This window comes from Bidens hawaiensis, unplaced genomic scaffold (genome assembly GCF_021521415.1).
Source record: "Bidens hawaiensis isolate Kalapana, Puna unplaced genomic scaffold, B.hawaiensis_p1.1 tig00002772_1, whole genome shotgun sequence".
Taxonomy (NCBI): domain Eukaryota; kingdom Viridiplantae; phylum Streptophyta; class Magnoliopsida; order Asterales; family Asteraceae; genus Bidens; species Bidens hawaiensis.
The window spans coordinates 314,254-458,432 of NW_027491150.1; the positions used below are offsets into that span (position 1 = coordinate 314,254).

General features: G+C 37.5%; 3 protein-coding genes, 3 non-coding genes and 4 pseudogenes across 10 annotated transcripts; 9 read left to right on the forward strand and 1 right to left on the reverse strand.

Annotated features, from left to right (window-relative positions):
- The first annotated feature begins 5,928 nt into the window (after positions 1–5,928).
- Positions 5,929–8,139, forward strand: LOC143621215 (beta-amylase 2, chloroplastic-like; annotated as a pseudogene). The gene is made up of 8 exons (XR_013151476.1): positions 5,929–6,027; positions 6,185–6,313; positions 6,390–6,428; positions 6,527–6,729; positions 6,787–6,981; positions 7,049–7,476; positions 7,559–7,759; positions 7,830–8,139. The product of XR_013151476.1 is annotated as a beta-amylase 2, chloroplastic-like (transcript).
- Positions 8,140–21,431: 13,292 nt separating this feature from the next.
- Positions 21,432–22,719, forward strand: LOC143621217 (beta-amylase 2, chloroplastic-like). The gene is made up of 5 exons (XM_077092721.1): positions 21,432–21,620; positions 21,717–21,911; positions 21,986–22,066; positions 22,149–22,412; positions 22,495–22,719. Exons 1-5 carry the CDS (start codon positions 21,432–21,434, stop codon positions 22,717–22,719), a joined length of 954 nt encoding a protein of 317 aa, XP_076948836.1.
- Positions 22,720–26,102: 3,383 nt separating this feature from the next.
- On the forward strand, positions 26,103–27,940 carry LOC143621218 (beta-amylase 2, chloroplastic-like; annotated as a pseudogene). The gene is made up of 5 exons (XR_013151477.1): positions 26,103–26,291; positions 26,366–26,551; positions 26,623–27,236; positions 27,323–27,552; positions 27,783–27,940. The product of XR_013151477.1 is annotated as a beta-amylase 2, chloroplastic-like (transcript).
- Positions 27,941–30,106: 2,166 nt separating this feature from the next.
- Positions 30,107–34,897, forward strand: LOC143621141 (beta-amylase 7-like). The gene is made up of 11 exons (XM_077092654.1): positions 30,107–30,265; positions 31,593–32,135; positions 32,331–32,615; positions 32,721–32,795; positions 32,905–33,108; positions 33,206–33,400; positions 33,472–33,636; positions 33,705–33,965; positions 34,046–34,264; positions 34,362–34,581; positions 34,661–34,897. The coding sequence occupies exons 2-11, from the start codon at positions 31,692–31,694 to the stop codon at positions 34,687–34,689; spliced, it is 2,097 nt and encodes a 698-aa protein (XP_076948769.1). The 5' UTR covers positions 30,107–30,265; positions 31,593–31,691; the 3' UTR covers positions 34,690–34,897.
- Positions 34,898–35,527: 630 nt separating this feature from the next.
- LOC143621036 (uncharacterized) lies at positions 35,528–37,490 on the reverse strand (annotated as a pseudogene). The gene is made up of 5 exons (XR_013151446.1): positions 36,777–37,490; positions 36,572–36,630; positions 36,339–36,467; positions 36,115–36,250; positions 35,528–35,978 (listed from the first exon to the last, which is right to left on the reverse strand). The product of XR_013151446.1 is annotated as an uncharacterized LOC143621036 (transcript).
- A 15,869-nt stretch (positions 37,491–53,359) lies between these two features.
- On the forward strand, positions 53,360–53,431 carry TRNAC-GCA (transfer RNA cysteine (anticodon GCA)). Its single transcript has one exon. It is a non-coding gene; the product is annotated as a tRNA-Cys (tRNA).
- Positions 53,432–65,181: 11,750 nt separating this feature from the next.
- TRNAC-GCA (transfer RNA cysteine (anticodon GCA)) lies at positions 65,182–65,253 on the forward strand. Its single transcript has one exon. It is a non-coding gene; the product is annotated as a tRNA-Cys (tRNA).
- An 838-nt stretch (positions 65,254–66,091) lies between these two features.
- On the forward strand, positions 66,092–66,162 carry TRNAG-GCC (transfer RNA glycine (anticodon GCC)). Its single transcript has one exon. It is a non-coding gene; the product is annotated as a tRNA-Gly (tRNA).
- A 34,296-nt stretch (positions 66,163–100,458) lies between these two features.
- LOC143621219 (DEAD-box ATP-dependent RNA helicase 6-like) lies at positions 100,459–105,022 on the forward strand (annotated as a pseudogene). The gene is made up of 10 exons (XR_013151478.1): positions 100,459–100,772; positions 101,544–101,604; positions 101,690–101,924; positions 102,006–102,244; positions 102,337–102,588; positions 102,808–102,988; positions 103,079–103,167; positions 103,245–103,318; positions 103,414–103,534; positions 104,872–105,022. The product of XR_013151478.1 is annotated as a DEAD-box ATP-dependent RNA helicase 6-like (transcript).
- Positions 105,023–109,202: 4,180 nt separating this feature from the next.
- On the forward strand, positions 109,203–114,304 carry LOC143621035 (transcription factor MYB17-like). Its single transcript, XM_077092569.1, has 3 exons — positions 109,203–109,697; positions 112,898–113,027; positions 113,606–114,304. The coding sequence occupies exons 1-3, from the start codon at positions 109,565–109,567 to the stop codon at positions 114,123–114,125; spliced, it is 783 nt and encodes a 260-aa protein (XP_076948684.1). The 5' UTR covers positions 109,203–109,564; the 3' UTR covers positions 114,126–114,304.
- Positions 114,305–144,179: the final 29,875 nt, after the last annotated feature.

A 144,179-nucleotide genomic window follows, 5' to 3' on the forward strand; every position in this document is an offset into this window, starting at 1 on the left:
TAGACGCTCTTCGTGAGCTTCCATCCCCATGTATCGGTAACATGTGACCTCACCACCGTATATATAATGCGAACTTGAAGCCAATATTTGGTTAACATGTTCTTCCGTTTCCATAAGCACTATACAACTTCGTGTATATGTGCGGTCAGGTCGATGAACAAAGGATGCATTTTCCACGGTTCCAAAGTGACTGAAATGTTCGGCTACTTGTTCCCAAGTCGTAAACAGTTTCAAATTCGTCACCAATACACACCGATTTATGTCATCTTCATCCTTGAGAGGCTTATTTCCAGCCATCTTTTCACCTTCTTCAGCAACTAAAAGGTTAAGTAGAGCTGCATTTTTAATTCATAAAATGTTAACACAAACTTATAAACACTTGTAAGTTCTTAACTAACATTTAAAGCAACTACAATGAAATATATAAAACATAAAAAACATAATTTCATATATGTATAATCTGATCAAATATTTGATTAACAAACAAAGCAACTAAAAATATTAAATGTAGAAACATCATTTAAAGCCATCATTTCATTTATGAAAAATGCAGATAAATGAATAACAAAAAAACTTATTTGCATATTTATCCATTTTTAAATAAAATTTTTACAAATTTACCCATTTTAATTTATTTTATTAAATATAAATTCTATAATAACAATTTTACCCTTACATTTGATTAGGGCCTAGGGTTGCAAACGATCCGAGCTACTCGCAAGCTACTTGAGATCGGCTCGTTAAAATGCCCGATCGAGCCAAGCTTAATTGAGCCCGAGCTCGAGCCTAAAAGTAAGCTCGTTTAATATACAAGCCCGAGCTTCACTTATCAAGCTCGAGCCGGCTCGCGAGCCTGTCATTCATATAATTTTTTAAAATACATATTTAATAATTATTAATTAATATATACAATGTTATGAAAAATCAAATAAAAATAACTTAATATTATGTATCATTTTATATATAAAATTGTAATAGAAATAAAAATATATAAAAATAATTGATTAATAGTAAATGAGCCAAGCCCGAGTGGGCTCGAATCTTTTGCACCCCTACATTTAATAAAACTTAAAAAATAACCTGTAATTAAGGAACCAGAATTACCCAAGTTAATTATATTTGATTAAAATTACTTTTACTAAACACAACTCAATTTATGCTAAATATTTAACTTTCATAAGTCAAAAGGTTAAAAAAAATCACTTAACAATTATTATCATGTGAACGAAAGCTAAAATAATAAAATAACTGAAAAGATATAATGCAAAAGTAACCTTTGAGTTCCGATGGTCGCCGTAATTGTTCGAACAAAACACGATGATTTTTCTTAGGGTTTTTTTCACTGTTTTTAAAGGAGTAATAATTTAAAAAATAATAATAATAATAATAATAATAACAACTTTTCAAGATATCTATTTTAACCTTCTACTTTCTAATATTGTCAATTGAATGCAAAAGTTTTGTAAAATGTCTACTATAAAAAAGTCGGTTTGTTTGTTTAATGAATCCTGGTCGTCTGAATTGTAAGCTAATAAAATCAAGCTATCTGTCAGTTATTCGTTTGGTTCAACTATTTTTTTTTTAAACTATGGCGTTTTTTTTAAAAAAAGGTCGGAATTATAGTTTTTGATGTCGCGTATTTCAGAGGCGGCAACAAGTAACAATGAACGGGAAACATCAAGAATTTATACTCACTATATTAGAAACAAATTTTGTTTTGACATTCTAAGACCCCTCATATGGCTAAGCACGATTTTACGAGAGTTTATGGAGAAGATGAAGAAATATTGAGGTTCACGAGATTCAAACAAAACTGTGAGTACTGCCTATTTGTTGTTCAAGATGGTGAATTTCATCAGCTTATTGTTCTAGATTGTGAGAACCACACGTTTACTAGTAAATATTTTGGGGATTATTCTTACAAAATGCGAGGTCAAAATGGGCATTTATGGAAAAATTTCCTTTTATTATATTTTTAAAGACAATTTTCTTACTTCCCGGAATTTGAACTTAAGACAATGAGACATTTGAGTGTTTGAAACTTTGTTTTATGATCGACTCGTTATGTTACACATAGGTAATTCGAGAAACGTTGCTATCAGGTTTGCTTTCCGATCAATTTGAATGTTTGGTTGTTTTAATGTGTTTTTATAATCACATGCCGTGCGTTATTTATTTGTAAAATTCAAACAACGTTTACAAATGTGTTGTCCGTACATGTTACATATTAGCCCCTTACTGTTTGGAATTACAGAATCAGCCCTTCTAGTTTTAACAATCTCCTCTCGTTTCCATAAACTTTAACCTAGGAATGTCTTTGTTGACATACCTAGAGGTGTTCTTCGGGTTTGTTTGTTTTATTCAAAGAGAGAAACAAAATGGTTAGCCGAAGACAAAATGATTAGAAGGAAAAGTATCTTTCATGTCTTCTAATTGTACGATAGCTCTCATCCCACTTGTGCTTTTCATTCTTAGTACGTGAGAAAGGGTACGCTCAGATGCGCGCTTTCATGTCTGATACTAGTACAAAATTTGTGTATATCAAAAGTGTTACAACAGTCGACATTGATTAATGCTTGTCGCTAAATTGCGACCATATCAACAATTACTAAGGCTAGGCAACAACCTTGTGTCTAGATATTTTCCCAAGCTCCAAACCATAAATTCCAGTAACCAAATTTGCATTTTTTTTGTTTTGACTATAGGTAGTTTTGGGAATTTCGGTTCAAGTGTGTTACTTGGCATGCAAGGTTAAGTAACAAGATTTAAGGAGTAAATAATTATAAACAATTAAATGTGCTTAGATTTAATTGTTAGTATAATTATTATGTCCTATTATTTAGCAATCCTAGTTGTAGTCTAAACGTGATAGGCTAGATTATAAATACCCGTGCTTTCGGGTACGGGTTAGAGATTGTTATAGAGTTTTGTGAAGTTTCTCGATAATAATATTCGTGTTCGTGTGCGAGTTCGTGTTCCATACCTGGTACCAATTCCATTAGGTAGATGGTAGCATGTTAATCTAACAATATTGTTTGTCGTGAAAAAAAAGTAGTAGGTTGGGGTAACATCACTAAACCTCAAGCCTTGGAACATAATAACTTTAATTTAAGTTATCCTTCTTCACTCACACATTTTATACTCCCTAAACTTATGATTTACCAATTTAACCGAAATCAAGCGGGTGAAACCAGGATTCGCAACTACTCTTTGTACACAAATATTGACATTCTTAAGCATGCATTCACTATTTTGAATTCTTGCCGAACCTGTCCATGAGCAGGTTTAGACCTTAAACCTATAACTCTATAAGTACTAACCAGTGTTGTTTGGCTGAAAAATATGTTCAAAGATCCAAACAATTAAAAGGATGATTTATTTAAAATATATATATATATATATTATTTATAATTAAAAAACCAATTTTATAGTAAAAAATAAACGGGATTTGGGTCTCATCAAGCCCATATAGCTTTTAAACCGGGTTATAACATCTCATTTATCTGTGAAACAATTTATTATCAAACCATAAGTATATTATTAATTTTCATACAATAAAAAAAAATAATAATTCAAAAAAATAAATAAATTTTAGAAATAAATAATATAAAACAACCCCCGTAATACGAGGGATAAAACTAGTATTAGTATAATTATCTAATAATGCGACATAAAATAAACATTTTTAGTGTGCCGAGTAACTATTATAAACAGTCGTATTTGTGATCTTATGGTACTAGTCTATTCCCAAAACCCTTTCACGTTTTAACAAACTGTATGTTAAAATTTTGTGACATGTGTCATGTCACTATAACAAATTATCCATTTTAATACAAAACCATCATAGTTTAATATAGCGTCAAGCTTTCACCCATTGCGAAAATTCCCCAGTGTTGCCTCCCATAGGAGTTTGGGCCGTGTCTCAGTCCCATCGTGACTGATCATCCTCTCGGACCAGTTACTTATCATCGCCCTAATCTTGACTCATCCAAACCAGTGCGTTTCATGAATCGAACCAACAGTAACTACATAAACTTCAATCGTGGAATTGAACTGCACGAACTGTCGTGTCATGAAACCAACTAAAGTATCACGAATGATTCTACTTTCTCTTTTTTATTTTGCGTTTTCTCAATCCAAATATATAAATTTATACAAAAGAATCATTACATATTTGTGGCGATGTCTCAAGCTAATGAACCCATTATCGGGCAAATTTTATTAGTTAAAGTATGGGAAATGATATATTGATGAAATAATCTTACAATACTAATAAAAGAATATGTTAAAGCTTAGGTGTCAAGCATGCATACATTTAACCTAATTTTTAATCTCTCATCTCATTCATTCTAGCTATTCATGGGTCATGGATCAAAACCATTTTGTCAAGTCGGTTATAGCATAGTGTGGATTTTATTCATTATTGAATTAAGTTTCATTTTCATACTTGAGGTTTGACCAATTACACAACTTTAATAACTTTTTTTTAAATTTCTTGACGTTTCTAGTAAAACCATGCTATTTTAGTACTTTTTGTTAACCACCCGTTTGTTTTTTTTTCCATTAAATCTATATTAAATTTATTTATAAGTATTTTGAGAATAACAATTGAAATAAATGATCTAATTTATTTTTATTATTTGACAAATCCCCCGTAATACACGGGTTCAAAAGCTAGTTATAATAATAGTTGTTAATAACAAACTGTGATTTGACTCCTAACTGTAATGAAACTATAAAAACACATACAACTATAGACCCCATATGTTGTAAAGAATAAATTCGATCTCCTAAACATAAACAGACGCCACTTGAGTTTCGTTATAGACTGATATTGGAGTCTACTTAACAAGTAAACTTATGTCTTTTTCTAATCATGGGTACGTACATGTAGAGGTGCAAATCCTAACCGGTTAACATGACTGAAACTGGAAACCAAATCAAAACCGGTTAGTAACTAATGGTTAAGAATCGATTTGTAACGGTTAACAGAACATAGGTTAATACGATTAGTGTTAATAAGGTTAATTTCAACAGGTTATTATCAGCTAACCGACTAATAACCAAACTAGCTGGTTACATTAGGCTAGAAATTTTCCAAATAAAAATCGATTATAAACAAACCGTAACCAGTTTTGACCGTTTAACCAATAAGGTTATGGACTTATGGTTAGTAACTGATATTTCAAAAACGATGTAGAACTGATTTACCAACCGATTGACCTGGCCCACCAGGTTTAGACAAAAGAGGTCTATGCATTAATTCCATGTCTAGCCTAAATATGCATACGCTAAAGATCGAAGATCAATCATATTATTATTATTATTATTATTACTATTACCGTTTTCTTCCCTTTAATTTGTTTGGTACTTTGGTTTCTGCGTTAGGGTTTAGCCATGGTTCGTGTACCACCTGCTATTCCCATGCATTTGAGGTATATGTATGCACCTTACAATAAATAAATAATAATAATAATAACAATAATAATAATATTAATAATAATAATAGTGGTGGTGGTGGTCGTCGTAGTAGTATTAGTCATAGTCGTAGTAGTATTAGTAGTAGGCAGCAGGAGTAGTAGTAGCAGCAGTCGTATGTGTTTTATTGATTTTGCACAAGTTATTAAGTATTGTTAATAATTTGTTTTGTGTGCGGCGATCAACTGAACAGAGACCCGAGATCCCTTTTCTTTTATAAGACGGGGGACTGTCCTTTGGTATGTAACATTAAACCTTTATTATCATCCTTAATTCTCTATTGTTTTGTTGTTGATTTAGGATTTGTTATTTTATTTATTTTCCCCACAGAATGACCTTTTTTAGTTTTAATTAGTACATGTTTATAGATATTGATTGGAAAATGAATATGTATGTATGTATGTATGTATGTATGTTATCGTTGTCTAGCTGGAGAGGAGTGTTGCCAGGATGTGTTGTTGCTATGGGAACGGCTGGAACCGTAAGACGTTATCATCCGATAACACGTCTAATCAGAAGGAAAGGAAGCACAAGATCTCCTCTCGGGATGTAAGACAAACGCTCTCTCTTATTAAGTAAAAAAACTTATCAAACAAGGATTTCAGATTCATGTTTTTTTATTGACATGCTTCAATCAAAAAGTAGACTAATGTTTTATTTCCAGCCAAAATTTTTGATAAGTTTATTTATTGTTTGTTTTGTTTAGCTATACAAGTTGTATGCGAAGATGATTCTTCCATCATGCCGAAGATATATTTTCAAATACAGGCGTGATCAGCTAATAAGAAAAAGAAAAAAAAGGCAAGCTGAAAACCTCAAGATCTTGTCTCAGTATGTAAGAACACTCTTATTCGATGTGTAGCATAATATGAAATACAAAATGATCTTACGTTAAACCGATTGATTTGTAGGTAGGTACACCGCGTGTTCCTGTTTATGTTATGCTACCGGTGAGTCAAGCTATTAGTTTTATGTACTCTTTAACACACTAGCTTGTATATTTGTATGTATCGCACCATGTTTTCATATTTTACTATTTGAAATTCAGTTGGGGGCCGTCAACATGCAATGTCAGTTGGTTGATTTTATGGACGTCTACGATAAATTAGAAGATCTGGATTCGATTAATGTTGATGGTGTAACGGTTGTAGCCTGGTGGGGAATTGTTGAGGCCGAGAATCCCCGACAGTACAATTGGCGGGGTTACAGGATGCTCATTAAGCTCATGCGTGATTTTAATTGAAGATACAGGTTAGATTTGTTTTCCTACAACTCTTAATTGTTGTATAGGATACTAAATTATTTCAGGTTGTAATGGCATTTCATGAATGTGGAGGCAATGACGGTGATGATGTTTATATTCCATTACCTAAATGGATAAAGGAAATCGGTGAACAAAATCCGGATATTTATTTTACACACAGAGATGGAAGGCGAAACCCTGAAACACTTACTTGGGGAATTGACGAAGAGCGTGTTTTGGGAGGCCGTACTGCTCCAGAGGTTGTAGAAACTAGAAACACAAACAAAAACTGTATTTTTCATAGTGACGTTGATAAATGTTGTGCAGGTATACTTTGAGTTTATGAGAAGCTTTCGGGTTGAATTTGATGAATTTTTCAAGAATGGAACCATTACCAAGATTGAAATTGGTTTAGGTGCTTGCGGAGAATTGCGTTACCCGTCTTACACTGCAAAACATGGTTGGGAATATCCAGGTGTTGGTGAATTCCAGTGCTATGATAAATACTTAAGAAAGTGTCTTGAGGAAGCTGCAGAAGCAAGTGGACATTCGTCGTGGGGTAGACCCCCTGATAATGCGGGCTCTTATAATTCCAAGCCTCAGGATACCGAATTCTTTTGTGATGGTGGTGACTACTGTAACGAATATGGCAGATTCTTTCTGAATTGGTATTCTCAGGGTCTCATTGACCATGCTGACAGAGTACTAGCCATGGCCAAATGGCCTTCTCTGAAGATACTCCCATTGCTGTCAAGGTAAAGTAGTCAATTAATATTTCACACTGGCTCAACCAGTTTCTTACATTTTGTATTTATTCATGGATCTTTGATCGATAAGTTATCAGGCATTCACTGGTGGTACAAAAGTGACAGCCATGCAGCCGAACTGACGGCTGGATATTACAATACGACCAGTCGTGATGGCTATGCTCCAATTGCTTCTAGGTTAAAGAAGAATCGAATTGCTTTAAACTTTACTTGTGCTGAATTGGAGGGGTTTCCGGAAGCAATGGCTGACCCCGGAGGGTTAGTTTCTCAGGTAGTTAGTTATTTTCAAACCAATGAAATTTGGGGTTATTTTTTATACAAATTTTTGAAACATATTTTAGGTATTGAACGCTGCGTGGGATGCTGGTATATCCATTGCAAGTGAAAATGCACTTCCATGTTATGATAGACAGGGGTATAACAAAATATTAGAACATGCAAAACCGAGAACTGATCCATATGGTAGACATTTATCGGCTTTTACTTACCTTTGGCTCAATGATGATCTGTTTGAAGAAGACAACTTCAGGGAATTTAAAATGTTTGTCAAGAGAATGCATGGTACTCCTTCCTTCTAATCTATATATACTTTGTTAAGTGTTGCTTGAATTTCAAATAAAATGTTTTTAGATAATCTTTTGATGTATGTATGTATATTAGACCACATGCTCAACAATATATATCTTCTTTTTATGCACTATGAACTCAAATCCCTGTTGTGTTGATTAGCCTTGTGTACTAATTAATTTGTTTCTTAAAACAGGTGTGAAGCGGTGAAAGAAAACTCAAAACTGATCCAAATTGACCGTTAAGTTGCTGTTTCGTAACTTACTCTAGGCTTTCTACCTGAATTTGCCGGTAGATTCGACATACTTAAGTTGAAACTTTTGTGCATTAGCTACGTGCTTTGCGGTGATACTGATTTTCTATCATACTTTTTCAGCAAAGAGTTGCATAATTATAATTAGCTTCACATACCATAAAGTTGTGTAAAGTGGTTTATTTAATACCAATATATCCAGATTATGAGTTTTAGGATATAATTAATCAATTTTGATCAAGGGTAAACGAACTAAATAATTTCAAACTACACTCGGATAACGTATATCACATGGATACATGATCCGGAATGATACTTGATGATGGGGGTAGCCCAAGGAAATAATAAAATGGCTGAAACACATTAACGCTAAAAGGGTTAAACGGTTAAAGGCTTCATTTCCCGCCCAAACTTATGTAAACAAGTACCCACGTGCTACAGTACAATGTCAACTCAAGACTCACATCACTGTTCCCTCTGAGCATGAGACATGCTCAGATAAAGTATCATTATTTTAATCACGGACCAACGGTCCAAAGTTTCCTGCCCATAACGGTCAACCCTCTAAGAGAACTGGAGGTCAATTAGTTTGTACACTGGATAAAGAGCTTGGTCTCTCCTGCTATTAAAAGAGGACTTAAGCCATAAACATAAATCCTCAGACCTGGAGTTAATACATACTCCCTGATACTCTCTTCTTCCTTGAGAAATAAGCTTTTAGCTTATTTCTTTTTTACTTCAATAGCTTCATAGCTTCACCAAGAACATCCTTCAAGAACCGATTCCAAACATCACGGTTCTTGATCCTTGGAGAACTATAACAATCAATAACAAACTAGTGAACCTCCTTCTACGTTTTGCAAACGTAGAGGGACACCACGACCTGCGTTAGGTTAACCTGAACCCTTGAAGCTTGTTAGCCTAACCAGTCCATTAACTATCATTGGTCTTATCTTTGTTGTAGCAACAAGTTGGCGCCCACCGTGGGGCTACGCCGCTTACTTTATCTTAAAGACTAGTAGTGTAGCTCCATTTTCACTAAAATCATCATGTCAGAAGGTGAATCTCCCGAAGAAGTTAACCAAGTGTCAAGAACACCGACACCAAGCGCCGGTCAAGAAACTCTGGCGACAACCTCGATTTTCTCCACTCCGGGAGGAACCTCGATGGGACCTTTGTTCCTCGAGTTTTCACCTTTTCGAACTCCGACTCCTTCACGATCTGGGGTTCCTTCTCCTCATGCAGGAGTCACGAACACCCCGAAACGTGTCGACTTGATGATGGAAGGTGTATCACGGCATTTTTTGCAACTAAGACATCTTCTTACAACACGTGAGCCAAGAAAGAGAAAATGGGATAAGACTAAGGCTGGAGTATAACGACGAAGAACCCTCACTGTCACTTGGACGTCCGCCTTCCCCTTTAACCAGCTCACGACCTGCTGTTTCAAGTTTAGAAGCTGGTCCAAGTGTAACCTGCCAACCTTTTAACCCGTCTCCTTATACCTATGCAAGGCCAAGCCCAACGGCTTTCCCTTTGTATACTTCACAACCCCTTGGGCACGAGACCACTCTCGACCAAATATGGCAGTCACCAGCTTCAAGTGTTCCCCTTCCTACATCCACCACGTGGGAACAGGCCATGTCGGTCTTACCTCTAGCTCATAGTACAACAATGAGCACTCCCATGGGAACAAGCCAAGCAGCAGCAGCAGCCCCTGAAAGCCTTCAAGGCTCCAACCTCATGCCTCAAATGATGGCATACTTCCCTTGGGCCCAGCTCATCAACCAAGCACTGGGTACTCACCAAGGAACAACGAGTCATAATACAAGGGTAGATGAAAACCTTGCAAAACCTTACAAGCCCGGCAACCTTTCTCTCCCAACAAATTGCCGATTATGACTCCCAAGCAAAGATCAAGATGCCACCCCATATAAAATCATATGATGGGACCGAGGATCTCGAAGACCACCTCCAGGTCTTCACTGGGGTAGCCAGAATCGAAAAATGGTCCCACGCTGAATGTTGCTTGATGTTCATGCAAACATTAGTCGGATCAGCCATGATATGGTTCAATGACCTTCCTGCTCAAAGCGTTTGAAGCTTCGATGATCTGAGCAAAGGATTCTTGGCCCACTTCTCACAAACAAAGGAGATATGTCAAGGATGCCAAGGTCATTTTCCAGATAAAACAAAAAGATGATGAAAGCCTTCGAGACTTTATCGAAAGGTACAAAAGAGAAGGGTTACAATATGTGGGGGCTGACCAAAAAATGAGGGTGGCAGGCTTCATGAACGCCATCACCTCCAAGTACCTCACGAGGGACTTTAACAAGTGTCTACCTAAAACCCTTGAAGAAGCTCTTGAACGAGTTGAAGCTCATATCCGAGGCGAAGAGGCCGTTGATTTCAAAGAACAAAGAAAAAGAGCTCCTAGTTGGCGAGGCAACAACCCCAACCGAAAGAAAGGGAACTACAGCCCCCAATAACAAATATTCAAGAAGCTCAGATCAACGAAGGCCTGAAGGTCGGAACCCTCCAAGCAGGGAAAAGACTGTGAACTTCACAGCCTTAACCAAAACACCTCAGGAGATCCTTGCCACCGAAGAGGTGAAACACAACTTCCGACCTCCTAGACCCTTGCCCAAGAGCAAGAAAAACGAAAACTCCACCCAGTTCTGTGAGTTTCATGAAGAAAAAGGTCACCACACGAACGATTGCTTTCAACTTAAGAGAAGAATTGAGGAAGCTGTCAAGTCTGGAGAATTGGCTCATTTGGTGAAAGGGGTCAAAGACAAGATGACTGAAAGAAAAAGCAAAGAAGTGAATATGGTGAATATAGACGATGGTGTCTCCCATAAACGGCAACGCTTGGAAGTTTGGGAGCTTCAATGTGTCTGCTTCCCACCACCTCAAGGTAACTTACTCTCAAACCCTTTAGTGGTAGAGGCAAACGTGGGAACACTCAAAACAACCAAAGCCTACATCGACATAGGGGCGGCCACAAAGATCATGTATGAAAGGTTCTTCAATCGTCTGAGTAGCGAGAAACGTTCAAGGCTTCAACCCTCCGGGTCTTCTATAAAAGGTATCGCCGATGTACCCTTGAAGCCTTTAGGCCAACTAACCCTTGATGTCTGTTTTAGTGAAGGCAAGATAAAGAAAACCAAACCACTCACTTTTGTGGTTATCAACATACCTTCCAACTATGATGTGATCATAGGAAGGCCAGGACAGTGCGCGTTCAACATGGATGTCTCAGTTGGTCAAGGTGCTGTGAAGTTCCCAACTGACAGGGGAATCGCAACCCTTCAACCTACCCAAGAGGTTCACACGGTTGAAGGGGAAAGTTCAAAAAGTGAAAACGAAGAACAAAGCTTGATCATAAACCCAAAGTATCCTGAACAAAAGGTACGGGTCAAAACAAGCATTTCTAAAGAAATCCTCTCACACCTTGAGAAGCTGTTGATACGCTACAACGATGTCTTTGCTTGGTGCCCGGAAGACATGACCGGCATCCCTCGAAGCATTGCAGAACATGAGCTAAAAATACCACCTGATGTCAAGCCTGTTGTCCAAAAGAAACGGAGCTTGGCTCCTGAACGAAGCTTGACATCCTGCCAAGAGGTTGAAAAGCTTGTCCTAGCAGGGATCCTACGTGAAGTTAAATATCAATCTTGGGTGGCTAATCCATTCATGGTTCGAAAACCTGACAAGTCTTGGAGGATGTGCATCGACTTCAAGGACTTGAACGAAGCATGCCCAAAGGATTGCTACCCATTACCCTAGATGGACCTCAAGATTGACTCCTTAACAGGCCATCCCTTCAAGTGTTTTCTTGATGCCTACAAGGGTTACCATCAAATCCTCATGAAGGTGGAAGATGAAGAAAAAACCGCATTTCACACAGACAAGGGCATTTTCTGTTATCAAAAGATGCCTTTTGGCCTACGAAATGCCGGTGCAACCTACCAACGTTTGATCGACAAAGCATTCGCTAGCCAAATCAGTAGAAACCTGGAGGCTTATGTCGACGACCTGGTAATAAAAAGCAAAACCGAGCATCAAATGCTTGAAGACATAGAAGAAACCTTCCAAAACTTGAGGAAGATCAACCCTGGAAAATGCTCATTTGGGTTCGAAGAAGGCAAGTTTTTGGGACACATTGTGGGGAAACAAAGCATAAAAGCCAACCCAAACAAAGTCAGGGCTGTTCTTGAAACTAAATCTCCACAGAGCAAAAAAGAAGTGGAAAGCCTGAACGGAAGGCTTGCAGCCTTGAAGCGTTTTACCTCTAAGCTTGCTGAGAAATCCCTACCCTTTTTCAAAACGTTAAAGGGTTGCACCAACAAGAAAGATTTCAGGTAGACGGAAGAAGCAGAGGAAGCTTTCAACCAAATGAAGCAACACTTGGCTTCACTTCCAGCTATTGCAGCCCCTGAAACAGGAGAACTGATCTTTGTCTATCTCTCAGTGGCTGAAGAAGCACTAAGCGCGGTGCTAACCATCGAACGAAACAAAGTTCAGGTACCCGTTTATTTATTTAGTAAAACATTAAAAATGGCAGAGATCAAATATCCTCCTTTGGAAAAACTTGTTCTGGCCTTAATTCAAACAGTCAGAAGGCTTCGATGGTACTTTCAAGCACACCCTATACAAGTGGTCACTGACCAACCCATCAAGAGTGTGCTTGAAAAACCAGAAAATTCAGGCCGATTGGCCAAATGGGCTGTAGAGCTAGGTGAACATAACATCACCTATGTACCAAGAAAAGCTATCAAGGCCCAAGTCTTGGCGGATTTAATCGTGGAAATCCCAAAGCAAGTCACTCCTGAAATACACACAACTGCCACTGAACCTTCTGACCCCATGCCTGGAAGCTTTTTACCGATGGAGCTTCCAGCATCGAAGGGTCAGGAGCTGGGCCCGTTTTAATCAACCCTGAAGGGTTAGAATTTACATATGCTCTTCGACTTGAATTTCAGACCACCAACAACGAAGCTGAATACGAAGCATTGATCGCTGGTCTAAAGATTGCCAAAGAGACGGAGATCCAAAAGCTACAAGTCTTCACAGACTCGTTGCTTGTTTCAAGTCAAGTCAATGATAGCTATATAGCAAAAGAGCCCAACATGAAGAAGTATCGTGAAAAGGCAAAAGGGTTGATGACCACATTTCAAGAGTGCACTATCAAGCAAGTTCCAAGATCACAAAACAAGAGAGCCGATGCCCTAAGCAAACTAGCATCCCTCACATTTGCACACCTCACCAAGAAAGTTTTGGTGGAAGTGTTGAAAACTCCTTCAATCCAAGAATTGGAAGTTCAAGATGTAATCACTGAAGAGGGTCCAAGTTGGATGACTCCCATAGAAAAGTTTCTCAAAAATGATGAGTTACCTTTGGACCAGACAGAGGCTGAAAGGGTTCGAATCAAGTCCCGACAGTATGTGTTGCAAGGAGAAACCCTTTATAAGAAGGCTTACCTTGCATCGCTACTAAGATGTGTAGGCCCTGAACAAAGCCAATATCTTATCAAAGAGGTTCATGAGGGAATATGTGGAGCTCATTTTGGGCCAAGAACGGTGGTTGCAAAATTGATGAACCTCAGATACTTCTGGCCCACCATGCACCGAGATGCAACCGAACAACTCAAAAAATGTGAAGCCTGTCAAATTCATGCACCGGTTCCCAAAAGCCCAAAACATGATCTAGTCCCCATCTCCTCAGCTTGGTCCATTCCCACCGGCCAAGGGTGGGGTAAAATTTTTGCTAGTAGCTGTTGACTACTTTACCAAGTGGCCTGAAGTCAAACCACTTGCAAAAATAACGGGTAAACAAGTCATCGACTTCGTATGGGAAACCATTATTTGTCGCTATGGGCTGCCAGGAGTGTTAGTCACGGATAATGGGAAGCAATTTGCCGAGAAGCCTTTTAGTACATGGTGCAAGGAATTCAGAATCACCCAAGTGTTTAGCTCGGTTGCTTACCCACAATCCAACGGCCAAGTTGAAAGAACAAACAGAACCATTGTCGAAGGAATCAAAACAAGGCTGGGAAGGCATAACAACAATTGGCTTGAAGAACTCCCAAATGTTCTATGGGAAATAAGAACAACCGAAAAAACAAGCCACAAACGAACACCTTACAGCCTAGTGTTCGGATCCGAAGCTGTAATCCCAGCCGAAGTTGGAGTTGTGACTCAAAGAACACTCAACATGGATCTTGAATCAAACAATAATGAGACCATGTTGAATTTTCAACTCGTTGAAGAAGTTCGTGATCAAGCCGCAATGCAAGAGGCTAAGTACAAACCAAAAATGGAAGCTTATTACAATGCAAGAGTGAAACATAAACGTTTCAAGCCTGGAGACCTTGTACTCCGAAACAATGAGGCCAGCAAGAAAGAAAACCAAGGAAAGCTTGGCCCAAAGTGGGAAGGGCCATACACAAACCTTGAAGCTCACAAGGGTGGATCCTACAAGCTGGCCGACACAGAAGGCAAAAAGCTTCCAAGACACTGGAACGGCAAAACCCTTAAAATGTTCCATGCCTAGTCAAAATCTTAAAAATGTATCTCAAGAGATGTATAATTCTCCTTTTTGTGAGCATCAACCTCTTGAATGAATGATAAAGTTTTTGTCATAACTTGTCTTTACTATCCTATAATTAGGTTGAGAACCTAGCAAGAAACTCCATGGCAAGGGCCATGTAAGGGGATGAGCTCCCAGGCTACATCACTCAATAGGTTCAAGGGTTAAATGGACCTATATAAGGGGTGAGTTCCTATATCAATCCAACTCCATGAGACTTAGAAAAAAAAATCAACTAAAAACTTGTCTCATAGATGGGTTTGAACAGCCTACATCAATTCGTTCCTTAAGCTTTGAAAAAGTTTACGAAACAAAAACATACACTAAGTAGTGATACAAAGGATAGTCAACATGTGCTTTTTACCTAATGAAGCCTTGAAGCTAAAGTGACTGCAGCACTAAAACTTCTTAAGGAAAGTTAGTTAAAAACACATCAAACTAACAAGACAAGCAACCATAATAAAATACATAGAACATCGTGGTTCATAAACAAGGCCATTACAAGGCCATAACTAATAGCATTCATAACAAGCCAATTAAGGCTAAACAAGGAAATCACAAGGATTCCCAAGAAAATGTTCAAAGGGCCAAAAGGCCAAACACAACCACAAGGCAGAAACTTTAAGAGTTTCATGCCAAACCTACATTGTTTAAGATTACATAACATTGTTTAAAGATGCTAAGAAAGCTACGAATAAAATGTTTCAAACACCAGCAGCAGGCTTGGAGGTACTAGCCTTAACACTTTTACCCTTCTTGGACTTCTTGACTTGCGGGCCAACATCAGCAACAGCCGAGCCTTCGAGGCTTGCCGCATGAGATCCGTCGCTTTCCCCGGATAAAGTCTCCTCACTATCACCGGAACGGGAGCGTTTCTTCAAGAAGGACTCAAGCACCTCTTTAGCAACCTTCTCATCAAGGCCGGCTGGTTTCAAACCCTACAACACAGAAAGGGGCTTACCAAAGCACGATGACACTTCACCCACATAGGGGTAGGTGAGCCTTTCCATTGAATGAACTGAATCCATGAAAAGCTTGTAGGCTTCACGGTTGAACAGGGGTGACTTCTCTATAGGCTGGCCCGACTCATGATGACTAAAGCCTGCAACGAAGGCCAAATGCTTACCATGGGCCAGCAACTTCGTATACACACCACCCAAAACCGAGTTGAACTCACTAGAATGAAGCAAGTAAGTCACAACTTGTTGAAACCCGTCCTCAATCAACCACTTGTTGTCACTAGAAATCTGTGCAACCGAAGCTTTCAAGCCTTCCTTCTCCATCTCGAAGGCTCTCCTCTGCACCTCAAAGGCTTCCCGGTCAGCATCCAATTTAACCCTGTCAGCTTCCATAGCCTTCTTCAAACCTGCCATCTTAATCTCATGGCCACGAGACAACTCGTCAATCCTCTTCACATACATTTTTTCCTTCTCTTCAACCTCCTTCTTTATGGCCACCATAAAGGCCTTCATCTTTTCCTTCGTCTTCGTAAACTCTTCATACTCCTGCATACCTTTGCGAAATCGAGTGACACCCTCTGCCAAAAGGGCAGAAACGTTAACAGAGTTCAAGATCAACCTTGATAGCAGAGAATCACCCTCCATCCCGGAGATAACATCACGAACTCCCGGAGGAGCAAAGTTGGCTAACACATCAGCACAAACTTCGGGATCTTTGAAGTTATCCCCAGTCTTGACACTCCACTCCGGCACATAAACAACATCACCATCCAACCCTTGAACCACAGACATCACAACCTTCTTCCCAGCCAATTTCCCCTTCTTGGAAACCACCAAACCTTGCTCTTTTCCACTCTCCGCAGTGGGACCTTGATCTTCAGTAACCTGAATGTCATCACTAACCTCAACTGGTTCGTGAGAAGATGAGGGAGCAACCGACTTCAGCAAACGTCGTATGGAACGACGAGTAGAAGACTTTGGAGCAGCGGTCTTTGTGAACCCTTTAACGTTTGCAACCCCAACATACTCAGCATCCTCAAACCGACCATCCTTACCCCGAGCCACAGAGTCTTCCCCACCAACAACCGCAACATCAGAAAAACCAACATCAGAGGTATCATCGCTCTTTAAAAAGTCCAATGCCGACATGACTACATATACAAAAGAAACCCATTAACAAACATATCAACAAGTTAAAGCAAATACGGGATAAACAAATGCATACCCTTATCATCCCTCATAAGGACGGGATCCCGATTAGGCTTATCCCAAAGTTTGCTAATTCCTAATAACACAAGAAGGTGTTTCAGGAAAAGGACGAAGACGCGATGGATATTTCCTAATCGAGTTCAAGAAAGCCTCATTCAACTCCGACTCGGCTGGCTCCGGTTCATTTAAAACAGCCTCGGGTTGTCGCTAAACAGGTTTAAATGGAAGGATAGAGTCGTAAACAAAGAAAAAACGGTCCTTCCAAGTACGAAGGGTTGTAACCGCTGAGGAAACCAAAGAAATATCGACCTTGGTATGTTCAAAAGTATACCAATCACCGTTCTTTGCTAAGCGAAAGAAACGACGAAAACACAACAACGAAGGGTCATAACCTAGGGCTCTACACAAAACCTCAAAAAGTAAAATCCTAGCAAGCCCTAAAGGGTGGATTTGACCGAACGATATACGTTAATACTCCAAAACATTCAAAACAAAAACCGAAAAAGGTTGCCGGAGATTAGAAAATTCAAGGTGATGGAAATATAGAGCAACGAAGCCTGCTGGACAATGATCAATTGAAGAATCGACCGGTGGAGCAATCGGTTTGTACTTTAACCTTATTCCCCACTCAACACAAAACGATTCGACCTCTTCTTTGTCAATCGAGAAAAACTGACCGAAAGGTCCTTTTTGGCAACCATAATTTTGAAGGAAAGATGAAAGATTGAAACTAACCTGATAAGAAGATTGAAAGGAACTTGAATGTGTTTATGATAATAACTTTAAAAGAAATCTGAAAGAAAGTGAATAGTTATCCCCTCGAAGCTTACAAGCCTTGAAGCCTTGAAGCAATAAACAAAATGTGTAAAAAAGTCAGAAGCCCTTGAGCTTACCTCTCAAACACCTCTGACTTTGGGGGCTGATGACGGGGGTAGCCCAAATAAATAATAAAATGGCCGAAACACATTAACGCTAAAAGGGTTAAACGGTTAAAGGCTTCATTTCCCGCCCAAACTTATGTAAACAAGTACCCACGTGCTACAGTACAATGTCAACTCAAGACTCACATCACTGTTCCCTCTGAGCATGGGACATGCTTAGATAAAGTATTATTATTTCAATCACGGACCAACGGTCCAAAGCTTCCCGCCCATAACGGTCAACCCTCTAAGCGAACTGGAGGTCAATTAGTTTGTACACTGGATAAAGAGCTTGGTCTCTCCTGCTATAAAAGGAGGACTTAAGCCATAAACATAAATCATCAGACCTGGAGTTAATACATACTCCCTGATACTCTCTTCTTCCTTGAGAAATAAGCTTTTAGCTTATTTCTTTCTTACTTCAATAGCTCCATAGCTTCACCAAGAACATCATTCAAGAACCGATTCCAAAAATCACGGTTCTTGATCCTTGGTGAACTATAACAATCAATAACAAACTAGTGAACCTCCTTCTACGTTTTGCAAACGTAGAGGGACACCACGACCTGCGTTAGGTTAACCTGAACCCTTGAAGCTTGTTAGCCTAACCAGTCCATTCACTATCATTGGTCTTATCTTTGTTGTAGCAACAATACTTAATATTTTCAAGTTACATATAACAGATGTGGCTGTATATAAGATCATATCAGAGAAACAAAAAAAAATAAAAAATAAAATAAGATCATATTAGAAAACTAAAGGTTTTACCAAACTAGAATATATATTGCATAATCGAAAGTGCCAACATGCATCTACAAAGTAACCTAAAAGCCTAAGAGGAATCCGATTACATATATCAGAGATTTTTCTTACTCAGAAATCGATTAGGAACTGATATTCCATATAACCGATTAACAGGAATCCGTCTCCAACTGATTTAAAAGGCCCAACACTTAGAGTGTGTTTTGGATTGAGTTTGAACATGCCTTGCTCTTTGGGTGTGCCAAGTGGACGACCGGCTGGGGCACAATTTTTTTTAAAATTCCCGAGGTTATATATGTAGAATACCCGAATGTTTATAATCTAACTATTTTTTATAATACTTAAACACCTTTTAGACCAATTTTTTTAATCACCCAAAGACGTATATGCCCACTCAAATTTGAAAAAGGCCAAGTAAATTAATCAATATAAGTTAAATAAATAAATAAAAGAAACGTATAGGCGGGACAACAACAAAGTCAAGTTCAAACACTAGCAGTCACGTAGCATCTACAGAAATGAGTTTTTCAAAATTATATCAATCATTCATACCCAGTGAAATCTCACAAATACCAAAGCTATAAGTAGGGTCTGTGAGGGTGGGATGTAGGCACACTGTACCTTTAGCCAATGAGATAGAGAGGTGACTTCCAGAGAGACCCTCAACTTTAAAAAAACATATGTATGATTAAATATAATAGGGAATCAAAGTTCGACATTAATATAATTAATACTAGTGCGTAGTAAAAAATAATATTACTAATACAGAAAAATATAAAGTATATGAAGATAAAATAACATAATGTTGTGTGATAAAAGTAAGGTAATGAGAAGCCCTTAAGATATTCATTTCTCCCTAAAAATCCTTAATTTTAACTTTACGTCTCCAAGAGTTCTTATCCTCAACCATGTCCTCGAAGAGGTTTAGGTCTAGCAAATCATGTCTAATACTCTCAAACCAAGTCAATTATAGTTATTGAAATCTTATTTACGATCCACAATGCCCTAACAAAGACTTAATTAGTTGGTTGACGATGATAGCTATCGAGAACGGAACATTAGAGAGTATAAATGGTGAAGAATTGATTCACCAATTGTTATCAAGAATGTTAGAAGAGCTTCACAAATCCTCAATTAGCTATTAGCATATTCAGTATGTCATAAACTCATTCTAATACCATGATCTTGTGTATTGTTATGTTTATCGCTATAACTTTAATCAACATATAAAAAATATGTGTTTACATTACTTGGTACGCTAAGGTGTAAGGAACATATATTTTTCGGCTAGACCGAGGCATGCGAATTCTCAGAGCCGGCCCTGAGTTTGAAAAATGTTTATTGGCTTATTGGTTTCCAAAAAAAACATTTTGAAAAACCAGAATTGTCTAGCCTATATATGCATGCGCTAAAGATCGAAGATCAATCATATTATTATTAGTCAACCCACCGTACGTTTTCTTCCCTTTAATTTGTTTGGTACACTTTGGTTTCCGCTTTAGGGTTTAGCCATGGTTCGTGTACGCCCTGTAATTCCAATGCATCTAAGGTATATATTTATATTATATATATATACAGTCATGATTTAATCTCACGCAATTATGTTATTGTGATTAAGTTGTTTCGTTAATTTGTTTTGTGTGTTGTGATCAACTGAACAGAAATCCGAATTCCCTTTTATTTTACAAGCCCGGGGACTGTCCTTTGGTATGTATTATGTATTATGTATTATGTATTAATTAAACTTTTAACATCATCCTTAATTTTGTTTTAAAACATATACATATTATTGGTTGTTGATTTAGGGTTCATTATTTTCCCCAAAATATAAACAATTATCAAACAAAAGTGATCATAGCTGGTGTATGTATATATGTATGTTTCAAAATAAACTAATTAGTAGACTTGAAACTAATCAAATGAATAATCTTTGTTAGTTTTATTTTTTGATTGGAAAATGAATATAATTATATGTTATCCTTGTTTAGCTGGAGAGGATGGTTGCTAGGATGTGCTGTTGCCATGGCCGGGAACAGCAGGAACCGTAATATTTCATCATCCGATAACACACCTAATCAAGACGAATTAAGGAAGCGCAAGATCTCCTCTCGTGATGTAATAAAAATCCTCGCTCTTATTATTAAGTAAAAAACTAGCCAGTAATAATTAATTAACTTAATATTACCTGTTTTTATATAGTTTTAATTAATGTTTTATTTTCCAGCCAAGATTTTTAATTTGAAAGGATTCTTAATTGCAAAATGTATCTGAACATCACTTTTGTTCTTTGTTATTCTTGATTAGCTACACAAGTTGTTTGCCAAGATGATTCGTCCATCATGCCGAAGATATCTCTTCAAACACGATATAACAAGGCGTGATCAGCTAATAAGAAAAAGAAAAAAAAAGGCAAGCCGATAAGCGCAGGATCCTGTCTCCATATGTAAGAACACTTATGATTTTAAGAAATTGTGATGCATGTGTAGCATAATATGGAATACAAATCGATCTTACCTTAAACCGAATGATCTGTAGGTAGGCACACCGCGTGTTCCTGTTTATGTTATGCTACAAGTGAGTTGATCTATTAGTTTTATGTACTCTTAACACGTACACTTGTATGTTCGTATTGCATCTTGTTCTCATTTATTAATATTTGAAATTCAGTTCGGGGCCATCAACATGGAATGTGAGTTGGTTGATTTTATTGATGTGTACCATCAATATAAAGATTTGGAGTCAATTAATGTTGATGGTGTAACGGTCGTAGTCTGGTGGGGAATTGTTGAGGCCGACAATCCCCGACAGTACAATTGGTCGGGTTATGAAGTACTCTTTAAGATCTTGAAAGGTCGAAATCTGAAGTTACATGTTAGCTTTCTTTTCCTATAGTTCTTAATATATTGTTATATATATTCAAATTCACCCAAGGAGGGATTCTAAATAATATGATTTGAATTCTTTCAGGTTGTAATGGCATTTCATGAATATGGAGGCAAAGATGGTGACGATGTTTATATTCCATTACCTAAATGGATAAAGGAAATCGGTGAAGAAAATCCGGATATTTATTTTACAGGCAGGGATGGAAGGCGAAACCTTGAAACCCTTACTTGGGGAATTGACGAGGAGCATGTTTTGGGAGGCCGTACTGCTCTTGAGGTATTCGAATCACAAACAAATTAATGGTGTATGTGATTCAGAGTGATATTTAAAAATTGATAAATGTTGTACAGGTATATTTCGAGTTTATGAGAAGCTTTCTGGTTGAATTTGATAAATATTTCAAGGATGGAACCATTACCAGGATTGAATTGGTTTAGGTGCTTGCGGAGATTGCGTTATCCGTCTTACCCTGCAAAACATGGTTGGGAATATCCAGGTGTTGGTGAATTCCAGTGCTATGATAAATACCTAAGAAAGTGTCTTGAGGAAGCTGCCGAAGCAAGCAGACACTCATCTTGGGGTAGCCCACCTGATAATGCGGGCTCTTACAATTCCCAGCCTCAGGATACCGAATTCTTTTATGACGGTGGTGACTACCGTAGTGAATATGGCAAATTCTTTATGAATTGGTATTCTCGGGGTCTCATTGATCATGCTGACAGAGTACTAGCCATGGCCAAAATGTCCTTCTCTGAAGACACTCCCATTGCCGTCAAGGTAAAGTAGTCAATTAATATTCCACACCGGTACTCATCCATTTTCTTAAATTTTGTATTCATACCGATGATTGTTCAATCAGTTACCAGGCATTCATTGGTGGTACAAAAGTGAGAGCCATGCGGCTGAACTGACGGCTGGATATTACAATACGGCCAATCATAATGGCTATGTTCCAATTGCTTCTATGTTAAAGAAGAATCAAACTACTTTAAACTTTATATGTGCGGAATTGGAGAGGTTTCCTGAAGCAATGGCTGAACCTGGAGGGTTAGTTTCTCAGGTAGTTAGTTACTTAGTTTTATAATAGGTGGTTACTTTCAAACTGATGAAATTTGGGGTTATGTTTCAAGTATATTAGTTTTTAATAATCAAATCTATCATCTTTTGGTTGTTGCCTGTCCTAAACAACGAATTGGCTTCTGACGGTCCAATCTTTTAACATATTTGATTACAACAGTCCGCGACTAACAAAATTCTAACATCGTTACTTACAAGTCGCCGAAAAAACGCTTTTGGCCGAAAAAGTCACATTTTGTAGGAAAACTCAACTTAAACACCGCCACCACCACCAACCAACTATCATCATTTGTGCACCACCAACAGATTTCAATGATGGTTCTACGGTTCCAGCAACCTCAATAATCGGGCATTTACTATAAAAATATTTGTAAAGGTCCATTCCAAGGTTACAAAAATGTTTGGGACCAAAATGTTGATTTTTCTGGGAAAATGTGAGTTTTTTTTACCAAAAACTTTTTTCCGTCTACCTGCAACTAACGGTGTTAGGATTCTGTTAGTCGCAGACCGTTAAGAACAAATACATTAAAATATGGGACATTTAGCAGCCAATTCGTTAGTTAGGACCGCTAGCGATCAAAAGATGATATTTGAGATTAATAAAAACAACATACACCTATTTTTTTATACAACCTTTTGAAACATATGTTAGGTACTAAATGTTGCGTGGGATGCTGGTATACAAGTTGCAAGTGAAAATGCATTTCCATGCTATGATAGGCAAGGATACAACAAGATATTAGAACTTGCAAAACCGATAAACGATCCAGATGGTAGACATTTATCGGCTTTTACCTACCTTTGGCTCAATGAAGATCTCTTTGAAGAAGACAACTTCAGGGAATTTAAACTGTTTGTCAAGAGAATGCATGGTACTCCCTACTCATCTATATATATACTTTGTTGGGTGTCGCTTTAATTTCAAATAAAGTGTTTTTAGATAATCTTTTAATATATGTATGTTCAACAATATATATCTATTATGCATTAATGAACTCAAATCCCTGATGTGTTGATGAGCCTTGTGTACTAATTAATTTGTTTCATTAAACAGGTGTGAAGCGGTGAAAGAAAAATCAAAAGAGAATTTGCCAGTTGATATTACATATTTAAGTTGAAACTCTTGTGCATTATCATGTATATATGCGGTAATGAATTTCTGTAAAACTCGCCTATTAATATCAGGTACTTCGCAGTGATACTGGTTTTCTGTCATAATTTTTGGGCAAAGAGTTGCATAATTTAAATTAGCTATATACCATAATGTTGTCATTTCCAGGAAAGACCTTGACTCGTCCAAACCAGTCGTGGGTTTCATAAAACAAACCAACCCAAACCACGTAAACCACAACTTTTGAATTGAACCACACGAACCGTGGTGACACTAAACCAACTAAAGTATCGGAAACAATTCTATCTTTCTCTCTTTTGTTTTGCATTTCTCTCAATACGAAACTATACATTTTTCAAACGAATCATTACATCTTCGTTGCTATGGAAAATGATATATTGATATGTAATAATAATTATAATAACAGTCGTTAATAACAAACTGGGATTCGAATCCCAACTGTAATGAAACTATAAAAACATATACATCATATTAATCATATGTGGTTCGCAGACTGCAGACATTTTACCACTTAAAAAATAAACAACACCTTAATGATTTTCTTCCTTGGGGTAAGAATACCGCTTCAACATGGATATGTTGCGCATTAATAAGGGTTAAATTAAAACACGACATAACATATCTAAAGGCAAAAGATCCAATACAATAATACCTTAACGTACAATAGGTACGGCAAATCCCTTTTTTCACCAACCGATCCATGAAATCACATCCCAACATCTCGGAGTCATCAATACATACCCAATTAATCATCGATTCACCAAAAAAAAACATTTTTGGATTGTTAATCGATCAATTTTTTTATTTTTTTTCACAAAACTCATTTTATGAGCGTTTTAGTATTTTTGGCTTGTTCTGACCATATGATCAATAACCAGCTACGATTAGTAACTGATATTTCCGGTTAGTAGGAATCCGTCTCCCGGCGCTTACATTCACATGACCAACAGATAGTCCTGGCCCACCAGGTTTAGACCAAATAGGCCCAACATGCATTAGCCTAATATGCATACGCTAATTAAAGAAGATCAATCATATTATTATTATTAAAGTCAACCCACCGTTTTCTTCCCTTTGTTTGGTTTCTACGTTTTGGGTACTTTCGATCGCCATGGTTCGTGTACCCCATGCTATTCCCACGCATTTGAGGTATATATATATATGTGTGTGTACCTTCCAATAATAATAGTAGTAGTAGTATATATGTGTTTTATTGATTTTGCACAAGTTATTATATAATATTGTGATTAATTTGTTTTGTGTGGTGTAACAGACATCCGAGATCCCTTTTCTTTTATAAGACGGGGGACTGTCCTTTGGTATGTAACATTAAACCTTTATTATTATTATTATTATTATTATTATTATTATTATTCTCTTTTGTTTTGTTTTAATTTGGTTGATTTAGGGTTTTTTATTTTCCCCCAAATATAAAACAGCAGCTTGATGATTATCAAACAAACAAAAGTGATCATATATATCTTTGTGTATGTTATGTTTTAAATAAACTAAGTAGACTTGAAACTAATCAAATGAATGACCTTTTTTCAGTTTTAATTATGATCGGATTTCATTTTGTCTTTGTTTAGCTGGAGAGGTCGCTTGCCAGGATGTCCTGCTGCTTTGGAAACGGCTGGAACCGTAAAAAGTTATCATCCGAAAACACGCCTAGTCCAAAGGAAAGGAAGCGCAACATCTCCTCTCGGGATGTAAGACAAACAAGCAACACAACTCTTATTATTATTATTATTATTATTATTATTATTATTATTATTATTATCATTATTATTATTATTAATTTGATTGGATTCTTAATTGCAAAATGAATCCGAACATGACTTTAATTTATTCTTTGTTATTCTTGTTTAGCTACACAAGTTGTTTGCCAAGATGATTTGTCCATCATGCCGAAGATATCTCTTCAAACACAATATAACAAGGCATGATCAGCTAATGAGAAAAAGAAAAAAAAGGCAAGCTGAAAACCGCAGGATCCTGTCTCCATATGTAAGAACAATCTTATCCTCATTGTTTTAAGAAATTGTGATGCATGTACATGTAACATAATATGGAATGCAAAATGATCTTACCTTAAACCGAATGATCTGTAGGTAGGCACACCGCGTGTTCCTGTTTATGTTATGCTACCGGTGAGTCGATCTTTTAGTTTTATGTGCCCTTTAACACGTACACTTGTATATTTGTATTGCATCTTGTTTTCATTTTTTAATATTTGAAATTCAGTTGGGGCCGTCAACATGGAGTGTCAGTTGGTTGATTTTATGGAAATCTACGATCAATTAGAAGATCTGAACTCGATTAATGTTGATGGTGTAACGGTTGTAGCCTGGTGGGGAATTTTAGAGGCCGACAATCCCCGACAGTACAATTGGCGGGGTTACAGGATGCTTGTTAAGCTCATGCGTGATTTTAATCTGAAGATACACGTTAGCTTTGTTTTCCTATAATTCTTGATATATTGTTGTATAAATTAATTCACCTAAGGAATGAATTATTTTAGGTTGTAATGGCATTTCATGAATATGGAGGCAAAGATGTTTATATTCCATTACCTAAATGGATAAAAGAAATCGGTGAAGAAAATCCGGATATTTATTTTACAGACAGAGAGGGTAGGCGAAACCCTGAAACCCTTACTTGGGGAATTGACGAGGAGCGTGTTTTGGGAGGCCGTACTGCTCTAGAGGTAGTAGAAACTAGAAACACAAACAAACAAAAAGTGTATGTTCCATGGTGACATTGATAAATGTTGTGCAGGTGTACTTTGAGTTTATGAGAAGCTTTCGGGTTGAATTTGATGAATTCTTCAAGAATGGAACCATTACCAAGATTGAAGTCGGTTTAGGTGCTTGTGGAGAATTGTGTTACCCGTCTTATCCTGCAAAGCATGGTTGGGAATATCCAGGTGTTGGTGACTTCCAGTGCTATGATAAATACTTAAGAAAGAGTCTTGAGGAAGCTGCCGAAGCAAGCGGACACTCAAATTGGGGTAGCCCGCCTGATAATGCGGGCTCTTACAATTCCCATCCTCAAGATACCGAATTCTTTTGTGACGGTGGTGACTACCTTACTGAATATGGCAAATTCTTTCTGAATTGGTATTCTCAGGGTCTCATTGATCATGCTGACAGAGTACAAGCCATGGCCAAAATGGCCTTCTCTGAAGACACTCCCATTGCTGTCAAGTTATCAGGCATTCATTGGTGGTACAAAAGTGGCAGTCATGCAGCCGAACTGACGGCTGGATTTTACTATACGGCCGATCGTGATGGCTACAAAAACAAGTTGCTTTAAACTTAACATGTGCTGAACCGCGCACATTAGAGGGGTTTCCGGAAGCAATGGCTGACCCCGGAGGGTTAGTTTCTCAGGTAGTTAGTAAAAATAGGTAGTTATTTTCGAACCAATGGAATTTGTTGGGATGATTTTTTATACAACTTTTTAAAACATATTGTAGGTACTGAATGCTGCATGGGATGCTGATATACCGGTTACAAGTGAAAATGCACTTCCGTGTTATGATAGACAAGGGTATAACAAAATATTAGAACATGCAAAACTGAAAAACAATCCAGATGGGAGACATTTATCCGCTTTTACCTACCTTTGGCTCGATGAAGCTCTCTTTGAAGAAGACAACTTCAGGGAATTTAAACTGTTTGTCAAGAGAATGCATGGCTGCCGCCGGTACTCCTTTCTTCTTATCTGATATACGCATAAAGTTCAATTAAAATGTTTTCATATAATCTTTTGATTTACAATACATGCATGTATCTATGTATTTATGTATATTAGGCCAAATGTTCAACAATATATCTTTCTTTTTTTATGCATTAGTGAACTTAATTCTATGATATGTTGATGAGCTTTGAGTACTAATTAATTTGTTCCCTTAAACAGGTGAAGCTAAATCATAGATGGATCCAAATCGACCGTTAAGCCATGTCGCAACTTACTTTTGGCTTTCTACCAGAATTTGCCGGTTATGATACGTTGATATGACATCTACATAAGTTCAAATCTTTTGAAACTCATGTGTGTTATCATGTATTTGCGGTAATAATTTTATGTTAAACTCGCCTATTAATGATGTGTGTATATATATATATATCAGGTACTTTGCATTGATAATCATTTTTATCATACATTGGGTATAAAAACTAAATTCACATACTTCTTAGACAAATGTTACACTATTTGGCTAACAAATATCTAGACCGGTCTCCTCAATTACCGGAATCATGTAACCGCATTATCAAAACACTTATCATATGTGAGAATATGTGTAGTGAATTTTTCTTAGCAAAGTAATCTTTAGGTATTTGAAAGCAAAACTTCAAGAAAGAATCCCGTCAACCAGTGGCGGATCTAGAAAAAAATTTCATGGGTAACTCAACAAAAATTTTGTGAACAAGGCATTGAAAATGAAATTAAGAGGTTTTAGCATAGGGGTTAGATGTTATCAAGCAAGTAGATGTAAACTTGACATAGTACGGTACATATGATCGAACCGTTTAGCATGAAGTGTTATAGATACGGTTGAGGCTTTCATCTCGTCTGATCACCCTTCATCTTCTTAACAATCTCACAAAAAGTAACAAGTTAGTTAAAAGTTGAAACAAGGATGAAATCGGACACCGTAAACTAAATTTCAACCAAGGTTTTAAACATCCACTAGTAAAAAGATGCTTATGTCTCAACTTACTTTGTTGTGAGAAACTAGTAGCAAACTTGTTGCTTCACAACCAAGAAGTGGGAATTGTTGTCCATCCGGACACACGAGTGTGTGAAGTGCATAGTTAATACTCCACACTACGCCCATCGCCCATAGCAAACGTGTGTGCGAGTTAGGGTGTTTAGTACCTTTGAGGTCCATGCATGATATGATTCTTTGTCTAAAGAAAACAACACATAAGAAAGACTTGACTTATACACATAAATCACTTCAAGCCTCCACCCTCTTTCCATGTGGGACAGATCCCACTGACTTCCTATTTAGTTTCCGTAGCTTCAAACAAAACTTTGAATATCGATATCTCATTAAACTTTGCTTCGTTTAACAAGGTTTTGTTCATTTTAAACCTATCACAAAGTAGATTTCCAACTTAGCATATAATATATATTGCTGCTAACTAATAGTTATTTGTGTCCAAAGTTAATTCTCAAAAACACATTTTCCAATAAGGAAATACTCTCTTTCACTGTTTCATTAACACGCATGGTAATGCTATCACCATTAGAGGTGGGCAAATAAACCGATTAACCGAACCGACTCGAAAATTGAACCGAAACTGAACCGGTTTGAAACTGATTATGTAGAAACTTGTTCGCAACCAATTGAAACCATAGGTTCGGAACTGGTTTGTAATTTTCTCTACCAAAACTGATTCGAAACCGGTTAACCGAACCTAAACCGGGCAAAAATCGAACCGAAACCGATCTAATTATGAACCGAAACCGATGGTAACATGGTAAGAAACCGGTTTCAACCTGAACCGAAACCGATTATAAACCGGTTTTAACCCAAACGGGTTTTGAATTTTAAACCGGTCTATGCACCTCCAATCACCACTAGAGGTGGGCAAATCAACCGATTAACCGAACCAACCCAAAAATTGAACTGAAGCCGAACCGGTTTTAAACCGATTATATGGAAACCGGTTTGTAATTTTTTTTAGGTATAATTGTTATATATCAACCAAATGGGATCCAATTGCAATAGATAGGCAGGTATGCGGGCAACCAGCTGCGTCGTCACCCCCTTTTGAATGGCAAAACCGATCATACTAAAAACATAGTTATTGTTCTTCGGCGTCATTGAGATACTGTGCACGACCCGTTGATATCTTTTTGGAAACGTAGCAGCATCGGGGGCAAGGGACCCAAATATATCGAAAGCAAAATGAATGAAGACGTGTTGATTCTCAGCACACGCGTTCTTGTGCTTTACAATTTTTACTACTTCTGCCTTTAGCACGGCCTGCCTAGCAACAAACCTGGTGTCTCTATGTCCGACAAGAGAAGACTCGCTGTTTCCAACTAATTTTGTCAACCAAAAGTTGTTTCAAACCGGTCAAAATCCGAACCAAAACCAATCGTAATTTGGTCAAGAAATCGGTTTTTACGCGAACCGAATTCACGTGAATTTGGGTGGCACACACAATTCTCGTGGGTCCATTGTTTCCGCACGCACAAATCGTGTGACTCACACGTTTGGTTTCTTATCCTTCACACACACACACCCAATCCTCATCTCACGCGTGCCAATTTTTTTCCTTCACACGAGCCAACAAATTTCGCCGGAAAATACAATTTCCACCGGCGGACGATAACTCCGGCGACCTCGTCTCTCACCGGATCTACTCAGAACGTCTTTCACCTAACTCCGGCAGATTTAACGGTGACGGCTTTCATTTTCATTTCTTATTATATAAATTGTAGAATGTTGCTGAATTTAGGTTTTTATTATTATGCTAGTTGTTGAAAATATTAATTAGTTTGTCAATTAAAATGTTTTGATAATCATTTGGTGATTTGTGATAATAGAAACTGTTGAATGTTGCTGAATTTATTATTATTATTATTATTATTATTATTATTATGCTAGTTGTTGAAAGTATTTAATTCATTTATTTTAAATAAAAAATTGTGATAAATATAAAGTATTTGTCAATTAAAATATTTTTTTTCGGAATCATTTGATGATTTGTTATAATGCTGAATATGCTGAATTTAGCTTTTTATTATGCTAGTTGAAAATTGTGTTTTTTTATATCTTAATATTTTTGTGTATATATTCTGACATGAGAAAATGTGCAAAAATTCATATTTTCCAATGTGAAGAATGTAAATTGTTTTGAGTTTTTGCAGAGCTAATGATAATTTGGTGTGTTCTTAGATCATTCTGAATTAAAATACTTGCATCTTCTTTGATTTATTTTCTCAATTATAATATTGAATTCATTGATTTTAGATTAAATTGTGATAAATATAAAATATTTTTCAATTGAAACATTTTGATCATCATTTGATGATTTGTTACAACAGATAAAGTTGAATGTTGCTGAATTTAGCTTTTTATTATGCTAGTTGTTGAAAATTATGATTTGTTGTTGATAAAATGTATTTATGACCTAAGTGTGCAAAAATTTAAAATTTCCAACGTGTGGAATATTGTTGAGTTTTTGCAGAGCTAATGACAGTTAGGCATGTTCAATGCCTACAAAATAAGAAAAGTGGATTATAGTTTATACTTACAGTCTGGCCAATGATAATCCTAACTTTGACTTTTGTTGCCAAGAGCAATCTTGATAGCATAATTATCATAGAGTTTACGCACAGTTTACACTTTATTTATACTTGATTTCGCTTGTATGTTTCTCCAGTTCGTTTATAATCGTCATTGTGAAAAAAATTGAGTGAACATCAAGTATAAATCTATGATGATTATGCTACCGGGATTGCTCTTGGCAACATAAGTTAAAGCTAGGATTATCATTGATCAAAGTGGAAATTTGGATTATTATCGGCCAGTAGGTTATAGTTAGGATTATTAAACAATTTTCCTGCAAAATATTGTGTATGAGAATTGAGAAAAGAATTATTAATACTTACATCTTGATTTGTTTCTCAGTTAAAATATCTAATTTATTGATTTTAGATGAAAATTGTAACAAATATAAAATAATTTTCCATTAAGTTTGACAATGAATAGTAATATGTGACAGAATCTACTGGAGATAGAAAGTATGTACGGTGCTGATCAGGAAAGGATTCTTATGTCTCTAGCATTCTGAGGCCTTAATAGCCTTTGCAGTCTGCAAGTTATGGAGACTGATATGCAGAGATTCGGGACTAGTGAAGAAGACGATGAAGAAATGGGATTGGATGTGAAAGAAGAAGGCGAGAATGATGAAGATGATGACGAAAAGAACTCAACACCAACAATGGTAGGTGTTGATGGTGGACTTGTTACATCAAACAGGACCAATAATAGGTTTCAGCATCAACATCAGCAGCAGTTTCAAGATCAGTTGACCCTACAAGGAGGTGGTCAAAGAAGGTGTAGGCCAACAGAAGAAAAAGAGAGAACAAAGCTTCGTGAACGACAACGGAGAGGGATTACTGCAAAGATCTTGGCAGGCCTTAGAAGACACGGGAATTACAATCTTAGGGTTCGAGCCGATATTAATGATGTCATTGCAGCCCTGGCTCGGGAAGCTGGTTGGGTTGTTCTTCCTGATGGAACCACCTTTCCTTCAAGATCACAGGTATTATTTTGTGTTTATGATCAATATATTATTATCCACATGGAGCAGCATACAATAGCCATGCCTTGCTGGCTGTTACTATCTTGTATTAAATTCCTCTGCAAGAGCAATAATTGCACGTATACCAAGTTTGTCATACATACATTAATATATGTGAATGTACGTCATACATACATTAATATATTGAATGTACAGGGTGTGAGACCTGCTACCGGTGCATCAACTACTGTGGTAACTTCATCTCCCTTGTTGCCACTTCAGCAGAACCAGGTGGCTTCTCATAGAGGGATATCTTCAACCTGTCCAATTGGGATGAATGACGAGGCGTGCCAAATGAAGGGTCTCTATGTTCCTTCTTCTTCTGGTTATGACACCTCAGCAAGTGCTCGTTCACAGTCGCCTCATATGCTAGGAGTTGAAGTTGATGGTCATGAGGATCCCATTATAGGCGTATCTGTAGATACTCTTGGTGGTAGGCAGGTTTGAGGATGATTTCTGTATTAATTTTCTGTATCTAAATAATCTTTTTTATTTCATTTTTTTCATTGTGTTATACTATTTACATTATGTTCTTAACTTGTTTAGGTTGACATGCGGTCAAAGTTACAGGAGCGGGATTTTGCTGGTACTCCTTATGTTCCTGTTTATGTATTGCTTCCCGTAAGTACATGCTGTTTATGTAGAGCTTACTGAATTAATCTGACAATATCTTTCTTGGATAAGAATCTTTTTAAAATGTGTATGTGATGTATTACAAACCCGGTTGAAGTTGGGAGCAATTAATATGAAGTGTGAGCTTGTTGATCCAGACAATCTTTTGAAGCAATTAAGGATCTTGAAGTCAACTAACGTTGATGGTGTAATGGTCGACTGTTGGTGGGGCATAGTGGAAGCACATGTTCCACAAGAATACAACTGGAAGGGGTATAAAAGACTATTCCAGATGGTACGAGAGCTTAAGCTCAAGTTGCAGGTATAAATTATGTCAAATGCTCGTGTCAACAACACCGATTATATTCAAAATCAAACCAATGATTATTACCTGAATATTATTATCTAAATTGGCTTAGGTAGTGATGTCTTTCCATGAATGTGGAGGAAATGTGGGTGATGATGTGTGTATACCTCTACCACATTGGGTGGCTGAGATTGGTCGAAGCAATCCCGACATATTTTTCACAGATAGATCCGGAAGACACAATCCGGAATGTTTATCGTGGGGGATTGACAAGGAACGTGTTCTAAGAGGTCGCACTGCCGTAGAGGTACTATTTTTTAATCTAGTAATATTATTAGTTTTTTTATTATTGACATGTTAATGATGTCCATGATGTAGGTTTACTTCGACTATATGAGAAGCTTCCGGGTTGAATTTGACGAATACTTCGTAGACGAAACCATCTCAATGATTGAAATTGGATTAGGTCCATGTGGCGAGCTTCGGTATCCATCTAATCCTGTAAAGCACGGTTGGAGATATCCAGGTGTCGGTGAATTCCAGGTAATCATTTATATAAACTATCTTGAATTTTTGTTTGACTTCCACCAGCTAAAATGTTGTTTTTACAGTGCTATGATCGGTATATGCTGAAGAGCCTAACAAAGGCGGCTGAAACAAGGGGACACTCGTTTTGGGCTAGAGTACCAGAAAACGCAGGTTCCTATAGTTTCCGGCCGCATGAAACCGGATTCTTTTGTAACGGAGGAGATTATGATAGCTACTATGGCAGGTTTTTCCTCAACTGGTATTGTCAGTGTTTGACCAGTCATGCTGATCGGGTTCTTTCTCTTGCCAAATTTGCTTTTGAAGGAACTTTCATAACTGCAAAGGTCAGTCGGTTTTTAACAAACCCGTTTTCTTGAATTTTATTATGAAGATAAAACAAAGCAAATTTGTTATTCTTGAGCAGGTACCTGGTATTCATTGGTGGTACAAAACCGCAAGTCATGCTGCTGAGTTAACTGCCGGGTTCTACAACCCGTCTAACCGTGACGGGTATGCTCCGGTTATGGAAACGTTAAAGAAGCATGGGGTCGTGTTAAACTTCACATTGGCTCAAATGGGCATCTCAGATTCACACATGGATTCTTCAGAAGCGTTCGAAGATCCTGATGGTTTAGCTTGGCAAGTAAGTATGTGAAACAGGCTTGGCTGAGTCGGGTTGACCATAAAAGTCAACATTCTGTTTTCGGGTTTGAAATGATTTTTAACTTTTCGGAAAGCAGGTGATGAATGCTGCTTGGGATTGTTGTATACCAATCACGAGTCAGAATTCTGCTCCGTGCCTTGATAAAGTAAGTTATAACCATGTGCTCGAGAAGGCAAAGCCTCTGAACGATCCAGACGGAAGACATTACTCTGCTTTTACTTATCATAGACTCGGTCCACTTCTCATGGAACCTCATAACATTATGGAGTTCGAACGATTTGTCAAAAGAATGCATGGTAAACTCATTAATCATTATTCACCTCATAATATTATGTTAACGATTTGACATTATTGTTTAATGGTCTTAATTTGCAGGAGAGGCGGTTCTTGAATTCCATTCATAGGTCAAGGTGACATCTTCCGAAATACAAGATGTGCAGTATTATCTTATACTAAGAAGACCCCAGTGGGAAACCAAGGTTATATTTAGTGTTGTTACTGTAAATGTTAATACAAGTGTAGAAATCCCGGTCCGTTCAAAGAACATAAAGTAAATTAATTAGCGGGTTTAGAGGCTTATAATGATATTGACATTCGAGATCATTTATTGATACACTCTGACATTTCAGAAATGGAATGAGATTTTTCATTTTAGCTTTACTGATGTAATTCGGGTTGGCTATTGGGTTTGATTTCTAGGTTTAACCCGAAAAAACCGAATAAACTATTTGTTTAAAAGCGGAATATTATTATTAGATATGTACACTTGTTCTTATTTCACCTATTATGGTTGACTGATTGTTTATTGTTTATATATCTTTTCTATTTCTGTCTAATAACCAATGTAATAGAAGAAAATATGTTGGTTTACCACTATATATTTATTTTATTATTTTGTTATTTACATAACGAGTACAAAATAATATGTTGCTTTAGTTTTCGTATAGTAGTGTTTCCTTACTTTTTTTTTAAATTTCCTTTCGTTTTCTTAGATAACCGAAACCCGGCTAACCCAATCCAAAAAAACCGTGAGAGATTTGGGCTGGGTTTCAGGTCTAAAATAAAAACTTTGAAACCCGAAGAACCCGACCCAAGAAACCCGAAAAACAAACCCGAAGAACACCCCTAATAAAGGTTACTACTTGGTTTGTGTGGTGTCGAGACTTGACTCCTACACCTCTAACTATTAGGTCCTAGAAATTTATTTTCGGTTTGCGTTTATGTTGTACGAAAACGATCATGTAAGATTGTATGATGTAATATATGTACTCAAATGACCAATGTTCGCAATTCACAAATGGCGATAATCCGTAAAAAAATATTATGAGAATTTATTATCTAACTACAAACCATGAATCAAAAGAATGGTGACTGATAATCCTCTCATGTTTTGTTTTAAATACCAATTGGTCTTCAACACTATTTGACCAGACTCATCAGTCTCTAAAAGCCGACCCACTAACTCATCCCAGTTTTCTCTCCTTGAGGACCCGGTCGACAATTTATCAGTGTCTTTTGGAACATTTTGGAAGGTTCCGTATTCACTGGGCGAGTAAGCTTCTGGAACATCGAGTGCAGCCGCCCTCGCTAACGCTGCTTTGTGTTCCTGTGTGTGCTCAATGGCTATTGATGTACTTCTTTCCATTCTTTGTTGTGGTGGGATATCCATACCTCTATCTTTCTCCTTCAATGTCTGATCTATCACAACATTATACGTTTTAGGTTCCGTTTATTTCACCATTTTTCAGCGATCAACAAAATAATAATAATAATAATAATAATAATAATAATAATAATAACCATAAGTTCATAATTAACAGAGGACTTACATCAAGTGCGTTCGAAAACTCACGTTCCATGAGAGCAATCGAGTGATCACTAAGAACATGGCACGAGAGAACCATGTGCTCAAATCTTCCGTCTACAGGTACAGCTGTCTTCACAACAGGGGATATTCTACCGACCCTGCAAAAGGGCAAAATCGTAATTTTATTATTCTTTTTTTGTTTTACCTCAAGATGATTATGGTATATCAAAAGATGACGTGGCATACCCAAATGGCTTCCTTACAATAACATGATAAAGACGGCCCGGTGCATATAATCGCCTCGGATCTTGAAGCATATGCTCTTGTAGCGTGCACGTTTCCTTTAAGCACGTGCCACATAATATGCACGGGAAACTGCAAACCAAGAAGGCAATATTTGTTAAGGAACCATATAATTATCCAAAATCAAATAAAACATCAAATTAAATAATAATATCATAATTTAACAAAGAGCATACCAAAAAAGTGACTTGAAGAGTACTTCCAACGCGACACTTGTTCGAGGCATGAAATCATCCTGGTTCATTGAAATAATCTTATTAAATAAAGTAAACGGGCCCACAAGCGACCCTAAAAACTCGACCCACGCTATCCCGTTTTAGCATGTCAAAATATTGACCCAATACCATTATTATTAATATACACGCACAACAAAATATTTACCTGAAGAACGACAGAGTTGATGACATCAGCATATCTCACAGCCAAATTTAACGACACGCACCGAGCCGGAGCTATTGCAAAACATTTTATCCGTTTCCTCTCAATATTCCCAATCCTATCCCGGTTTTTGACCACCAACATGGTCAACAAAGTGACCACCAACATCCACCCCCGCCCCTAACGAATGACCCGCAAAAGTCAAAGTATAATCCTCATGTCTTTCAACCAACTCTTTCAAAACCTCACACTCATTTTCAAACACCCATTGAGCCGCCTTTAATAACCCGTTATGAACATACCTGCCATCAAACTTCGTCTGCCCCAATTTGTCATCAAGCAAGAGCAAATAATCGCTTTCTTTCGCTAAATTAAGTCCGCTAATTAACAAAAGTATTTCTTGATTTTCTTTATCAATGTAAATCATGTAAGGCGACACTTTCCCTTGATTTTCGTCATAATCTTTTTTTAAAACCACCATACCCGGATCAATCCCGTACCCTCCCGGTGGGGCCCAAAGCGGGTTCCGAATGTCGAACTCGTAAACCGCTAAAATATATCTACAAATTCTCGGGACCGCTTCGAATTCACTTGCGGTTGCAAAACCCCAATTCTCACTTTCTCGACCCGCGGTGTAAAGGCATTTTTCCACGCCCAACGTGCGCATCCCAAACAGTATACACATTCAAGAATTGGACAACCACAAACAAGCGACATAATATTATTATGTGCTCTTTCTTATTTACAAATCAAAGCAAACCCGAAAATCACCCAAGATCATGGTCTAATCTATGGAACCAAGAATAGATTACTACTATATAACCGGAATCTTGAATAAAAATTGGAACTTGGTTGTTTCACCAATTGGGGTCGACCTACCCTTGTGGTGTGGAAAATTTTTTAGTACTATAGTAGTGTAAAAATCCCGATTGACCCCTATGGGTATATAGCGATAGTCAACTGAGATAATTTCTGACTCCTGTGAGAAAACGTCCTGGGTCCAAACCGGTCCACCACTGTTTCACCAATCTCTAATAACAACTAATTCTGCAAGAAATTAAATGGGAACTAATAAAGAACTAAAGAGGTTTAACTTATGGAACCAAGATCACTACTATATCACAAGAGTCTTGAATAAAAGTTGGAACTTGATTGTTTCACAAATCTAATAACAACTAATTAAGCAAGAAATCTAATGGGAACTAATCAACAACAAAAGGGGTTTAATCTATATAACCGGAATCTCGAATAAAGCTTGGAACTTGATTGTTTCACAAATCTAATAGTATAATCTGCAAGAAATCTAATGGGCACTAATTAAGAACAGCAGGGGTTTAATCTTTATTTTTTTAACTGAACAGGACAGGGGTTTAATCTATGGAACCAAGATTACTACTATATAACCAAAATCTTGAATAAAAATGAAACTTGATTGTTTTACCAATCTCCAAAAGGGGTTTAATCTATGGAACCAAGATTAGGGCTCTTCAAAAAGCTCGCGACTCGCTCGATAAAATCTCGAATTAAACTAGCTAAAAAAACTTGATTGAAACAAGTTGAGCTAAGTTGGCTCATTTTTGTAACCGAGCCAAACCCATCCCAAGCTCTTTTAACTTCAAAACCGAGCTAGAGCCTAACTGAGCTGCCTTGTTTAATTTCAAGCTCGAGCTCGACCCCACCCTGGCTCGACTCGTGAACGGCCCTAACCAAGATTACTACTATTTAACAAGAATCTTGAATAAAAATTGAAACTTGATTGTTTCACAAGTCTTATAACAACCGATTCTTCAAAAAATCTAATGCAAACTAACCAACAACAAAACGGTTTAACCTATGGAACCAATATTACAACTATATAACCGAAATCTTGAATAAAAATTGGAACTTGATTGTTTCACCAAGAATCTTGAATAAATATTGAAACTTGATTGTTTCACAAGTCTAATAGCAACTAATTATGCAAGAAATCTAATGTGAACTAACCAACAACAAAAAGGTTTAATCTATGGAACCAATATTACAACTATACAACAAAAATCTTGAATAAAAATTGAAACTTGATTGTTAAACAAACCAAATGGGAACTAATAAACAACAAAAGGGTTAAAAGATAGTAATCAGTTGGATGCTAAACTGAGTGTGGATTGATAAAAGATGACCTGAAGTTGCAGATTGAGATCGGAATAAAAACCTAGTTGAAATTGGGGGTAAACAGTTGTGTTGAATGAAAATGAAGCAGGTGGTGATTATTGCATCAGCTTAATAATAATAAAAACGTGGATTCAGTGAAGAATATAGTCTGGCAAATATAGATTCCTTCAGTATATGCCACGACTTGGATTGAATTTGGGTCTTATGATTTTATTTAAGTAAGTTAATCATGATGTATTAATTATTAATTAATATTAATAAAAGACTTTTAAGTTATTATTATATATTGTTAGAGATCGGTAGTCTCTAGTTAGACGGTGAGGTGATGACTAATAATTAATCGGGGGTTAATCGAAATTAATTGAGATTAACCAAGATTAACGGGTGATATTGACGCCTAATCGGGATTTTTACAACCATGATTATAACATATGACTTGTAACATGTTTCAAGACAAATTTTTTCTTGCAAATTTGATTTAAAGATTTTTTACTCAACGCGATAGGTTTACTTCGTGACCCGGAGATAGGGTTGGCCTTAGAGTATTGCAGGGTAATCAACTTATCGACGACCATAGGCCCGTCCGACACCCCGTTAGGCCCATAATTTTTTTATACAAATTATATGTATTTTTATGAAAAAAAAAATTGTATAATCAACACAATTACATAACCATTAGTTTGGTTTAGTGGCAAAGGGGTATGACATCTAACCAAAAAGTTGTGGTACCTAGTTTTATTTGAGACATTTTTAAGCTTATTTTTTATAAAAAAAAATTACATAACTCAAATCATAATCAAGTAAGCCTATTTAAAATTAAATTGTTTAAACTCAACAAAATGTTAATTTTACTTGATACCAAAAAAAAATTTCACCGTTGGCCCAAAATTTTTTTCTCCTTCTCGAAGTTGGCCCTGCCTGGAGATTTTTTACTCACAAAGTAAACGTATCGTGTATGTTCACAGTTGACTTGTAAAACCTGATGTGTTTCCATGTCGGCTTTCCAAAACAAAACTGCGGTAAGCAGTCATCTTTTAACTTGCGATATTTCATCCTCGTAAATTTGTTGTGTAAACACTTGTTTCTTTCCTAGAATCCATATACAAATACGCTATTTCATATTAATACTTTATATTATATGAAACTTAAAGCTCTTCGGCATAACTTTCTTTTATAAATATGGGTGTGTTCATTTCATAATCAACTCTATGTTATGACATGCACGCGTACATTATGCTTCAATAAAAAGAGTAAAGTTGAAGAAAAAATTAGTATATTTTTCGCTACTTGCATTATAATTATAGTCAGTATATATAATAAAAAGTACAAGCATTAAAATAGTTCTTATAGTTATCAAAATATATATATATATATATATATATATATATATATATATATATATATATATACTTCTCATCTTTTGACGTTCATAATATAAAATATTATGAAGGAAGCTTTATTAGTAGAATGTTAAATATGATGAGTGAAGAGGTATGCACCCGCATTAACATCGAGCGGGGCGGGTCAACCCACAAGATATAGACAAGAGGCTTGAAATCAGGATGTCATGAAGACACAAAGCCAAAACCTATGCGCGTGGCGCATATCACATATGCTCACGCATATCACATATGTTCACGCATCACATATGCTCACGCGTATCACATATGCTCACGCATCATATATGCTCACGCATATCACATCTGCGCGTGGCGCATCTGCGTGTGGCGCGTATCACATATGCTCACGCATCATATGCTCACGCATATCACATCTGCGCGTGGCGCATCTCACATATGCTCACGCATCATATGCTCACGCATATCACATCTGCGCGTGGCGCATCTGCGCGTGGCGCATATCATATATGCTCACGCATATTACATATGCTTGCGCATATCACATCTGCGCATGAAACATCTGCGCGTGAGAATAAAGAGAAGACCTCGCGCATCCCCAGGATAGGCGCATATCACACATGCACATAATCAACCACGTCCTTATCCAAATCAGGATAAGGACAACCATGATTGTGCTCATCAGACAACCTTCCAGAAGGTATCCTTTAAGGAATAAAGAATATGCTGATGTTGACAGCTGCCAATGAAGGGTGGACAACTCAGCAAAACTCATGTGCTACCACGTGATTGCACATGGGTCAGGTGAAATACCTTGGTCAGAGAATAATCAATGAAAAAACACCAGGTGTCCTAAGGACACGTGGCGCGAAGCAATAGGAGGAAGCCAAAAAGGCCCTGATTGGGTCTGAGCCCAATCATTGGAAACCCTAACACTATAAATACCACACCACCTCCACAAGGGGAGGTAAGAAAGAAAATACACTCTAAATCCTTACTCACTTTCAGATTATTATTATCTTCTCCTACAATATCTTATTCTCACACTGGAGGGTTACCCCAAAGAGGACCCCTCTGTCCCTTTCTGAGGGGTAAGTTCACGGTGCTGCTCGTTTTGTAGGTGGAAGAATTCATACTCCGGGAAACCATCGGTGATATAGCATGCTCATACCCGAGGAAAGTTGATCGTCTACTAGTAAGTCGATCCACGTTTCTTCATTGGCGCCATCACCTGTTACAACGACAACAAAACCACTATCTCATCAGTTCTCTCTAAAAATCTTCAACATGGTTTCCGGTGTTCGAAACAGCGATCAAGTTCTGGAGGATAATGAGCTTGAGGATGTTAATGAGGGACAACAGTTTCTGAGGGCGCCGCGTGATACTGCGCGCACCACCAGTAACCATCCCTTCATCACAACACCTCATAGCCAGACTGAAACTCCTCCAGACGATTTCACGTTCCAAAATCTGACTGGTGCAAAACAAAAAGGACCAATGGGTCCGGAAGTTGAAACCAATGACCCTAAAGAATGGCTCATAAACGAACAACGGCGTTTAATGGACAAATACAACGAGCTGGTCAAACACAAAAAGTTAGCCGACTTAACACAAATGCTCGCATTTGATAAACAAACCATTCAGGGAACAACAAAAAGGGCGCGCGCGCCGGAAGATGGTCACTCTGTTCACACCGAACACGCTGATTTTAGTGATGAGGAAGAAGTGCACAGCATGAGGAAGACGCGAGATACTCATGCAGGAGGTTCACAGCTCCGCGCGCACATGAACATAGCGCCTGGAGCCAAAGCCGATATGGATCTATACGCACCGTACAACCCACAAACGAAAGGGCAAGTGGACGTAACCACACCATATAGGCCAGCCATCTTGGTGAAGCATTCAAAATTCACTGAGCGCATTGCGAAGGCTCCCATTCAACACAAAACCAAGATGCCAAGTGGTCTGGGCAAGTACGATGGTACAACAGATCCAGACGATTTCTTACAAGGTTTTTACAACACTGGAAACCTAGAAAGCTGGACGATGCCAACATGGTGTCACATGTTTGCTCGCTGCCTCACGGGCGCAGCGCGTGTCTGGTTCGAAAGCTTGCCGACTGGACAAATCGATGGGTTCGAAGAGCTATTGGAGAAGTTCCAGGCTCACTTTGTACAGCAGTGCAGACACACGCGCGACCCCGATGACATCATGCACTGCGTGCGCAGGAATGATGAAACAATTGAAGACTACATAACTCGTTTCAATCAAGAATCTCTTGCAACTTGAGGTATCACTGAACAACTCTTGCGCGTGGCCTTTATACAAGGTGCGCGCAGTGATCAACTCCGTAGAGCTCTCGTGAGCAGAGATGACATGCCAACCACTTGGGCTAAGCTTATGGAAGCATCACGAGTCTTCGCGCGGAATGAAAAACAAATTGCCCAAGACAGAGCAAGAGATAGAGGGCATCAAACAGAAGCACCACGCAACAATGAAAGGAGGGGCAAACAAAACTCTGTATGGTCCAGGTTGCAACAAACCAGTTATTCTCCCGCAGAAAAGCAAGCGCAACCAAGTTCACCCCAGCCCCAAAAAGACATTCGTAATCGAGGAGAAGGTGACAAGAGGGAAGGCGGCAGAGAGTCTAACAGACCTCTACCAAGAATATGGACTCCCCTCACCAAAACGCCTTCGCAAGTGTTAAGCACAGAGAATGTCCAGTTTAAAAGCCCCAAGCCATTACTCCACAAGGGACCACCAAACAGTGGCAAGTATTGTGAGTTTCACAAGTCCACAGGGCACAACACCGATGCATGCCACCATTTGAAGGATGCGATTGAAAGAGATGTGAAATCAGGCAAGTTGGCTCACCTGGTGAAAAACCCAAGACCAGAGAATGAACAACCAGATGGAGCCTCAGCCAGTAAAAAATTCAAAAGAATCTGTGTAGCTGAAGGAGGAAGGCAAGGGCAAAGTTCGAGAAAGAGAAGCGCGCAAGTCCAAGGGGATTGGCGCGAGCAACAAGTAATCTTCCCAAGAATCAGAGGAGGCCCGTCTATCAGCAGTCCTCTAGTCATCACTGCACACATCGCTCATTATGAGGTGTCAAAAGTCCTGGTGGACACCGGCAGTGAATCAGACATCATGTATGAGCAATGTTTCAGGAAGTTGGATCCAGCAGACCAAGCAAGGCTTGAAATTGTGAATGCACCAATCTCGGGTGTCTCAAACGAAATTATTCACCCCCTAGGTCAGATACAATTCGAACTAACTATGGGGGATGAGAAACACAAGCGAGCTGAAGTTGTCAACTTCTTGGTCTTGCCCACCACTTCATGCCATAATATGATCTTGGGTAGAGGAACGATTTCCCAATTCAACGCCATACCGTCACCAGCGCACGGCGCGTTGGGGTTCCCAACACCAACAGGAGTAACATTTGCATACCGAGATCATTTGTGCGCAGTAACAAGTATACCGCGAGAAGGGAGAATGAAGCTCCCAATGGCAAACAACGCGCCAGAGGAATGGATTCTCAACCTAAAATTCCCAGAGCAAACAATCACAATTGGAGCTACGATATCAGATGACACAAGGGTGAGAATGAAAAGACAGCTCACAACATATATATCGGTCTTCGCGTGGCAACATTCTGATATGACTGGGGTTCCGCGAGACCTGGCGCAGCATTCTATCAACACATTCAAGTCTATAGAGCCAATTGCTCAAAAGAAAAGAGTCATGAGGGATGAGAAGGCAAAGGCCATGAATGAGCAAGTAGAAGATCTACTGCGCGCAAATATCATCCGCCCAATACGATACCAAACATGGGTAGCCAATTCTGTGATGGTAAAGAAGAGCAATGGGTCATGGAGAATGTGCATTGATTTCAAGGACCTCAACAAAGCGTGTCCAAAAGATTGTTACCCCCTCCCAAACATTGACGCGAAGGTGGACTCTGTAGCGCCATTTAAGCTCAAATGTTTCCTGGATGCCTATAAGGGCTATCACCAAATTCAAATGGCACCACAAGATGAGGACAAGACTGCCTTCAGAACTGACAAGGGTGTTTTATGTTACACAAAAATGCCCTTTGGTTTGAAGAATGCAGGAGCCACTTACTAAAGACTCATGGATGCGGTTTTCAACGAGCAAATTGGAAGAAACTTAGAAGTCTACGTGGATGATCTGGTGATTAAAAGCAGGGAGGAAAAACAAATGCTCAAAGACATCGAAGAAACCCTTTGGCGCCTAAAGGAAGTAAACATGAAGCTCAACCCGAGCAAATGCACATTCGGCGTAGAAGAATGGAAATTTCTCGGTGTAATGGTCACCAAGGATGGTTTCAAGGTGAACCCAGAGAAGGTGGAGGCTATCCTTGACATGCCCTCACCATCCACCATGAAGGAAGTTCAAAAGTTGAATGGTAGATTGGTATCAATTAACAGGTTCCTAGCGAACCATGCAAGCAAATCTACCCCATTCGTTAACACATTGAGAAATTGCTTAAAGAAAAGCCAATTCAAGTGGACGCCTGAGGCCGAGCAAGCTTTCAGTGAGATAAAAGAATGTCTGATAAATTTGCCTGCGCTCACAGCTCCACTACCTGGCGAAACTCTAACGTTGTACCTGTCAGCAGGAGAGCGCGCTATTGGCGCAGTGTTGTTGGTGGATCGCAAGGGAATCCAAACACAATCTATTATGTAAGTCGGGTGCTGACAGATCCTGAGACGCGCTACACCATCATAGAAAAGTTAGTTTTATCACTAACACATGCGTCGCGCAAGCTTCATAGATATTTCAATGGTCATCCCATTGAAGTCCTGACTGATTACAACATCCAGCAAGTCTTGCGACGTCCCGCGCTCTCAGGAAGGCTGACAAAATGGGCGCTGGAATTAGGGGAGCACACGATCACCTACAAACCTCGTCCAGCAATCAAGGGACAAGTCTTAGCTGATTTCATTGCAGAAATCCCTGAAGGAAAAGTCGAAGAGGCTCAGCGCGAAGTAGACCATCCGCAAGCCAATAATGAAGAAAATGTTTGGAGATTATTCACTGATGGAGCTTCAAACAACGAAGGGTCCGGCGCAGGCCTCAAACTGGTGGATCCAGAAAGTCATGAGTATACTTACGCAATCAGGTTGGATTTCAAGAGCACCAACAATGAAGCTGAGTATGAAGCCCTGCTGGTTGGTCTGCGCATCGCGCACAAGTTCGGAGTTAAAAAGCTAGAGGCTCATGTCGATTCATACTTGGTAGCAGCACAGGTCAATGGCCTTTATGATGCCAAGGAGAACACTATGCCTCTGTATTTAGAGCAGGCGAAGAAATTCACCGAGCAATTTGACTTCTTCAGAATCATACATATTCCGCGCAGTGAAAACAAGTCCGCCGACGCGCTGAGCAAGATGGCATCAACCAGCTTCGATCACTTTGGCAAAGATGTCAGGGTGGAAGTAATGAGCAACCCGTCGGTGGGAGCGAAGTCTGTCCTTGTAATTCATACAACACCTTCATCATGGATAACTCCATTAATGGAATTCTTGAAGGAGGGAAAGGTACCGGACGATCGCGCACAGGCGAGGAAGATAAGACACAAGTCGTAGAACTACGAACTGCTTGATGGTACGTTATATCGACGCTCTTATCTTGGACCGCTCATGAAATGTCTGGATGCCGAGGAAGCAAGCTATGTGATCAGAGAGATACACGAAGGAATCTGTGGAATACATGCTGGCCCGCGCATGGTGGTTGCCAAGGCAATGAACGCAGGTTACTATTAGCCAGGCATGTACTTGGACGCGTTGAAAGAGATCCAAAAATGCAAAGCGTGTCAGAGCTATGCGCCAAACATCATGCGGCCAAAGAACAACTTGATCCCGGTGACCTCCGCATGGCCTTTCCACAAATGGGCAATCGATATCGTGGGTCCCTTACCACAAGCGCAAGGGCGAGTAAAGTTTTTGGTAGTGGCAGTAGACTATTTCACAAAATGGGTTGAAGCCAAGCCACTAGCAAAAATCACAGCCGAGGCAATGAAGCAATTTATTTGGAGCCACATCATATGTCATTTTGGCCTGCCAATGGAAATTGTGAGCGACAATGGCAAACAATTCACTGACAGGAAGATATCCAGCTGGCTCAAGGAATTGCGCATCAACCAAGTCTTCACTTCAGTATACCATTCTCAAGGGAATGGCCAAGTGGAGCGCGCGAACCAAAGCTTGCTGAATGGGCTGAAGAAAAGGTTGGAGGGAGAATCCCATTCATGGGTCGAGGAGCTACCTAATGTCCTGTGGGCGCACAGAACATTAAGCAAAACCAGCAATGGCGAATCCCCGTTCAGCCTAACCTATGGAACGGAGGCTATGATTCCAGCAGAGATTGGATGCCCATCCCATAGAGTGCTCATGATGAGTAAGATGGATAACGAGCGCGAAAGGAGGTTGGATCTCAACTTACTTGAAGGGCGCAGAGAGGCGGCTATCATTAGTGAAGCCAAATGCAAGAAAAAACTAGAAAAATATTACAATCAGCGCGTGAAAGAATGCCACTTCAAGAAGAACGATTTTGTCCTTCGGAACAATGAAGCTAGCCGCGCGATACCCCCGGGAAAGATGTCCCCCAATTGGGAGGGACCTTATCAAGTCTCGGAAGAATTGGGAAAAGGCGCGTACGCTTTAAAAGATTTGAATGGAAAGAAGATCCCGCGCACATGGAACGCAGCACAGCTTAGAAAATGTTTCATGTAAAAGTTGTCAAGTTTGTAATCAAGGCCCTTTAAGCCATTATGAATAATGATGCGCGCTATTTTCTCTTAATGTGTGTTCTATTAACTTTTGCATACATGTTTCACACTTCCCTTTATTAATTTTGAGCAATATGACAACATTGTATTGATATCAAACTAAAAATAAAACGAAGTAAAACATACATGCGCGAGCTTCAAGCTCAAACGCGTTAACGAGTTTTAACTCTAAAACGTCAGGGCCTTAGCCCAATAATATGAGCCTTAGCTCAGGGCCTTAGCCCAATAATATGAGCCTTAGCTCAAATTACTCACAACATCCATCCAACATGCTGCACAGCTAGACCATAAAAATACCTAAGCATAGCTAAGGCAAAGCACGTGCCAAAACATAGTTGTTAAGGTCTCAGGTCGAGGTCGCGCATGGGATTATAATGGATATCAGAGTAACACATACTGACACGTAAAGGCTAAAAAAACTCACAATTCCCTATAATAAATGTGCGACAACGTCGCGCAAAAGAGGAATAATGAAACGCCAAGGCACGTATCAGCATATTCAGAATATTGCAAAATAACTTGAAATATGACAAGGATTAAGTAAAGTAATTTCCTTACAACCTTGTTCAAGTTTCAATGTGCAAACATATCTTATATTCAACAAGCAAACACATGCAATATAAAGAGATGAATTGGGAATGCGCAAGATGCGAATAAGGGAAAAACAAAATTTCATTCCAAAACATAGAAGTTTACAAATTTACAAAACGATGAGATAAGAACTACAAACAAAAAAAAACATGAAGGGCTCTTCAAGTCTCTATATCAACATCAGCCTCTTCATCGCCCTCATCATTACCTCCACCCTCAGCATCTGCGCAGCCCGCTTCTCGTCATCTCCAAACTTACCATAATCAAGCTGTTCGTCTTGAATGGAGTCGTCTTCTATAACGATAGTGTCAGAAGTAGGTCCTTTGGCCACGCCAGAGCCGCTAGCAGAGGCAGCATTGCCCGCGCCATCATCGCTGCCACCAGTCCCTTCACATTCGTCAAGTAATTTCGTTAGCGCGCCAAAATCGGGCTGGTCAGCAAGCGCGACAATCTGCAAGTCACAAGGAAAAGTATGAGTACAAAAGATTAGGAAAATAAGTCAAGGTAAACTCATTAAGGTTAAAGTACCTGCTCAAGGATGGGAATTGGAGTATTCAAGTACTTCTCCCCCACCTCGGCCATGTCAGCGCAGACAACGTCGAGCTGATAAGGGTAGTCAGATGGATTCTTCTTCAGCATGCCATATTCATAGCCATCCTTAAACCCTTCAGCTCGACCCACCAAGCGCGACGCAGCATTGCAATCCATCACAAGGGTCTGAAACTCGTCTGAGTATTTCATCGCATAAGCGCAACGAGTCACACCCTGTGAAACTAGCCATTGGCGATCCTGCGCGAGGGAAGAAACAGACGTCTCAAGAGCAGGAATCTGAGAGTTTAACAACTCAACAGTTTCTTTGGTTTGTTTTAGCTCTTCTCTGTCGGACGTTGCTGCCGCCAAGGCTTCATTCCTTTCCGCTCGCGCAGCATCGAGCTCTTCTCTGTTAGACGCTGCTGCCGCCAAGGCTTCATGCTTTTCTGCTCGCGCAGCTTCGAGCTCTTTCTTCAGGCGCGCAACCTCACTCTCTAATAAAGATTTGTCAGTGTTAGCCTGCACAAGAGTTTGATCACGCACCTCTGCCTCCAACTCCAAGTCACGCGCTCGGCGCGCGTACCTGGCCGCATCCGCCTCTGCCGCCTGCAGCTTCTCCCGCGCAGCCTGCAGCTCATGCCCGCGCTTCACAAAGGCAGCGTTGGCACTTGCTCGGTTCTCGCTAAGTTCTGCTTGGAGTTTCTCAGCTCTCTCTCGAGCGTCAGAAAGATTCCAAGCAGAAATCTTAGCCTCTTGCTTGGCCTCCGCAAGGGCATCACGCACTTTTATATAATCATTGCGAAGCTCTTGGGAGGCAGCAAAGAACGCAGACCCAGCAAAAAGGTGGTCGTTGAGCAAGTCCACGCGAGCGCGGTCCTCCTGAAACCTCCTTTCAGCCGGAGGCACAGAGTGAGCCCAGAAGTCTTCACACATGCCCATGGATTGAAATGAGCTATCCTCAGTAATATTCCATCTCGGGCGGTATATGTGATCGGCTTCCTGCAAACACAAAGCAACGCAAAAGCAACGTTTTAGTCATCTAAACACTAATCTGGAAGTCCGCACAGCGGAGAAAAACAAACTTATACATGCGGAGAGCCGGCAGAAAAGTCAGCGCCAGCCCCACGAGAAGGTTGCGCCACGAAATCTCGTGGCGCTACAGGGCTTGCGCGGCCGCCATCGGAATCTTCAAAATTGACCTCCTCATCATCCTCTGTAACAGGTCTTTTCTCTTGCGACTTGGAAAAATCAAAAACAGTCTCGCAAGGAGGGCTGCGCGCAGGAGGAGGTGAGGGAGGTCTCGACGCCGTTAGATCAGCGCGTAAAATGGTCTCCTGCTCCTTAGTAATCCCAATGAGAGGAGATTCAGTGCTTGTCGGAGCAGGAGCAGAGCTAACGGCGCCGGCGCCGGCGCCAGCAGTGCCGCCAGCAGCTTGTGTGCCAGCTATTATTCCTGTGAAAAAACCAACAAGGAGAAATGATTCATGACTTGATCTAAAGGAAAAAATCAGAAAATCAAAGCCCAATAAATACCTTGGCGCACCGCCGTCCGCGAATTGAGCATCGCCATGAAGTCCATTTTCCCCCTCTTCGAGGGTAAAACAGGGGACTTCAAAGCAACCTTCGGCGCAGCCTCGGTACCTTGCTGCGCCTGAGGTTGAGCCACCAAAGTCGCCGGCTCTACAAACATTTGAGTGAGCAAAGCTTCATTAATAACTCTATCGGAATCACACTCATAAAACCACAAAATATAAACAAAGTATACCTGTTGGAGAAGATGAAACAGCAGACGCAGCGCCGCTTCCCTTATCCGCCGCGCGAAGAGATGAGGTGGCAGCACCATACCTCGTATGGACAGGAGGATTGCCCACACCTCGAGGCAAAGAAGACGAGGAAAACTTGGAGGTAAATCCCTTGGTTTTCTCAAGTCCCTTCGCTTGGGTAGGAGGATCCTGGGCAACAGGGGCATCATTTTTCTTCTGTTTTTTACTGGCCCCTGCGCCAGTTTTGCCTTTAGCTTTGCGCTTGAGTTGTGGCGCCTCAGCTTCCTCCTCCACCTCTTCTTCCGCAAGCTCCAACTCATAGTTCTTGAGCGCATCTACAATACGTGCAACAGAAATGTTAACCAAATTTGGTATTCTAAAGGCCTAAGCATAAGTACAAAGGCTTACCAGGCGCATCGCTGTCAAAGCAAAATTCCAAATCAACAGGGATGAACATATCATCGAAGCGATCGGGGAAAGCAACTTCCCCAGCGCTCAGCGCGACAGAGCCACCCTCCATATGCTCGTCATAGGCGGCGTGGACGTATTCCTTGCTTACTGCATAAAACAAAACAAATGATATCAGCAAAACGAATTATATTCGCGCAGAAATAATGCAGTGAGCTAATAACTCACCTAAGCCATCAACTTGGATGACAGGCTCAGTCGCGCTGTCGGTCCACCTCTTGCTCATACCAACCCCCACCAGCGCCTCTTCGCAAATATTCTTGGCGGGGGATGGTTCAGCAGTTAACTTGTTAACCCATGTGCCCGTTGGGTTCTTAAGAACATTCTCATCCGCGGGCGCAGAAGTGATCGCGCGCATGGTCATGCGGATGGGAATCACACCAGCCTTAATATAAAAAAAATTTTAAGACCAGTCATGAAGGCTTTTGAAAGAAACAGTGCAGCACTTAACCTTCTGACTGCGCGGTATGAATGAGAACCAAGAATCTTGGAATTTTGGCTTGTAAAAATATTGAAAGCGCCGAGGGGTGGGCTCCTCGCGCTGAGCTTTGCACATGAACTCAAAATGAGTCATGCGCACTAGTCCACAAGGATGGACTTGGGATATGTGAATCCCATAAAACTGAAGCAGCGCACCCATAAACCTTGTCATCGGGAGATGAAGGTTACAGTGAGTGAAAAAGTGGGAGTATAAAGAGATATAGCCGGAGGGCGGATCTGCCGCCGTTTGCTCGGCCGCCGGGAGCAGACAGCTGTACTCAGGGAGAAAACCCTGAGAGGTGATGAGATTGTCGAAATCAAACTGTTTCAATTTGCAGGGAATCTCATCCCATCTCTTCACTGTTTTGCTCTTCCCCACCTCCTCCGACGAGGCCTCGGCAGCCCGTTTACCCTTGCCGGTCTTCTTCAAAGTAGACATAACTAACGATTTTACACGGCGTTTGCTGGGGGAAATTGTGGTGTCTGGGTTATCAGACATACAATGGTGAATCAAAGAGCGGTTACTTTAAGCACAAAAATCTGGAAGCAAAAGACAGGCTCTTAATCGGAATAAAAATTGAAGGAGAAAGAGCTCTGAAATAACAATGAAGATGAAGAAAAACCACTCAAAAGGCTTACTTTTATAGGCCCAGGAGAGAGAAAGAAACAGGTACTGATCAGAGTTACGCTCACGCGCCCCCACTCGCAGGTGCAGGCCAACATGAGCGCGACACGTGTTCCTGACACTGTATGAGGAGACATGACAGGCCACTGTAGCACCTCGAGCACACGAAAAGTCTGACACATAACGTCTCCATCTCTGACGCATGTCAGCACCAAACAACCACGTACATGGACGATTCATTTCAACCAAAAGGATAGAATTTCGCGCAACGCACATATGAGAAATACAAAAGAAAAGACAAACCCTATTAAAAAAGCAAACTATTAAGTCTAATATCTATCTTACCTCGCTCGCGCGAGACAAGACACACATTAGACTGGGGGGGCTTAAAGAGGTATGCACCCGCCTTAACATCGAGCGGGGCGGGTCAACCCACAAGATATAGACAAGAGGCTTGAAATCAGGATGTCATGAAGACACAAAGCCAAAACCTATGCGCGTGGCGCATATCCCATATGCTCACGCATATCACATATGCTCACGCATATCACATATGTTCACGCATCACATATGCTCACGCGTATCACATATGCTCACGCATCATATATGCTCACGCATATCACATCTGCGCGTGGCGCATCTGCGTGTGGCGCGTATCACATATGCTCATGCATCATATGCTCACGCATCATATGCTCACGCATATCACATCTGCGCGTGGCGCATCTCACATATGCTCACGCATCATATGCTCACGCATATCACATCTGCGCGTGGCGCATATCACATATGCTCACGCATATTACATATGCTTGCGCATATCACATCTGCGCATGAAACATCTGCGCGTGAGAATAAAGAGAAGACCTCGCGCATCCCCAGGATAGGCGCATATCACACATGCACATAATCAACCACGTCCTTATCCAAATCAGGATAAGGACAACCATGATTGTGCTCATCAGACAACCTTCCAGAAGGTATCCTTTAAGGAATAAAGAATATGCTGATGTTGACAGCTGCCAATGAAGGGTGGACAACTCAGCAAAACCCATGTGCTACCACGTGATTGCACATGGGTCAGGTGAAATACCTTGGTCAGAGAATAATCAATGAAAAAGCACCAGGTGTCCTAAGGACACGTGGCGCGAAGCAATAGGAGAAGGCCAAAAAGGCCCTGATTGGGTCTGAGCCCAATCATTGGAAACCCTAACACTATAAATACCACACCACCTCCACAAGGGGAGGTAAGAAAGAAAATACACTCTAAATCCTTACTCACTTTCAGATTATTATTATCTTCTCCTACAATATCTTATTCTCACACCGGAGGGTTACCCCAAAGAGGACCCCTCTGTCCCTTTCTGAGGGGTAAGTTCACGGTGCTGCTCGTTTTGTAGGTGGAAGAATTCATACTCCGGGAAACCATCGGTGATATAGCATACTCATACCCGAGGAAAGTTGATCGTCTACTAGTAAGTCGATCCACGTTTCTTCAATGAGTATTTTTCTTTTGTGATTAAAAGGGTAATTTCAAAGGAAAAAGATTAAAATCAAGCAAATTGAAGGTGAAAACAAGAGCTTGAGGTGTATTTGTCATCCACTATTGAAGAAATCAAGTATATAAGTTCTGCTCAATTGGAAATCAAGCAAGCAAAATAGAAAAGATTTTACAAGTAATAAAAGAATTTTATTACGGAGTATTATACTCCAATATGCGTTTACTGCCTATAGGATGCTACGTTGAAATGATATTATTTTTTATTATATATACATATAAGAATAAGTGCCTAAAAGACACTAGGGGGTCCATAGCTCAGTGGTAGAGCATTTGACTGCAGATCAAGTGGTCACCGGTTCGAACCCGGTTACGCCCTATATATTTTTTCAATACTTTACTGATTGGTTTTTTGAGTCCATTCGTGAAATAAAGCTTCTTCATCTTTACAATATATTTTTTTGCTTAAAGATAAAAATTATAAAAACTCTTACTGTCTTACATATATACTATTCGTGAAATAAAATTTTCATCTAAGATTTTGTGTGTGTGTGTGTGCAGCGAACGTGACAATGCTGAATCTCTTATTGCTGGCTATGACACTGTTTTCGGTGAGGACGGTTATTACTGGATCATTTAGTTTCTAATGACATGCCATAACAATATTGCACAGTTTTAGAATGTCGTCGCACTTTGTTTTTGCATAAATGCATATTTATTGTGCCATGATATGCACATGCTGTCATTGTATATCAGAGATCCTATTATGAATCGCATTCACCGTAGACATGTGTTGGGATAATATCACAATCTATTACATGGTTTGGTTTCGTTAAGCGACTTACATCCATGACCGTACTAGCAAGTCGCTTGTGGATATATTGTGTTAACTAATAAACAACACAAGAATTTGTTAACTAATTAAACCAAATTTGCATATATATGACTTAACATTACAAATAGACAAAGTTACGATTTATTTGTACAAAAATGGCATAAAAATTGTAGGTCCTAGAGACGGGATCAAACAACGTGTTCTTGGATCAATCTTAACTACTAGCTAGCGGAAATCACTAGTAGGTAACCAAGATCTCGGATCTTGTAGGTTAGGCAGGCCCGGCCCCGAAAACGGTTAAAAAATTTTGGGCCGAAGGCAAAAATTTTTTTGGGCTTTCATAAAAAGAGGTGTCTTGTTGGGTTTAAATAATTTAAATTTTAGATAAGTCTTAATTTTTTGGGCCTTATGATTTGGTTGTGTAAAAAACTTTTTTTTTATAAAAATATGATTAAAAATATCACAAGAAAGGTTGAAAGTTATACCCTTGCCACTAAACCAGACTAGTGGTTGTGTTAGTTAAGTTTAAACATTATATATACATATGTTTTTCGTAAAAATAAATATATAATTTATTCATTTTTTAAATCCGGGCCTATCGGGGTGTCGGGCCGGGATCCGTCGGCCACCCCGCCCTCCCTTATAGCCGGCCCTGGTGTTAGGTTATTTCCGAAAAGGGAAAGGAAAAAAAGAGTAGAGATCGAGAGTTGGTAGATAAATAAGATTAGTTTTTGCAAAAAGATTGTTTCTAGCATGTGCATGCTTCACCTTTTATAGGTGAAGACATGTCATGCTAGCTTTCTATAATAACTAGCCCAATGGCTTTCTTTACATGCCTCGGACCTAAACATACAAAAGCAAACCGAAAGCTAATTTAATACAACATGATATGAATGTAATACTACAAAAGACTATATAACAAAACAACTCCTTACAAAAATCTAAAACTCAAGGGTCCATGGATAAAAAAAAATTAAACTAAAATTGTGTAAGTAGCCAAACTTTTAGGGACGAAAATAATTTAGCAAAATGTCAAAGTCCCGGCGTCAATATATATATATATATATATATATATATATATATATATATATATATTAACAAAACTTGAAGGGATTAGAGTATGAAACAAAGCAAACATATATAAACTCTAATCAACACACCCTTCTTACATATAAGCTTCTTAAGTACGTCAACGTGTCTTGTTAGGGTTTCTAATCTCACCATGGCTCGCAAGGTTCTCAAGTACTTAAGGTAACTTTATGTACATGTTTGTGTCTTATTAATCGGTTGATTTTGCTGGCAGTATATTGATATACTTACTAATGGTGGTTTGTTTTTTGTTTAGTAACTATCGAAGAGGCATAATTCCGCCATCACCCGATTCCGAATCCAAATCCGAATCCGAATCCGAATCCGAATCCGATCATGAGGACTCATCATCATCATCATCATCATCTGATGAGGATGTTGTTGTAAGAACATCAACATAATCATCAATGAATGTTTTCATTAATTGTAGATTGATCATCAAAGAAAACACTTTTTTTTGCATTATAGTGCCGTCTCCGAGAATGGCAAAAACTTTTTGGGTCTCAAGTAAAAGGGTTTTTTTGTTGGGTTTAAACAATTAAGTTTTTAAATGAGCTTACTTGGTTATAATTTGGGTTGCGTAAAAAAGTTGTTTATAAAAATTGGCTTAAATGAGCTGAATAATTGGATTTAAAACATTAAAAATACATATTTTTTCATAGAAATTTACAAAAAATTTAAAAAAATTCGAGCCTATCGGGGTGTCGGACCTGTTCGTCAACCATCATGCCCTCCCTTGAGAGCCGGACGGCCTTGTTTTGCAATTAATTAATTATTAAACAAATTAAATACAAGATGATCAACTTCAAGTAAAGAAAGAAACTTAAATAAGAAGCTATGATGCATTGTTTAATTATTCAAGTTTCTAATTTTCATGATCAAGATATATATATATATATATATATATATATATATATATATATATATATATATATGTGTGTGTGTGTGTGTGTTTGTTGTATTTGCCTTTGGTTAACTAAAATCAATCAAGTGTGTTTTGGAGTTTCATTGTTAATCATATGCCATATTTATTTTTTTCAGGCAGAGGAAAAGTTTGCCAATATGCGTCTTACACCACCCCGAAAACTCATCTCAAGAGGAACCGGAAGAAAGCAGCGACGAGTCCAAATATTTCATTCACGAAGAATCACGTAAGAACACTGTATACATTTTCCTTCATTCAAGTATTTGTGATTTACGCTTACGTACTTAATCAAATTAATAATGTTAAAATTTATTCGATAATACAGGACAAGTTTGCTAAGACAGGCGCTCTACATTCTCGTGCCAAGGTGAATAATAATGATACTGAAGGTAATTTCCGTTCGTTTGGTTCGCAAATAAATAATGCTTGCTGAAATTCCAAATGTATGATTATTAACTGATCTTTTAACTTCAAATGTATATGTGTCTAGTTATTCACCCTGTACTTCCACTTATTCTATATGACCGGATCAAGGAAGCAGTCGGCATCATGGACCGACCTGGCTGGCCTAATGGAGGCTTGGATGAACATCATTTGTCATGCTGTGAGACTAGGATTGGCGTGGCTATTCGCTACTTCCGCCATGATTTGCCAGTTGGCTGGAAATAGTATGTTTCTTTGTTCTTTTCACAGTTTTTATGCATCTTATTATTTCTTTAATAATTCATCAACTTCAAATTTTGTTTTGCAGCGAACGGGACAATGCCAGGTCCCTTATTGCCGGCTATGACAGGGTTATCAAAGAAGATCGCTATTCGTTCATTGTCTAGTTTCGTATGTAATAAGATAATAATGCACATTTTAGAATGTATGGTTATGTATCAATGCACCCTTTAGATTGTCTAAACAATATGAAGGATTATGATAGAAAAGAAAAGCTTATTATTTCCATTACTGAAAGGGGTATAAATATACCGATGTAAATGAGATAAAACAGGAGCTATACAAACTAACTCAACAACCTATATTGACTAAGTTAAAGATAAACATGAACATATTCAAAACTTAAATATACAAGTAAATGGCGGTATAATTAGGCGGGATATTTAGGCGGGATATTTTCATTCCTTAACATTCCCCCGCAAGATGGACGATCTTGATGTGACACCAATCTTGGAAATAAGTAAATGGAACCGTGGTCATAGTAGTGGCTTAGTGAGAACGTCAGCGAGTTGGTCATCTCCGGAAATGTGGTTAACTCGTAATGAACCGGTCTGAACCTTTTCACGTACAAAATGGAAATCCAATGCTAAGTGTTTCATACGAGAATGAAAAACTGGATTTGCCGAGTAAGTAGTAGCACTGGGATTGTCACAGTAAATGGTAGGAACAATGGAAGAGTGAAAACCAAGCTCAAATAGTAGTGACATTATCCATTGTACTTCTGTTGTGGTAGCAGCCACCGCCCTAAATTCAGCCTCTGTTGAGCTGCGGGCCAAGGTACTTTGACGTTTAGAGCTCCATGAAATTGGATTGGCACCAAGATACACTACATAATCCGTGGTGCTTCTGTAATTATCCTTATCACCAGCCCAATCCGCATCTGTGAAAGCATGTAAGTGTAGAGGTGAACCTTTACGAAGGAGTATATCATGATGCAAAGTGCCTTGTAGATAACGTAGAAGCCGTTTTAAGGCTGACCAATGTTGTGATGTTGGAGCATGCATGAACTAGGACAACCTGTTAACTGTGAAGGCTACATCAGGTCTAGTAAGAGATAAATATTGTAAGGCTCCCACAAGAGTTCGGTACTCTGTTGGATTAGGATGAGAAATGCCACCGTGCAATGTTAGCGGTTCAGAACATGTAATCGGTGTGGAGATTGACTTGCAATCACTCATATTTGCTTTGTGAAGGATGTCAGAAATATACTTCTTTTGAGAAAGAAGCATACCATGTGGATGAGGTAAGACCTCAACACCAAGAAAGTAAGATAAAGGACCAAGATCTTTTAGAGAAAATTTGGCAGATAAGAGATTGATAAACCGAGAGATGAGAGTGATGGATGGACCTGTAATGATAATGTCATCGACATAAACAAGAATATATATGGGAGTGGAGCCGACTGTAAGGGTAAAAAGAGAAGAATCTGAGATTGTTGATTTAAAACCATGAGAAAAAAAGAAAGGATTTTAGTTCGTCATACCAAGCACGAGAGGCTTGTCTAAGACCATAGATTGCTTTGTTTAATTTGCATACATGAGTAGGAAAAGATGGGTTGATAAAACCCGGAGGTTGAGCCATGAAAACTTCTTCATTTAATGTGCCTTGAAGAAAGGCATTATTAATGTCAAGTTGGCGCAAGGACCAGCCGTGAGAGACGGCTAGGGATAGTACAAGAAGAAGAGTTGTGGGTTTAATAACCGGACTAAAAGTTTCTATGTAATCGATGCCTGGCCGTTGAGTGAAGCCTTTGGCAACTAATCGTGCTTTTAGTCGGTCAACTAAACCATCGGGTTTAAACTTAGTACGATAGACCCATTTGCAACCGACAAGTTTGGGAGCAAGTGTAGATGGGACTAGAGTCCAAGTGTTGTTTCGTTCAAGAGCATCAAACTCTTCTAGCATGGCTTTGCGCCAAGATGGGTGCTTTAATGCATGAGAAATAGTTGGTGGTTAGGTGGGAACAGAGGGGGTGTTGGTGTATAGAACAAAGTCTGAATTATGATAGCGAGAATTTGGTTTTGGTTTGGAACGAGTAATAGGTTTGGGAGGTTGATAGTTGGTGGTTTGTGAAGAAGACAAAATATTAATGTCTTCGGTAGAAGGAGAAAGAGATGAAGGTGTTGTGTTTGATGAATTAGGTGATAAAGGTGATGAAGAAATGTCATTACGTGTTGAAAGGGATGGATCACTATGTGTACTTTGACATCAGAGGAGGAGTGAGTAATATGTGAGGCAATGGGTGGGATGGATAAAGGTGTATTTTTGGTAGTAGAGGTAGTTGTAGGAGTAGGTACAGAATTTAAAGGAGTGGTGGAGATGCTAGGTTGTGAAATAGGTAAGGTGATGGGTACCCAGTCATTTAGGTTGACTAAGGGGTTGGTAGTGGATTTTGTGAGTTGTTCAAAAGGAAACTCATGTTCAATAAAAACAACATGACGTGAAGAATAAATTTTGGAAGATAGTGGATCAAAAGAATAATATGCACTTTGAGTTGGAGAGTATCCAACAAAAATACAAGGAGTGGATTTTGAATGCAGTTTATGAGGAAAATAGGGCCTAAGCCATGGGTAACATAAACAACCAAAACTACGGAGTTTGGTATAGTTTGGTTGTTTCTGAAATAATTTGAGAAAAGGAGATGAGTTGTTTAGAGTGGGTGTAGGTAGTCTATTTATCAAATAGGCGGATGTGGTGAAAGCAAATGGCCAGAATGTTACCGCTAGTTTAGCATGAGATAAGAGAGTTAAACCAGTTTCAACAATATGTCGGTGTCGACGTTCGGCATATCCGTTGTGTTCTGGAGTATGTGGTGGCGATGTGAGATGTGAGATACCACAAGAGTTTAAATGTGGTAAAAGTTTCACATATTCTCCTCCGTTATCAGAAAATAATTGTTTAATTTTTCGATCAAAGTAATTTTCAACTAGCTTTTGGAACCGAATGAATATGGAAAGGGAATCAGACTTGCGTTTTAGTGGGTAAATCCATATGTATTTTGTAAAGTGATCAACAAATATGATATAATATTTGTAATTATCAAATGAAGTAACCGGTGAACACCATACATCCGAAAAAATTAAATCAAGCGGTGAACTAGATGAGAGTGAAGAATCCGAAAATGGTAAACGGTGACTTTTATTAATGTGACAAGAATTACAATTGTCATTGAAACTAGAATTAAACGAAACAATAGATGATAAAAGCTTGAAAACTTTATTATGCGGATGTCCAAAACGATGATGCCAGGTGATGGAGTCAGCGGTTTGCATAGTGAAGACAGATGGAGGCAGTGAGGATGAGGAGCGAAGCTCATACATTCCTTTTGTCGCCGTTCCCCGGAGGATTTGGAGTTTCGAAGCCCGATCCTTGATAACAAAAACACAAGAATAGAATTTCATAGTTAGATTGTTATCACAACATAATCTGGAAATAGATATTATGTTTTTAGATAAAGAAGGAACACATAACACATTATTAAGAATAAGTGGTGTGTGAGGAGTGTTAATGACAAGAGAGCCAATATGAGTGATTTTGAGACACGAACCATCACTGATGACTAGTTCTTCTGTTCCATCATACGGGGCATGAAGGGAGAGATTGCTTAAATCATTTGTGACATGATGAGAAGCACCGCTGTCAAAAAGATAATTTGCAGAGGTTCCACCGGTTGGGTTCATCATGTTTGCTTGTGCATTTTTTGCTTGTGAACCACGGTTAAAATTAGGAACATAAATCATTGGATGCACCTTTTTGAAGTGTGGGCAGTTTTCAAGAGAGTGACCCTTTTGGTGACACCATTGGCATTTCCAAAGATAGGGTCTTTGACCATTTGTTGAGGTGGGCGTGGGGAGCAGACCTGCAGAAGTGTTAGTGGGCCTGTTTTGGGATGTTGCTTGATTCCCTTGTTTGTTTGCCCACTGTCTATTATTGTTTCTGTTTTGTGCAAAAAAGACAGAAGCTGGTTGGTGTATTCCATTTGATGCAGTTTGTTGTAGCAAAGACAACTCATGGTTTATGAGTTTCTCATGCAATTCATTGAATGAGATGGTAGAGTCTCTTGCATTAAGCCCATCCAAAATGGGTTTGTAGCTAAACTGGTCAAGTCCATTCATTATAGCATCTATGACATCTTCATCATCCATCTTTTTGCCTAGTATAGCAAGTTCATCAACTATTGTTTTGATGTCTTGCATGTACTCAGTTATCGATTGAGTAGGCGTTTTGGAGAGAGACGATATTTTAGTTGCTTTATGTGACCACGGCTAGGAGAGGCATAGGTTTTAGCCAAGATTTTCCAGGCCTCTTGCGATGATGAGGCACCGATGATGAGCGGAACAATCGGTGGTGACAAACTGCCCACTAACGCCCCGAAAAGTAATCGATCTTGACGAAACCACAGAGAATAATCCTTGTGAGGGATTGTAGTTCCGTTTTCAGCAATTGTGGGTTTTGGAGCACGGTGCGAGCCATCGATGAATTTAAACAAGTTGAGTTCGTACAACAATGCTTCAACTTGTGTTTTCCAGGTTAGGTAATTGGAAGAGGTGAGTTTTAGGGTTGACGGCAACGTTATGACAGTAAGATCTTTCATGGAAGAGTTGATCAGTAGGGAGTTTGATTCGGCCATGGTTTCTGGCAAGGTATTTTGATTTGATTTTAGAGGTGACGAAGAACGAGATGAAGATCGTGATGTGTGTGTGGAGGATGGGGTTGAACCAAGCTTTGATACCTTATGAAGGATTATGATAGAAAGGAAAAGCTTATTATTTCCATTACTGAAAGGGGTATAAATATACCGATGTACATGAGATAAAACATGAGCTATACAAACTAACTCAACAACCTATATTGACTAAGTTAAAGATAAACATGAACATATTCAAAACTTAAATATACAAGTAAATGGCGGTATAATTAGGCGGGATATTTTCATTCCTTAACAAACAATGCCCCGATCGATTATCAATCAATATCCCGCTCTCTCAATAAAAAAATTTGAGACGAGAATGTACTGTAACCTTTTGGTAAGCGGTAGAAAAAGATCTTTATTGACAAAACTGAATAAGTATAAATAGTGATGAATCACTTTTTTTTCCCTTTAAAGCTATTTTATATACCACAAACCGAGCTACATCTGGATAATGGGTAAGCGAGCAACAAGCTGCGCTGCTATCCCCTTTTGAATCGCAAAGCCTATTCTACTAAATATAAATCCTGGGTTCCTCGGGCTCTGCGAGTCACTGTGGACTACCTTCTGCACCCGCTTCAAGAAGCGAACCGCCTCGAGAGCTTGGGATCCAAATGTGTCGAAGGCAAATGGAATGAACACGTGCTGATTCTCCAAACACGCTGCTTCATGCTTAGAAACCTTCCTAGATTCCGCTCTCAAAACCGCATGTCCCGGTACGAAGCCACTGTCTCTCAGCCCCACCAACGGGGACACCCCAATGAGGTCAACACACGCATGCTTACCCCCTGCCCAGCCAAACACAAGAACGTCCGAAGGACGCATGGTAGATCTTCCCTCTCGCGGATCAGTCAGAAATTTAACAGGTGCCTCTTTCTTGGCTGAGATCCCGGCACGCCTAAGCACATCCCATAAGACATCTCTAACCCAGTCATGACGATACTTGAATCCCGACAATTCTTTATAGTGGAGGGGATACTCACCAAATCTATCCAAACAAGTTTTTTTGCAAATGAGGCATGATTCATCTGGAGGGAAAAGAGGAATCATAAGCTGGTACTTAAGGATGGCTCTGTATTCAACTGCCGACATCTATTGCCCAAGACCTTCAATGGGCACAACAGTCAAAAAATCTTGGGCATGAGCCCCTTTGAGACAAGCTAAAACTGTCTTTTGTCTCGGGGTCATATTGAATCGCTCATCATATCGAATCACTTATTAAAAAATAAGATTTATGTAAACTGGACAAAACTACGTGATCTTATGTTACAAAGATGCGTGTGTAACTCTATGAAAAACATTTGGATATATATAGCATCATGACTACCACATTCCAATTTGGTGTGAATAGCTATGACTAGAGGTGGGCAAATAAACTGGTTAACTAAACCGACACGAAAATCGAACCGAAGCAGAACCGGTTTGAAACCGATTATGTAGAAACTGATTATGTATAATTATGTATTATTATTAATAGTAAAAGGGGCAGAACTGTAATTATGTATAATTATTAATAGTAGAAGGGATATGTGAAAGTATTAAATTATTAATCACATACCAAACTTAGGATATTGTTGGGCTTCTTGAATGGGCCGGATTGGGCCCATGACCTTTATAACACCTTCTTAAGTACGTTATTAAGGATTTTCTACAAGATCATAAATTATTCAAATACGTCGTTATAACTTATAAGGGTTTCTTTCCAGCTCCATGGCTCGTAAGGTTCTCAAGTACCTAAAATACGTACCTACTGCATTATGTATATACATCGATTCAACTCGCTTGTACGAGTTTTCTTAATCGATTGATTGAATGGTTGATTTGGCTGGCAGTATATATATATTTGTATAGGGGAAAGTTAACGTACAAATGAAAGTAATGTGCTAATTGTGAGAATCAATTAGAATAATAATATATACAAGTAAAATAATTATGTAACTACATCATAGAGTAATTATGTTACTCTATGATGTAGACATGTAATTATATATTGATTCTCACAATTAGCACGTTAATTTCATATGTATTTGATCCAAACCCTATATATACTAATGGTGGTTTGATTATTGTTGTTCAGTGCCTACCGAAGAGGCATAATTCTACCATCAACCCACTCCAAGTTCGATCATGAAGACTTCTCATCATCATCATCATCATCATCATCATCATCATCTTATGAGGATATTGGTGTAAGAACATTATTATCATTTGATCAGCTTATGCATATAATTATATATTTGTCGCTTGTAAGGGTTTAAGCCTAGCTAAGGTTAAACAACATGATATATATAAGATGTACTGTTTAAGTTTTTAATTTTGATGATCAAGATACATATATATGTGTATTTTTGGAGTTTAATTAATAGTTAACACTGTACACATTTTTCTTCATTTAAGTATTTGTGATTTAGGCTTACTTAATCCAACATAATGTTAAAATTTGTTCGATAATTACAGGACAAGTTTGCTAAGACAAGCGCTCTTCATTCCCGTGCCAAGGTGAATAATAATGATACTGAAGGTAATTTCCGATCTTTTGGCTAGTAAATAAATATTGCTTGCTTCAATTGCTAATATATTTTCTAATTTCAATTGTATATATATGTGTAGTGATTCACCCTGTACTTCCAATTACCGTGTATGACCGGATTAAGGAAGCAGTCGGCATCATGGACCGACCTGGCTGGCCCAATGAAGGCCTGGATGAGCATGATTTGGAATGTTGCGAGGGTAGGATTGATGTGGCTTGTCACTACTACCGCCAGTTTTTGCCCGCTGGCTGGAAATAGTATGTTTCTTTTTTCTGTTAAAAGAAATCTTTCCATGTTATTTTTTCACGCGTCTTATTATTTCTTTAATAATCAATCAACTTCAAATTTTGTTTTGCAGCGAAAGGGACAATGCTAGATCCCTTATTGCCGGCTATGACAGGGTTTTCAATGACGACCGCTGTACATTCATCGTCTAGTTTCGTATGTAAGAATGCACATTTTAGAATGTTGACAAACTACGGTTTTGTATTAATGCATAGCCATAATATGCACATATAATGTTATTAGTATACTTTTTAAGACTAATTTATGAAATTAGTTTGAATTGACAATTAGTTTGGTCCAACATATATACGCGTGTCATACGTTTGCCATAAACTTACCGACTTACCGTCAATTTAACTGGCAATGAGTTTTAACTTTTAATTTCAAGTTTCCCAAAACACGGTTGTCTATCGTTTGGCATGAGAGTGGAATATTAATGTGTTGAATGTCTAGTGACTGTGTTTATGTACTAATGCATTTCATGCCTTAATATACACATGCTACTATTTTATGGTATATCATAAGTTTTACATATAGCACAAAAAACGTGTTGTGTTCGGTGAAATTTAACATTTCATGCCATAATATACACATGCTACTATTGTATGGGTCGGTCCTTTAATCGTTTGATTTGGTGTCAAGCATCTTAATTAAGTGTAATCTTAAATGATCAAGGAAATTTAACATTTTATCATGAAACGTTAACATATAAGGTACCTCACATGAAACAATCTTTTGATGTGATATTACTTGGTATGAAAGCAAAATGGATTCCTTAGTTTGTCATTTCTTGACACATAATCTTCCATTCTCTTCAGTTGAGACGACATAGCAGACGCATTGTTGGAAATATATTTTGCTTAATTCGATCTTTCTATCTTTTCAGCATGCCCGAGATCTTCTTCCACAAATTCCTCACTCTCTTAGTAAAAAAGTTAGATAAGAAGTGAATCTTTATAGAACCTCCAAACAGGAATCATGCTTTGTCAAAAGTTATTTTCTTTTATTAGAATACAGTAATATATTAGTTAAGTGGCAATTTAAAACAAATGGGTCCATAGCTCAGTGGTAGAGCAATTGACTGCAGATCAATAGGTCACCGGTTCGAACCCGGTTGGGCCCTTACTTTTTAAAATACTAGCTAATCTTGTTTTTGTTGGTCTTTATTAATATACAATACAATAGTTAAATAAAAAGTTTCATCTACAAAAACAACAAATTTTTTAACGTGGATAAAATGGTCACTATACATGCAAAGATTAATATTTGGAAAGTTGGTTGTTACTACATAAGTGCTATTATTCATTACTGGTATATATGCTACTTTATCAAATTTGTATGGATTATTTATGTGCAAACTCAAAATCACGGCAAAAAGGCAACATCTAAGAGTAGCAATCACTACGCGTTCTTTCAAGAATGTGCTGATTTACGACAAAATATTCACAAACGGATGATTTGGGTCGATTTAAAGTAGACAACAATGTCATTTGGGCCCACTCAAACTATAAATTGGGTTAAGGCGAGCCACTGCTAACTTAATGTGGGTACAATTATGTTAGCACCACCCACAATCATTATCCATTATTTGTCTCCACCACCACCACCTATTCCAACGTCGTCACAACCTCCATTATCGTCTTTGTAGACACCTTTACGCACTGCAACTAGACTCCATAAAAAGAATATAGCAGTTTTTATACTTGTTTTTTTTGCTGAATGTACTATTTTCAGTATAAGTCCATTTTAAAACAACCTTCGTGACCCGTCATCTAACTGGCCCACACAATTTTTCAGACTCCGCAACAATAATGAACTGCTTAGATGACAACATAGCTTCACTAAACCAAAAACAAACTAATTCTTGTTCAACATAATATATTGTAGATAAAACTTCAAATAACTAAACGGTTGCATATTTTACCCACTACTGGGAATTCAAATGAGGTATGTAACACAAGGCATCAGTGGTCTAGTGGTAGAATAGTACCCTGCCACGGTACAGACCCGGGTTCGATTCCCGGTTGGTGCATACAAGCAATGATGACATGTCTCAAGCAGTGATGACATGCCTTTCTGACAGTTGGGTCCATTAGGTTTAACTGTAATACAAGTTGACAAAATATGGCACTTTTGAGCTTTTTTTTATATCTTTTTAAATAGTGAATAATGAAATTGTAAGTACTATTTTGGCATAACAGATTTCGTTGTTACGGTAATAAGTATAGTGTATATCCTACTAATCGATCCGGCTTGCTCATACCGATTGTTGTTTTCATACACTATACTATTACAAAAGACCCCTCATACTATTCAAGAATGATTTATACCGTAAGATAGAAGTTTTCGATTGCGTATTTAAGTTTGGTGGTTGATGCTTCTGTATCTACACAATTCCAATCACTTTTGGGTATTTCGTTTCTTTTTTGTTTTGTTATCGATTAGATGTTCTCGAGCATTATACAACAAATGGAACTACAAGTTCAACAAGTACAATTTAAGCTTATAAATCATATACCTAGAACACAAATCAACGTATGGTCAAGACACTTCTTAGCCAAACTGTGTAGTCTGCTGTGTTCTCATTCAAACACATGCCAATGACACGTGTACTTGGTTCGCCTCTTTGATAAGTGCTTTTTTTTTTTTTTTGTGAAAAACGAAACTAGACGATGTAGGAATAGCAGTCTTCTTTGATAACCCTGCTATAGCCGGCAATAAGGGAGCTGGCATTGTCCCTTTCGCTGCAAAACAAAATTTGAAGTTGATTATTAATCGTTAAAAGAAATAACCATAAGATGCATGAAAACTGTGTAAACAACAGGGAACGATATCTTATTTAACTGAAAGAAGAAACATACTATTTCCAGCCAGGGGGCAATTCATGAGCCACCTCAATATTGCCCTCAACTACTTGCAAATCACGTCCATTGACGCCTTCATCGGTCCAGCCAGGCCGGTCCATGATTTCAATTGCTTCCTTAATCCAGTCATGTACAGTAAGTGGAATTACAGGGTGAATCACTGCACACACACATATACATAATAATAATAACAATAATAATAATAATAATAATAATAATTGTTAATAATCATATATTTGGAATTGCAAATTGTTTGCTAGCCAAAAGAACGGAGATTACCTTCTGTATCAATGTTATTCACCTTGGCACGAGAACGGAGAGCGCCTGTCTTAGCAATTAACTTGTCCTGTAATCAGGCGAATTACAACATTAATTAATTTGATGAAGTAAGTAAGCCTACTAAATCATCAGAAATTAAAATACTTGAAAATGTATTAAATAGGAAAATTGGTTTTTTTTGTTCCTAACTATTGTCTTTTGGTCATTACCGGTCCCAACTAACGAATTGGTCATTGATGGTCCCAACTTTTAATGTATTTGTTCTTAACGGTCCGCGGCTACAGAATCCTAACGCCGTTAGTTTCAGGTCGCCGGAAAAACGTTTTTGGCCGGAAAAGTCAATTTTTTGCCGGAAAACACCGCCTGAACACCGTCACCACCACCAATTGACTCACCGCCAACCAACCACCATCACTTAAGCACCATCAACTAATTCCAACGATAGTTTTTGGGTTTCGGTGACCTCAATAATTGGGGATTTTACTAGAAAAAGGTTCCTAAATGTACGATACAAAGTTACCATGATGTTTGGGACAAAATTTTTGAGTTTTCTGGAAAAAATGTGTGTTTTCCGACCAAAAACGTTTTTCCAGCGACCTGAAACTAACGACGTTAGAATTCTGTTAGTCGCGGACCTTTAGTAACAAATACGTTAAAAGTTGGGACCGTTAGCAGCCAATTCGTTAGTTAGGACCGGCAGTGACCAAAAGACGATAGTTGGGTCCAATAAATACCAATTTTCCTATTGCATATAGAGTGTTAATAATCTTACGTGCTTCTTGTTGGTGGGTGAGATCTTTGGCTTACTAGTAGCAGCCTTCTTCCTGTTCCTCTTAAGATGAGTTCGGGGTGGTGAAAGACGCATATTGGCAAACTTTTCCAGTAAGTACATGAGAATGAATATATATATATATATAATATAGCAAAGAGGGGCAAATTAAGACTGTGGTTTTTTAAGGGGTTTACAAACATTCAAGCACATGGTACAACCTAAAATGAGGACAAATTGGTCATTCTAACATTAAATCCCACGTGTGTTCAATTATTTACCAAAATAGTTACAAGACTGCCTCTTTAACTTTAATCATATTTTGTAAATTTAAGAAATAGTTATAACTTTGGTCATTTGTCTTTTAACTATTAATTCTTCATAATTTCATTTTTAACCCAAATACCCCAACGATTTTAAACGGTTATAACTTTTTCACACGTTAATATTATTTTTTAAAAAGTGCACCATAAAAACGACAATTTAATTCTCTTTAATTTGAGTATGATATTGTCCTAGTTTCTTTTCAGATAAATTTTTTTTACATATAGCCGTTTGTCGTCCGGTTTAAATTAAACCATGAGCCAAACCATTATTAACAGCTTTTGGTCGCCAAATCTGAAACTAAACCGTTGCAAATTACCCAACAAAATCCAGTAACAATGGTTAGGTTCCGTTTCGTTTGTACTTCGATATTAAAATAAGTTTAAAATAAGAACTATGAATCTACATATACCAATAAATGGTTTCACAGTTACAAACGAAACGACGAACACCCATAAATCTATAATGTAATTACCAATGTCCGTATTCCCCGCTGCATCGCGCGGGCACCCGTCTAGTATATATATATATTATATGGCCCATATATGATTAACAATATATCTTGATCATCAAAATTAAAAAAACTTAAACAGGACATCTTATTGAAGTTTCTTTCCTTTCTTTACTTGAAATCGATCATCTTGTTATTAATTTGTTTATTAATAATAACAGTAATTATTTGCAAAACAAACAAAGTGTTTTCCTTCATGATTAGGGATGTAAACGAGTTCGTTTAACATTAAACTTGTTAACGAACGTTAACCGAACGAAAAATCTTGTCGGTTGTTCGTTCGTTAAGGAGTTGAACTTGTTCCATATGCACGCAAACGAACTTGTACTGTTTAAGTTGTTTATTTTGTCCAACAAAATATCTTGTCCGTGCTCGTTCATTTATTTATTTATTTTATTTATTTTTTTTTAAAAGACATTTGAGTATTTTATATATAATTTACTATAAAACGATTACAATAGAGTGACAGACAAACGGGCAACAAGCTGCGCCACAACCCCCTTTTAAATAGCAAAGCCAATTCTGCTAAAACGTTGATTGGTTCGTTTACAGCCCCCACTGGTTATGATGAACAATATAGAATTAATAGAAACACATATCTTCTGTTAAATATTATTATTATTATATTATTATAACCATAGCTAGCTAAGCTAGGCTTAAACCCTAACAAGAGACAATATAATATATAATTATATATGCATAATATATAAGCTGAAACAATAATAATAATAATAATAATAATAATAATAATAATAATAATAATAATAATAATAATAAAAGTGTTCTTACAGCAACGTCTTCATCAGATGAGAAGTCCTCATGAACGGGCTTGGAGTTGGACGACGGCAGAAGGCCTCTTCAGTAGGCGCTGAAGAACAAAAACAAAACACCATTAGTATATATGATGCAAGCAAAATCAATCAATCAATCGATTGCGTGTGTACTTGGATCATCGATCTACTTACTTTAGGTACTTGAGAACCTTACGAGCCATGCCGATGATCAAGTTGGATAGGGAGAGAGAAAAAAAATGCTCGTTTGATTTTGGCTCGTTTGGGCTTGAAAACAAGCCGAAAATAGAGGTAGAAATTTGGAAAAACATTAACACATAAGGGTCGGTTTGATTTTCGGTTAATGGAGACACATTAACCGTAATGATAACCGAATGATTAGTTAGTCATATTCACTTAATCATAACCATCAACTTTATTCGGTTATGATTTTGTTTTTCAGTTATGGTTCAGTTTTTTGTTATGGTTTGGTTTCTGCTCACCCATAACTTCCGTCCATGTGTTTTTTTTAAAGAACATAGTTCATGATCACACCCTTTGGGAACCGACACTTAACCTAAATAAGTGTGTTAAATCCTCGTTTCCGCCCCATGCTAGCCTCATGTAACAATCTTGGGCGTTGTTGATGTTTTTGTGAGTCACCATGACTTGTGTCTTCTAAAGGCTTTCACTAGAAGTGAGATGTTTGTACACACAATAATACCCTTATTGTGTTAAAAAAGATTTAAGTTCTTAAATTAACTAATAGAATTTACATGCTCTACCTAATAGATTTTAACAATTCTAGTCAATTAGAACATGACATGCCAAAATTGTGTTTAGGTGCCAAAGAGAAGTCTCTTTCCAAATGTCTTTTTTATGACCCCATCACATTAATTTCAACATCCTAACGACAAATTTTTGAAGGCCATTTAATCATATGATGTCATATAAAACAATTAACGAATGTTCTTTTTTATTATGAGACTTAACAATGATTTATCTTATTATCTTTAACAAGATTGTGGAGTTTTAAATAAGATTTAGTATGTCGTCATAGTAATTTTTCGGCTACTAAGAGTTAAAACTTTGTTTTTAATAGGATAAGGTTTGTCATTTAAAAGAGGTTGGTATAGTTTGTTATCCGCTTACATGTGTCTCTACTGTAATTAGACTCTTTACATTAATGAAAAATAGAAGTGGTTAATTACCATTTCATATCTATTATTTTGGAGTTGGGAATATATCTGGAAACAACCTATTTATAGGTATGGATTATTTATGTGCAAACTCGAAATCACGACAAAAAGGCAACATCAAAGAGTAGCAATCACTAAGCGTTCTCTCAAGAATTTGTCGATTTACGACAAAATATTTGCATACGGATGATTTGGGTCGACTTAAATTAGACAACAATGTCATTTGGGCCCACTCAAACTATAAAACGGGTTAAGGCGAGCCACTCTTATAAATGTGTTAACTTAATGCAGGTACAATTAAGTTAGTGCCATCCATAATCATTATCCATTATTTGTCTCCACCACCACCACCTATTCCAACGTCGTCACAACCTCCATTACCGTCTTTGTAGCCACCTCCACGCATTGTAACTCGACTCCATAAAAAGAATATAGCAAGTGGGTCGATTTTTATACCTTTTTTTTCTGACAGTACTATTTTCAATATAAGTCCATTTTAAAACAACCTTCTTGACCCGTCATGTAACCCGGCCCACACAATAAGGCTATGTGTAGTGGAGGGGCTACAAAATGTGGCGTTTTGCGTCATGTGGCGCCCAGTCAGCAAATTGTGGTTTTTTGTTTTAGAGGTGTAATGATGTTGTAGCCCATTATATATATATAGAAACAAGATCAAATACGTATATATATATATATATATATAACAGAATTCGTTGTTATGGTAATAAATAGTGTAATTCCTAAATATTGAGAACAAGGGTATAATCAATCCGTCTTGCTCATTCCGATTGTGGTTTTCATACAACTAGACCATTACAAAATGCTCCTAATACTATTTGAAGAATGACTTATACCGTAACATATTTTCTTAATGTTACGTTATTGGTTATATGTTTTGTAACAGTTGTATTTATTGTTACATGTACAGGACGTATCGTAACAAAGTTGCCACAACAAATAATATTCCTTGGCCTACTGTGAGATAAGGCTATGTGAGCCTAATAACTCAGCCAAGTACGATAAACGTCCTGCAAGTATATTAGTTCTTATTACATCCACTATATAGTTTTATATTGAAAAAAACAAAAAATAATGTGCTCAGAGGAGCCTGTTATACCTACAGGTTAAACAGGTCGATCTGTTGAACCCAAAGAACATCAGAGAGGCTTATTCATCATAGCTCAAGTGCACCTGCCGGGAATCAGACCCGGGTCTGTACCGTGGCATAGTACTATTCTATTGGCTTTATAATTGGATTGGTTTGGGTTGGATCTTGTAAACTGATTAAATTTACGTGACGTCTTGCTGTGATGAGCAAACATGACGTAGATAATATTAATGAACATGACTATATATATAGGATAGGATATATATTGGTCATAGGAATAAATTACGCTAGAGTATATCAGTATATGCAGTAGAACTTGTATTTGATCATGCGTGATCAGCTGAGTATTGGCAATGAAGAGCACTTGTGTTATGCTCACAATGCTAAATCCAGGCAAGAGTACATGAAGATTTTATAATACAAGGTATATGAAGAGACTAGGTCGAACTGAGCCCAAGCAGAGCCCAAGAAGTCCAGCCCAAGTACTTCAGATAAGGTCCAAGATCAACTATCGATCTGTCCTTGTTGATATGAGTATCATAGAGATGAGGTTGACAGATCTTGGAGGGAAAAGAGTGTCCAGTCTTGGAGGGAAAAGAGTGTCCAGTCTTGGAGGGAAAAAAGTGTCTAGAAGGGAGATTCCCCTAGACCATTATATATGTACATATTCTCTTTGTAAAAAAGGAAATAAGAAAAATAATCTCTCTCTCTTTTACTCTATCTTATTCATGGGTTCTCACTGAGATTAAAAAAGGACACACTCACACACAACCCTCAAGTTCACAACCAATGGAGTTTGGAGAGACCACTCTAATAGGTTTCTATTAATATTTGTAATTCTTGTGACCAGCTAGTTGATCCATCATAATAATAAGTTAATAACAATCACTCTCAAATCACCATTCTTCTCTAGAACAACACACGAATCCTCGCTTAATCATTCACGATTCAATCAGGGTTCCAACATTGGCGCCATCCGTGGGACCTTCTTGATTGAAGGTCTCACCAAAATCTTGGAAGAATGGAAGATCAAATCCTGAAAGGAAGACCACTATTGTTTCATTCCGGCTCGGGCGATGACCACCACCAAATACACTGCTGTCGTCGTTGTCTCTCCGGCAAAAGGTTTTTGTTGTATGTCCACTGTTTCGATAAACAAGTGTCAACCCAGTTCAGATTCTTCGGCGTTTTTCCGTTGCCGGAATCTCCCTCCGACTTTTCAAAATATTCCGTGAAGTCGAAAAATCTTGAAATACTCTCCGGGGAGCATGCATCGAAGAGCAAAAGCGAGAAGAAAGTGGCAAACGGCTACACGATATTTAGATCTACAAACGTCCGATGGGCAAAATCAGGGAGCGAGCTCAACTTTGAGCCCCTTCTCCTCATATTTGAGTCCTTTCAGCTCAGTCTTGGAGCCCATATCCACTCACGTTCAAGTCTATTTAGTCTGCCCAGGCAAAGGGACGACCAGACCTTGCTGGTACCTTTGAAAGATTTTTTTCTTTACAGTGACGCTGGAGACGCCCCGCCGGTATCTCCACCCCTAATGAAAATAATTGGTTTGTTCTCTCTATCTTGTTATGTTACTTTAGCACATCATATAAGTTATAAGAGTTGTTTACACCATTATTAAAACTTGAAGTTCCACCGAATTACCAATGCATGAATTTCTATATGGAAACACAGTAAATCTAAAAGTAAAAAGTAGATGAATAAAGAAGGAAAGAAAAGTAAGGTCAAATCCTTGGCCTACTTTATAAAGTTACTGTTTTCATAAAAGGTTGGGAAGTCACTTTTGTAAAGTATTAATTTAATATTATTTTGTTGTAAAAGAAGAAACATGGTCACATGGTGAAGGATGTGTGTTGAACTTTTCAAACACTAGCTTCACGATTAACAAGGTAAAAGGATGGAAAGTCTACGTTTTTTATTTTTTATTTTTCAAAGTAGATGTGACTTAACCCACAAACATACATCTTTTTGGGCAACCACTATCTGCCCATGCATTATTAAAGTTTATTTATATTCTAAACATTGAAAAAATATGAAGGCCCTTCCTGTGACTCAAAACAAAGCCCCCAAACCCCTTGCCTGGGGATGCCCTGGGACATTTACTTTAATATGAAGGCCCTTCTTGTGATTCTGAACAAACCCCCGAGCCCCTTGCCTGGGGATATCCTGGGAGATTTACTTTAATATAAAGGCCCTTCCCGTGATTCAGAAAAAAGCCCCGATCCCCTTGCCGGGGGATGCCCTAGGACATTTACTTTAATATTAAAGCCCATCTTGTGATTCAGAACAAACCATCGTATAATATAATTCCTTTAGACAAAGTTCCCTTACTAAACAATCCTTCTTACCAAAACCTCTTCTAAGATAAGCAAGTCATAACAGAGCCTCCTTCCAAGGAGGAAACCTCATTTCAAGACAATCCGTATATAATGAGGCTCCTCCCAAGACAATCCCTTCATTACAAACACTCATCTCATACAGTCCCTACTGAAGCCCCTTGCCATATTACAAGAATCTTTTCCAAAGAAGAAGATTTCCTTTCCAAGGGAGGAGTTAAGGAAGGATTTGAAAAGTTTTTCCCAATGTGGAAGGAGAACCTTCTACAACAACATCTCTCAAATGGCAAGATTTTCCTCCAATGAAAATTAATCCCCTTCCATTGGACGAGGTATTCGAGAAACCCCTCATGTGAGGAAAGAGAGCATTCTACAACAGCTTTTTGCATTACAAGAATTTTATTTAAAGGAGATAATCCCCCTCCAAGGGATGGAATGTTTAAATGGGACGACATGTGTGAAAGGTCAATTCCATTCAGAAGGAACCCTCCCCCCTACACCAACCTGGAGCTGGGGGACTAATTTGACATTTTGTCATTATGTCGTGGGTCTTCGTCATTAAAGTTTCTTTAATACGACAAGAGAGACCCGTTCATCAGCTTCTATGCATGAAGACGTATCTCATAAAGAGATCACCATTTTAGAGAGACTTCCAAGGAAAAATAATTCCCTTCCAATGAGTGAGAAGAAGAGTTCCCTTCTAAAGAATGACAAAGTCGCTATGAAAGGAAAGAAGCCTCATGTGGTAACACTTCACGTTCCAAAAATTTTCCATGGAGAAGAAACTTTCATATCACTATTATCTTTTATAAGAAGGGAATGGGCCCCAACCAGCAGCCCCTTCCATCATCTTCATGTGTAAGACTTCTAATAGGCATTAAAACTAATTATTTTTTTTATATATAATGGGTCGACCGTACTTATAATTCCCCCAGATGGGATAAAGCCCTCTAAAGGAGGCACCATACTTATAATTCCCCTAGATGGGATAAAGCCCTCTAAAGGAGGCACCATACTTATAATTGCCCCAGATGGGATAAAGCCCTCTAAAGGAGGCACCATACTTATAATTGCCCCAGACGGGATAAAGCCCTCTAAAGGAGGCACCATACTTATAATTGCCCCAGATGGGATAAAGCCCTCTAAAGGAGGCACCATACTTATAATTGTCCCAGACGGGATAACGCCCTCTAAAGGAGACACCATACTTATAATTGCCCCAGACGGGATAAAGCCCTCTAAAGGAGGCACCATACTTATAATTGCCCCAGATGGGATAAAGCCCTCTAAAGGAGGCACCATACTTATAATTCCCTTAGATGGGATAAAGCCCTCTTTAAGAGGCACATCACTTATAATTTCACGTTAAGGGGAAAATGACATCAATGCTATTTCACAAGTGTGAAAGGAAGGCCCTGCTGAGAGGCTGGGATCCATATACAAAATTAACCTAATCCATTAGGTTCAATACTTATAATTACCCCCCGTGAAAAATAGCTCAATCCACGAGGCTCAATAATCATAATTCCCCAGGGGAAAATAGCCCCTTCTAAGACTTTTAGAACTTGTATTACCCCCAAGTGGGACATGACCCCTTGTATGAGGCTTACAACTTATATATTTCCCATTTAATGGGACACCATACATATACACCCCCGTAAGGGGGAAAGACAATCGAATCTTCTTCACAACGAGTGAAAGGAAAGCCCGACTACAAATTGATAGCTAACCTACTACATCCACCTCACATGTTGGAAACCCTATAATCCATCCGCATACAGATTGAAAACATCATGATACATCCGGAAGCAAGAGAAGAAATATATAGAAATAATTCAAATCATCATGATTATTGTCGGTGGTTTGATACATTTTCATCATATTATCGCATTGAAAATTGTTTGTGTCTTCGTTCTATGTTAAAGAGATTACATACTACCCAAGAGAGAAAACTTAACCTTTTCTTGGTTATGTTAAAGAAACTCGGGTCCGAAGTCCCTTATCCCAAGCATAAATAATTAGCATAAGGGACTGGGGGACTTGGAGAGATAAGTACATAACTGGGCCCATTGTGTGGGGACGAGCGCATAATGCTTGGTCTTTATTTCACCCATGACTCCGCCATCTCAACCTTATTAGGTCCAAATATGATGAGTCAAAATGGAATCAACCCATGGTGTTTATGGTTTACCATCCTTTATTATATAAAAGAGGGGATGTGTATTTATGTCATGGTAGATTTAAACTACCAAGAGAACTGGGTCAGGCTCATGGAAACTAAATATTATCTACCTCAGCCATGTACCGAAAAAAGATCTCGTCCGAAACTAGCCTAATGAATGAGTCTAGAAGGTAGGAACCTATCCCGTATGTTATGAGAAAGGTGAGCTGGAACTACATTAGTCTTTTGTCCTTATCATAAAAAATAAGGACTAGGGGGACTTGTAAAGCCTCCTATGAAAATGGGTCTCCGTCCCATGATTGGAACCAAGTCAAGAAAGCCCAGGAGAAACCAAGACGCATGGAGAGTACCAGCTACTCCAACCAAACACCCTACTAGACAGATAAGGAGACGTGAAATGTAAATTTGAAAGTGGGAAAAGGGAGCCAACAGTTAAGAGAAAGGCGAACGATCCGAAAGGTATCATGACATATTGAGGGGAGTATGAGAGGTTTTTTCAAAATGTCGTCGGCTCAGGCGTGGGCCAGTAAGGGGCTGAAGAGGTTATATTAGAAATGGGTTCTCCGAATGATAAGAGAAATATGCCCAGTGGCAAACACGGGCCCAGGTTAAGTATGGCTAAAGTAAGAGAGCCCAAAAGAGAGTATTTAAAAGACCTCTCAAAGTAACTAAACAAAATCAAAGGTTCTAAGGGATTTAAGGTCTTATCCAATTGATCTAAACAAGTTGGTAGTATCGACCTAAAAGAAATGGTTAGAACAACACATGTCCCAGGCCATGTTGTTGGAATAGACGAGGCAAAGTCAAAGAGAGAAATTGTTCCGAAAGAAAGCTCTTAGGTCAAGAATCAACATCCAATTGAAGTTTAGGGTGGATCACGCAAGAGGTCACAACAAAGGTAGAATAGAGACTTGTTGTAAGTCCATTATACTTGTCATAAATAATGAGCACAACAGACCGAGGAGACTTGAAGAGCCTACCTCGGGTTTGGGCTTCTGAGGCGGCCCTGATGGATGAAGAGTTTAACATAAGACCAGTAAGGAAAGCCCACGGGACCCAACAAAAAGAAAAAAGGAGAAGGAAGGCGGACTTGAAACAAGTCTATTACCGTTGTCATAAATAACAACAATAATAGACTGGGGGACTTGAAGAGACTAGGTCGAACTGAGCCCAAGCAGAGCCCAAGAAGTCCAACCCAAGCCAACAGCAACCCAAGTACTTCAGATAAGGTCCAAGGTCAACTATCGATCTTTCCTTGTTGATATGAGTATCATAGAGATGAGGTTGACAGATCTTGGTGGGAAAAGGTGTCCAGTCTTGGAGGGAAAAGAGTGTCCAGATCTTGGAGGGAAAAGGTGTCCAGATCTTGGAGGGAAAAGGTGTCTAGAAGGGAGATTCCCCTAGACCATTATATATGTATATATTCTCTTTGTAAAAAAGGAAAAAAGAAAAATAATATAACTCTCTTTTACTCTATCTTATTCATGGGTTCTCACTGAGATTAAAAAAGGACACACTCACACATAACCCTCAAGTTCACAACCAATGGAGTTTGGAGAGACCACTCTCATAGGTTTCTATTAATATTTGTAATTCTTGTGACCTGCTGGTTGATCCATCATAATAATAACAATCACTCTCAAATCACCATTATTCTCTAGAACAACACACGAATCCTCTATTAATCATTCACGATTCAATCAGGGTTCCAACAGTATATATATTAAGATTTTACTTTTATGCAATTATTTGCTAACTTGCCAAATACTTCTATTACGTGTCAATAAAACAACCAATGAGTTCTATGGAGATGGTAGTGGAACTTCTGGTTATTATGTAATTCATTCGGACATAACTGGTGTTGGTTCAACCTCGGCTAATGTTGTATTTGGGTGAGTTAGTTATTAGCTATTAGCAAGTGTTTTATAATATTAATTGCATAACAGAATTGATGTTAATTTGGTATTGTATTGGTTTATGTAACAGCTGTAGCACGTCTCAAACCAGGGAATTGATTAAGTCTCATAGTAAAAAATGTGACATGTGCTTAGCATTTGCAACAAAATGTTTCTTTATAGACAATCTTGAAGTTGTAATTAAGAACACATATACTGCACCAAACAAGATAACATCTTTTTAATGTTTTTGCAGGGCTAATACCTGACAAGAGGACTGCTTTGGTATACCTTGATGACCGTGGTAAGGCATAGAACAAGCAAAGGTGCTCCCGAACAGGTACATTTTTTCACTTTCTTTGTTTTTTAAATATTAATACTTTGCTTTACGAATCAGCAGGTTAGTAAGTTTAATGTTTTTGAATACATTTTGAACCCGAATGCAAAGAATACTTGAAGAAGAAAATTCATGCAATGATTGAGGGGTTGCTTTCTCTGGCTTGCATTACTTGCATATCAGGTATGCATTTTATGTCATTTTTTATCTAAAATCACCTATCTTATTTTGTTTGATCATGATTAGTTACTCTTGTGATCACATAAACCTGTGTCTAAAAAAGTTAAGACGCCCCTGGGGTCTGGTGGACTTTGGCAGTTTGTTGGATTACTATCCTTATTTGACGCACCAAGACATATGCTAGTGCTGAAATCATTCGTTGAGCTCTCAATCCTGGTGTTAATGTCAAGATGATTAATATAAGTAATCATAAGTTCATAAATATAGATTACTAAGGTACAGGCCCGTGTTACACACATGTGGAAAAACATGTAAACAAACATAATAAATTTAAACAATAAATTCAAGCAACACAAAACTTCTTCAACTTTTGGACCAAAACGTTAACCATTTACAATGTCTAGATATTGAAAGTTTAAAGTTACAATAAGTTAGTGTACACCAAACCACAAAAAAAACATCAACAAAAGACCTAAACATGTTCTTTCATATTAAACCATCATAAACTTTTTCAAATATTCTAACAAAAGAAACTCATTTTGCTTCACCACCTGAAAATTTAAAAATATCATCCAAATTAAATATGCCATAAAAAATAATAACATATTTAATAATGAAAGCACGTGTTACACACAATATAGAAGATATATTTAAATATATATGACAGAAACTTTGAGTTAATCAATATTTATTAAAACCAATAGCAACTTAGAATAAAACATAAGCAACACCATGACCATCACAAGATCATTATATTTACATATTAACCCGCATTTTTCAAAAATGTTGAACAATCAGCAAATTAAAATTAGTCTGCTTTTTTTATTAAACTGAAAACTAAAATATATAAATTACACAAACATAAGCATAGAGGACCAAAATTAAGCATACCTGAGTAATGAATGACAACAGAACCCCTTTTGACAAATTTAGAGGTTTCAGAAAATTCCAAAATTGCCCCTGATACAAAATAATTCAACAAATCAAATAGACCCATAACCAATTCTTTCTTTGACAAAATTTATTAAACAGACTATAATTTAAAAACGCTAAAATCGAAGTTTCAGATTTTTGATACAAACGAATCAGAAATTGGCCGGAAATTGCCTTGTTCGGATTTAAGAAAGAAAACAATAAGAAACTGACCGGAAAATTAATCATAAATTTGCCGGAAATTATATTGTTCATATTTAGGAAAGAAAACAATAAGAAATTGGATGGAAAAATTATAATAAATACGAAATTCTATGTGCAAAATATGATGGAAAATTACCTTAAATATATTCACCGGAAAATAATTCGATGTTCGATCTGGTCTGATCAACCATTAACTGGATGAAAAAATCCTTATTGCATCGCCTCTTATGAACAAAGAATGGAACTAAAACGAAAGTATTGGAGAACTCCATAAGCATTGAACTGAAGAAATTCAAAGTATATTAATCAATTGTTGATACATATTGTAGATATCGGATATGAGCGGCCAAAAATTAGGGTTGCTGTGTTTATGGGGTTGTTATTGAGAATAGAGTTTAGGAATTGGGTGTGGATTAGGAATGTTGGACCCGGTTCAATGTTTTATAATTTAAATGGTATAAAATAAAAGATAAATATGTGAAAAAAATCAAAATGGAAAGATGGTGAGTTGGCAGTCTAGGTGGACAGCCTAGTTGATTGTCATGTGAACAATTGTAATGCTTTAATAATATTGTTAGATGTATCAAACTTGATTTATTTTGTAACTAAATGGTGTCTTTTTTATTATTATATAATTGATTAATTTGCTATTATCAAGGAGACGTGTAGACGGCTCGGTATGGAAACAAACATATACCCATCTTCTTTACATATTGAAAAATCTTTTTTTCTTAATAGGTATCTTGTATGAAGATTGAAGATGATGAAAGCGGTTAACGCGCGTGAAGTTTTCAGTTTTTATTCATAACATACACTTTTGCTTCTGAAACTCAAGAACATGTCGTAATCGTTATAACTTTTCATAAGCGGGTGATGTTGAATAATAGCCATTTTGTTTGATAAATTCTCTTAAACCTCATGCTTGTTGATGAATCAATTTGTCTGCAAAAATAAATAAATAAATAATTAAAGATTAACTAAGTATCAAATCAAATCAGTAACCAACATGCTATGTATCTGTTAAAACTTGACTAGTAACAAATCTGATTATTATTATTATCATTAACCTTATATACTTAAAATAGTTTCAAGAATAAAAAATAAACGAAACAAACTTACATACACAGTCGCATATAATTCGCCGGAATCTAGAACCCCGACGATTTGCTCACCATGGTTTATGGTTTGTGGAAATGGAGAGAGCTATTATATAGAGAAAAAACAAGCCGTAGTTGTGATTCAGTGTGTGTAGTCTCTTTCAAACTAATGTACTGAATAATATTCCCACTTCTCGGGCATGATTTGTTTAATGTGTTGTCAATTTCTCATGCAAAAGTTATACGAATGGTAGTATGGACCCTACCATTAAATTAAAGTTTTACAATTGTAACAAGATTTTAATAATATTTTATCACAATTCTAAGGAAATTGTCATCTAATAGTATTTGTGTTTCATAAACTAACTTACAATCGAATAGCTTAGCATGAACTAGTTGGGTTATGATCAAATTAAAAACAGTGTAGTGTAACATTTGAAATGTAAATATAAATCGGGTTAATTTTGAATAAAAAAGACAATCACAGAAATTTGGTAAAAACACAAAGAATAATCTTTATAATTTATATTTTGTTCTTTTTGTGAATAACAAAGTCTAGACATCCAAGATCATGCTAAAAAATTGATCGTTTTCCCACTCGAAGAACAAAGCGTTATGACCCGAATCATCACATGGGAGAAAACCGACAACCGGGTAAACCTCCTGCTCACTTAGAGCAAACTTGCTTTAGACGAAACTCAAATCCACAATCTTTTGTAAGGAAAGGCATTTGACTATTAACTTGGCCTTTGGTATTCAAAATTCATATTATATTAAGAAGGTTACATTAATTAATCAAATCAATCATAAATATATAAAAAACAAAACCTTTATAAGCTTTCTGAGTCTCAGTTATTTCATGTAGGTATGTAGCATCTCAAGCTACCGAATTGCTTTATTTGTAAATGAAGGTTTCTCATGCATTTGACTCGAATTCATGGGTATGAGTCTCACAAAACACAGATAGACCTTAAACGGGTTAAAACATCTCATTAAATTAAAAAATAATCTTACCAAATATTTGATATGAAAATCTTATAAAATAAGAATATACTAAAAATTATTATTTGAGGTATTTGCCCATTTCTATTTATAATTGTGTCGGAGGCATTATATGTGGTGTTGAAATCGGCTTGTAACTTGGGTTTCATTCATGTTATTAAAACACGTTTAGATGGTCCTTTAATTTATCCTATATTTTATGTGTATGACGCTACATGCTTCATCGTTGCCTCGAGACTCAAGATAAGTTTCAGTTTTTATAACAACCAACACTCCTAATCATGTGAGGGATACTTGCAAAAATTCTCCTTTTCATGACTTGAACCCATGATCTCTTCACGGAAACCTTCATGAATCATGACCCCCCCCCCCCTTATTTTCCGGTGAAAAATTATAATAAATACGAAATTCTATGTGCAACATATGATGGAAAATTACCTTAAATATATTCACCGGAAAATAATTCGATGTTCGATCTGGTCTGATCAACCATTAACTGAATGAAAAAATCCTTATTGCATCGCCTCTTATGAACAAAGAATGGAACTAAAACGACAGTATTGGAGAACTCCATAAGCATTGAACTGAAGAAATTCAAAGTATATTAATCAATTGTTGATACATATTGTAGATATCGGATATGAGCGGCCAAAAATTAGGGTTGCTGTGTTTATGGGGTTGTTATTGAGAATAATGAGTTTAGGAATTGGGTGTGGATTAGGAATGTTGGACCCGGTTCAATGTTTTATAATTTAAATGGTATAAAATAAAAGATAAATATGTGAAAAAAATCAAAATGGAAAGATGGTGAGTTGGCAGCCTAGGTGGACAGCCTAGTTGATTGTCATGTGAACAATTGTAATGCTTTAATAATATTGTTAGATGTATCAAACTTGATTTATTTTGTAACTAAATGGTGTCTTTTTTATTATTATATAATTGATTAATTTGCTATTATCAAGGAGACGTGTAGACGGCTCGGTATGGAAACAAACATATACCCATCTTCTTTACATATTGAAAAATCTTTTTTTCTTAATAGGTATCTTGTATGAAGATTGAAGATGATGAAAGCGGTTAACGCGCGTGAAGTTTTCAGTTTTTATTCATAACATACACTTTTGCTTCTGAAACTCAAGAACATGTCGTAATCGTTATAACTTTTCATAAGCGGGTGATGTTGAATAATAGCCATTTTGTTTGATAAATTCTCTTAAACCTCATGCTTGTTGATGAATCAATTTGTCTGCAAAAATAAATAAATAAATAATTAAAGATTAACTAAGTATCAAATCAAATCAGTAACCAACATGCTATGTATCTGTTAAAACTTGACTAGTAACAAATCTGATTATTATTATTATCATTAACCTTATATACTTAAAATAGTTTCAAGAATAAAAAATAAACGAAACAAACTTACATACACAGTCGCATATAATTCGCCGGAATCTAGAACCCCGACGATTTGCTCACCATGGTTTATGGTTTGTGGAAATGGAGAGAGCTATTATATAGAGAAAAAACAAGCCGTAGTTGTGATTCAGTGTGTGTAGTCTCTTTCAAACTAATGTACTGAATAATATTCCCACTTCTCGGGCATGATTTGTTTAATGTGTTGTCAATTTCTCATGCAAAAGTTATACGAATGGTAGTATGGACCCTACCATTAAATTAAAGTTTTACAATTGTAACAAGATTTTAATAATATTTTATCACAATTCTAAGGAAATTGTCATCTAATAGTATTTGTGTTTCATAAACTAACTTACAATCGAATAGCTTAGCATGAACTAGTTGGGTTATGATCAAATTAAAAACAGTGTAGTGTAACATTTGAAATGTAAATATAAATCGGGTTAATTTTGAATAAAAAAGACAATCACAGAAATTTGGTAAAAACACAAAGAATAATCTTTATAATTTATATTTTGTTCTTTTTGTGAATAACAAAGTCTAGACATCCAAGATCATGCTAAAAAATTGATCGTTTTCCCACTCGAAGAACAAAGCGTTATGACCCGAATCATCACATGGGAGAAAACCGACAACCGGGTAAACCTCCTGCTCACTTAGAGCAAACTTGCTTTAGACGAAACTCAAATCCACAATCTTTTGTAAGGAAAGGCATGTGACTATTAACTTGGCCTTTGGTATTCAAAATTCATATTATATTAAGAAGGTTACATTAATTAATCAAATCAATCATAAATATATAAAAAACAAAACCTTTATAAGCTCTCTGAGTCTCAGTTATTTCATGTAGGTATGTAGCATCTCAAGCTACCGAATTGCTTTATTTGTAAATGAAGGTTTCTCATGCATTTGACTCGAATTCATGGGTATGAGTCTCACAAAACACAGATAGACCTTAAACGGGTTAAAACATCTCATTAAATTAAAAAATAATCTTACCAAATATTTGATATGAAAATCTTATAAAATAAGAATATACTAAAAATTATTATTTGAGGTATTTGCCCATTTCTATTTATAATTGTGTCGGAGGCATTATATGTGGTGTTGAAATCGGCTTGTAACTTGGGTTTCATTCATGTTATTAAAACACGTTTAGATGGTCCTTTAATTTATCCTATATTTTATGTGTATGACGCTACATGCTTCATCGTTGCCTCGAGACTCAAGATAAGTTTCAATTTTTATAACAACCAACACTCCTAATCATGTGAGGGATACTTGCAAAAATTCTCCTTTTCATGACTTGAACCCATGATCTCTTCACGGAAACCTTCATGAATCATGAACCCCCCCCCCCCCCCCCCTAAAAGTGATTATGACATGTTGTATGGAGTATTATTAGCTCTTTTTTGGTAGTGTGACATGTATAAATATATTTCAAACAATTTTATAATGTTTTGAACAAGAATTAAGGAACCGAAAAGAAAGTGACCAAACAACAATATCGGAGGGCATACAAATATTTAAACACTGATAATATATACAATTGTTGAATATGCATAAATGTAATATTGACGATGTTATAAACTTGTAATGGTATTGAATTAAAATTTTGCTCTAGAAGAAGTAGCCATAGTAAATACTACAATCTCGATGAATACTACACGGTATATGAGAGCTTCACCGAACATAACTATCACCATACAATTTTAATTTCCGGAATTTACACAATCAAAGATTATCCCGAACATAAATCTTTCACTGCCCGTGTATTTAAAAGTTGTAGCAGATTCATCAAGAGATTGAGTATCCATCTTTTTACGCCCACGGTAACTTTGAATGAGCTCCATGGTTATTTTAGTACTTCCATTGAGCAATTTGAGCTTCATATGCTTAGGATTGAATTTATCTACCACAAAATACGGTAACTTTGAAGAAATAAAACCAATCTCTTTGTTATCTTTTTGTAGATTGTTTAAAAATCTTGAAAATGTGTAAAAGAGAATTGGAGTATTATGAGTTTTGTTGTTCTACGTTTTGGACATCTTTTTACGGATCTCTTAATATTAGAAGTTACTTTTTACTTCTTAATTTTTTATAATGATCGGCTGTAAAAAAACTAAATTAGTGAGAACATAAATACAAATAAAGACCCTTGGATGGTTCTAGGTGAACGTTTAAAGGGATGAAGGTACATAAAAGGGAGCTAGGGTTTCTGTAAGACCATCTATTGAGGAGACTTTTAAATATTCTTAGAACAGCGAGATGATGATTTGAAGGAGAGAAAGTAAAATTTTTCACCAAAAATGTACTATAAAGCAAAAACATACATGTGAAAAGAATGGTGGGCCATGTGAGAAGACAGAGAGATATAAGAAAGAAAAAAGAGAGAAGTGGTGGGTCATGTGCCGGCACATTAGACACATTCTTCACCCAGAAAATCACTTCTACTAATGATGGTCTAAAGAACCTAAGGGTTGGGTGAGCTTTTAGAAATTGATTATTTGTTTTTTTTAAACAAATAAGCATAAAAGTCATTTTCAAAAGCTTTAAAATGAAGCTTTTTCTAATGGCTTAATTGCTTTTAAAAATAAAAAAATAAACAATTTTCAAAAGCTTAGTATTTGTGTTTTTAAAGCAATATGAAACATATAGACATCTAAATGTAAGTATGCCTTCATTCTTTTCGGTTTGGTTATGAGATACAGTTAACCATAAATGATTAATTAAATAAATTTAACCATAACCGTCGGTTAATATCGATTAATTCAGTTTGGTTATGGCACGGGTATTAGTTAATTTCGATTAATGGCTAGCATTCTCAGCCCGTCTCACATCTTAATTTCTATAATTACGCTAAAAAACACTGCATTTTTCCCTCAAGTTCAATTAAATAATAATTTTTTATATCTTTATCATTATAGCTTCCATTTCCTTTACTCACAGTCATTTTCAACAAATATTAAAAAATAAATACTGACAAACAAGTTTTCCCCAAATTTTTTTAAAAAAAAGATAAGTAACTTTTCTTTCTTCTTCACAACCACTCGTAACTCTATCCTATAATTTACAAACAAAAACTCACAAAATTTGCAGGGTTGGGATGGCAATGCTCTTAAAGCTTGCTCACCCCATATATAACTATGTTTTGTAATAGTAATTGTAAATGACCGCGTCCATGTAAAGCATGTTCATTGCCAATGCCCCATGGCATACATTCATGATTGCGATTTCTTTGTTTATCAATGAAGAATCTCTCTTTATTTTAGATCATCTATTCATTAAAGCACATCACAACCTAACCAAATCACAATTTTATTTTCACACGTGCATTTGACAAATTATTTTTATCTTAAAAGGTAAATGAAAAGGATGTAAACATGAAAGTGCAAATATACATGTAACTTAAGCTTGTACGTGCATGCCGTCTCAAATAATTATTTGTATTTTTCCTTTTTATACGCATTCGGTGAACCCCCAACAAATATTTACAATCACGCCATCTACTTTGACATTCTTCAAAGCGTCCAATTTTTTGTGAAGAACTGTCATTTGTAAATCACTAGTATCGCACGTGATGCCCGCTGCTTTCAACTACATACAATTTGTAATGCATTTAATTGACTAATCCTTTTTTTCTTACTTCGTTCATCAAGTCACTGACATTATCAGATGGTTGTGACTCATTCAACGGGTATGATTTGTCCATTGCCAAATTTAAGCCCGCTCCATCCCTTTTTAACATCGTCAAAACGGGCCCGTAACCATCATGATGCATTGAGGTGAAAATGCCCGAAGTTAGCTCGGCGACATGACTTTGTGACTGGTGGTTGTACCACAAGTGAGTCCCCGACACCTGCTCAAAATTTTAAAGTATCAGAAAGTCATTAAAATGGCGTCTCAAATTATTTTGCAGGCTAATAGCTTTCTTTGAAACCAACTAACTGACTAACCTTCACATTAACGGTAGTTGGCCTATTAAAAACTTTCCGGGCAGCAGAAAGCACATCTTGACCATGCTTTATCAACAATTGAGAATACCATCTCAGAAAGAATCTTAATTTGAAGCTATCAAATTTGGTATAGAAAAGTCCAGGTTGACCCATAGAGAAATTATAGGAACTTTCAGTTTCTTGAATTTTGTTAGAAAAGTTGTAATCTTGTTTAGTAGCCTCCTTTGCGAGAGATTTTGACATATATGCATCATAACACTGAAAAAGCAAACACACTTGAAGGCATGAAAGCGTTACAAAATGATAATGACACTGGTCAATTTTGTTTTCCTTTTTATATGGTTTCTTTTAACATCAATAATAAAAAAAAGTTAATATTGCTAACTAGGCCACACCTTGTACTGTTGAATATCAATACTATACACACATACATTTATAATTAGGATTACCTGAAATTCACCCATACCAGGATAAATCCAACCACGCTTCGAATAAATGGACGGGTACCGTAGCTCCCACACTGTCCAAGACCGATTTCAATAGCAGAGATCGCCTTGCCTTTACCTTTTAAAAAACTTTCAAAGAAACTTTCAAAGTTATTTTTGAAGTCCACCATCAGATCAGAGTAAACCTACATATTCATGATAACATTAACATGCCATAATAATAATAATAATAATAATAATAATATAATAATAATAATATAATAGTCATAAATATACATACACATCTCAATGAAAGTATATATGTCTTAAAACTTTTCAGTGTGGTTCGGTTAATGTTCGGTCATGGGATACCGTTAACCATTACCATAACCGATTAATCAGTTAATTAAATGCAATAACAGTTGGTTATTATCGGTTATATGTTAATTCTGGTTCGTTACGGTCAAGGTAGCGATTAGTTTCAGTTAACGGTTAAAGCTTGCTCGTCCTTAAATATAGCTATGTTTTGTAAAAGTACCTATAAAGGAGTGCGTCCACGTAAAACATGTTCATGGCCAATGCCCCATGAAAGACATTCATGATAACGTTTTCTTTGTTTATCAGCGAAAAATATCTCCTTATTTTTTACACCTATGTCAGACACCCATGAAGGTAGGGGGTGCACACGTTGATCATCATCTACGACTTCATGAAAGCACATGACAACTTGGGCCATACACAATTTTATCATGCAGTTGAAAAATCCGTTCTTGTAAGAAAAAGAAAATTCGTTCTTGTCCTAAAAAGAAAAATTTGTTCTTGTCCTAAAAAGATCAGCTTCATTTCCCTCACCCGTGTATTCATATGATGGGATCAAAATGTAATTAAATGAATTTATATCCACGTATGAATATTCGTTGCTCTCCCATTTCTTCTCATAACTGTTTTTGATTCGACAATAATATCCTTTGTCATTTGGTTTTAGCCAACAACCAGTAATTAACACGACGTGGTATTCTTTGTTAGCTGCTGATTTGTGTTTCCTTTTCCCTCCTGTTTCGAGCTTTCCTTTACGTGTGATCTTGGGAGGGGCAATATTGGGAGGAGGATGATACGGGTCTGACGTTTCCTCTTTGTCACACACATACTTGAAATCTTTAAACAAATCAAGATACAAGGCTCTTAGAATAGGGAACTTTTTTCCATCAGGCCCAAAGTTGTCCGCTATTTGCTTAGTCGTTTCAGCCTTTACGTCAAAGTGTTGCAAATCATCAAGATAGTATTTTTCACGTTTCCTAATCGAATAATATCCCTCATCTCATTCCCTGTTGGCCTGGGTGAATGGGTGCGCTTCAATGCTCTCAAATCCTACATTCTTACAGAAGTGCTGGAAATTATAATGGTTGTGATAGCCCGTATCAACCAACAGTTGAGGTGACAGGATATACGGACCGTCGTCTCTAGTCATACCCATAACCATACCAACCATAGCACCCTTGGCTCTTTTGGTTAGACACTTCGGATTGCTCATCATGAATAAGATATCTTTCCATATATATGTATATATATATATATATATGTATTTATCCTACAATCAGATTATTAAAAAAACAATTAATATATCATTTACACACATGTGGGTAGAAAGCACCAACCTGAGAATAGAATAAATAAAGGTTGGCTGGTTATGGTTGGTTGGTCTTGATAAATGATTAAATAACAAAAAATAATCAAAAGGTTAATTCATATTAAAAAAATAATAATAATGGTATAGGGCTATACGGCGGCTTATATACGCCCTGTATAATCCTATACGGGGACATAGGGGATCCTGGTATCCCTAGTAGGACCCTATTATTATTATTGTTATTACTGTTATTGTTAATGGCATGCTACGTTGCTTCTAAACTATGGCAAACTTCTTAAACTATGAAGTGAACAAGTATTTTCACAACAAATCAAACCATTCTAATTGATACCAAATCTATATATTCTATTGATTAAGGAATTGATTACAAACGAAAGCACAATTCAAAAATGGATGAGAAATCACAGAGTTACAAAGTTGGTGATGAGAGAAGAAGACCACACATACACCATATTCGTCATAACATTTTACTCTGGCTTATCTCACCCTCTAGGTTGTGTCCAACTTGTTGGGCCATTTAAACGGGTTGCTTTATTGGGCTTGCCTGTGCTCATATACGGATTCATATAACAAACTAACACATAAAGACGGAAATGGGTACCTTCCAAATTCCACTAAATCACCTACGAATACAAATATTACCAGTTAAAATGTACCATAAGGGCTAACAAATTATTTTTCTATTAATAGGTTTTTTCGGGTTTTTATTGGGTTTTAGCCGGGTCGGGTTCATAACAAACTAACACATAAAGGTGGAACCAGTTCTAACGGGGCCGGGTTCGGTTATATTGAGAAACCGAGACATGATTCGTACCCATGGATCGGGTAGGACTGGGTCGGGTCCGGAACCGAGTTTTATGCTTATCTCTGTATGTTTTTATTAACTCAGACAATGTAGATTTATTTCGGTTCGGGTTCGAGTTATTCTTTTCTCGGGTTCGGGTTTTTCGGGTCGGGTTAGTTCGGGTTCGGGTACGTGTTTTCTCGGGTTGGATTTCGGGTAAAAGTGACAGCCCTAGATTTTGGTCATTGTGTTTTTCAATTGGTACTTATATTAAAGATAAAAATTAAAACAAAGAGATTACATCATTGTGTCTTTTTGTTCGTCATTGTGTCTTTATGCTCAACATTTGTCTTTCTATTTATTGTGTTTTAGTCATTGTGCTCAACATTCACTTAAGTGGAGAAAAATAGTATTATGTTCATTGTGTATTACGTTCAAGTCATTGTGTAATATGTAGATTCCGTTGTATTTTATGTTTCAGGTCATTGTATTATATGTATTTACCATTGTGTCTTACGTTTCAGGTCATTATGTTATATATATTCATTATTGTGTTTTACGTTTTTGGTTATTATATAATATGTATTAATCATTGCTTTTGATGTATTAGATAAGTTGTTGGTATTTTTCATTATATATACATATTATTACACAATGGTATTATTAGTATTTAAAGAAAATACAATGGCGAAAAAAAACACGTTAACAAACAGAAAGACACAATGACGAAAAAAGGCACAATGGTAAGCAAAAAAACACAATGACGTAAATATTTTTTTATTTTTATATAAAAAAACATACTCATATTAAAGATATCAAAGATAAAAATATGTTTGTTATTATGGTGAATTTTATTTAAAAAAAAAATATCATAAGAAAAAGTTATAGACGTTTAAAAATGATTGAGGAATTAACATATGACTTGCATATGAAGAGAGAAAATGTGTATTGTTACTTTTATACCCATTTTCTTTTGGCACATACCTGACACATGTCAATTAATTATGACTTCTCACACTTCTCATTTTTTATGATCTTTGTAAAATAACTCAACATCTTTCTTTTTATAGTTACTAATTAACTTTTATAAACTTTTATACAACATGGTTATCTAATCAATATAAACCTTCATATCACTTAGTTCACATAACAAAGCCAGCAAGATATATACAAATGTTTAAATTAGTTTTCTAATTTTAAGATCTATGTTTAAATTAGCTTTGAATCTATTTGTTCACTACATAAATAATCTTCAAACAGTTAATAAAAGTTGAAATTTAATCTTGTCGTACTATGAAGAAAGAAAAAAATATATGAAAAGGTTTTTAGTTTATTAGAGCAAAACATTTTTTTAAAAGGAGAGATTTGATAAACATTTTTAGGTAATTATTTCTATCACCCATTTTGGCTTGAAATTTTTACCACGTCTCAATATGTGTCTTAGGTTTCATAAAAACAAAGTATTGTACCTTTCAAATTTGATTAAGTATCCCAAATTGATTAATCTTTACATAAAGGTACAGCAAGTACCTCTCTAGACCCTTTGCTAGAAAACAAGTTGTAACATAGTCATAACCCACTCAAATGAAATGTGTGATAACAGTTTTGGCATCTACATTAAATGTAGAACATTTTAGACTCAAAATACTGGTTATTTGGATTAGTTATATTAAATATATGACCCCTACAATATGTACTAAGAAATTTACGAAAAAGGCAGTTTTGACACCATCTTGTATAACATCATTTTGGGGGATCATTTCAAGTCTAAATCACGCGAGACTAAATGGGTTGGAAACTAGACTCAAAGTAGTGTACGTTAGGCTCTTAAAACGTCCATTTTGACCGGGTTATGAATGACCGAATGAGTTATGACTCAATTAGCTGTTTGGGTGATGTGTCCTTTCCATCACCTTTTACCAACTTTACTTGACTACACTTGTTCTATTTTTATAAAGTGGTTCAAGCTTTTGTCTACAAAGCTGAAAAATTCCCCAAATGTCCACACCATATATCGTCGGAGACGAACGGAATTGTTGCCGGACGCACGTATTCTACACAAATAGGAATTAGCCATGTGTACATCATACCTTCGAGCCGACGGAAAAGTAAGTGAAACGTGCGTGACGGCGGCCAAAGTGCCTTGATGATGTGGGTCCCTTTTAAGTCTAGTTTAGCACAGTTGTTAACCAGTTTAGTTCATATAACAAGTTAACAACTACCTTTTCTTACATTTCTAATTTTTTAACAAATGAATCTAAATAATTTGTGATAAAAAATAAAAAAAACATATACATTACTAGTTTGGTCAAGTGACAAGGATTTATGTCTTATAACCAAATGGTTAGGACTTATTTGAGACATGTGTTAAAATTTAAAAAATTAAATTAATTGTCTCAGGTTATATTCGATACATTAATAAAATAACTTTTAGGAACCACCTCTCACCATCCGGTCATCATTACTTTTCTCTTTATATAATTTATATCCTTTTATATAATGTATAACTAATTATTTTATATTTTGTGTATATTACATAGTAAAAAACAAATAAAATAAAAAATAACAATTGCTAGAAAAAGCACACTGTAATTAAATTCCAATTATTATGTTATTGGTATATACAGGACTCGATAATTAGTATTTTAATTGATTATATTTTAGGAAAAAGGATAGCTTCATACGGAAAAAAAATATCAAGATAATAAAAAAGTCCAAAAGGCTTTCAAAACAAATAAAAAATATGAAGTAAATATATAAATAAAATGCAATTAAATAAATTAATAATTTGTGTAGAATTGTGGATTTAAAAATTCAGTTTTTTTTTCTTATATGTACTTTGACCTACTTGTGGTTAATAACTGGGTCAGACTTAAAATTAAAAGTACCCAACCATCTCATCTTAATACACATTAGGTCTTCGATCCACTCTTCTTCTTTTTAATAACGTCGGCCCTTACTTTATTTACACCTACATTTTACCCTAAACTTGTGTGTATGAAGATCTTATAAGTTTTGAAAAAGAATATTCATGAGTATTGTTTTATAAGCTTAGTTTTAAATGTGTCTTGCTATTTGTTACGAAGTTTGTATACAAGTTGGGAGACAACTTTATACACGTTTTACAACTTGTATATATATGACAAAATGAAAGGAAAGAGGGTTAGAGGCTCACTTAGATGGATGACTAGAAAAGATGATAAGAAAAGAAGAAGAAACATGAAGCTTTAGCAACATTCCTAGCTTTCTTTCACTTGAATCTTCATCCTTAACACACTTGCTTTGTGCTTTAATTTTCTTTGAATGGTTAAAATAGGTGAAAGAGGGAGAAAGGATAAGTGAATGGTGGTGCTTGGGAGCCAGTGTTGGAGTTGATAAAAGTGAAAAGGATAAGTGTGTGGGAACGTGAGGACCAAATGATGAAAAAGTATCCTCATCTTTTTGAAGGGTTGACCAAACACCGAAAACCGCGAAAGCCGTCTAACCGTCAGAAATCACCAGAGGTATGAATTAAATTTCGGGACGAAATTTCTTTCTACTAGGGGATGATATGACAAACTGAAAATTTTCTTGCTTTTTCAGACACCCATCGCGACTTGACTCAAATTTTCGGGACGAAAATTCTTTCAACATGGGAATGATGTGACACTCGTCAATTTCAGGTTAACTCCGTCAATTCAAACTTAAGATCACTTGATCTATAACGCACATCTCATTACATTTAAACTAGGGTTTTAAATGACGCTTGACAATCACTACACATGTAGTCTTTCGGGATTGCACCGAAACGCAAACGAGTTGACACAAACCATTGGTGAATAAACGACAAACATCAAAACAATAATTATTTGATAATTATGTGTTAGGCTTATGTGTTATTTGATAATATTGTGTAGAACATTAACTCAAGATGCAAAAAGCTATTTTATGCTAGAAAAGTAATAACTAAAAGTAGAGGGGCCATTGTGTAATATAATTATTATTAATTAATAACAAAAACCCTAACCTCCTCTCTCCCTCTCAAACCCGATCGCCCCCCCCCCCCCCTCCCTCTCTTCTTGGTTGCCGTCACACTACACACACATACACACAAGGATTTTCAAGCTTTTTGTTGAAGAATTAAGGTGCTAGGAAGGTATTAACAACTACTCTATGCATTCCATATGTTTAATTTTGATATTGAATGGGTTAATCAAAACCCTAATTCACGAAATTGATGATTTAGATGAGTTAGGGTTTGATTATATGCTTGATGATGATTGCTAATGAAATTGATAACTAGTTGTGTTATTGTTGTTTGATAATCACTTGTTCTTTGATTTAAACTTTCAAGAAAAACCCTAACTATGGGTGTAATGTGATATTGATATGCATGGTTGGTAAATATTGTGACTAGAGTGTTATATGCATGGATTATGGTTCATAGATTGTTGTTATGTTGAGTTTTGATGAAAACTGATACTGGACAGATTGTTAAGTTTATGTTTAGACGATTGTAACTGAATGTTAATGTGGTAATTGGTCGAAATTATTAACATTACAGTGTACTAGGTTGAGTCTAGATTCTATAAAATCCAAGTTTGTAATTTTTGGACGTGTAAAAGTTAACTTTTATTATTTTACAAAACTGAAGTGCAAGTCTGAATTGTGAGGTCTACTGTTAGGCTGTTTTGTAATTATCATATCTCATAAACTACAAGACCAAATGGGTTGGTTCCACTTCTGGAGGTTAACATGTTGAGTTAAGAGCCTAACCCAATTGGTCTTGCATTAATTGGAATTACCATTTAACGGGAATAACAAATATCATTCTGTTGCGCATGATTTTGACTCCTGTGAGTTTACAGTAATGTTTTGATCATTGTGAGAAATCTATGTGGAAAAAAAATACAATAAAAATAGTTCTGGAAACCTAACTCATGTATGCTTTTGTGACGATTTTTGGTGAATTAATTGATATGTTATGATCTGTTGAATAAAGTAATCTTTCAAGTAAAAATCTGTCTTGATAAAACTAGCTGCTGAACTATGTGAAAATACATGAAACGTGCTTGTTGCTAGATAATTGCTATGTTTTTGACTAAATTTCCCTTGTGGGGAATGATTGCTAGTAATGTATAATGTTAGTACTTGATACTTATGTAGTTGTTTACACATGAAACGTGTTACCAATGTGTTTGTCGAGTCACACATAATTCACAAACGAAACACGAAACGTATCTCATGCATAGGTATTATGTGTCGAGTCTAGAGACTCAATAATAGTTCCAACACTTAGAAAATCTCATTCTTGTTTTAGAACGCTAGTGAGGATTTTCTGTGACGCGCATCTCTCGGTTGACTTGTTTTTGAATTTTTCGCAAACATTGAGCTTCACGTTCCCCTTTTACTCTTTTAAACGCTTTTTACTTGGGGGAGATAACATACTCCAAAACCCTTTAGATGTTGTTATTAATTATATATCACTTGTAAAGGCTAAGTGGCAAACGAACCAACTAAATTCCTTCATAACATCGAACCGTTTAGTATTTGTATAATAGCGAGTCATTGTTGAGTAGTACTACTGGGTTTGACAAACCCCACCCAACGCTAAACTCGACTGGGGGTCGAGTGGGTGTAATCTTGGCTAACACATTTTCCATGGTCGTGGTAGACATGGTGGCAAGGCAATTGATAAACAGTCAGCTTCGGTGTCGAACACTTAGTAATACTTGTTTTATAGGCTAGCTATCTATCGATATATAATTGATTTAACATTATCTGGTAACGCAAACGCAAAACGTAAACGCAAACGCAAACACTTTATTTATATAAACTTGTGAACTCACCAACCCCGTGTTGACACTTTTAGTATGTTATTCTCAGGTAGCCGAGGCGGGCGCACGGTATAGGAACATGCATTACATTGAACTCTATCGTTTTTGGAAACTTGTTTTTAAACTGTTATTAATTGGGTTTTAAGTCGTCCTGCGTGACGCAACACTTGGTTTATGAATTTACGCTTCCGCACTTATTTACACTTAAATGTTTCGTGGTTTGAAAACTTCACTTATGGTGTTTGATTATAACTAATGATTCCGATCCTGTTAGTTCACACCCTCTGACGGTAAAACTCCGTTAGTGGATTTTGAGGGTGTGACAGTTAGTATTAGTTACATTCTAGTTAGGACTTAGTTTACTTGTTTTAGTTAGGAAATAAAAAGACTTGGTAGTTTTCATGTTACAACTAGTCTATAAAGTAATAATAACTAAGTTTACTAATCTGTAGCTTGTTGTCTTGTAACATCTTAGCGTGTCTTACTTAGGTAACACCCACATATTATGTAAGTTTGTTCATTTATGGATGGTGTTTTGACGTAAAAACGTGAAAATACGAGCATATGATCCATTAGTTGTGTAGTAGTTGTTATAACGCAAGACATGAGCGTGTAACATATTGTTTGAGTGTTATGGATAATTTGGAATTCATTTTGGATTCATGTATGTGTTCATCAACGTTCTTAATGATCAGGAATTTTGTATACATAAACCGATAATTTTCTAAATTACCTAATGTATAATAATGATGTGCATGGCCTGGCTAGACTTCGTAAGCCCTACTTAGTGCAAAGTAAGCCAAATTTGAACTTATGACATGTGATCACGTTTAAAGTATGTATGGATATTGACCATAAAGTGTCGGTTGTCACAAATCATCTTCAAATAAGCTTCTTTAAATTAGCCTATATAAACTAATAAGCGTAAGCTTAAAAAGCTAAACCAAACACCAAATTAAGCTTATCTTGTAAAAATAAAACTAAAAAAACTTTGTTAAATAAAGCCAGGCCAAACACCCCATAAGTTGTAGTTGTGATTGTGTAGTCTCTTTCAAATAATAAAAGTACTCTTAGTAAAAGATTTCTTTATTGTGTTGTCAATTTATCATGCAAAAGTTACAGGAATGTACCGACTATTAAATTAACGTTTTTAGTTTGTTGTCAAAACAATTGTAACAAGATTTTAACAATATTTCAAGATATTAAAGATAAGGTTATTCGATGAGTGGATGGAATAGAAAATAAAATGTTAGAAAACTAATACATGGTGGTGGACTGGTGGCAAAGCTTTTTTTTTCTTGAGCCAACAAAAGAATTTATTCCATCTACAATTAAGAGTGCATAGTTGAGTTTTTAATGATAGATAATAATGCACCACCTAATCCTTTTTTTAAATTTGTATTTTTTGGATAAAAGAATATAAACAAAATATTAAAAACACATACGGAAAAGTAAATGTAAGGTGTTTGTCATTTCTTGTAAATCAAAATCTGCAACAAAAAGATAAAAAAAAGTTTTCATATGGCAATAACACCGCCCATCTTCTCCATTTCTGATTTCTCAAATCTTTTTGCTTCACCATGGCCGATGTTTGCAAAATCAATGAAAAATATAACTGGGTTTTCGGTTTTGGTCGGGTTAACCGAAATATGCTCACCCCTACTTAGAATGAACTAATTGGGTTCTAGTCAAAAGTGTGGCATTTGGAAATATAAAATATAAATAAGTTAAAATTTTGAAGATAAATGATAATCATTGAAAATTTATAAAAATGTATAGGATAATCTATGTAATTTATTTTTGTGAATACAAAGTCCAGACATATATTATCATCCTTGATCATGGCAAATATATCATTTTTCCGCTTGAAAAACAAGACGTTATGACGTTGTCCTCGCGTAAGAAAAACCGACAACAGGGTAATTCCCTTGCTCACCTAAAGCAAATTGCTCTGGATAAAACTTAAATTCACAATCTTTTATAACTAGAGTTATGTGACTATCAAGTTGGCCTTGGGTATATAAATTATAAAAAGCATATTATTTTAAGAAGGTAACATTAACTAATCAAATAATAAATTATAATAAAAAAATTCAAAAGATGAAACCGTGGTAAATAATAAAAAGTAAAATAAATGTTCATTGTCATGTAGCACCTTATCTTGGTGTCAGGCCCGGCCCGTGGGCCAGCCAAATCAGGCATCCATCAGCCAGATAGGTTATGTATTGGGTTTCTGAAATGGGCCATTCTTATCTATTAATACTTACTAGTGAACCATCAATTAATAGGAAAGGCCCATGTCGTCATGGTTGGTACATAACTACATATCATTCTTAATAATTAAATATTATTATATATATCTTTACCATTCTATACTTATGCATATTAAAAAACTTACTGATCAAGTGATTATATAATTATACCACAATAACTATGTTTTTTCATTTAGTTTTAATTAAATGACCAAATTTATAGAACGAGATCATAAAAACCAAAAGTGAATATATTAAATAAATATGAATACAGTTATAAGAATGAATGTATACTTTAACTTTGTTAATTTTATTTTTTTATTTTTTTATGATTATTTAAGAGTTGCTTATATCTCTTTTGAAAAGGATTTTCTTGGATGACTTGATTAATTATGAATGTTTAATTAAATAACTTATATCAAATAAAGCGAGGAGTAAATTTCATTTAAATATATTTATACACAAAAAAAATAATTAAAAAATAAAAATTTTAACTCCGCCATCTATAAACTTATTAGTTTAATTTGCTGGTTTCAATCTCGGGTAAAGGAGAAGGGTTTACATCAGATAGTTTACATCAGATAGTTTTTGAAAAAGGCCTCAACATTTTAGTTCGCTTTAGGCCTTTAAGAACGTTGAGACGGCCCTGCTTGGTGTAAGGGAGTACAAGCAAGATGGATAGCAAAAGTATGAATAAAAAATCAAATGATTTTGTTATTGTCATACATTTTTAATACACAACGTTCATATATACATTGATTCATAGATACCCGGCTAAAATTGAATTCGAACTTAACACCTTGCAGTTTGTTACAAACTACAATAGGTTACTTAAGTTATTGTTATTATTGTATAGTTATGAATATATTCATAGTTAAATTGGCTCTATAACGCAAACTCACATCTCTAACATTACTTCTAGATTCACCTCATTTGGCCACAATAAAACTTGAAGTATCATTGCTTGTGAGTGACACTATTTCAACACATTTATATCATTGAGTTAGATGCTCTTAGATAAAAGTTAAATGTGACAGTCAATTTAGAATAAACATAATAAATGAAATTCGATAATAGTCCACAACGAGGCTTTAAGATTAAAACCTCAATGGGCTAGGTTACAATAACATGACATTTTAAAATAGAATTTGAAACCTTACACAACACATAACCTAAATATACCCTCCACTTGCTATGTCACTTCACAAAAGTCCAAACCATCCCAATTTATTTCCCACGAGTTTACTACTCTACTTTAAATACATACTTTTTTTACTATTTCAACTGAAGAAAAAAAAATAGATGATTTAACTCAAAAGTCCAAACTACCCCCTCATATTCAACCATATAACTTTTACAGAATGTTAAGAAAGGAAAAAAAGAAAGAAAGTAAGAATGAACAGATATAACTCATCAAAACAAAAATAAAAATGAAACGAATATTAAACAAATTTCCGTATACGAGTCTGGGTCGGGTTTGGGTACATGCTAGTAGAGAAAGTAAGAAACCCAATATCTGGTCGTACACATGAGTCATGTATAGGTAAGAACCGATTTCGAATCAAATACATCAGGCGGATCCGAAACCGGGTATTTTGTGCACCTATACAAATAAACATATGATTTGCGTTTTATCCATAAAAAATATAAAAAATAAAAAAAATAAAAAACCTGAAATACCGAAAATGGATTCATTCCAAATCGGAGCCCTAAATAGAAAACCCATATTCATTTCCTGTTGCTATCATTCAAAAACCGATCCATCGTTGCATCATTCATTTCTCTCTCGTGTTTACATTTTAGCTCAAAAAATTATTCTTCACGGTTCAATCTCTAATTGCAATTCTCTAATCGCAAAACACATTGGCTTATATTTTTTTTACGCCATCGTTTTTGCTCTCTAATTGTTGTCGTCTGTATATACATATATTTCTTATATAATAATAATAATAATAATTTATAATTAGGGTTTCAGATCGGTATCGGCGGTTAGTTAATTCATTAGCTTTTACTTACGCCACAGTTCAATATGAACAACAACAACAACAACAATAATAATAATAATTACGCACGTGGAGGTGGTGGTGGTGGTAGGTATCCACCGGGAATTGGCCGCGGCGGCGGCGGCGGCGGCGGCGGTGGTGGTGGAGGTTATTATGGAAATGCTAACCCTAATTTTCAGCAACAGAAGAGTTACCAGCAGCAGCAGCAACAGTATCCGCAAAGGAATCCGGTGCAGTTTCAACAACAGCAGCAGCAGCAGCAATGGTTGAGGAGGAATGCGGTGGGGAACGAGTCGAGTGCGGTGGATGAAGTCGAGAAGACGGTGGCGGCTGATGCTAGGTATGGTTGGTGGTTAATGTTGTGTTGGATGTTTATGTGTATGTTAGGGGTGTAAACGAGGCGAGCCTGAGCTCGACGAATTGGCTCGTTTATTAATTTATTAGTTGTTTTATATGAGCTTAAATGACCCTAAGCTCGGTTGGGCAGTGTGAAGCTAATACATACAGTTAGTGGTTAACATTATGTTAGATGTTTATATGTATGTTTTGCTTATTCTTGATGCTGCAATGTGTGTTATTATGTTTGTTTTGTTTAGCCAAATGGTGATTGAATTGCATAAAACATCAAGGTTACTTATCCGGTTTTGTGTACTGAGTACTTTGATTGTTGAATGTTAGCTTCTGATCTGTTTAACATGATCATATAGTCTTGTTTATAAAGGAGAATTTGATGTATGGTTTAAACTCTTTATGTTATATATATGGTGTTTTGGTGTTAGGTGGTACAAATATATGGAAGTCTTGTTTAATGGCGTTAATTTTGCTTTTTAAGGTAGTATATTTGTTATTGTTGTAATCATCTTGTTTGTTTATAACGGAGAATTTGATGTATGGTTTAAACTTTTTTATGCTAGATATATGGTGCTACAAATATATGGAAGTCTTGTTTAATGGCTTTAATTTTGCTATTAAGGTGGTATATATGTTGTTGTAGATGATTTGTGCATTTTCTGTATTCTTGTATATGGCGTGTGCGATGTTAAAAGTGTGTTTGTTGGCTATTGTTGACTAAAGTGGAAGTCTAAATGTCCAATCGTTTGTCTCATTGCAGTTCTCAAGATTGGAAGGCCCAGTTGAGGCTCCCACCGGCTGATACGCGATACAGGACAGAAGTATGTTTGTTTCTGTTATACACGTTATAATTCTGTTGTCTGAGAATATAATTTAAAATTATTTATTAATTTTCCATTCTCTCAGGATGTGACAGCCACAAAAGGAAACGAGTTTGAAGACTACTTTCTCAAGCGTGAGTTACTTATGGGGATATATGAGAAGGGGTTTGAGAGGCCATCTCCAATTCAGGAGGAAAGCATCCCCATTGCTCTCACGGGAAGTGATATTCTTGCAAGAGCTAAAAATGGCACGGGGAAGACAGCTGCTTTCTGCATTCCCGCTTTAGAAAAAATTGATATAGACAAAAATGTCATTCAAGGTTTTAAGTTTTAACTATTCAACTATTCTATGGTTTTTGATATCTGATTTGTGAAAAGCTTACATGTTATCCATTTTGCAGTTGTTATACTTGTTCCAACCCGAGAGTTGGCTCTTCAGACGTCACAAGTGTGTAAAGAACTTGGAAAACATCTAAGCATTCAAGTCATGGTAACCACTGGTGTGACGAGCTTGAAAGATGACATCATGCGATTATACCAACCAGTTCATTTACTTGTCGGTACTCCTGGAAGAATATTAGATCTTGCAAAAAAAGGAATCTGTGCATTGAAAGATTGTGCAATGCTTGTTATGGATGAGGTGCAACTTAATTATCTGTGTAATTATTTCTGTTAATAGTCTCATTTTTTTTAATTTTGTATGTTAGTTATATCTTTCCTATATTTTTTCAGGCTGATAAACTTTTGTCACCGGAGTTTCAGCCATCAGTAGAGCAACTGATTCATTTTATGCCTAGGAATCGTCAAATTTTAATGTTTTCCGCAACATTTCCTGTCACAGTCAAGGATTTCAAAGATAGATATCTTCAGAAGCCGTATGTAATTAACCTCATGGACGAACTTACACTTAAGGGAATAACACAGTTTTATGCTTTTGTTGAAGAACGACAGAAAGTTCACTGCCTCAACACTCTTTTCTCAAAGGTTTTAGCTTTTTTATAATCAGAATATTTACAAGTTCAAACATCTAGTTATTTGATTATTAAAACTTTATTTAGCATAACCACATGTTATAGGTGATTTTCTGATTTTGTTGATTATTTAATACAAATTAATCAATTTTAACACGCATATCCAAACACCGTTTTTGTAGATTCTCTTTTACTAATCAGAAGCTTAACATTTCTGCTTTCTTATTTACAGCTTCAAATCAACCAATCAATCATTTTCTGCAATTCTGTAAACCGGGTTGAACTATTGGCGAAGAAAATTACAGAGCTTGGTTACTCTTGTTTCTACATTCATGCTAAAATGCTTCAAGATCACCGTAACAGAGTTTTTCATGATTTAAGTAACGGTGCTTGCAGGAATCTTGTCTGCACAGGTACTGCTTGTTTTATTTTAGTTTTTCTATTGCGTTATAGTTTTTTTAAATTATTTTGTTAACTTAAATCTCTTGCCATTATTTTTTCAGATTTGTTCACTAGGGGTATTGATATTTAAGCAGTAAACGTTGTTATCAATTTTGACTTTCCGAAAAACTCTGAAACATATCTGCACAGGGTATGGTTGTAATAATATTTTATAGTTTGGTTACCGTATTTAAATCTTAAGAAAATATTAAATGATTCCTAATGCAGGTTGGTCGATCAGGGAGGTTTGGACACCTTGGTTTAGCAGTGAATCTTAATACTTATGAAGATCGTTTTAATCTGTATGCATATTATTCCTTTATACTTGCAAGAGTTTATGATTTAAAATTTTAACTCACTTTTATTAAACTCACTTGCTTTTATCTTCTTTCCTCAGGTATAGGATTGAACAAGAACTTGGAACCGAGATAAAGCAGATCCCTCCGTTTATTGATCAGGCTATTTATTGTCGGTGATTGGACTACCTTAACGTAGAAGATGCTGCGTGGTGATTGGTGGTGAGTTTTTACTGTTAAACTATAATTTTGTGAAATTGATATAAATTAATAGAAACGTCGTTCCCATAAAAGGAACCCAAGGACCATATTCTGCTTCAATTTGAGTTTTACTCACATCTCGAATAAATTCAAGTCACTTGCTACATGACAAAACATTGTTTAAATCATAGTTTTAGAAAGTGATTAATTTATAATATTTTTATAATGTGAAAACGTTTTTTGTGATTATTTTGAAGATGGTTAATTTTTTAACTTGAATGGTTCAAATGATGCATTCTTAAGCCAGGTTTTGCTCAATGTGGCACATTCTAGTAATGACACTTTTTAAAACATGATTTATTTTATTAGTATTATTTATAAATAGACATTTTTCTGTTCATTCTAGAATTCGATCACACAGTTTCTTGTTATAAATATTAGAAGGCTACAAGTGAAAAACTTTAATATATGTACGGGGTCATATTCCCTATTAGTCAGTCAAAGTGCATGTGCTGAACCACATGGCAAACATTTAGTTGCAGAAGACAAAAATTTGCTCTTTCATGTTACCTGTAAAACTTCCAACAATAAGTGTTAGGAAAATATGATTTTTATGGTGTACTATACATTCAATAGTAATGCTAGTTAATTCCCAATTTCCCATGTGATGGAGATGGGATCCTGACCATGTTAAAAACATCATAAATTCCAACTTTGAAAGTACCCGTACTGAACCGAAAAAATCGTCAAGGCCGACCCTTGGGTAAGGCGAGCCGGGTGATCGGCCGAGGCACGTAATTTTTGCGGTTCAAAATTTTTTTAGATATATGTTACTTTTTTTTATAAAATAGGTATGGATCTTAACCATTTCAAATATAATTTTTTTTATCCGTAATTTATTTAAGCTATTGGGCCTAAACTAAATTGAAACATTAAAAAATGTAACATTAATTGTCGTTTTAAAATTTTAGTTTATATATTTTGTTACTTGTTAGGGTCTCTACGGGCCTTTTTTATTACGGCTTGGTCAAGGTATTTAAATGCTCGGAGACGGCCCTGAAAATTGTATATCGAATACCGTACCAATTTCCTTGGTTTGGTACGATTGAACATTCCAACATTGAACGGTACCGATACTAAAACATGAAAAAAACGAATACTGGTACTGGTTGTGTTAAGTTGGTACTGTTTCGGTATGGTAACAATATTCGGTAATTAATGCTCCTAACGTATGTATATCTAAGTTATATATATATACGTACATGCTATAAAACCAAGTTATGGGGATAAAGCTGAGATTATATTCATAAGTAGATTATATTAGGTTCATTGTTGACTCACTTTTTTTTTATTTACAGGTGGCAGTGACATGGATCCAGTCTTGTTGAAGACTCTTGGAATAACATAATTATGTTGGGATGAGAATTGGTTTCTTAATTTAAGAGGTTGGGTTTTTTCTTCTGTTCTTAACCAAAGTCAACACTGAAAGTGAGATGATGCTTTGTGTTTTGAGGTGTTTTTAGGTAACCACTTCAAGACTAATGTTTCTTTTGTTTTATGTTTGACAATGTCGTCGTGTCTTGTCTTTTAAGACTGTTTAATATGTGGTCGTGTCTTGTCTTTTAAGACTGTTTGATATGTGGTAACAGCCATGTTAAGTTGCTTTTAAGCTTCCTTGATGCTTAAAGAACTGGTTTTGGAGTTTGGATAACAGTTGCAGTTCATTTTAAAGATATAATATAAACGTACGCCTGGTAAGTTGTGCGCGATAATGGGGTCAGAGCGGGTTCGTTTTTTAAAAGTTGTTTTGGTTTGGGTTAGAAATTAGAATGTATTTAGACCAAAGTGGGTGGTTTTGTGTAAAAAAACCTCTGCCACCATGAGTGTCATCTTCACTGTAATCGACTACACTACAACTGTTGATATTGTCGATACAGCACCATTGTTGTCCACAAATCATTGCCTCTACTACAGGCATTGGCGCCAACACCACTCTCGTCCCCTTTACTAAGACCAACTATTTTGCCACCTTCATTGCTGTTCTTTGTCATTAGCCGCCAGTGATACTTTTTAAAACATCCCATTATAAAATACTAAATGGTATAAAGCAGTGTATATTAGCAATGAACTATATTTTTTATCTTCGATTTTCTATCTAGTGCTTCTTGATGGTCAAAGGCAACATAATTCTAAAAACTACGTAACCAACTGCCACACCGTATGAACAACATCCGAAGCAAGAATATTAGAGCGGCCAGAGATATGTCGCTTAGGCTAAAGCGAAAAATAATAAACATATCGACATAAGAGTAGTATTTAATATGTGTATGTATTAAAAAGATGTTAGTGGTGGTATTCAATGTGACATCTGCGGTGCGGGCACGGGCTAGAGCAACATCACAACAGTACATATAGTGCATTTCGGTGGCAAACGACTACAAACAAAAAAATAAAACTATACTTACAATGCATCCTCAAGACAGACGGAGATCTAACTGATGGAACATATTCATGTACTCAACCGAGAGTTCTCATGTAGTTAACATACGTCTTTTAAGTTTTAATCTTTAAGCGGTTGTTGTCATGTAATCGATCGAATCCTTTTAAAAGAGGCCTCATATTCAAGTCTAGTTTCTACAAGCTACATTTTATCTAATTACATTTAACATGTTTTATTAAACATGGTACCAATAGGGTCCTATGATTTAACGTAACGTAACGAGTTCTCAAACTAAAAGAAAACATATATTCCTTTTTTGGAATACCAAATAGTATATGAAGAAGACATGCTCTTTAATTATTATTATTATTATTATTATTATTATTATTATTATTATTATTATTATTATCATTATTATTATTATTATTAAAACGAAATAATATGAAAGATAAAGCTTGGTCTTACTTAACCGACCTAGTGAGTCAGAGAGATATTATTTAAGCAGACTTCTTTAAACGTAGTATAGACTAATAAATTCACACAAACAATAAAATGTGTTAATTGAAATGTGAGCGTATAAATGCAGGGGAAAGCCAGAAAAAATGAAACAAAGCAATAAATTTTTTACTTTTCCCTGTTTGTTCTTTATCTATAGAAATTACTTTTTTTTATTAATTTTCTTTTTAATACAAAATTGACCAAAACTCCTATCTACTCTATTCAATGTTGTAAAAGTATTATTACAAGGCTGAGTACTCGCTACAAGATATGTCGTCGAGGTGACTTTCTGTAAGTCCCTAGTTACTATGAATCGATCAAATTCGGTCAACCTTAGCCAAGGCCCCATCTTATCGGTGAACTTGGACCGGTTTTGACTCAAAAAATAAATCAAAATTCATATTTCTATAATATTAACGAACAAATATCATTTTTTAATTAATGATTAGTAATTTTTAGAATATCTCTAAAAATGTATTTCTTTTATTTATATTGATATTCACCTATTTTGTTATAAATATTAGTAAACTTATTATATTTGACATATACGTAATATACAAAAATTAATTTTCTTTATATTTACCATGTCCGAGTACTCTGAGTACACCCAACTCCCCAGTTAGCCGAATAGGGTCCGTCTAGCGACTTTTGCAACCGTGACTCTATTATCATATTATATGTTTTTAAACTGTCACAAATCTAAATTTTTGTGTTTCAGATTTAAATATATATAACACTAGTAAAAGCTAGAAAAAAACTACATGATTAAGATAGGGTCTTTAAGCCACTCGGTCCAATTTGTACAACTTTTACTATCCTTATTTGCAATCCATGAAAATGAATAAATAAGGTATATCTTTTTTACTAACTGCAATAGAAAAAACTGTTTCATTCCGGGACCGTCAAATAATCCACCACACGGAAAGAATAATCATTTGAGCCAAATTTCTCTTCTTACTGGTGAATGATAATGCGTCAAACCAAACCATTATTTTCGAAACAAAAAAACTGTCACTAAAAACTGCCACTTGCTAATTTTGTATTTTAGTTTTGTTAAAAACTTTTGAGATGGATTTTTTTTAATGTTAAAAGTTTATTTTTATTTTTTAATTTACACATGTGGAATGATAATAATTTATAAGAACAAGATCAAGTATAGTGTATTGGTTTAATGCAACCAGAAACCAAAGTACAATGTTGAAGTAAACTAAACAATTTTGTCATTTCAATTCATAAAAATTAAAACATGAAAAGTTTAAAACCTATGTGAGTGAAAACCAAAAACCCATTATTTCTTTCTTTCTTTCTAATTTGACAATATTAGACAGGACTCAGGAGGTCATGTCAGTGGTCAAACAATTATAAACAAGTGAAAGCTAAGTCAACTTAAAAACTTTATCTTTATAGCATAGTCTTTAATATATCTATCTATTATTACCTCTAGTTACACGTCTCGTCACAACTCACAACCATTTTTACGTGTAGTGAGAAAAAAGTTATATATATACAGACTATACCTTAGGTAATTGAATAGTAAGCAAATAGTAAATAAGTGTTATATACTGATAAATCAAAATGATTGGTCATATATAAATTATGACCATGATGCAAACATATCAGAGGTCTTTAAAAAATCACACGATAAATCGTTGTTTCTAATTAACTAGTTTATAAGATTAATTATAAGGGCACTTATAGTGGGGCAAAAAATGGCCACAAATTGGGCGATTTTGTGGATGAACACCGCCCCCAGATGATAAATGGGATGATAGGGGGGAGTGTTTTTTTCGCCAGATTTCTTTGAAAAATACTGTTATTATATTGTGTTGTGTGTCGTGTATATATATATATATATGTGTGTGTGTATTGAGCTACAACACCACTACACCTCTAATATCAAAACTCACTATTTGATGAATTGACATCCCATGACACAAAGCGTCCAATTCTATAGCTCATCTATTACACATAGCCTAATTGTGTGTTCTTATGATCTTATCCCTCTGTAACCAATGGAAATGATGGGGAGCATATATTAGTTTTGTACTTGATTACAAATGGTCTAGTCTTGTCGTCCTTTCAAATGAGTGAAATTTAACCCTCCTAATTTTATAAACCTCATATCCCCCTAAGCCAATTGAGCTTTCATAACATGCCAGGTACGAAACGGTAAGACACAATGACTGTGCTACCAAACACGACACGATAACTAATCGTGTCATTTTTTTCTAAACATGAACATAAATATATTTAATAACATGTTAACCTGTTAGGGGACTTATTTAAAGACATGATGAATAATACATGTATAATAAAATAAAATTTTCAAACCGAGTATATAAGATGGCATGTAAGTTGGGAACGTATATGAAATTACTAAGGTTACCGGACTCCAAATTCCTCATGGCCACTTCATACAAAAATAGTACATAGTAGACACAACAAGAAAATGCTGGTCATGTGGCTAAACGTCGCATTTGCATTTTGCCATAACGATACCGTAACAAATGTAACTGAATGTGAATTTACTTTTTGTTTATAGTGTTTTAGTTCTGCCACAACAAAGAACACGACAGAAACCGATCAAATTTGCATAGACTCACCACCTCAACGCCCAGGATCAACAACACTTGGATCTTATCAAGGCCCGAGTTTTACCTACCGACGTCACCCCATTAATCCATCTCAATTTTTATTTTTATTTTTCTTTTTATGTCTAGCTTTTAATTCAAGTATCATAACGCACGTAATCAAAACCAACTGAATTCTTATAAACTTACCACCTCAACGCCTAGGTCTATCAGACTATCACCACCCGGGTTTTACCGACCTACCTAACACTAGTTAATGTTACAAAAATAGTTCTCCACAAAATGCAAAATCTATCCATGGTTTGATAATAGATCAATCACTATATTTTGATGCAAGCTTGCAATAAATGCATGTATAGACTTCATCCAATCCAGCTTGCAATTAGCCGATCTTCGGTACACAATTGATCAACTGACAACTCCTTTCACACTTTATCTCTCTCACACTTAATATTATTATTACTGCTCAAAGTTAACCTCCTTTAACTTGTTCTTCTACTTCTAATTCATTCTTACATTGTAATGGTGAGAGCACCGTGTTGCGAGAAGATCGGGTTGAAACGAGGTCCGTGGGATAAAAAAGAAGACGACATTTTGATCGAGTACATTAAGAAAAACGGGCATGGAAGCTGGAGATCTCTTCCGAAACAGGCTGGTACGTACTAGATCATATTCCCGTCTTCTTGGAGATCATACTGTTTCAACAAAACAGTATAATCAATAATATGTTAACTTTAGTTTACTGTGAAAAGCGAATTAAAGTTGACATCTATTAAGTTCAGGTTCATCAAAAATATTAAAAAGCAACAATGTGATGTTTTCAATATTGTTGATGAACCTGTAAGCTTAGGATTTTGTTGTAAAATAAGAAAGAATAAAGAGTTAAAATGTTTTGAGTGATATACTGATATAGTGATACTTTTAGGGCTTAATAATTTAAATGTTGAATTGTTTAAATATATATAATAATGATATTATTATGTTCAATAATTTTAACCTTTTGATAACAGTTATGTTTTATATAACTAGAGTAGTTGTAACTTTTGGTTCAAAGTTGATTAATAAAAGTAGCAATTAACACAAACTAAAGTGAGAAAAGTTTTTTTTTTAACGGCCAACTAAGTAACGCCGAGTACTCCGTACGCGGCCCCCATTGGCTAAAGGTAGCCTGAGCCGGCCACTAGTCCGGACGGACGGAGCCCCTAGCGGTCCACCTATTGAGGGATTCACCGGATAAAACCCGACCCCCACGCCCGCCAAAATGCACGACAGCGAGGAGCCGGTAAAACCGGGTGAGATCAGGACTCGAACCCTGGCAAGCTAGGGTCATCCCTCATATCTCCCATATAAATTGGTGGTAGTGAGGTTTGAACCCCCTACCTCTTACTTGTAAAGTGAGTGCTCTACCATTGAGCCACAACCAATTTATTTAAAGTGAGAAAAGTTAACTTTTAGTAACTTTATTTGAATAATAAATTTATTGGTAACATGGGGTTACAAATAAAGCAAGTGAAGTTCGAGCTTGATTCAATGCTATCAAGATACGATTAAACTTGATTCGATTGAATCGATACAACTCAAACAACGAACACACAAAAAGAATATAGTGATAACTTTAAATATTGTTATAAAAAATTATAACTCAAAAACCTTGATTACAATCTCTCTTTCTATACGGATAACCCTAACTCGGTAAACAAATATTTATAGACTCACCTTGGTGAACAAACAAACTAATTAAACCCTAATATTACCTTTAAATCCATTAACACAAATAATAGATTACTCGGGTCCGAGCCTCCTCAACTCACAGACTTGTAAGTTGGCTTGTCCTTCGAACGGGAACTACCAACAGTAGTTCCCGTGCAAAGTGCAAAAGCCAAGTTTGGCTTGAAAAGGATTTAACTTTTAAGTCAGTTTAAGAGCTTAAATTAAATGCATATATACATTTATCGTGTGACAGGCAAACATATATATTTATAGAGATATTGTTAGGTAAGGATGTTGTTGGATGGGTCCAAAATTTAGGAAGAATGGAGTTTTATGTTATTCAAACATTGAAGGTGACAGAATTAGTTGTCAAATACTAAAATGACAAAAATATAAGATGCTATTTTGAAACTCGTTTAGAAAAAATGGAGTATATTACTAGGTAATGTGTACACAAAATGACGTCATTTACGGGTACGTAAACAACAAAACATCATATGATACAAGCGTACACCGCATACTACATTGTTGTGTGCAAAGTATATTTACTAATCACTTCTTTAATAGTAAGGACCGAGATTAGTCATCTCAGTGTTAAATGTGTACTACTTCATAAAAAAATAGTACTTTATATAACGAGATTAGTCACCTCCAACGTTAGGGGTGCTTCCGGTTCTGTCGATGCTTGAAACAATTTTGTCTTCTCCATATTACTATTCAAATGAGAAAGAGGGGTGGGGGGCGTAACATTAGAGAGAAAATAAGAATACTTGAAGCAAGGATGGGTGTTTGATGTGATGACTAACTTGACGGTAGAGTCACGGGGCGACATATTTGACCTTTAGCGTCTGAGTTTTGCTAAGCCAACAACCTTTTCCTGACTATATGTTGTTGGTATAGGTCGATGTTACGAGTTTTTAAAAGAATATGGACTGCGGATTCTAAAAGAAGTTCAATTTAAGAATTATAAGTTATAACCATAGTTTAGGTATTAATTATTTATGAAAAACAAGTATGACAAAAATCTTCACCACCTCCCAAAAAAACTATTCTTCTACTATTGTTCCTAGTTTATATTGGTGAAGGTGTAGGCTATTCTTTTTCTTGCTTACTACATTTAAAGTATATGTACAATATGTACAGCCTTCTGCTTTTGAGTTATGACTATAGGAGCTACGTCACCAATACATATATGTCAATGTTCACTTGTATACAACATGCTGTATTAAAATCATACATATATAATTATTATTAGAGGGGTGCAAACTAGTTGAGCCAAGCCCTCGCTTGACTAGGCTTGAGCTTGGCTTGTTTAACTTACACAGAGCTCGAGCTCGGCTCGTTTCGAGCTCTATTTTTAAAGCTTGAGCTCGGCTCGTTTACTATTTATCAATTATTTTTTTATAATTATAATTATTTTTATATACTTTTTTTCTATTATATAATTATATGTATAAAATAATACATATTATTTAGTTATTTTTATTTATTTTTTCATAACATTATATATATATATTAATTATAATATAGTGGGTCGTAACTTGGATTGGGAGAAGTGGTGTATGTTCAATTTCGTTAACTTCCCATTATAGTGGGTCGTCGCTTGCCTTTGTTGTATTGTTCTTTAGTTTTTTCGGTTTATTTTCCTTTGTTTGCTGGCTACTTGCCTCTTGTAAGTGGTTCTCTTTGGTTTTTTAATATATTTGGCTTTTCAAAAAAAAAAAATAATAATAATATTTATATATAAATTTTAAAAAATTATATTAATGAGACTCTTTTAGGCTCGCGAGCCAGCTCGAGCTCGATAATTTAAACTCGGGCTCGGGCTTGTTTATTAAACGAGCTTACTTTTAAGCTCAAACTCGGGCTCAAGCTCGATTAAGCTCAGCTCAATCGAGGTTTTTAACGAGCCAAGCTTGAGTAGCTCGCGAGCAGCTCGGCAAATAATTAAAAGTACGCTTACATATTGTTTTGAATTTTATTTCATAAATGTTAATAAGCATTTATTAACCATAAATTATCTTTTGTAAAACTTTCCAATTTCTTAATAAAAATGTTGCATGTATATATAGTTTCATAACATTTTTCTCTATTGAAATTCGAAATGTAGATAACCTATACATGTATTTTTACCTTTGGTCATAGGTCTTCTTCGTTGCGGGAAGAGTTGTCGTCTACGATGGGCAAATTACCTCCGACCAGACATCAAACGCGGTCCTTTCACACCGGAAGAAGAACAGCTCATTATGCAGTTACATGCCATTCTTGGCAACAGGTATTCTCTCTTTGGTTTTCTTAGTTTCTCACAATTAACAAGTTAAAGCGTGTTCGAGTCAAAATGTTAACTTTTGTTCGCATCAGATTTGATACGTTCGTTTCACTTTATCCGAATGTCTCAAATAATTAGCGTGTTAAATATGATCGTAACGTTTAGTCGTTTACAATTTTTTTAAAAAAATAATCTAACATGCTTTAAAAAGCATATTAAAAACACACCTTGATGACTTTCTACATGTGTAAAGTTTTCTGCTTTAAACTATTTATATTGGTTTAATAGTTGGTTACAAACCAAGTAAACTGTAAACCAAACCGAAACAGTTTAAAATCGACTCAGTTTGGTTTTCAGTTTAACCAAATTTAGTTATACGTTTTAAAAAAATTAATTCAGTTAAACCAGAACTGATAAACATTTATCCTGTTAAAATTAAGAGATTTTTATTTGAAACCGAAACCAAAACAAATTCATAAGGTTTTCAGTTCGGTTTTGACCATTTTGAATTCGGCCCTGTAAAGTAAAAAGTAAAAAGTACAACGCTTTGCGCGTTCACTTTACTCAACCTTCAATATTTTCAGGTGGGCTGCAATTGCTGCTCAACTACCCGGAAGAACTGATAACGAAATCAAGAACTTATGGAACACTCACTTAAGAAAATGGCTCGTGTCTAGGGGCATTGACCCACAGACCCACGAGTCGTTTTATCTAGAGGGCTCAGCAATACGCCTCCCCACCTCTTCTTCCACCCGCCACATGGCACAATGGGAAAGCGCCAGGCTGGAAGCCGAGGCCCGACTCTCAATGGAAGCGTCGGGTTTCTCACAACTCACATCACCCAACACCGACTATTTCCTTCGTATTTGGCACTCAGAAGTCGGCGAATCTTTTCGTAAGGGGAAACCGGGTTGCTTTAGCCCCGCTTCCCAGCCTTCGGTCTCTAGCACCACCACGGAAATGAGGACCAAACTAGACCACGAACCCGAGGTTACAATTACAAACCCGTCGAGCCCGAGTGAAATGGAAGATTCATCGGATACCGTGATGCAGTTGTTCTTTGATTTTCATGGGAACAATGATATGAGCTTCTTAGACGCTTAGTTTAGTTAAAAACTTAAAACTAGTTCGGGCTGGCAGGTTGACGGGTTTCGTTTTGGTAGTTTTGTTTAACCCGTGTCTATAAGAAGACTAAGTTTGTTTTTAGTTTTAACCAACGTCTTCGATGTATTATGATTAGTCGTAAACAAATCGACATGTTGAAGTAAACTTCATATATATATATATATATATATATATATATTTATGAAATTCGCCACGAAAAGTCCAAAACAACTATGTTCTTTATTAACTTGATTTAAGCATACTTTGTTTGCTTGTATGTTGATGCATATTGTATATTTGTATACCAAATGATCCGTAGGCATATTGTTATTTGATTTAAGCATACTTTTTTTAATTAACCAACAAATATATTGGTAAAACAAACATGGAATTGGAAGGTAAAGTGATTTGCTCACATATGTTGGTAATTATTATAAATGATCAATGGGTAATTTAAAATATAATTATTATCAACTCTATGTTAGTCCTTTCCAATGTGGTGTGTTGGTAGGGAGTTTGGGTTTCTTAATGGAGACTCAAGTTCAATTCTCATTTATAATATTTTGGGAAAACACGGGTGGCTCAATGAAGGAAGACTGAGATTTTTGTGATCTTCAGTTCGATCCTGTTTTACCACAAGTGGGCCTTCGGGCGGGTGAGTTTTTCCCGGAACTAGAGATAACTTGGAGGCACTTAAGAGCTCCGTACGGCTGGGTTGGGTCAGTTGGCGGTAACCTTTAGCCATTGGGTCACCCCGTACGAAGTACCTAGGCATTCTATGTTTGTTGAACGTTAAAAAAAATAATCAACTCTATGTTACTCTAATTAATTTTCAACTTTTTCAACGCATATAAAAATAAGTTTTAATTTAATTAAAAAATCAGTATTATTACGGATCTCTTAACTTATTACATGTTAGGCATTTTGGCTTGTACACTAGTCAAGAACCCCATAGGCTAAAATCAATGAGTTACGTTGTCTCATTATCTCTTTGTTTGGCGGGTTATGGTTTATCGCAATGGGAGGTGCATTCCAAGAACCGAAAAGGATGGAGAAGGAAGGCATCGTAAGGCTTTGCCTACGCTTTACTTGACCGTCCACCGTCATGATGTCAATGAAGAATGAGCATAAATAGTGTGATATTTATGATGCGATGCAAATACAAGTAAGAAGAAGTCGGTTTAAAACATTTTATATTCCTAATAACCAGTGTTTTCAACACCGGACCGGGTGAACCGATAGTTCGTCTGGTTCGCTGTCCGATCTGATTATGAAAATATTGTTAACAACTATAAACAATAACTATGAATGAAATTACAATATTACATGCATGCAGTTTAATTGTACAACTTTACAAGTATGTTGGGATCCGATACATGGAACGTATCTTTGTATTCAGTCTTTAATATTGGCCCAAACATTAATGGTTATATTGCCCCAAAACATTAATGGTTATATTGGCCCAAACTAGGGGTGTTTGAAAAGTCCGCAACTTGCTCGAAAAACATCTATGTGAAATTTGATCCTAAGTGCGAGTATGATTCCAACCGGTTTTACTACAATGGGTCTTTAGCGACGGCTTGGAGTTGCCTTTTGTCATTGGGTTACCCCATGTACACACGTTTTATTCGTTGGTCGTAAAGAAAAAAAAAGAATAGTAAGCAAATAATTAAAATTTCCATATTTTATATTTGATAAAAATAACGAGGGGCGCGTGTTAACTTTATAGGTCATCTAAAAATTGGTTTATACACAGTAGATATGGCAGTAGGTCATCTACAAAATTGGTCAAACGTTGCATTTGCATTTTCTTATTGCCAAAGTGGTATATTCACTGAGTCGGAGAAAAAACTAAGTCTGAGTCGGACAACTGAATCGGATCAGAAATTCGGTCTTGGTGATCTCCATACAATATTTTATTACCCTACAAAAGAATCGGATCAATAATTATTCCCTAACACCACCCCGCGGCCCGTTCGAAATTCTGCCAGTATTGCCAAAGAGTTATATACACTGAGCCGGAGAAAAATCTGAGTATGGGTCGAACCACTGAATCGGATCAGAAATTCGGTCTTGGTGACCACCATATAGTATTTTATGACCCTACGAAAGAATCAGATCATAATTATGCCCTGGCGCCACCTCGCGGCACGTTCGAATTTTTTCCAGTATTGCCAAATATGTTCACTAAGCCGAAGAAAAAAATGAGTATGGGTCGAACCACTGAATTGGATCAGATATTCGGTCTTAGTGAACACCATACAGTATTTTATGACCCTACGAAATTATCAGATCAATGATTATGCCCTAACGCCACCCCGCGGCCCGTTCGAAATTTTGCCAGTATTGCCAAAGGGGTATGTTCACTAAGCCGGAGAAAAAACTGAGTATGAATCAAACCACTAAATCGGATCAGAAATTCGGTCTTTGTGACCACCATACAATATTTTATGACCCTACGAAAGAATCAGAACAATAATTATGCCCTGACGCCATCTCGCGTCCCGTTCGAAATTTTGCCAGTATTGCCAAAGGGGTATGTTCACAGAGCCGGAGAAAAAAATGTGTATGGGTCGAACCACTGAATCGGCTCAGTAATTCGGTCTTGGTGACCTCCATACAATATTTTATGACACTACAAAATAATCGGATCAATAATTATGCTCTGACACCACCCCGCGACCCGTTCGAAATTTTGCCCGTATTGCCAAAAGGGTATGTTCACTGATCCGGAGAAAAAACTGAGTATGGGTCGAACCGCTGAATCGGATCAGAAATTCGGTCTTGGTGACATGCATACAATATTTTATGACCCTACGAAAGAATCGGATCAATAATTACGCCCTGACGCCAACATGCGGCACGTTCAAAATTTTGCCATTATTGCCAAAGGGGTATGTTCACTTATCCGGAGAAAAAACTGAGTATGGGTCGAACCGCTGAATCGGATCAGAAATTCGGTATTGGGGAACTCAATACAATATATTTTGACCATACCAAAGAATCGGATCAATAGTTATGCCCTGACGCCACCATGCGGCCCGTTCGAAATTTTGCCAATATTGCCAAAAGGGGTATGTTCATTGATCCGGAGAAAAATCTGAGTATGGGTCGAACCGCTGAATCGGATCGGAAATTCGGTCTTGGTGACCTCCATACAATATTTTATGACCCTACGAAAGAATCGGATCTGTAGGTTCCCTGGATGGATCAACACGAGATATCTCGATCTACGTAGGTGCGGAATCCCTGCGTAGGTCGTTACGAGCGTAGAAGACACGAATAGATCAAACACGATACGATAAACGAACACGTTATATTATAACCAAAACACGTGATACAATATCACTATTACAGACACGAACTCTCGTCCTCACGTTACAGCTCTCGTAACTTCGATAATGATCACACCAAAACTCTGGTTCAACAACACACAAACAAACCGTAACCTAGGAATATAAATACACGACAACTTCGCCTGGCATGTTCAAGCGAAGTTGTCCATAACTTCGCTTGACTAACAAGTTCGCCTAAACAGCGAACTTGTTAGTAACTTCGCTTAAGACATATAAAACATAATTAATCATTACAGACTCGATTACAGACACTAGACTATGAACTACTGACATTATGCACCAACAGACTCCCCCTTGGCAGTAGCTTCATGTCTTGATCTTCAAGCACGTGTCTTGTAATCTTCAATCTCTTGGTCTTCATGCATGTACTCCTTCTCTCACGCATACCGTGACTACTCGCTGATATTTCCTCGCTTCGTCTTTCCAAGCAGGAATATAAAATATCTTCTTTTCATTTAACACCTGCAGATCAGCTTTCGATAAATTAACAAGATGCATCGGATCATACACTCTTAGCACTTCTTGTTCGTCTTCGTCTTCCATCACGGCTTCAGCAGTCTGGCAATCAACATACCACCATTTAAGATCTTTCAACACATCTTGAGGCATAGTCTTCATTGGAACCTCTTTCATGCATCGAATTGGTTTGTACTTCATTACCATCCATGGCTTGCCATCTGCTCTCATTCCTCTTTCCTTATCTTCCACTAGCTTTCCCTTCTGTGGCTTTAATAACTCAAACTTCTTTTCTTTAATACTTTCTTTCCACACGATCTTCCCAATAACTCTGGCCATGTTGTCGTCGCTTCTATTAATCAACCCCAATCTAGCCAAATCCTTCACCTCACATTCAGGCAATGTATTGAGAGATCTCAACGTCCTCTTAAAGTATTGGATCCCATCATATCTTTTCACCACGAACACTTTTAACTGTTCATCATATAGCCAACAGATAATTCATTTCTTTGATTCAGCATAGCCTTTGATATTATAACTTTTCTTGAACATGGTTGGAACAGCAGGCTTCTTAGTTTTGATAAACCAATGAGCATAGCCTTCCTTCCATCTAGGCTGCTCCTCCCATTCTGTATCATCACCTACTGTATCTTGACATACATCTGACTTTTCAACTTCAGGGATCTCGTGTTCAACATTCTCCTCAACTATTTCACCCTCTTCAACATCATCTTCTATCACAATTTCTGCACCAATCTTTTCAATCTCTTCGACTGGTAGAACATCATCTTCACACATAAATTCATCATCCAACATATCATCATCCAATTCCTTCAAGGCATCGATCACATCATCTCCCATCTCCTCGTCATCTACCATCACCACCTCATCACCACCAGAACCGCCAGCTGCGCTTGCAGACTCCCCCTGAGCTGTGGAAGTCCCAAGAGCTTGAGTAGTTCTTGGCAACTCACCACCTGCACCTTTCGATGCATTGGGATCATCATCTCTGTCATTCTTCTTCTTTGTCCTGAGCTCGTCGCCTTTACAGCTCGTCTCCCCCTGAGATGCCAAGAACTCCTTCATAGCATCTATAATTTTTCCATGTTCAACCAGGAGGGACGACTGCAGCTGATTCTCTGTTACTAGGCGCTGAATAGCCTGGGTCTGGATAAGATTCACCCTTGATTGTTCTGCCACGACCCGTTCAAGTGCAGCTATTCTTTCCGAGTCTGATAGGGTTGCATCGAAATCGAACCTCATGTGAGATATGTCTTGGGTATACTGAGGAGGGATTTCGAATGAAACCGGGACATCAGAAGTAGCTGTGGACGTAACCGCAGGTGGTATCATGACCGACAACCCTGCAGTTGCAACGACTGTCGACTCAACAAATTGTGCAACCACCTCTGAAGGAGTAAGAGTTGGAGGTGGTAAAGACACAATCTCCGGAGTCGTCAGCTGGAAAGTAGTGATAGATGGGAGGCCAACAGATGATGATGTAGCCACCACGGGAACGTCCGTGGCGCTTGGCCTTGTGACCTGTAATGGTGTAGGAACAAGTGACATACCTGACAGTGCGGGCGGAGCGAAACGTACGACTCTTGAACTCTCACCTGCTCCCATACCTGCACCTGTCCTGTCCCTTCTTGAACGTCTGATCAACTTATGAATGTCTTCTTCTTCTTCTGACTCACTGTCGTCATCTGTCCTCTTTCTCTTCCCATACGTTCTTTCTCGAGTTACCATCATACGTCTTGCCTCATCCATTACATCATCAAAATCTGAGTCAGCCACCGTCGTAGCTGCTCTAGTAACATCCACCCTCGAAACTTGTGCTACCGAGACCTGTACATCTTCTTGAGGATCAACTCGGTCCATATCGAAGTAGCCTTGACCACCAAATTCTGCATCAAGGTCCACTTCCTCCTCCGGTGACACAACAGGCGCAGCAGGTATATGTTGAGGTGCTCCCGCCTGTTGTGGTTGAGGGTCTCTGAACTCGTCCCCATTGGCAGGAACATACTCCGGGTTGATTAAATACCCAAAGAGTGGAGTATGCCTGGGACGGAGCTCAGGTTTGCTCCTCGCGCTCGATGTCCTACACTGAGCGAAGATACGTTTGTTCACACTCTCCACGTATCTGATCGGGCGGCGCTGAGGTAGATTTGGAGCCACATGGTTCAAGATCATCTGGATGAATCTTGGATACATAATGAACCTCTCACGCGCCACTGCCCGTCTTTGTCTATCGATCTCATAGAAGACCATCTGACTGAAGCTATAACGTTTGTTATAAGCCAGAGCAGTCATCGCCGACTGCATGGTCGCACCCATCCCGTCAGTACCCGCCTTCCTCCCTGACATGCAGACAATCATTACGTGCATGAGGAAGCGCCACTGATCGAGTAGGAAACCCTTCCTTCTTTGTGTATCGCCCAACGGGCCCGAATAGCCCATTCGTAAAAATGCTCCATCTCGGAAAGGAGCCACAAAGTCCGTCGGGTCATCCCTGGTCTCATTCCCGAAACGTAAAGCCGCCCGGATTTGTTCAGAAGAGAACTGAACTTCTTGATTGTTGACGGTTGCTCGCATAACCGGGGGCTCAACGCGGCAATCGTATTCCACCGTCTGCCAAAAATCCTCAATATTGGGTAAGGATATCGGCAGAGTAGTTGTGATCGCGTGGAATATCCGCGAGCGAAGGAGGAAAGTGATGATTTCGCGGTAATCCTCCACACCACTCGCATCTGGGTCTAACGTAATATACATATTATGCCCAGGGAAGAATTGTCTCTGGTTATCTCCCCCTTCATCGCCACCAGCACCTCCAGCACCAGCAACAGCAGCCATATCTGCAACAAACGAACCAAGTTAGATACACGTTAAGGCATAACACAAGTTCTCTTGTTACCATGAGCGAAGTTGTGATAAAGTCTGTATAGGCGAAGTTAAAGGTGGGGCGAAGTTGGGAACAACTTCGCTTCATCTTTAAGTTCGTCTAATAACTAATACGTAAAAAGGTCCAGGCGAAGTTAATGATAACTTCGCCTCACCACAACATCGCCTCAGGCGAAGTTAAACCTCAGGCGAAGTTGCGGATAACTTCGCCTAATCCTTAAGTTCGCCTGAATCTGAAACGGCGACTGTTAGGTTTACGAAACGACGTGCAGTTGGTGAATTTAACGATTGTGGACTCCGTAAAACTCGATTTTATGATGGTCTAGACGTTCAGGTTGTTCACAACCACGTAAAAACACGTTTGAAATCGGGTGTTTAAGGTTTCGAAAAACGAGGTCGATAATCGAGTCGAAACGACCGATGATCAACCTCAAAAACATTGATTATACGATACTAGAAACCTTACACACCTTTAATCACGGAATGGAATCGAAATAAGAACACAGATGATGTTGATCGGTAAGTTCGCTGAAGTGTCGGAGTATAAGTTCGCTGAAGTTTGAAAATTATAAACTGTTGACCTTAAAAATTCCTTTATATAGGAGCGGAGTTATACAGGCGAAGTTGTGGATAACTTCGCCTAGGGCGAAGTTATTCACAAGTTCGCCGATATACCAAATTTTACAAAATCAACCCCTATAATTTGCAATTAAGTTTTAAAACATCCTTAAAGAATTAAATGACACGATCAAGTCCAAGTAACCAGTTATAAAATCATGAACTACCTAAGTACGAAAAACTTTTAAAAATTAAAGTACAAGGGATCAAATTTCAGTCTCGACAGGGACTACTACGTTTTAGAAAAGGATCCGAACAGGAATCATACTGACTACGTGATTGTCACATAGATCCGTGTTTAGCTGTATTATGACATAAAGAAACAGGTTGTAAGCAGGTAAATAACTTAAGATGGTTTTCATCGTTTCTGTGATACGAGTTAAGTTCAATTATGCTCAAAAATTAAGTGGGCAACAACTCAGAGATTATGATGCCTCCTATCTATTCTCAAAGCGTATTTGGCTTTCCCCAAGTCACCCCGAATTGACTTCGACCCGTAGTGTCTGATTAAGTTGTAAGTATTCTTCGATCTTTAGACTCTGCTTCCCGTTCTCTTTCTTACATCATGATTGACATTTAAAGAATGTCTCAATGACTTAAATTTTTTTTTTTTTTAACAAACACATAGAGAACAACTGCAAGTCCTGAATCTGGATCACTGCAGTCTCTTGACACGCTTTCTTCACGGGAATCAGAACACTAACAGGCTCGTGTATGACTGGGTAATCGCTTTTCTGCCTATCATTCGGAAAGATATATATGAAGACATGCAAAACTCTTAAGAAGTTTCCACATAAAATCGAGTAGATTTAGTTAGTATCACTTCTACTTTTACGCACCATAAAAAGCTACCATGACATACAATGACTGTTCTTAAGCCTTTTAAGCCTAATAACTTCACTAGTTAAGCACACAGAATCAGTATATCTATCATTTTCCAAGGTTGGATCAATTTTCTGTTAAACATAGCAAACGAACTTCTTACGAAGTAGTAGACTTGAAAAATAATTTCATTTCCCTTAAAGAAAAATTTAACTTCTATCGCCCCGACCAAATCAAAGTCTTCAGGTCAACGGCTATCCCGAAGATCCAATGGATCAGCTGGACCGACCACATACTAGTATGTGTCCTTCTAACTAAGTATGATCGACTAATTTTAAGCGAAAGAATGAAAACTCATCATAAACCGCCCCGGTCACTTTCAGTCGTCTGGTTAATGGCTATCCTCATATTCTACAAGTAGAAATGAGGACCAAACATATCCTAAGACATGTCCATCAAACTGAGGTAACCAACATTGTTCTAAGCGATAGTGACGTTTTTTTTTTTTTTTTTTAATATGCACAAAAAGCATGGTTACTCGGGATTGATCATCCCATTCAACTCAACAAGGTTTTGAAATCTTGATTTGTCAAACGCTTTAGTATATAAATCAGCGAAATTATCAAGCGTATCCACCTTTTCAAGCACAATCAGTTTCTTCTCAGCACAATCCCGTATAAAATGATGACGTATGTCAATATGTTTAGTTTTACTGTGCTTCACGGGATTGTTAGTTACTGAGATAGCAGCTGTGTTATCAATGCAAATAGGAGTAAGTGAGAAATTCAGACCATAGTCGCGCAACTGTTGTTGAATCCACAGAACCTGGGAGAAGCAGTTGGATGCTGCCATGTATTCTGCCTCACATGTTGAAATTGCGACTGAAGTCTGCTTCTTACATTGCCACGACACCAATCTGCCACCTAGAAACTGACATCCTCCAGTTGTTGACTTCCGATTCTGATTGCACCCTCCATAATCAGAATCTGTGTAAGCGACTAGCTCCAAGTCTCCTCCCTTCGCGTACCACAACCCCAGCTTAGGTTTGCCTTTGAGATACCGCAAGATCCTCTTCACACCCTTCATGTGAGATTCCTTTGGGTTTGCCTGAAAACGAGCACAAAGACAAACTGCAAACATAATATCAGGCCTAGAAGCAGTTAAGTACATTAAAGAACCTATAATAGCCCGATACTGAGTTGGGTCCACATCTGCGTCATTGTCTGTCTCAGCACCCAACTTATGGTTGACGCAGATTGGAGTATCGAATGGAGTGCTGTCCTCCATCTTGAAGCGTTTGAGCACATCATGGACATACTTGGTCTGATGAATGAACATCCCATCCTTCTTCTGATCAACCTGCAATCCTAAAAAGAAAGTTAGTTCACCCATAGCACTCATTTCAAACCTTTTCTTCATGACGGCCTCAAACTCCTGACACATGGAGACTTTTGATGCAGCAAAGATAATGTCATCCACGTAGACTTGCACCAGCAGGAAGTCGCTTCCTTCTCTCTTGAAGAACAACATGCTATCTATCTTCCCTCTTTCAAATCCATTTTCAAGCAAATAATCTGATAAGGTTGAGTACCATGCATGAGGTGCCTGATGTAGTCCATACAACGCCTTGCTTAACTTGTACACGTGGTCTGGAAAGTCTGGGTCAGGAAAACCCGGAGGTTGCTCAACATACACAACCTCATCAACTTTCCCATTTAGAAACGCACTTTTCACATCCAACTGAAATACCTTCATCTTCTTATAAGCAGCAAATGCCAAAAACAATCTAATGGCTTCCAATCTTGCCACAGGAGCGAACACTTCATTATAATCAATCCCCTCTTGTTGATTAAAACCTTTAACGACTAGCCTCGCCTTGTTTCTAATAATAATCCCTTTCTCATCTCTCTTGCACTTAAAAACCCATTTTGTGCCTATTGCATGCACATTCTTTGGTTTTTCAACCAAAGTCCAAACTTCCATTTTCTTGAATTGAGCCAGCTCTTCTTGCATGGCTTCGACCCACGAGCTGTCCTTTAGAGCCATTTGGTAATTCTTTGGTTCAATCTGGCTGATAAAGCAGGTGTACAAGCATTCGTTGATTATGCCTGTTTCCTTAATGCTTGTGTAAACACAGGTGTGCTCATTCAAGCTACGTCTTGTTTGTACACCGGAGGACACATCACCAATCACATTCTCCAAAGGGTGATCTTTATGAATTCTCGTGGTCGGAACAGAACCGACATGAAAATTGTCTTCCAAGTTAGAAGAGAGCTTGTCAATGGTTGTTTCTTGCTGAGAGTGAAACGGATTGAAAAATTCTTCTTCAGGAGAGGCAGCAGGGGTATCGATAGCATTTGATGAGGAAGGTTGACATTTATCAAACAGCTGTCTTTGCACTAGATTTTCTTCCTCATCAAGGATCATCTTCGTAGCAACTCTCTCGTCTTCTTCTGCACTATCCAAATACGATATGTTAAAAGACTTAAAAAGTCTATCATAGTCGAAAAACTCAGCAGGTCCGTTGCTTGGTTTTGGCGGTTTGTAACTTGTGATATCGGTGTTACACACCACCTCAACCTTACTGGTCGATGTATTAAAGACACGTCTGTTGGGAGTCCCAACAACATAACCGACTAAGATTCCTTCATCGGCTACTTCACCAAATTTAGAATTTGTCTTTAAAATCGAACAAGGGGACCCGAATGGTTCAAGACCACTCAAGTTGGGCTTCCTCCCATGCATAAGCTCATAACACGTTTTATTAAGTCTTTTAACAGTCAAGACTCTATTCAGGATATAACAGGCTGTAGCAACAGCTTCAGCCCAAAACACCACAGGAAGCTTCGAATCAGCCAGCATTGTTCTGGCTCCTTCAATTAACGTTCTGTTCTTCCTTTCAGCCACTCCATTCTGTTGCGGAGTATACGAAGCGCTGTACTGGTGTTCAATCCCTTTTTGAAGGCAGAAGATCTCCATCTCAAAATTCTTGAACTCCTTTCCATTGTCACTCCTGATGAACTTAACCCTTTTATCCATAACGTTCTCAACTTTGGTAATCAAATTCTTCACCATCTGAGCCGTTTCATCTTTTGATTTCAGGAAATATACCCACGAATATCGTGAGTAATCATCAGTGATCACCAAGCAATAAGAAGTACCACCTAGACTTTTTGCATTCACGGGACCGAAGAGATCCATGTGAAGCAATTCTAGAGTACTGACAATAGAATTGACCTTCTTGGTGTGATGGGATTTCTTGTGCTGCTTTCCCTTCTTGCACGCTAGACATTTGTCTTCAAAGTTGAAACTTTTCAAGGGAACGCCCAGCACAAGTCCATTCTTGACAATGTGGTTCATCTTCCGAAGATGAATGTGCCCCATTCTCCTATGCCACAATTCGGACTCCGATTCGCTCGCTTTTGTCATAAGGCATGATTCTTCCGTGGCCATTTCAGTCGACCTCATATCCATAATATACGTATTCCTCTCACGTGGAGCTTTCATCACAATCCACTCCTCTGGTATCTGAAAACCAGGATGTAACACAATCGCCTCATTCTTTGTAAAATGTACGGTGTACTCCTTATCACAGATCTGCGACACACTCAGCAGATTGTGCTTCAATTCTTCGACAAAGTTTACTTTTTCTAGAGTCATCATTCCATTAGACACCGTTCCCATTCCTGTAATCTTGCCTCCACTTTCTCTTGCAAAGCTCACTCTCCCTCCTTGAACAGGTTTCAAATCGCGTAACAAGTTTTTGTTACCCGTCATGTGCCGGGAACAGCCGCTATCCACAACCCATAGGTTATTTGCAGCCCTGTTCAACTGTTCCTGCACGATAAAAGCAAAAGATTAGAATCTAGGGACCCAAGACCAATTGGTCTTGGATCTATACATCCCGAACCTTGGCTTTCCAAAGTTAGTCTCTGTATAATTCCTGTAAGTCCTATTAGTATACCTCCTTGTAGATTGATTGTGAGGCCTTCCAAACCTTTGTGAATTAAAAGAATTATAGCTTGTGGTTTGGTTATTAGCAGTGTAAAACTGAGATTGGTTTCTTTGAAAACCTGAATTAGTCACATTTCTGAATTTTGAATGGTTTTCATTTTTACCAGTATTATGATTACCATTAGACTTATTCTCAGTATTAGTAGGCCTCACACCTCTGAATCTCTGCTTCAGAGGGCAATCTGGAACTAGGTGCCCTAATTGATTACACCTAAAACAACACATATGTTCAACCCTTTTATCAACAGGTGTTTTAGATGTCGAGGCATTATTACCGCCTGTTTGTCTCACATAAGGTGGGACATACGGGTTTAGCGGAGAACTCTTTTTAGTTGTTTTCTCTTTCTCTCCACTATCTGGCAATACCGCCTCCTCTTTTGCCTTACCAGGCTCGGATGACTTATCCGAACTTGATGAGACTGGACTCGGATCAAAAATTTTAACACTTGAAACAGGCGTACTTGTTTCACCTCTACTAACATCTGGTTCTTTACTAGTTACCTTAATTGGAACTGTCTGAACAACCTCAAAGTCAACAGATTTCTGAACACTATGATTAAAAGTGTAATTGTGATTATAAGGTGGTGGAACCTCATGATAACCAATACCTCCCCTCTTAACAGAGGAACCTTGATCACTAACAAGGTGATCAAGAATAGCATAGGAATTTCTGAACTGCTCAAGTTTTCTATTCAGTTCCACCACTTTCACCTGGTGATCAGCAATCTGTTTTTCTCTTTCAGCTATTAGCTTGGTTTTTTCTTCCAAAACTTCATAGCTTAGATCAATCACTTGTATTTTTTCAGCAAGTTTTGCTTTTAGACTTTTAATATCCTTTTCACAAGCTTTTATTTTAACTTTATAGCTATTTTCTCTTGCTTTAGTAAAGTGATGATCTTCTTTTAAAGTTTTAAACTCAGCATCCAAACCAACATACTGATCAGTTATAGTTGCTAATTGCTCAGACAAGTTTTCACATTTAGAACAAGTAGGTTTAGAACATACCTCGGAGAGCTGGTCTTTAACATCTGCCATGAGAGCTTTTTCTTCTCCGGTAACCTTCTCATTTCCTTCAGTTTCAACCTTCGCCAAATTGGCCTGTTCAAAAATTTCTTCAGAATGCAGGTTCCAGTTGTATTCACCATCTTCTCTGGAAATCATAGCACTATAATCTTTACTACCCCATTATGCTGTGTAAACTTGCCTTGACCACGTTCTACACGCTCATTTCTGCACTCCTTAGCAAAGTGGCCGTTTTGCTGACAGTTGTAGCATCTTACCTTCGTCTTGTCAAACCCTGGCCTTCCACCGACAAACTTTCTTCCGGTTTTTTTCATAAACTGTTTTACTCTTCTCATGATCATAGCCATCTGCCATTGCAGATCCATTTCTTCCAGATCATCAGCATCAATCTGGTCATAGTCTTCATCCAACATAGCTGGATCAACAATCTTCCCCTGAATGTAGTTCTCATAGGATGCAATAAAAGAAGCATAGAGAGCAACCTGCTCTTCAGCAGATTTGACACTCATAGGCATCTTAGAGTAGTTGTTGCTAGGAAGACTTGGAGAGCAGCTACTCTTGCTTGCTTGCGGTTTAGAAGCACTAGATCCACCTGCTACAAAGCAAACATCACCATTCGTGTTGACTGACACATGCCCCTCATGTGATGAGTTGGCACCCGACTCTCCCTTCGAATAGTAGGCAGCTGATTCAGTCTTCGAACCTGAACTAGAGTTGACTTTAGCACCATACATACCTGGATCTTGAACCTGATCCGTAGGTGTCTCCTTTCTAACCATGTTAAGCTCAAAGGTTCGGAGCTTGTTGACTGCCGTTTCCAGATCATATTGGGGAAAGTCTTTGTCTTCCCTCATCAGCACCGTGTACATCTCCCATTTTGGTGGGAGAGCATCAAGAAGCTTCTCAACTATCTCTTCTTCTCGGTAAGAAATCGAATAGTTGCTCAGTTCAGTCATCAGATGATAATATCTGGTGATGATATCATCAAGTGATTCGTTTTTCAGATACTTGAAGACTGAGAACTGGGTTTTGAGCAATTTGATCTTCGAAGCACGGATTCTCACATTTCCTTCAAACCGGTTCTCAAGAGCTTCCCAAAGCTCTCTTGCTGTCTTGTACTTTCTAAACGTATGAAGGATCTCTTGTGGAAGAGCCATAGTGATAGTAGCATGAGCCTTGCTCTCGGTCTCATACATCTTTTTCTCTTCATCTTCCATTTTACTGTACTTCTTGATCTGATCACGACCTTCGTACTCCATAGTTGGTGGAATATAACCATCCTGGATGCATACCCACATTTTCGCATCCTGGTACTTGACATATTGTTCGAACCGATCCTTCCAAGCAACGAAGTCAGTTCCTTTAAGCAACTTTGGGGCCTTAGTAGCTGACCCTGCTTCTACTTCCATCTTAACTAACTCTGAGATGTTAATTGACGTCATCTTTCTCAAAAACTAAGAAACCCGAAAAAAATAAAAAAAAATTTCTTCTGAAAAGTACTGTAGGCGAAGTTACGGATAACTTCGCTTAGACTTAACTTCGCTGGATCTTTCTTAAACTCTTCTGAAAAGTACTGTAGGCGAAGTTACGGATAACTTCGCTTAGACTTAACTTCGCTGGATCTTTCTTAAATTCGCGTGACTTGGCGAAGTTGAGTGTAACTTCGCTTAGGGTAAGCGAACTTAGAAAGTAGGCGAGGTTGTAGAGAACTTCGCTTGAGATAGGCGAACTTGAGAAGGTAGGCGAAGTTGTTGATAACTTCGCTTTGATACCACATGTAGGTCCCCCCGGCGCGTCGCCGATCGATACGAGATCCGCACGAGGTCTAGGAGTGCGGAATCCTCCTAGACTCGTTAATGGTGTACAAGATGAAGAACACAAACACGTACACGAACAAATACACGAACAAATACAAGAACGGGATAAACAAATCTGCAGATTCTTTATAATAATAATTAAACAAACACGTTACATACCGTAACATAAACAGAAACACGTCCGACCCGAGGTGAGCTCTACCTCGGGTCGTCCCTAACGACACTCTCTCTCTGTTTGTTCTCTCTCGACAATCAAACTGTAACACACAACTCTCTGAATTACTGGATTCTTAAAACTAAACAAGACACACGCATATATATATATATAAACTTCAGTAGGCGTCAGTAGGTGAAGTTGATCACAACTTCGCCTATGGCGAAGTTGTGATAACTTCGCCTAAGGTGAAGTTGTCCTAACTTCGCCTATGGCAAAGTTGTTCTAACTTCGCCTAAGGCGAAGTTGTTCTAACTTCACCTATGGCGTCTCCGCTGGTCTGAATTGCATAGCGACGGTCACAAAATGCACCAACAGTCTCCCCTTTGACCGTTGCTCTCAATTCTAACAAACACAAAAGATCATCTGTTACAAAACATGCACCAACAGACTCCCTCTTAACTGATGATCTTCTGTTTGCTCATCAAACAGCCGTGTCTGAAACTGTCCTGTAGCTTCACAAATCTACCAATCACCCAGCGTCTTCCATATCAGATCTCCCCTTCAGTGTAAGCTTCTCCGACTATAATGATTGAGGTCTTTGAAATGCATGCATCCTCGTGCTAATGGATCATCTCAACCAATCACGTGAGTCCATCTGACTTCACCAACACGTGAAGTTGGGCGTCCTCCACAACTTCACCAACTCGTCGGCATACGATAAGGTTTAATCTTCAACTACTCAACATCAAGTGATCAATTTCATCACAAAACCACCTTGACAGAATCTAACACATGACCATTAATTAATCTGAAGCATCTTCAATCACCATGGATAACGATCAAGAACATAAACACTTTAATTCCCGATTAAATCCAACTTGTTCCAGAATTTTCACTCTAATAAATGAGCATCACGTTTCAGGATCCAATTCTCGAACGCCTTGAAAATAACATAAATAATATGCTCTGGCGTGGCGTCAGGGCATAATTATTGATATGATTTTTTCCATTATTTTGCCCAATGGGTACGTTCACTGATCGGGAGAAAAAAATGACTATGGGTCGAACCGCTGAATCGGATCAGATATTCGGTCTTGGTGACCTCCATACAAATTTTTTTTGACCCTACGAAAGAATCATATAAATAATTATGCTCTGACGCCACCGTGCGGCATGTTCGAAATTTTGCTAGTATTGTCAAAGGGGTATGTTCACTGATCCGGAGAAAAAAAACAGAGTATGGGTCGAACCGCTGAATCGGATCAGAAATTCGGTCTTGGTGACCTACATACAATATTTTATGAACCTACGAAAGAATTTGATCAATAATTAGGCCCTGACGCCACCATGCGACACATTCAAAAACTTTCAAGTATGCCAAAGGGTTATGTTCACTGATCTGGAGAAAAAACTGAGTATGGGTCGAACATTCGGTCTTGGTGACCTCCATACAATATTTTTTGACCCCACCAAAGAATCGGATCAATAATTATGCCCTGACGTCACCCCGTGGACTGTTCGAAATTTTTGCAGTATTGCCAATGGGTACGTTCACTGATCCGGAGAAAAAACTGAGTATGGGTCGAACTGCTGAATCGGATCAGAAATTCGGTCTCGTAAACCTCCATACAATATTTTTGACCCTACCAAAGAATTGGATCAATAATTATGCCCTGACGTCACCATGCGGCCCGTTCAAAATTTTGCCAGTATGTCAAAGGGATATGTTCACTGATCTGGAGAAAAAACTGAGTATGGGTCGAACATTCGTTCTTGTTGAATTCCATACAATATTTTTTGACCCTACCAAAGAATCGGATCAATAATAATGCCCTGACGTCACCCCGTGGCCTGTTCGAATTTTTTCCAGTATTGCCAAAGGGGTATGTTCACTGATCCGGAGTAAAAACTGAGTTTGGGTCAAACCGCTGAATCGGATCAGATATTGGGTCTTGGTGACCTCCATACAATATTTTTTGAACCTACGAAAGAATTATATCAATAATTATGCCCTGACGCCACAATGCGGCCCGTTCAAAATTTTGTTAGTATGCTAAAGGGGTATGTTCACTGATCTGGAGAAAAAACTGAGTATGGGTCGAACATTCGGTCTTGGTGACCTCCATACAATATTTTTTGACCCCACCAAAGAATCGGATCAATAATTATGCCCTGACGTCACCCCGTGGACTGTTCGAAATTTTTCTAGTATTGCCAAAGGGGTACGTTTACTGATCCGGAGAAAAAACTGAGCATGGATCGAACTGCTGAATCGGATCAAAAATTCGGTCTTGTAAACCTCCATACAATATTTTATGACCATACAAAAGAATTGGATCAATAATTATGCCTTGACGCCACCATGCAGCACGTTCGAAATTTTGCCATTATTGCCAAATGAGTATGTTCACTGATCGAGAGAAAAAACTGACTATGGGTCGAAACGCTGAATCGGATCAGATATTCAGTCTTGGTGACCTCCATAAAATATTTTTTGACCCTACGAAAGAATCAGATCAATAATTATAACCAGACGCCACCATGCGGCCCATTCAAAATTTTGCCAGTATGCCAAGGGGTGTGTTCACTGATCTGGAGAAAAAACTGAGTATGGGTCGAACATTCGTTTTTGGTGAACTCCATACTATGTTTTTTGACCCTACCAAAGAATCGGATCAATAATAATGCCCTGACGTCACCCCGTGGCCTGTTCGAAATTTTGCCAGTATTGCCAAAGGGGTATGTTCACTAATCCGGAGTAAAAACTGAGTTTGGGTCGAATGGCTGAATCTGATCAGAAATTCAGTCTTGGTGATCTCCATACAGTATTTTTTTACCCTACGAAAGAATCGGATCAATAATTAGGCCCGTACGCTACCATGCGGCACGTTCTATGTTTTGCCATTATTAACAGAGGGGTGTGTTCACTGATCCGGAGAAAAAACTGTGTATGATCGAACCGCGGAATCGGATCGGAAATCCGGTCTTGGTGACCTCCATAAAATATTTTTTTAACTTACGAAAGAAGCGGATCAATAATTATGCCCTGACGCCACGCCGCGACCCGTTCGAAATTGTGCCATTATTGCAAAATGGGTAAGTTCACTAATCCGGTGAAAAGACTGAGTATGGCTCGAACCGCTGAATCGGATTAGAAATTCGTTCTTGATGACCTACATACAATATTGTATGACTTTACGAAAGAATCGTATAATAATTATGCCCTGACGCCACCATGTGGCCCGTTCGAAATTTTGCCGTTATTGCCAAAGGGGTATGTTCACTGTTCCGGAGAAAAAAACTGAGTATGGGTCGAACCACTGAATCGGATCAGAAATTCGGTCTTGGTGACCTCCATAAACTATTTTTTGAACTTACGAAAGAATCATATCAATAATTATGCCCTGACGCCACGCCACAGCCCGTTCGAAATTTTGTCTTTATTGCAAAAGGGGTATGTTCACTTATCCGGAGAAAAAACTGAGTATGGGTCGAACCGCTGAATCGGATCATAAATTCGGTCTTGTTGACCTCCATACAATATTTTTTGACCCTACCAAAGAATCGGATCAATAGTTATGCCCTGACGCCACCATGCGGCCCGTTCGAAATTTTGCCAATATTGCCAAATGGGGTATGTTCATTGATTCGGAAAAAAATCTGAGTATGGGTCGAACCGCTGAATCGGATCAGAAATTCGGTCTTGGTGACCTCCATACAATATTTTATGACCCTACGAAAGAATTATATCAATAATTATGCCCTGACGCCACAATGCGGCCTGTTCAAAATTTTGTCAGTATGCCAAAGGGGTATATTCACTTATCTGGAGAAAAAACTGAGTATGGGTCGAACATTCGTTCTTGGTGACCTCCATACAAAATTTTTGACCCTACCAAAGAATCGTATCAATAATTATGCCCTAACGTCACCATGCGGCCCGTTCAAAATTTTGCCAGTATGCCAAAGGGGAATGTTCACTGATCTGGAAAAAAAACTGAGTATGGGTCAAACATTCGTTCTTGGTGAACTCCATACAATATTTTTTGACCCTACCAAAGAATCGGATCAATAATAATGTCCTGACGTCACCCCGTGGCCTGTTCGAAATTTTGCCAGTATTGCCAAAGCGGTATGTTCACTGATCCGGAGTAAAAACTGAGTTTGGGTCGAATCGCTGAATCGGATCAGAAATTCAGTTTTGTTGACCTCCATACAATATTTTTGTACCCTACGAAAGAATCGGATCAATGATTATGCCCTGACGCCACCATGCGGCACGTTCTAAATTTTGCCATTATTCCCAGAGGGGTGTGTTAACTGATCCGGAGAAAAAACTGTGTAAGGTCGAACCGCGGAATCGGATCAGAAATTCGGTCTTGGTGACCTCCATAAAATATTTTTTTAACTTACGAAAGAAGCGGATCAATAATTATGCCCTGACGCCACGCCGCGACCCGTTCGAAATTGTGCCATTATTGCAAAAGGGGTCTGTTCACTAATCCGGTGAAAAAACTGAGTATGGGTCGAACCGCTGAATCGGATTAGAAATTCGGTCTTGATGACCTACATACAATATTTTATGACCTTACGAAAGAATCGTATAATAATTATGCCCTGACGCCACCTTGTGGCCCGTTCGAAAAATTGCCGTTATTGCCAAAGGGGTATGTTCACTATTCCGGAGAAAAAAACTGAGTATGGGTCGAACCGCTGAATCGGATCAGAAATTCGGTCTTGGTTACCTCCATAAAGTATTTGTTGAACTTACGAAAGAATCATATCAATAATTATGCCCTGACGCCACGCCGCAGCCCGTTCGAAATTTTGCCATTGTTGCAAAAGGGGTATGTTCACTTATCCGGAGAAAAAACTGAGTATGGGTCGAACCGATGAGTCGGATCATAAATTCGGTCTTAGTGACCTCCATACAATATTTTTTGACCCTACAAAAGAATCGGATCAATATTTATGTCCTGACGCCACCATGCGGCCCGTTCGAAATTTTGCCAATATTGCCAAAAGGGGTATGTTAATTGATCTGGAGAAAAATCTGAGTATGGGTCGAACCGCTGAATCGGATCAGAAATTCGGTCTTGGTGACCTCCATACAATATTTTATAACCCTACGAAAGAATCGAATCAATAATTATGCCCTGACGCCACCATGCGGCCCGTTCGAAATTTTGCCATTATTTTGCCCAATGGGTACGTTCACTGATCGGGAGAAAAAAATGACTATGGGTCGAAATGCTGAATCGGATCAGAAATTCGGTCTTGGTGACCTCCATAAACTATTTTTTGAACTTAGGAAAGAATCATATCAATAATTATGCCCTGACGCCACGCCGCAGCCCGTTCGAATTTTTGCCATTATTGCAAAAGGGGTATGTTCACTGTTCCGGAGAAAAAACTGAGCATGGGTCGAACCGCTGAATCGGATCACAAATTCGGTCTTGGTGACCTCCATACAATATTTTTTGACCTTACGAAAGTATCGGATCAATAGTTATGCCCTGATGCCACGCCGCGGCCCGTTCGAAATTTGGCCAGTATTGCCAAAGGGGTATGTTCACTGATCCGGAGAAAAAACTGAGTATGGGTCGAACCACTGAATCGGATCTGAAATTCGGTCTTGGTGACCTCCATACAATATTTTATGACCCAACGAAAAAATCGCATCAATGATTATGCCCTGACGCGACCATGTGACCCGTTCGAAAATTTTTCATTATTGCCAATGGGGTATGTTCACTGATCCGGAGAAAAAACTGAGTATGGGTCGAACCGCTGAATCGGATCAGAAATTCGGTCTTGGTGAACTCCATAAAATATTTTTTGAACTAACAAAAGAAGCGGATCAATAATTATGCCGTAACACCACGCAGCGGCCCTTTCAAACATTTGCTAGTACGCCAAAAGGGTATGTTCACTGATCCGGAGAAAAAACTGACTATGGGTCGAATCGCTGAATCGGATTAGAAATTCGGTCTTGGTGACCTCCATACAATATTTTTTTACCCTACGAAAGAATCAGATCAAATATTATGCTATGACGTCACCCCACGGCCCGTTCGAAAATTTTCCATTATTGCCAAAGGGATATGTTCACTTATCCGGAGAAAAAACTGAGTATGGGTCGAACCGCTGAATCGGATCAGATATTCGGTCTTGGTGACCTCCATACAATATTTTTTGACCCTACGAAAGAATTATATCAATAATTATGCCCTGACGCCACAATGCGGCCCGTTCAAAATTTTGTCAGTATGCCAAAGGGGTATATTCACTTATCTTGAGAAAAAACTGAGTATGGGTCGAACATTCGTTCTTGGTGACCTCCATACAATATTTTTGACCCTACCAAAGAATCGGATCAATAATTATGCCCTGACGTCACCATGCGGCCCGTTCAAAATTTTGCCAGTATGCCAAAGGGGTATGTTCACTGATCTGGAGAAAAAACTGAGTATGGGTCGAACATTCGTTCTTGGTGAACTCCATACAATATTTTTTGATCCTACCAGAGAATCGGATCAATAATTATGCATTGACGTCACCATGCGGCCCGTTCAAAATTTTGCCACTATGCCAAAGGGGTATGTTCACTGATCTGGAGAAAAAACTGAGTATGGGTCGAACATTCGTTTTTGGTGAACTCCATACAATATTTTTTAACCCTACCAAAGAATCGGATCAATAATAATGCCCTGACGTCACCCCGTGGCCTGTTCGAAATTTTTCCAGTATTGCCAAAGGGGTATGTTCACTGATCTGGAGAAAAAACTGTGTATGGTCGAACCGCGGAATCGGATCGGAAATTCGGTCTTGGTGACTTCCATAAAATGATTTTTTAACTTACGAAAGAAGCGGATCAATAATTATGTCCTGACGCCACCATGCGGCCCGTTCGAAATTTTTCCAGTATTGCCAAAAGGATTATGTTCACTGATCTGGAGAAAAATCTGAGTATCGGTCGAACCGCTGAATCGGATAAGAAATTCGGTCTTGGTGACCTCCATAAACTATTTTTTGAACTTACGAAAGAAACATATCAATAATTATGCCCTGACGCCACGCCGCAGCCCGTTTGAAATTTTGCCATTATTTCAAAAGGGGTATGTTCACTGTTCCGGAGAAAAAACTGAGTATGGGTCGAATCGCTGAATCGGATCATAAATTCGGTCTTGGTGACCTCCATATAATATTTTTTGACCTTACGAAAGTATCGGATCAATAGTTATGCCCTGATGCCACGCCGCGGCCCGTTCGAAATTTGGCTAGTATTGCCAAAGGGGTATGTTCACTGATCCGGAGAAAAAACTGAGTATGGGTCGAACCACTGAATCTGATCAGAAATTCGGTCTTGGTGACCTCCATACAATGTTTTATGACCCAACGAAAAAATCTCATCAATGATTATGCCCTAACGCGACCATGTGACCCGTTCGAAAATTTTCTATTATTGCCAAAGGGGTATGTTCACTGATCCGGAGAAAAAACTGAGTATGGGTCGAACCGCTGAATCGGATCGGTCTTGGTGAACACCATAAAATATTTTTTGAACAAACGAAAAAAACGGATCAATAATTATGTCCTAACACCACGCAGCGGCCCTTTCGAACATTTGCCAGTATGCCAAAAGGGTATGTTCAATGATCCGGAGAAAAACTGACTATGGGTCGAACCGCGGAATCGGATTAGAAATTCGGTCTTGGTGACCTTCATACTATATTTTTTTACCCTACGAAAGAATCAGATCAAATATTATGCTCTGACGTCACCCCACGGCCCGTTCGAAATTTTGCCAGTATCGTCGAAGGGGTAAGGTCACTGATCCGGAGAAACAACTAAGTATGGGTCTAACCGCTGAATCATATCAGAAATTCGGTCTTATTGACCTCCATACAATAATTTTTGACCAAGCGAAAGAATCAGATCAATAATTTTGCCCTGACGCCACGCTGCGGCCCATTCGAAATTTTTCCAATATTGCCAAAGGGGTAAGTTCACTGATCCGGAGAATAAACTGAGTATGGGTCGAACCACTTAATCGGATCAGAAATTCGGACTTGGTGACCTCCATATCATATTTTTTGACCCTACGAAAGAATCGGATCAATAATTATTACCTAACGTCACCCCGCGGCCCGTTTTGCCAATATTGCCAAAGAGGTATGTTCACTGACCCGGAGAAAAACTTAGTATGGGACGAACCGCTGAATCGGATCAGAAAATCGATCTTGGGGACCTCCAAACAATATTTTTTGACCCTACGAAAGAATCGGATCAATAATTATGCCCTGATGCCACCACGCGGCCCGCTCGAAATTTTGCCATTATTGCCAAATGGGTATGTTCACTGATCTGGAGAAAAAACTGATTATGGGTCGAACCGCTGAATTGGATCAGAAAATCTGTCTTGGTGACCTCCATACAATATTTTTTGACCGTTCCAAAGAATCAGATCAATAATTATGCCCTGACTCCACCATGCGGCCCGTTCGAAATTTTGTCAGTATTGCCAAAAGGGTTATGTTCACTGATCCGGAGAAAAATCTGAGTATGGGTCGAACCGCTGAATCGGATCAGAAATTCGGTCTTGGTGACCACCATACAATATTTTATAACCATACGAAGGAATCGGATCAATAATTATGCCCTGACGCCACCATGCGGCCTGTTCGAAATTTTGCCATTATTGCCAAAGGGTAGGTTCACTGATCCGGAGAATAAACTGAGTATGGGTCGTGTGAAACCCCGGAAAAATTAGCCTTAAAACCGCGACTTATGTAACAGTGCTTATCCGAATAAAATATTGTAATAAATAAAATAATAATATTTTATTCCAAAATCTTCAAAATATGTGTGTTAAAACTGTTTATGTTCAAAAAAGTTTAAATTTGTCGCGTAGCGGACACTGCGCATAACGAACACTGGTTATACCCCGGGAAGTTGAAAAGTCCAAAATAGTCGGGATCAACCCGGAAAATTTTATTATTAGTAAAAATAGTGGACATAAGTGACGAACCTATTTTTAGGATTTTTCGTTGTGTAAAAATCAATAAGTTTGTGGCTGAGAGCCGGTAGCGGACACCGTATGGAGCCAAAACCCAACACCACCAAAAATTATGTTCTTAGGCTTATTGCGTTAGGAATCCAAAATCGGATAAAGTCTGACAAAATTTATTAGAAATGGAGTTCGTTTAGATAGTTAAAGTTCGACAAACGTTAATCTAAAAGCTTAAGACTTTGTTTAAAAAGCCACATCATCACAAAATTTCCTCCATATTTTCCCCACCTAAATCGTACACCACTGGTGGAATCCATTGTTTTGTAAGAAATCTTTCTAATAATCATTAGTATCTTATGGGAAACCTGGAACACCTCCACCTCACACCAATCAACTCATTTTACTTACATATATCTACTCTATCACCAACTCATCAACCTACAAACTACTTTCCTTCTCTCTTTAAAAATCAAACGAACACTCTATTAACCATCATCAAATATTTTATTTTTACTCTTTAACTTACTTTTCAAGATGCAAGACATCAAGTTCTAATCACAAATCCCAAAACACACTACCACTCTCTCTCTCACTACCGTCAGCCACCATAATACCCCACCATTTCCATCATTTTCTTTTATTCCATTAAAAAGCACTCAAAGAAAACACCTAAGAATGGAGGTTTGAAGTTATTTAGGAGATAACAAGAAAGGATAGGAGCATTCTAGGAGGCATAAGCAAGCTGTCACATAGAGATTATAATCATTCTCACATTCCCTATCACTGTTCGTCCAAAAATTAAGGTAACCATTTTAGATAATATATAATCTTGCTTTTGGATGCTTAAAATGCTTCACACAATAATAAAAGATCTATATATATATATATATTTAATATGCATGATTGTGTGTGTCGTGAGTTAGAATGTGTGTGTATGGTGGGTAACAAACACTTACCCACATGCATACATGCTATGAGTACTATATTATTTGTTTAATCAAATATAAATAATGCAAAACCTTAATTATACATGCATGTTATAGTTTTGGGTCGTGTGATAAGTTTTGTTTAAGTTATTATTTGCATTCTGTTGAAATGGGTCACGTTGTTAAAACAAGTATATGTATGTGTTCTTGCATATATATACTAGTCTCCACATTATAGATTTTAATGTTCAAATTTGGGGTAATATATATATATATATACATACGTGATTTTATTAGCTTCATGGGATTAATGTTTTATTTGAGTATAGTGTGATTCCAATAAATATATATAGTCTCATTAGTATACCTTGATGAAATAATGATTTGGTTTTGCACGTGAACATAGGTATGCTTGAAACTTATTAACATTAATTAGGTCCATATTAGAAATTAAACATCATAGTTGTATGTTATTAAAATGGCTTTTTCACTTGGATCGAAAATTATGGATAAATTATTGACAATAAGATGATATGAGAAAAATAGAAACTTTGTTTGGTAAAAATAAGAAATCACTAGTTGTGCAATAGTTTGATTATGCTAATATAAGATAGAACCATTGTATGAAGTAGTCAAAATGGTTGAATAAGATAACTAGTCAAGAATGTTTGCTTCTTAAAGTGTACAAGTTTTAATGTTTAGGATGCATGCTAGAATTCATAAACATACTTAAATATGAAACTAAAATAGATTAATTATTTGAATGTCTTGTATGAAAGATGATATAATAAATGTTGGGTAAATGTAAAGGAATCATGATAAGGCTGAGGGGTGTGGGGGGCGCGAGAGGGGGCGCGAGTGGGGGCGCCAGCCAATAATATTGTGACGTGTGGCAGAGAGAGAAACTTGATAAGATGGGTGTTGGTAGTGGTGCTCGCGCCCCGGGACATGGTGTGGAGGGGCGCGAGAGGGGGCGCGAGCGGTTTTTTTTTTATTTTTTTATAAATGTATTAAAAAACGAATTATTATAAAAACTCGTAAATCATCAATGTGTCTTCTTTCTTCTCAAATCAATTCAACCCAATGGCTCTCACATCTAAACTCCACTCATCTCCATATCCAGTTACCCATTTCAAAAACCCCAAATTCCATCAATTTCACATCATCTTCACACTCTCCCTTCACCGAGAAACACTCAATCGAACGCTACCAACGCGACAACTGGGTCTTCAAAAACGAATCCGGTCAAAACCCATTACCCAATGAATCCAATTTCTTTTTTTTTTTTAATAAACAAAAAAATTCGGCTGCCGGAATTTTTTACAGGCTGCCGGAATTTTTTTCAGGCTGCCGGAATTTTTTACAGGTTGCCGGAATTTTTTTTTTAATAAACAAAGAGCCCAACGGCTCTATTTACGCATTCCCATGCCGTTCACGAGCGCTACACCCCTGGCGCCTGCCTCTTTTTCCGCGCTCGCGCCCCTCTCGCCCCCCTCTCGCGCCTCGGTGGTGTGGTGGGCGCGAGCGGCTGTCCTCTTGCGCCCTTTCTCACGCTCCACACCCCTCAGCCTAAGATGACTAGATATATATAATATGAAAACATGCAGTATGTTAGAATGTTAAAAAGTTAGATTTTGGCATATATGGAATGAATATGACATGAGCATGCATTGAGATCTGCACATTTAAAAATCTTAAACATTTTATATCACATGAAAAATGATTTTTTTTTTTGAACTTTACTATATTTAGTAAATTAAGATTTGTCTATTATGCTTGAAATTTGTTAAATAGAATATTTATGTATAAAATGTGCTAGTTGCTACTTGGGTTAAATTTATAAGTTTAGAGACCATGTGTGTGTTGAATGATCATATAGGAGTTGGACTTGAACGGAATCGCCAATGTATCGTTAAAACTAAAATAAACACACGAACAAAAGAATAATTCTTTTTAAGAAATAAGATGTGTGAAATATTTTAAGTTGAAGAAACAACTTGGAATATGAATAAATTATTAATTGTGTGCTATATAAATTAGGACACGATTCAAGTTGGAATAACTGATCATCTACCGAAACGGTGAGTTTTCTCGTAAATCCCCACTTTTAAATGTTTTAATGATTTATAAATATTTTTTGGGGGGAAGTATGTCAAGAAAAGGGCTATATATTTTACAAATTGTGTTAAATGGGATGAGTCATTATAAAAGGAAAAACCGTTAACCTAGGAAAATGGCCTAAAAATATTGGTAGATCTATCGGGACGACGCCCCCCACTCTTCCAGTCGCTCTGGTTGAAAAGGTGGGGATATTTTGATTTTGGTATGTTTCGAGTTTATTATAATGATAGTCATACATGTGTTGTACTCTTTGCTCGTTTACAACTAACACGTTTTGTTTAAGAATTATATAACTATGTTTGAAAAAGAGGAAATTAAATTCCCATTGAAAAGAATGGTGAATAACAAAATTATCATTGATAAGAATGATTAGTAAATGGGTGTAAAAGCCGAGAACTGTTACACCCCGGTTTTAAATTGAGAAACTCACCAACATTCGTGTTGACAAAATTATTTTAACATACTTTTCAGGTAAATGAGAAAGATGAATGCACCGCGAGGGCTGAATGGGATGGAACCGAGAACGCGTGTGTTTTGATGATGTGGAACTGTAGGCTTGTAATAATAATAAACTATGTCAAATATGACACGTGCACTCTGATGAATAAACAAGCCTTTTTATATATTTAAGCGTTCTGTTTCATGATTTGGCCATCGGCATATGTCATAACCCGAAATTAACCTAGTTAAGTCTTCTGCTGCTAAGATAAGATTTTCGGGGTGTGACAGGTCGAAACATTGAATCGGATCAGAAATTCGGACTTGGTGACCACCATACAATATTTTTTGACCCATCGAAAAAATCAGATCAATAATTATTCCCTGACGTCACCCCGCTGCCCGTTTTGCCAATATGGGCAAAGGGGTATGTTCACTGGTCCGAAGAAAAAAACTGAGTATGTGTCGAACCACTGAATCGGATTAGAAATTCGGTCTTGGTGACCTCCATACAATATTTTTTGACCCTACGAAAGAATCGGATCAATGATTATGCCCTGACGCCACGCCGCGGCCCGTTCGAAATTTTGTCATTATTGCCAAAGGGGTATGTTCACTGATCCGGAGAAAAAACTAATTATGGGTCGAACCGCTGAATCAGATAAGAAATTCGGTCTTGGTGACCGCCATACAATATTTTATGACCCTAGGAAAGAATCGGATCAATAATTATGCCCTGACGCCACCATACGGCCCGTTTGAAATTTTGCCAGTACTGGCAAAGTGGTATGTTCACTGACCCGGAGAAAAAACTGATTATGGGTCGAACCGCAGAATCGGATCAGAAATTCGGTCTTGGTGACCTCCATACAATATTTTATGACCATACGAAAGAATCAGATCAATGATTATGCCCTGACGCCACGCTGCGGCCCGTTCGAAATTTTGTCATTATTGCCAAAGGGGTATGTTCACTGATTCGGAGAAAAAACTAATTATGGGTCGAAACACTGAATCGGATCAGAAATTCGTTCTTGGTGACCTCAATACAATATTTTTTTAACCTACGCAAGAATCGGATCAATAACTATGTTATAACGCCACCATGTGGCCCATTCGAAATTTTGCCCTTATTGCCATAGGGGTATGTTCACTAATCCGAAGAAAAAACTGATTATGGGTAGAACGGCTGAATCGGATCAGAAATTCGGTCTTGGTGACCTCCATACAATGTTTTATGACCCTACGAAAGAATCGGATTAATAATTATCCCCTGACGTCACCATGCGGCCCGTTTGAATTTTTGCCAGTATTGCCAAAGGGGTATGTTCACTGATCCGGAGAAAAAACTGATTATGGGTCGAACCGCAGAATCGGATCAGAAATTCGGTCTTGGTGACCTCCATACAATATTTTATGACCCTATGAAAGAATCAGATCAATGATTATGCCCTGACGCCACACCGCGGCCCGTTCGAAATTTTGTCATTATTGCCAAAGTGGTATGTTCACTGAACCGGAGAAAAACTAATTATGGGTCGAAACGCTGAATCGGATCAGAAATTCGGTCTTGGTGACCTCCATACAATATTTTATGACCCTACGAAAGAATCGGATTAATAATTATGCCCTGACGCCACCATACGGACCGTTTGAAATTTTGCCAGTACTGGCAAAGTGGTATGTTCACTGACCCGGAGAAAAAACTGATTATGGGTCGAACCGCTGAATCGGATCAGAAATTCGGTCTAGGTGACCTCCATACAATATTTTATTACCCTACGAAAGGATCGGATCAATAATTATGCCCTGACGCCACACCGCGGCCGATTTGAAATTTTGTCATTATTTCCAAAGGGGTATGTTCACTGATACGGAGAAAAAACTGATTATGGGTCGAACTACTAAATCGGATCAGAAATTCGGTCTTGGTGACCTCCATACAATATTTTATGACCCTACGAAGGAATCGGATCAATAATTATGCCCTGACGCCACTATGCGGCCAGTTCGAAATTTTGTCATTATTCTAAAGGGGTATGTTCATTTATCCAGAGAAAAAACTGATTATGGGTAGAACCGTTGAATCGGATCAGAAATTCGGTCTTGGTGACATCCATACAATATTTTTTGACCATAACAAAGAATCAGATCAATAATTATGCCCTAACGCCACCATGCGGCCCGTTCGAAATTTTGCCAGTATTGCCAAAAGGGTTATGTTCACTGATCCGGAGAAAATTCTGAGTATGGGTCGAACCGCTGAATCGGATCAGAAATTCGGTCTAGGTGACTTCCATATAATATTTTTTCACCATACCAAAGAATCTGATCAATAATTATGCCTAACGCCACCATGCGGCCTGTTCGAAAATTTCCCATTATTGCCAAA

Excerpts from the sequence above, each read along its gene's own strand:
- LOC143621035 (XM_077092569.1), top strand. The coding sequence starts at position 109,565 with ATGGTGAGAGCACCGTGTTGCGAGAAGATCGGGTTGAAACGAGGTCCG. Across the intron at positions 109,698-112,897 it reads ATCTCTTCCGAAACAGGCTG|GTCTTCTTCGTTGCGGGAAG; the intron begins GTACGTACTAGA and ends CTTTGGTCATAG. Across the intron at positions 113,028-113,605 it reads CATGCCATTCTTGGCAACAG|GTGGGCTGCAATTGCTGCTC; the intron begins GTATTCTCTCTT and ends CAATATTTTCAG.
- LOC143621217 (XM_077092721.1), top strand. The coding sequence starts at position 21,432 with ATGGAATGTGAGTTGGTTGATTTTATTGATGTGTACCATCAATATAAA. Across the intron at positions 21,912-21,985 it reads GAGGCCGTACTGCTCTTGAG|GTATATTTCGAGTTTATGAG; the intron begins GTATTCGAATCA and ends AATGTTGTACAG. Across the intron at positions 22,413-22,494 it reads ACACTCCCATTGCCGTCAAG|TTACCAGGCATTCATTGGTG; the intron begins GTAAAGTAGTCA and ends TTGTTCAATCAG.
- LOC143621141 (XM_077092654.1), top strand. The coding sequence starts at position 31,692 with ATGGAGACTGATATGCAGAGATTCGGGACTAGTGAAGAAGACGATGAA. Across the intron at positions 33,966-34,045 it reads GAACTTTCATAACTGCAAAG|GTACCTGGTATTCATTGGTG; the intron begins GTCAGTCGGTTT and ends ATTCTTGAGCAG. Across the intron at positions 34,582-34,660 it reads ATTTGTCAAAAGAATGCATG|GAGAGGCGGTTCTTGAATTC; the intron begins GTAAACTCATTA and ends CTTAATTTGCAG.